The sequence below is a fragment of the Sarcophilus harrisii genome, chromosome 2 (assembly GCF_902635505.1).
Source record: "Sarcophilus harrisii chromosome 2, mSarHar1.11, whole genome shotgun sequence".
Taxonomy (NCBI): domain Eukaryota; kingdom Metazoa; phylum Chordata; class Mammalia; order Dasyuromorphia; family Dasyuridae; genus Sarcophilus; species Sarcophilus harrisii.
In genome coordinates, this window is record NC_045427.1 from 415,669,667 (window position 1) to 415,813,845 (window position 144,179).

At 38.6% G+C, this 144,179-nt stretch overlaps 1 protein-coding gene across 2 annotated transcripts; it reads left to right on the forward strand.

The window, feature by feature from the left end:
* Positions 1 to 11,200: 11,200 nt before the first annotated feature.
* CPLX2 (complexin 2) lies at positions 11,201 to 96,067 on the forward strand. Of its 2 annotated transcripts, XM_031953717.1 has the most exons (5): positions 11,201 to 11,452; positions 20,796 to 20,892; positions 83,477 to 83,579; positions 89,750 to 89,925; positions 90,715 to 96,067. In XM_031953717.1, the coding sequence occupies exons 3-5, from the start codon at positions 83,549 to 83,551 to the stop codon at positions 90,910 to 90,912; spliced, it is 405 nt and encodes a 134-aa protein (XP_031809577.1). In that variant the 5' UTR covers positions 11,201 to 11,452; positions 20,796 to 20,892; positions 83,477 to 83,548; the 3' UTR covers positions 90,913 to 96,067. The 2 variants fall into 2 exon arrangements, with proteins under 2 accessions (XP_031809577.1, XP_031809576.1); XM_031953716.1 differs by lacking the exons at positions 11,201 to 11,452; positions 20,796 to 20,892 and adding an exon at positions 78,937 to 79,081.
* Positions 96,068 to 144,179: the final 48,112 nt, after the last annotated feature.

Sequence of the window (144,179 nt, forward strand, 5' to 3'; positions counted from 1 at the left end):
AAGTTATCTCCGGTGATCAACTGGTTTTAAGTTGGTTAGCTTCTCATGTTGAACAAAAGAGGCTGATCCAGAGGTATAAAAACAAGTTGGGAACAAGATTATATACAATGATCAGTTCTGATGGATGTGACTTTCTTCAACAATGAGATGATTCAGACCAGTTCCAGTGATTTTTCTACACACAGAGAGAGGACTGTGGGAACTGTGGGAGTGTGATTCACAACACAGCATTTTCACTCTTTTTGTTGTTGTTTCCTTGAATTTTATTTTCTTTTTCATTTTTTCCAGTTTGATTTGATTTTTCTTGTGCAGCAAGATAATTATATAAATATGTATGCATATATTGGATTTAATATATATATTTCTACCATGTTTAACATATATTGGACTACTTGCCATCTAGAGGAAGGAGTAGAAGAAGTAGGGGAAAAAATGGAACACAAAATTTTGCAAGGATTAATGTCAAAGAATTATCCATGCATATATTTTGAAAAATAAAAAGCCTTTAATTAAAAAAATAAAAAAGTTGGGGCACTTTTCAAAGATCAAAACGCCCCACCCACTCTGGGTTTGGACATGGAATTTGAGCTAAACATAATGAAGATGTCTTTGTCACCATTGTGCAAGTGAGGTTCATAACTGATTAACAAATAGTGAGCATTACATTAAAGTTTAGACCCTACTAGAAGAACCTGTCTAATCTAGTTATCTATATATAATTTACGTGAAATATCAAACTGATTAACAATGACTGGAATGAATCATATCTCACATAGCTAGGTATTTGTTGTTGGCTTTTTTTTTTAATGAAAACACAGTACAAGTGCTATGGGGTTTTCTTGCTGACCTCTACATAACAAAGAAATTTGGACTAGGTGGGGAGGAATTAAAACTTTTCCTCTTTCACTTAATTTTTGTTCTTTCTCAAATCCATTTATAGGCTAAACCAGAGAACATATTGGGAATTTGGAATCTTTAATCAAATACTTATTTGGAACAAAGAATTATAGTGTCAGTACCAAACATAGTCATTAAGAAGAAAATATTTAATCTTGACCTGGGAGCAATCTGCCTAGCTTTGATAACTGGGTACAGTCTAGTTATGACTAAAGAGCTGTCAGCCTGCCTTTATTAGAAATAGTCCTCTAGTCACCAACCTTCATAGACTGGAATTGAGATAGATGACAGGTTGTCCTGAAGGGATGAAGCTCAAAAGTTGGTTATAGGTAAGCATTTCCTAGCAGAAACTACAAGAAAAATAAGAGAAAACCCATAAGAGAACAAAAGTTGGAGAACAACTTACTGACGTTAGCAGAAGACATTGTCTTCTCTGCTATGGCAAAGCACATGTGCCAAGGGACCATGAACTATGGTGTTAAGTGAAATTGGACACCACAGAGTACCTTGAACTTAATTAAACAGCTTTTTGACTTGTACAGGAAAGAAGGGTGCCCCAGGTGCTACAGCAGAAATTGAAATCCAGCTCATTCATGTATGTGTTCCCTTTTTGTTCTGCTCCAAATTCATCTGTAGCATAAACCAGAGAAGATTGGGACATCTCTGGCCCTTCTCCAAATTGTAATAGCTTCCTCCTCTTGAAAGTATTATCTTAAAGATCACTGACAAGGTCTGAGCAAGCCCATTCAATAATTTTTTCTGTGCCTTGGAATATAGATAGTCAAGGACAACTAAGGGGTTCTCACGGTGTTCGATCTACTAGAACTCCTCAAGGGCAGCAGCTACTGCTATCATCTCCCTAATTATCTTGACTTTTATCTTCTGCTGTTCTCCATGATATCTAGCCAAACTGGTTTTGAACCAGTTCACTGGCTGCATTCTTCTATTGCCTCTTTTCTTCTGCTCCTGGAATAATCAATCCATTCTCATCTCTACCTGTGGAAACTATTCTCTTCTCCATGGTACCTCTCAGATGGCTCTATCTTCATGAAACTTTCTCTGAACTTTCTCTATCCCAATCTCCTTCCCCAGCTCAATGTTATCTCTTCCTCCTCAAATTTTTCTAAAGTCTTTTGCCTGACTCTTTCCTTTGTTCCTATCACGTTCCATCTTGCACTGTATTTGTGTGCATTTAATATCCCCCAAGAATTGTTAGATTATAAGCTCCTTAAGTGCACAGACTGGTTTTTTTTTTTCATTTTTCATAACTTCCATTATAGTACATACTAGATGCTTCATAAATAGTGAATTTTGTTGATGGATTTGTCCCATTATTCTGAATAGAAAAATTCCAGCAAAGGGAGAGGTCTCACTCTTGCTCTCAAAAATATCCCTACGGATAGCAGACTCTCTTTCAAAAGAAATTGGGGCATTTCTAGTACCATTAATGCTGTAGAAATAATATCTTATATAATTCATGTTTTTGATCCTCACAAGGATCCCTGTGAAAAAGAGTAGGCATTATTATTCCCATTTTACAGATAAGAAAACTAAGACTCAGGATAAGTGATTAGAAAATCTTCTAGATCCATATTAATTCTGGGATTTTATTATTTTGTGAACAATAAAGTCAATACAATAGGAGTCAGGCAAAGGAGCCATCAAACTGACATAAATTATATTTTCTGACAAGAAAGTGAATTAAACTAGACTCAGATTCAAAGAAAAATTTTCTCCTATTTGGCAGCATTTCCTGCCAATATTCAATGCTCAGCACATAACATTTAAATACTTCAAGCATCCATGAGTTTTGTCAATTGAAAAAATTTAAAAAGGAAATCTCTCATTATTACTATATTCTTATCTGTTTCCTTGCAACTCTCTCTTTCATTTCTGCATATCTCAGCTCCTCTGCACCTTAGCTGAAAACATTTATTTTGTGGCTGGTATGACCACAAAAAAAAACCCATCCCTCCAATAACCGATCTTCTAATGCCTCTCTGCATTTTGGGCTTCCAATAAGAAATATATAGCCATCAATAATGAGCCCTTCTTGTAGCCATTTTGACTTTCCAATATCTGCCCAAATATGTACTCCACTGTAGAGTCTTTGAGAATTAGGTCCTCCTTCTTTGTGGAAGACATTATCAGACAAAATCATATAATAGATCTTCAAAAAATTAATCAACAAGTACTTATTAAATTCCTAGCATACTCCAGACATTGCGTTAAATTCTGGGAATACAAAGACAAATCCTGCCTTCAAGGAGCTTACATTCTATTGAGGAAAAGAATCAAATTAAACTGCATTTACTATGATGAGAATACATGTGTCTATCGTACAATCAGTGTTGAGTATTGGTTATGGTAAGAACATTAATAGACTCTGTCGTCAGGAAGCTCAGATTCTGACTTACCTGGTAAAAAGATAGTGAGTTGATGAATACTTAAAGGGAGGTCTAAAGATTCTGAGTTTTTTGTATCTTTTTATCATGTATAATTGAGTAGCAGGAAGGTATCCTGATTAACGCAAGTATGTCATTGAGTATATTGTGATTTTATTGTCATTCACTGATTCTTCTTTCTCTTTTTAATCTGATATTTATAATATACCAAGATTTGTTCACCTTCCAAATCAAAATAGAACCTGCAACTTTGATATACTGCCACCAGGTGGTGGTGGTGGTATCTCAATCACACGGTCCAAAATATAACTCGTATGTTTTTTCTGAGATTCAAATGAAGTCTAAGGGCCTGAGGATTCATAACCATGAATTTTCTACATTGATTTAATAAAAATATGCTATTTTATGAAAACAATTAGATTTGAATAATCTTAACAAATATAAATTTAAAGAAATAAATATCTGAGATATGAGATTCTCAGTAATTCTTATTTTTTCTCTCAGTTTCTTATTTTCTTTGTCAGTTCTTACCCTCTAAATCCTATCTTATAGAAAAAAGGTCCTTCCCTGTAGTATGTTCATACCTGGACAGATACATATTTATATTCTGTAGACTGATGGAATATGCAGCAATTTTCTTTAATCTTAGTCTCAGTCACACGGTGAGGTTATTAACTCTTAATATAGGAATAATTAAAGAAGAATGACCTGGCCAAACTATAAATTACCTCCTCAAAGAATCCACTTCTGTAGGGGTCAAATGTCCTATTCTTGATGCATTTAGTACAGAGTTACAAGAAAAGTAAATTACAGTTCCACAGACAATTCTGCGCTTCAGTGGTAAATAATTGATCACCTAAAAATTTTATTGATATTTAATAAAGATGTTAACAGGGAAAACCATTAACCAAATAGGCCCACGTGCTAATGATGCAAGGAAAATCTTGACTCAATAAAGTCCAGTTGCTGCAATGACCAAATAAAACATTTATATGTTGAGGGGGGAAATTTATGATGGTCTTTTAGAAAGCATAGGAAAAAATATGAAATCCCAGCCTTCTCAATTAACAAGTAGTTTCTTCTGGGATTAAAGACCATAATAATCAGAATCATCAGCACAAATATTGGAGGCAGCTTTTGAATGCAGAATAGTGAGGAGAGAATTTGATTCAAGGTTACAAAGTTGCAAGGAACAGATAAGAATATTCTAATAATGTTTTCCTATTTTTTTCCACTCCCCACCATTGGGGGAAAATAGAGGAAAATATATTATAATAAATACATACTTTAGCAAAACATTCTAATAATGGAAAGGACTATTTTCAAAGATTGTGTGTGTTCCTCAACATTTCAGGTGCCAAGCAGAAGCAAGAATACCATTTGTAGGGGATTTTATAAATGAGATTCTTATTCAGCAAGGGATTAAACTAGATGTCCCAGAAAGCATGTTAAACATGTATATATAAATGTTCATGTGAAAAAGAACAGAAAGAAGGCTAAGCATGAACCATGGGAGAGAGTTATAAAGAGCCATAAGAGAAGCATTAAAAATGTTAGCAAAAATATGGGAAGAAAAAAAGAAAAAGAGTCTCATTGAATCAATTAGAAAATACACAAAAGAGTAAAGAATATCCCAAAGGGAAAACAAACAAGCAGGCAATGTTAGAACTACCATGTTAACCTTGTAATTTAAAAAAGTAAAATAAAATTTTAAAAAGCTGTACAGAGTATAAATTTGTGATTTCATATGTAGTCCTCTTTTTCTGTTTTCTTCTTTATATGGGGAAATATTTGCATTTGTTGATATTTATCAAGTTCCAAATTTTTAAGTAAATTTTTAAAATTTAAACAAAAAATAAAATGGAAGGGTTCCCTAAAACTCTTTTTAGCAATAACTCAGGGTGGGGAGTGGGGAGAGACAGAGAGAAGAAGAGACAGAGACAGAAAGAGCACTTAGTTGTTGCAATTGCAAGTTGAATAAGAATGAACAATACAACATGATAGCCAAAGAAGCTAAAGCAATTTTAGGCTATGTTAATGAAATTAACAGGTTCAAGAAAAAAAGATGTTATAACTCCACTATCTTCTATCCATAAATAGATTTCACTTTGATTATTGTACTTAAGCCTAGGAATAATTTTAAGAAGGACAGCAACAAGTTAGAGCATTCACAAAGAAGGGTAACCAGGATGGAGGGGTAACTGGAAACCATGCATTATGTGGATTGGTTGAAAGAATTGAGGTTCCATTCAATCCAAATATTTACCAAGTGCCTACTTTGTTCCAGACACTAATATTGCTTCTAGAAATACAAAGACAAAAAATAGCTTCTGTTCTCAAACAGCTTACATTCTTTTTTAATTTATTATTTTTTAAACATTCATTTTCTAAGTTTTGAGTTTTGAATTTTTTCTTTCTTCCAATCCTTCCCCTACCCATTGAGAAGACAAGAAATGTGACATCAATTATGCATGTGAAATCATGCAAAACATATTTCCATATTAGCCATGTTAAAAAAAAAAATAAGCTTTGCTTCAATCTGTATATAAATACCATCAGCTCTTCTCTAGAGGTAGATAACATTTTTCATTAATCCTTTAGAATTGTCTTGGATCATTGTACTGCTGAGAATAGCTAAGTCATTCACAGTTATCATCATACAATACTGCAATTATAGTGTACAGATTTTCTCCTGGTCCTGCTCACGTCATTTTGCATCAGCAAACCATTCTGCTCATCATTTCTTATAGCACAATAGTATTCAGATGACGGATATGAAACTGTGTCTCCTTTAATCTGTAAAATAATCACTCTGAAATTGTGTCCCCTTTGACTCAGGGTCTCCCATTCTCCAGAGTCTAGAAAAGATATTTTCCAGTCTGGGCTTTTCTAAAGCAAATCATTCCTTCCCTCCCCACTGATCTTTTGGATAACTGGATCCCCATCCAGGAAGCCTTCAAAGTGATTTTCATTCAATTGGAGATCTGGGCCTGATATTGATAAGTATCTTGACTTTCTTTTCAACAGGAAGTTTTAGCCTCAGACTTCTATAAAGGATAATTCTAAACACCAGATTCTTGCAGAAGTCCATATTAGGAATATGCTTTTGCCAAGGGACCTCTTGGCACAGCTGCCTGCCAGGACTCTTGCCCACTGTGAAAACATTCTCTTTTCATTGATAACCCCTTTTTATTTCTCTGCCAGGACCGCTATTTCCTAGCAGGACTTTGCCACTGAGAAAGTTCTTAGCAAAGCTGACTTCTCAGTGCCAATAAAACTTCCTTTTTGCCACTAATATTTTGGGTTCATGAATTATTCATGAATGACCTTCACCTCCCACCAAAAGGGGATTCCCACAACTCTCTGCACTGCCACTAGAATAGCATCACCATCACAATCAAATACCAGAACTTGTTCAGCAATTCCCCAGTTGATGAACATCCCCTCGATTTCCAATTCTTTGCCACTAAAAAAAGAAGGCTGATATAAATATTTTGTACATACAGGTCCTTTTCCTTTTTTTGATGTCACACAGTGGTATTGCTGGATCAAAGTGTATAAAGAGTTTTATCATCTTTTGGGTATAGTACCAAATTAAAGAGCTTATATTCTAAAGAAAAGAAACAATATATACATAGAGAAGTAAAAATAAAATAAACACAAAGTAATTTAGTGAGAGCACTAACAATTAGAGAGGTCAGCAAATTACTTGTGGGAAATAAGGGGGACCTGAGCTGAACCTTAAAGGGAATTAGGGATGCTAAGAAGCAGGGATAAGCATCATAGGGGGACTTTCTGTGCAAAGAGAGATAGGAAAGGGAATGTCAGTGTAAAGAATAACTAGTATGTTGACTTAATTGAAAATGAGAGTATGTGATAGAAATAACATGCAATAAACCTTCAGAAACAGATAGTGAAGCATGTTAAATGCCAAACAGAGAAATGTGTGATTGTGTATGGAGGTAAAAGGGAAGCCCTCATCCTTCTTTAAAAGTGACTTTATTAAACCTATAGTATAGTTTAGGAATATCATTTGAGCAGCTACATGGGGAAAACAGAAAAGATTGGAGGCAGAAAACCAATACTATGATCATAGACCAGGTGAGAGTTGATGGAAGCCTAAACTGTGGTATGATCTAATGAGCAGAGAAAACAAAATGGATTTGAGAGACACTATAAAAATGAAATCAAAACAAAACAAAAAAAGGAAGGAAGGAAGGAAGTCAATAAGATTTAGCAACAGATTAAATATGGAGGTGGAGGGAGTGGTGGAGAAGGAAGAAGTTACAAATATGTCAAATTAGCATAGTGGTATCTTCAACATAACTAGGAAAGTAAGGATGACATTAGCTGTGTGACCTTGGGCAAGTCATTTAATCCTGTTTGCCTCAGTTTCCTCATCTGTAAAATGAGCTGGAGAAGGAAATGGTATACCATTCTAGTATCTTTGCAAAGAAAACCCCAAATGAGGTCACTAAGAGTCAGACACAATTGAAAATGACTAAATAACAACAATTATAGGAATGTATTATTGCACACATTATTGGGTTTAGTTATCATATTGGTTGATTTGACTGAACTGATTTTTTTTCCATTTTTAATTCTTTCTTACAATTAATAGTTTATTGGATCAGGTTGGAGAGAAGACATTCATTCAGAAATCATACAAAGGCAAAATGTATAAATAAGAATTTTAAAACAAAAAAAGAGAGAAGGATGAATTCTGCTTTGGATATACTGAATTTGAGGTCCCTATGGAACATCCAGTTGAAAATGCCCTTTAGGCAGTTAATGACATTGTATTGAAGCTATGGAGAAAGATGATAATTGGATATGTAGATTCAGGGGCCATTTGAATAGAAATTAACAGAATCCATAGGAATTGATAAGAACAAGAGAAACAGGATAGAGAAAGAAGAGAACAAGTATGGAACATACTTAAACATAGGTAGGCCATAAATCAAGCAAAAGAAATTAGAAAGTCATCAGATAACTAAAAATAATACCATAAGAGAACATTGTGATGAAACCCATAGATGAGAAAAGTCCAGGAGGAGAATTTTTAAAGAAAGAACTTGAGTACTAAAGAAAGGTAATTTAGTCTCTAAGGTTTCTTTCAACATTAATATTCTATATTCTAGTATATTATGTTCTAGATCTAGCACTAACTTTCTATATTCTAAATTTCTTTCCTTCAAGCTCTGACATTCTATGTTTTGAGGCCCTCTCCTAGTTCTGTTATCTTGTGAATTGTCAAAGGTCTTATGCAGTGTTCCAAAGTCACAAATGTCTCTGAAAACTTATCATTCCATCATATATTTCACAGTACCCTAATATTGATATAGCCAGTATCAGGGAGAAACATTGACATGAAAACATTGGGCACCTGAACTGTTTTCATTTCTTATTTTAAAAAGTTACTTGCAGACTAGAATGTAAAACTTGTTTATAATTAACCTTAACACTCCTCCACAATCTAAGAATTTTTTAAATTGCTATTCTCAGACATCTTTATAAGAATAAAATATCTGGAAACTTCTCAAATACAAATGCAGGAAAAGTGGAGAAGGCTACTGACACAAAAGTCAAAATCCTAACCTCTGCTCTTCATTCTGCCACTCACCCATTGTGTTAACTTCCACAAGTCATTTCTGAGAGGGAAAATATCTCTGAACCTTAATTTCCATCACGGTAAAAATGAGATTTTTAGATAATCTCTATAATCTCTCCAGCTCTAATGAGCTCTAATTCTCTGGTTTCATATTAATAAGTTGCTACAAAGTCATTCCTCGAAACACTTATTTATATCTGATTCTCAGAAATAGTAGAAAAGAATGACAATAGCATATCCTATTTCTATTGTGCTTTCAAAATTTACAAAGAGATTTCCTCCTGAAGAGGTATATAATACAAGAATCACTATCCCCAGTTTAGGAATAAGAAGCCTGACTATATGACTTGCCCAAGGTCACATAGCTATTAAGCAACCTTCCCACCCTCCTACCAGGTAAAGAATTATGATTACTCAATAAGACAGAAGAGTTATTTACCCTCTTGGTCCCCTAAAGCAAAGACTCCAGCTGGTGAGAGATTTGGGATTCCAGCCATGAATTTGTATCCAATTCTATTTCACAGTTTGACAGATTCAACCCAAATCTGTGGAATTTTTACAGCAGAGGGTATTTCTTTTGCCTGAAAGTCTTGATATCCCCTGGCTCTAAATGTTTAGCATTTTGCTTCAAATGTTCTAACTCCATCTAGAATCTCATTCTCTCAAGTTCATCTATAACCTTCCCCAAATTAGGATATTCTGACAGAGTTAAAATTGTAGAACTAGGGAAGTTAAGGTTAGAACGGATTAAGAACAAGCCAAGAAGGTTTTCAAATTAGAATGGGAAGGGAACTTAGAATACACGATATAGACTCTCAGCACTGGAAAAGACATTAGAGCATGGAACACAAATTATATGAGCTGAAAGATAGTAGAATGTAGCCTCATCAAGCTAAATGAATGTTGGAACATGGGGTATGAAAGCTAAAAGGGCCCATGTAACATAAAACATAGTATGCCAGAACTGGAAGGGTACTTAGAAATCATTTAATCTAACCTTTTTACAGATGAAGAAACTGAAACTCTGAGGAGGTGGAATAACTTGTTTAAAACCATAGTAAATCAGTGACAGAGCCAAGACCATTAATCGGGGCTCCTGGCTCCTGGCTCTTGGCTCAGGGGTTTCCACCACACCACTGCCTTTTTGTTTGTACTTAACTGAGAGAAGGAGAGTATCCATGCATTCTGCCCATACCAATAAAAGGGAAAAGAACAACTATGAGAAAATTCCTATTAAACAAGGATGAATGTTTAAGCTACTCCCCCATTGTTTACCATGCAGTTCCTGAGATATAGCCTAATCAAGTGCTCTCTTTAGGTAAGAGAATAGACACTACAGAGAAGTATCCCAAAAGGGCCAACACCAAGCCTTTCAAACTTCTTGGCTCTGTTTTTTTCTTCCCACTCACTACTGTAAAGCAAACCTTTGGAAGTAGCATGGTTTGGTGGAAAGAATATTGAAATTGTTTAGTCCGTGGACCTGCTTGATTTCCATTTCTGTTATCTACTATTTCTGTGACTATTAGCACATCACAAGTTCTATGGTCCCCAGTATCCTAACTAACAAAATTAAAGAGTTGGACCAAATAATCTCTAAATTTCCTTCCTACTCCAAATGGACCTCTTTATCAATGTACATCTCTTTCCCACTTCTAATTGGGAAATTCCCGTTGACTATAGAATTAGAGAACTGGAAAGATGGATGAACCTTCCAAACATAGGATTTAAAAGCTGGGAGTTGCCTTAAAATACAAAATGTTAGAATACAGAACTTAAAATGTTAAGAGACCCTGAAGATCATCTATCTAGAACAACTCCTTTTCTTACATTGAAGAAATTGAGAGCTCCAGGAAGAAAGTGACTTGTCCAAGGTCATACAACTAGCTCGTGACAGATTTGGAACACAAATTCAAGACTGCTGCTGGTTCTTAGTTAGATGCCCTTTCCATTGTAATGCTGCCTTCCCGCTAACCCTCTCATTATTCAGGAGGTGGAATAGTGCCTTTGAGAAACTGATTCCAGGAGTCTCCTCGACCTGGAATTAAGAACCGAGAAAAGGATGTTGTCAAGACCCCTCCTCCAAAGAATGACCTTTCTGGCCAACATACTGGGACTACTACTCACCCCCCAACCCAACCCACATCAGGATAGAAATCTCCACAAACTACAGGGTGAATGAGTGACCCGCTGACTCTCTCTCTATCTTACAGCCCCAGCTGCTCGCTAGCTCACTCATTCTCCCTATTCTCCGTCCTCCCTCCTCCACCCCTCCCCCCACCTCCTTTCAGGAAGCCTGGCTCACCCAGGAAGCGAGGCTGCCTGAGAGCTGAAAACCCGAGCCTAGGAGCCTAGCCGAGAATCGGTGCGGACCAGAACCCCTGTTTGGTACTCCCCTAGTGCACATGTACTAGCCCGACTCCCCTGCAAGAGGGAGCCAGTCTCCACGGAGCAACGGAAGAGCGGGGAAGAAAGGCAGAAGCGCGAGAAAGAAAGCTGTGTTCCAGCCGCCGAGGGTGGAAAGAGCCGCAGCCTGCAGCAGGTTGGTACGGTACGGTCTTTGTTGTAAATCGTCCACCTCTCCACAGAGCCAGAGCGCCAGAGAGATTGTAGTCTTAGGCCCTGTTAAGCTGGAGCACGCTCCAGGCAGCGCCCTTGTTCACTCGTTCCTTTCCCTCAGCCTTTCTGGTTGGCCCTGGATCAGCACCAGCACAGAGGACAGCTCCAAATTCCGGCCTCCTGGGTTCAGTGCTACTCTTGATAGATTTCATCCTGCATCTCCTCAGTTCAGCCCTATGCTGGGAGAGAGCTCCGGAACCCCGCCGCCGCTGTCAGCTTCTTGTGGGTGCAGAGCTTTTAAACTAGAGCCTCCATAGTTCAGTGCAACGGTAGGGGACAGCTCCTAAACTTGGGCCTCCTTAGATCTCTTCCAAGAGGACAGACTACTGTCAAGCCAGGGGCAGCTTTAGTGGTTCACCAAACCTGAGAGGCAACTCCACTGCCCCAGGGCCCCCGAGCTTCAGCATCTGCCGCAGCTCTTAGCCGAGCTGGTCTTGTAGCTCAGACAAAGCAGAGCTCGGAAAAGGCTGTGGTCTGTAGCTGGATAATGGGCCGGGAAACTCTGGGCCTTCTTAACTCGTTGCCTTCTCGCCCACCTCCTCCTCCATGAAACCCCAGGGGGATGCCCAGTCAACACCTTGTTTAGACACCACCGGGCCTTGGCACTCCCAAGCTATTAATAACTGCATTTTTACGTCAGAATTTGTTTCCGTTGGAAGCGTTTGCTGGGGTGAGGAGTAGAGGGAAAGATGAGAGGAGTGAGTTTTATACTAGGGGAAGAGATGAGACATCCAGCGGATCCATTTAGAAGTGGGGAGCTAGGCCCGGGAGGAGTAGCCCCCAGGTCTTTCAGTTGCTCTTCCAGTGTAATAAAATCTTAAGTTCCTAGAGGGTAAGACCTGCGGTCTCTGCTTACGGAGGGTTTAAGGGGAAGGGAGGAAATTGGGGGGAGAAGGGCTCAAGAGAGATCCCTAGCAACAGATCTCAGGGCCTCCGGCTTTGAGACTTTACTCGCAGACGGGAACTGCCGTCACTCTATATTGGTCCCTGCTTGAACATCCCTCGAAAGTGTGAGGCCGAGAGTTTGCTAAGGGGCTGGGGAAATCACTGGGAAGCCGCCTCTCCGGTAGCGGACTGCCTCCTGCTGCTCCCACGCACCCACCGTATATGCCCCGCCCCCTGAACAAAAAGGAAGCCCTATGCCATCTAGAACTGGACTGGAAGCAGCTTGAGTTTGATCCATATCTTTTTAGAATGCTAAACTATTTATTATAGGAGATTTATTTTCCTTCTCTTTTTTTTCTTCTTTTTTCTTTCATTTTTGCTACAAAAGGAGTAGATGAGGAGAGAAAAAAAGATTTTTGTTCATTGAAAAAAAATTTGAAAATCTAAACTGAGGATGGGCGTGAAGCCAGGAGACTATAAGCAGTCAAATTGGAAATGGACTCAACATTAGTAGGGAAAGGGCTGGTTGGTTTTTCCCCTTAAGATTTTCCTGATTTGAATCACAGAATATGAGGTCTGGAAAGGACCTTAGAAAAGTAGAATATAAAATGTCAGTATCAGAAGAAACCTTAGAAAATATAATGTTGGACCTCCAGGGGGTCTTAAAAGATAGAATTCAAAACAAAAAATAGGATAAAGAAAGGTAAGGCAGAAGTGTCACATTGAGTAAACCATTTAATCTTCCTGAGCTTGAGTTTCTTTATCTATAAAGTAAGCCTAACAATGCCTGTCTTATCTACCTGGTAATGATGTGAAAATCAAAGAAGGGACAAGGAGTTCTGTAAACTAAATTCTGTACACAAATAAGAGATCATTGTTATTATTTTTGTGACAAGGAAAAAGAAACCCCTTAGTTTCCTTATCTATAAAATAAGATAGTTGGATTCAACCTCTAAGGATCCTTCTGACTCTAAGTCTGTGATCTCTCACAAATGATAGCAACAGTTACACATTTTTGTACATTCAAATGAATTCAGAAACACTGAAGCTAGAAAGAACTTTTAAGAATCATTTAGTCTAACCCCTTCGTTTTACAATGGAGGAAAATGGGGCCTCAATGGAGACTGTGACTTATTCAAGGTCATCACAGAATTCATTTTGTGACTAGGACTAAAACCTGGGGATCTAACTTCCTAGGCAAAAGTTATTTCTGGGCCAAGAGGTCTCAGATCTGAGAGTAACTCAGCGGATTGTTACTTTGAAGAGGAAGAAACCTGTTTAGAGGAGCCTCTTTAACAGAATCAGTTTATGGGGGTGGGGGGGGAAGAGCTAGGGTTTTAGTGAAGTGAAAACTCAATATGAATCAACAATGTAATATGGGGGTGGGAGGGAGAAAGCTAATGCAGTTTTAGACTGCATTAAGAGAAACCTGATAACTAGGACTAGAAAGATCATAGTCCCACTGCACATTGACCTAGTCAGACAACATCTAATAAATTGTGTTCATCTCTGGATCCCACAATTTAGGAAAGACTGAGAAAATGCAGAGTCTAAAGAAAGTTGATCAGAATGGTGAAGGAGCTCTACATTGGTATACAGGAGGATTGGTTGCTATTAGATATGAAGCAAGGAGAAGAAAAGACAATGTAAAAGAAAAGAAGAAAAGGAAGAAAGATATATTTGAAGGGCTGATCAAGAAACTATGAATGGAAGTTTCAGACAAGCAGATTTAGTCTCAGTATAGAGAAAAATCTTCTATCAGAGATTTCCAAGAGTAAAAATAAATCATCTTAGAAAGGAAAGATCTTCAAAGGAATACTGATTAGTGCTCTTAGAGAATGTTGCAGAAGTGTAAAACTTGTAGCCTCCAGGTTGAAAACTGCTAAGTGTGACTGCAACCAAATTAAAATGTAATTTGGAATTGTTTAACAAAATAAGTAAAAATGCAATATAGATAATGATAATTTGTGGTTTTCTAAGTCCATAATAAGCAATAAAGTTCTCTTTATATTTGAGTTTCATACCACTGTTGTAGAGGATTCATAGTCAAGTCTAATTTTGATTAAAGACTTTTAAGGTCTTTTAAAACTCTGAGATTCTGTGATTCTGAAAAGTGGAATAGATTGCTTCTGGAGAGAGTAAGTTCATGCCCACTAAAGGTCTTTAAGCAAAACCTGAATAATTCCTTCTCTGTTATGCTATAAAGAAGGCTTCTGTTCAAAAACAGATTGAACATGATGACCTTTGAGGTCTCCTCAAACCCTAAGATTCTATTATCATGAGTAATATATTTAGAGAGATGTCTTCTTGAAGACCCTTATCTTTAAAATATCTTTTTGGAGGAATCAGAACATGCCTACTGGTAGGACCATATTTTGTGTAAATACCAGTTCAAAGATTAAGAATGAAGCACACATAGAATTAACGATTTAGAAGATCTGGAGCCTTGAGAGATTGTTTTCCTTCAATTTCCTTCCTCCCAAATAAGTCCACTATATTCCTGACCTTATAAGCAGAAGCAATTAGGGATAAGACCTACCCACCAATGCACATACATAAGCAATAGGTGTACATTCCCAGTGAGTGAGAACAGTGCTTAAAGGACAAATAAGAACAACTGTTAACTTGACAAGCAATATGCAAAAGCATTCCTATCTGGATCACTGAGTTAGCACCTTTTTTACTAGGCTAGTTCAAAATCAAGTACAGGTGGTGGGCAATCAACCAGATCCCGAAGTAATGAAGAAAAACATCAAGCTCCAATATAAACCTTCCCATCCTCCCTCACCTACATCTGAATTATGCAGGCATGACTTTGAAAAAGGAAGTCTGAGTGGTGTATTACCAAAACACCCTTGATTGAGAATCAGAAAACCCAGGTTTGAGTCTTGATTCTGCCATTTATTTGTTGTATGACTATATGTGCAAGTCACTTCCTACTTCCTAAGCCTCAGTTGCCTCATCTGTAAGAATGGGGATAACACCTACACTAATTATCTCATAGGTAAATTATGGAAAGAGGATTTGTAAATCACAGAGTGCTTTAGAAAGGGGAATTATAGATTCATGGTTTATTCACAATCAAAAGAGACCATAGAAAATATTTAATCTAACTCTTCATTTTAGAAATAGGGAAACTGAGGCTTTGAGAAAGAAAAGGGAGTTTCCCAATTTCACACAATGAATCAGTGACAAGAGTCAAGAATAGAATACAGGCCAACTGAATCCTAATCTGGGAGACTTTCCATTCCTACTACACTGCCTCTCACCAAGAAAGAGCATATAAAGAATGATATACAAAAAAAAAAAAAAAAAAAAAAAAGAGTCCAACACTAATATTCTGCTTTTCTGTAATTCTCAACCTTCAGAAATATTATTCCTGCTCAACTCTAGCCCTACCTCCAGCCCTGGGCCTTGTGAAATTGCAAGTTGTTCCTCCTTGGTCACAGACAGCAACTCTCTCTGGACTAAGGTGTTTAATGAAATGTATTCAGTCTAGGCCCCTGAGGGAAATTGAATTCTCATCTCTGTCCTGTTGGAGGAAAGCCTCTTTTTTAGTGAGGAAATCTGGTGCCTATGGTAAGTATGGAGGACCCAGAAATTGTCAAACTTTGGGGCCATCCCACATCTGAAGTGACTTTTCTTCAGCCATTTTAATACTCTACAATATAAAGGATTTAGTAGAATTCGCTGATTGGAAAATCTGTCATATAGGTGACGAGCAGCCCTTATTCTTATATTACTTTCTCTACCATTAAGTAATTCATTTCTTACTTCAGATACTAGAATAAAACTTTTCACATCTACTTAGCTCCTTCCTAGCTGCCTATAAATATACCCAAATCTCTCTATTCTTTTCTTTTTTTTTTTTTTTTTTTTTTTTTTTTTTGCTGAGGCAATTGGGGTTAAGTGACTTGCCCAGGGTCACACATCTGATTTGAGATCAGATTTGAACTCAGGTCCTCCTGACTTTAGGGCTAGTGCTCTATCCAGTGCACCACCTCGCTGCCCTTCTCTCCATTTAAAAAAACCCTCCATGTGACCTTATACTCTCAAATTGTTGTCTTATATCTCTCCTCATTTTCACTTCAAAACTCCTAGAAAAATCCTTCTACATTCAGTGTCTCTACTATGTCTCCTCTCCCTAAATTCTCAATTCCTTACAGTCTGGTTTCTGACTACATCACTCAACTGAAACTACTCTTTCTAGAGTTACCAATGGCCTCTTAACTGCTAAATTCAATGTTTTTTTCTCAGTTTTCAACTTTCATGACCTCTCAGTAGCATTGGACACTTAATCACTCTCTTCTCCTGAATATATTTTCTTTATTGAATTTTCATGAACCTGTTCTCTCATCTCAGTCTTCTGGAAGGAATATGTGGTTTTACATCAAGACTGCCAAGGCTCTTTTCTCTATATATACTTCTGTCTCATTCTGAGTCCATCAGATCCAATGAATTCAATGTTATCTTTATGCAGAGAATGGCCAGACTATATTCTCAGTTCTAGTCTCATTCCTGAGCTACAGATCCATTTCACCTGTTTGAATTGGATGATCCATAAACATCTCAAACTCAACATATACAAACTAAAATTCACTTACAGCCTCCCAAAAAAGCTCTCCTTCTTTCCAAATTCCAATCATTCAGATTTACAACTTCAGAATTAACCTCAAATCTTCCTTCTGACTTATTTCCCATATTCAGCCAAGCTGCCAAGTCTTATCAATTTTCCCTCCACAACATCTCTTTTTTTGTATCCTCTTTACTTACTACCTTTCTAGCTCTTATAGCTTATGTTCTAAGAGCTTTGAAATTCTGCATGCTAAGATAGTTCCAACCCTCATCCACTCTTATCTGGATTATTTCAATAGCCTCCTTATTGATGTCCTAACCCCAAATCTCTCCCCTCCAAATCCATCCTCCATCTACTTGCCAATGAAATATTTCTAAAGCATAGGTCTGATCATATCACTTCCCTACTTAAAAATGACTTGTGGCTCCCTATTACTTCAACGATAAAATACAAAGTTTTCTGTTTGGCATTTAAAGACCTTTATGATCTGACTCTAACTTGATTTTCTAGGGTTTGGTTTTTGTTTTTTTTTTTACTATTTCTCTCCTATACACACTACATACAATGCAATTTGCTGTTCCAATTCTCAGCCCCGTAACTTTACACTGACTACCTCCAAATCTTGGGATATACCCCTGACTTATCCCCACCTCCTAGAATTCTTATCTATCTTCAAAACTCAGCTAAAGTGCTTCATATAAGAGACTTTCGCTGATCCCCCATCAAATCTCTGGTTGATTATATGTTTGTTGAATAATTGATCAATTAATTCATTGATGTAGAAGATATTTTGTAACATATAAGAGATTAAAATATATTTTGTGATATGAAAGGAACTTTAGAATATAGATTGTCAGAGCAAGAAGAGATCTTAGAGATTTTTTTAATCTAACTACCTCATTTTATACATGAAGATTCACATAGAGAATGTTACTTTCCCAAGGCCACACAGTGAATTAGTGATTAAAAACCAAGAACCTACATAGATCTTCTATCAGCCCAATGATCATTGCATATTACCTATCTACCATATTACCTTCCTAAAATGATTCAAGTAAATTTCTCTTTTTCTAGTCCAATTTGGGACTAATATGACACAACCCAGGGAGAAATGATGACTGTAGACAGTATCTACCTCCCCACTGGGCAAAAAGCTAATGTCTCTTTATGTCCTGTTGGATTTGTCTAATAGAAAGTGTATAAAGGTATGGCAACCTCATGTTACCTTCAGTTGCAGCTTAATACAGAGTAAAGCTAAGTAAGCAGTGCCAAGACTGCAAATCAAAGTCTGTGATGTTGCTAGGACACAGTTTAGGAGCAGTCAGAGGGCTAGGATTTACTCTCCTCCTTAGTGTTGCTTTGGTCCTACTGGACTGTATCACATGATAATTATCAGGAGAGGTGAGCTCATGATGGAGTCAATGAGTCCTGTGAGAACTCACAGACTCATAATCTATGAGAGTTCAAAGGGAGCTTAGAATAGAGAATGTTAGACTATACAATGTTAGGGTTCAAAGATGGACTTTAAAATATAGAATATAGAATTTCAGGCCTTAGAGGAACCTTAGAATGAACTTATGGAATGTAAGTCCTAGAAAAACACTTTTTTTAATTGAAGCTTTTTGTTTTCAAAACATATGCATGGATAATTTTTCAACATTAACCCTTCAAAACTTGTGTTCCAATTCCCCCCCTTCTCTCTACCCCCTCCATGGCAAGTAATCCAATATACATTAAGCATGGTAAAAAATATATATATGTTAAATCCAATATATGCATACATATTTATACAATTATCTTACTCTACATGGCAAGTAATCCAATATACATTAAGCATGGTAAAAATATATATATATGTTAAATCCAATATATGCATACATATTTATACAATTATCTTACTGCACAAGAAAAATCAAAGCAAAAAGAGAAAAATGAGAAAGAAAATAAAATGCAAGCAAACAAGAAAATGAAAATGCTTTGTTGTGATCCACATTCATTTCCCACAATCCTCTTTCTGGGTGTAGATGGCTCTCTTCATCACAAGATCACTGGAACTAGTCTGAATCATGTCATTGTTGAAGAGAGCTACGTCCATCAGAATTGATCATTGTATAATCTTGGTATTGCCATGTACAATGATCTCCTGGTTCTGCTCATTTCATAGTAACAGTTCATGTTAGTCTCTCCAGGCCTCTCTGAAATCATCCTGCTGATCATTTCTTATAGAACAATAATATTCCATAACATTCATAACTTATTCAGCCAGTCTCCAATTGATAGACATCCACTCAGTTTCTAGTTTCTTGACACTACAAAAAGGACTGCAACAAATATTTTTGCCCATGTGGGTCCCTTTCCTTCCTTTAAGATCTTTTTGGGATATAATCCCAGTAGAAAAACTGCTGGAGCAAAGAGTATACACATTTTGATAGCCCTTTGGGCATAGTTACAAATTACTCTCTCCAGAATGATTTACAATTCCATCAATAATGTATTAGTATCCCAGTAGAAACTCCTTTTTAAAATAGAATGTCAAAGTTGGAAGGGTCCTTAGCCTATAAATGTCAGAACTGAAATCTATCTTAGCAACATCAACATTATACGACGATCAATTCTGATGAATGTGACTCATTCCAATGAGGTAGGTGATTGATACCAATTCCAATGACTTTGTGATGAAGAGAGCATGCATCTACACCCAGAAAGAGGACTGTGGGAACAGAATGTGGATCACAACATAACATTCTCACTCTTTTTGTTATTGTTAGCTTGCATTTTGTTTTCTTACTTTTTACTTTCTTTTTTATCTGATTTCTCTTGTGCAGAAAGAGAATTGTATACATATTGGATTTAACATATATTTTAACATATTTAACACATATTGAATTGCTTGTCATCTAGGGGAGGGGGTTGGGGAAAGGAGGAGAAAATTTGAAACACAAGGCAATGCAAGGGTCAATTTTGCCAAATTATCCGTGCATGTGTTTTTTATTAAAAAAAAAAAAAAAAAAAAAAAAGATGGAAAAAAATCTATCTTAGAATGTAAAACATAGAATTTCAAAATGAGAAGGATCCTATGAAAACAGAACATTAGTTCTTGAGGAAGAGACCTTGTCCATACAATTGAATCCAATTCTTTCATTTTCTAGGACAAATTGAAACTCATAGATCTAGCATCTTTATATGTATAACTTACTCAAGTCTTACCAGTTCCCTGGGCCTCAGTTCCCTCATTTGTAAAATAAAGATTTTAGACTACTCTACACAACAAGAAGATTATGCGATGATCAATTCTGATGTATGTGGCTCTTTTCAACAATAGATGATTCAGGCCAATTAATAGACTTATGATGGAAAGAGCCATCTGCATCCAGAGAAAGGGCCATGGGGACTGAAAGTGAATCACAATGTAATATTTTCACCTTTTTGGTTTGTTGCATGCTTTTTGATTTCTTTCTCATTTTTTTCTTTTTTGATCTGATTTTTCTTGTGCAGCACAATAATTGTGGAAATATTTATAAAAGAATTGCACATATTTAACATAGATTACTTGCTGTCTAAAAGAGGGGCTGGGAGAAAGTGAGAGAGAAAAAAAATTTGGATCACAAGGTTTAGCAAGGATAAATGTTAGAATCTATATATATTGAAAATTTTTTTTAAAAACTTTTTAAAAAGATTTTAGAATTAATTAATATCTATGATTCTTTCCACTTTTAGATATATGACCTGAGATCTGAGATTAGAGACTTGAAACTAATTTGCATGGAAGTTTACTTTACCTTCTCTTCTTTCTTTCCTCCTCAAGGAATTTATGCTACCTCTGACATGTATACAGTGAGTCAGGAGCTCCTGTGCTAGTCAACTCAAGACAAACACAAACTCAACTGAAGCCAAGATCAAAGGTAAAGTTGTTTTCCCCTTCTTCTCTGGTATTCCTCCTCTCTAGGTCAGTTATTGAAAGCAAAAAGTAGCTAGCTAGTGAGAGAAGAGTGATATTTTTCTACTGTGATCTTAAGGAACTAAAGCTAGCTCCTTCTAACACTGAGATGCAAATGGATCAATTAACTCCTTGGATACAAGATGAATTAGACAATAATTAAGATGAAGTGCTATCTTAATATAAATGGACAAAAATCTATGTGAAAATGAGCTAGATGCCTTAACGACCTATAAAATCAATGAAAGTCAATAGGGAGACATTTGAACAGAAAAATTAATAGAAACACATATTTGATTAACAGAAATATAGTGTCTGGATCAAGGGAGATGATAATCTGCTGTCATTTGATGTGTGGTCAGTTATATCTGGAGAAGTATATCTAGTTCTAGGAACCATATTTTCTTCAGTGGATTTTTATACTTCCTTTTCCATTTGGTCAATTCTACTTTTTAAGAAGTTTTCTTTTTCCTTTTTTTGTGTTCCATTAACAATCTGTTGACTCGTTTTTCTTCATTCTCTTGTATAACTCTCATTTCTTTTCCCAGTTTCTCTTCTACCTAAATTTGATTTTTAAAATCATTTTGGAACCCTTCCTAGAGGACTTTTTGGGCCTTTGACCATTTAAGGCTTTACATGTAGGCATTTTGACATTGTTGTATTTTTCTTTGTTTTTCATTCTTCTGTGTTGCCATAGTAGCTTTCTGTAGTCAGAGATGTTTTTTGTTTGTCTTTTGCTCATTTTCCAGCCTATTTCATGAATTTTTAAGTTAAGCTCTGCTCCTGAGGTACAACTGTCACAAGTTTCTTATACCAGGGGCCAGGAGCCTGGTCACTGAGTTTCTGCACCAGGCCCCCAGGGTAGTGACTGGCCTGCTACACTGGAGTTGCCCAGCGTAATGTAGCTGACTGTACAGGGGCCTTTGGGCCTGATAGACATGATAACCAGCCTGCTTTACAGGGGCAGGAGCCTCACAACTCGCATGCTGTGGTGCTGGCCTAGGACCTCAGGGTTTTGGTTGCTGATCTGTGCTGGGGCTAGATACCTTCCACTAAGTTTCCTGGACACCACCTGTGCTGGACTATGCTCCTTTTTTACCAAGTAAGATGGACCTGTTCTGCAGTTTTTCCAAGTTATCTGAGGCTGGAAAATTATTTTTGCCTTATCCTTTTGTGGGTTCTGTCACTCCAGAATTCATTTTGAAGCATGATTTAAAGTTGTTTCTAGGGAATTTGGAGAGATATTAGGCAACTTCCTACCTTTGTTTTGCCATCTTGGCTCCACCTTCCATATTTTAGCCGGGACACTTAACAATCTGGAGCACATACAAAAGAATTTAACTAGGAGATGAGGGGGAATGGGGTAGAAACTATGTCCCATGAGAATCAGTTTAAAGAATTGGGGATTTTTAGCCTAAAGCAGAAGAGTCTTGGGGAGGACATGATCACTGTCTTCAAATATATGCAGGGTTGTCATGGAGAGATGAATTAAGCTTGTTCAATGTGACTAACAGAGAACTAGAACTAACTTTGGAAAACTACAGAAAGGCTCATATGTCTCATTGAAAGTAATTTAATTCTTTACCAGAGATGCTCCACTACACTGGGGAAGCCCCTTTTTTTCTAGAAAAGTGAACACAGGATATTGGCAATAAATCCAGAGGGAACAATCTTCATCTTCTTAAGCTCGGGGCCCATTAAAGAATCATTGACCTAGAACTATTTGGTAGAAGAGAAAACATCATTAGTCCAAAAAATGAAGGACTCCAAGCTCCCTAACACTGGAGATATTTAAACAGACACTAGATAATCTATCTCTTGTAAATGTTTGGGGGAAAGGGGAATTCCTCACTGAATAGCAAATTAATCTATATGACTTGTAAGTCCCTTAGAAGTCTATATGATTTCTAAGATTCTATGATTCTGCCTCCTGCCTCTCAGCAAAGGGAGTGCTGTACTATAATTCTCTAACTTCCACTGATAGGTAGTACCTCTATCACCTCTATCACCTTCAGTGATAGGTACCTCTTATATAGTACATTCTATCAGTAGAAAACAATTACTGTTGGGAAGTTTTTCCTTGTACACACTAAGGGCTATGTTTGTTGTTGATATTTCATTGAGGCAAAATCTGATTTTCTGCAATTTCTAACCATTGATCCTAAGACAATGACTCCTCATATCAGAGGTTTTTAACATTCTTTGTGTCATGGATCGCTTCTTAGAAAAAATATTTTTAAGTGATAAAATTAAAGGCATAGTTTTACAAAGAAAACCAATTATATTGAAGTGAAGACATAATTTTCTTGTCCAAATTCACATACTCCCCTGAAATCCATGGACTCCATGTTAAGAATCTCTATTAATGGATCCTTTGGACATTGGTCATAAAGAAACTTGTCAATAATTTGTGCTCACTTATCCAATATCCAGAAAGAAGGGTCTTTACTCCTCTAAGGGGGTATGTTCCCAGGGGAAAAAAAAAACTAGTTTAAAAAAACCTCAATCATATTCAGTGAAAACATTGTTTAAGCATTCATTATGTGCAAGGCATGGTATTATGCATTGGGAATATCAAGACAGATATGACAAAGGCTGTTCTCTGCAGGAGCTTGCAATGTTATGAGGAGAAAGGCAAGTGCATAAACAGCTATGATAGAACAAACTGAAATAATTGCAAATGAAAAGTTCAAGCAAAGTGCTAGGAGGATTTTAAAGTAAAAAATACCACTTTCAAAAAAGAAGTAATGTAGAAGCAGTCAGAGAAAGCTTCTCTGGAAGAGAATGGAAGAGGCAGCATCTGATTTGATTCTTGAAGGAAGAAAAGAAGACACTTCAACAGAGATATATCAGGATGGTATAAGTAAAGAGACATAAATGATAAAAGGACAGAACAATAAAGAGTAATCCACTTGGGCTGGAATATAGAGTACATGAATGGGAGCTGTGGGCGACACTGTTTCAAAAGTATGTTGAAGCCATATGGTAGAGGACCTTAAATGTCATCGTTAAGCATTTGGATTTTATTCAGAAGGCAGTGGAGAGCTACTAAAGGTTTTTGAGTAGAAAAGTAGAATGAACTGCAAAGGGTAGGAACTGGAAAGAATAAGGACTAGAATAAGGGGATAGGTTAAAAGTCTATTCAAACAGCTCAAGCAGGAGAAAAGAGATAAGGACCTAAAGTAAGATGGTTATAGTGAAAGGATTATGTTTTGTCTCCAGCTCAGTTTATTCCAGACCCTCCCTCCTAGATGAGAAGAGGAGATAGAAGAAAGGAAGGAAAGAATGAAATGGAGATTCTGTATGGATAGGGATGATAAGAGGATCAGATAGGTTTTGACACCTGAAGTTGTTGCTTAATGACTTTTGAAACTGCTGTCTAAGAATTATTTGTTTTCAGGTACTTCTCTCCTTGGCCACCTATAACACCCAAGGTTTCCCAAATATTATTCTCTAGTACGCCTATGTGAATAAGGTTTCAGAGATATTTCAATACTAGTTATATTTTCTCTCTAAAGTATTAATGGGACCACAGAAGAATGTCAAAGCTGAAAGGACCCTTAGGACATGAAATATCAGAGCTACAAGAATCTTGGAAATCAGCCAATACAACATTTTACAATTTTACAATGGAAAAAAACAGAAATTTGACCAAGGGGCAGAGAACTAAGATCCTATGATTTCAGTTCAACAAACATTTATTTAATTTCTTTATTTAATCTATTCATTTATGTGTCTAGTATACATCAGGTACTGTTCCACTGGGGATTCAAAGATGAATTGAAACAGTTTGGAGAAAGAACATTACACATATAAGCACAGAGTATATACAAGGTAATTTCCTGGAAAAGGCACAGGTCTCATATGAAAGTCAACTTGTTAACACTAGAACAGGAGTTTCAGGTTGCACATTAAAAGGATAGGAAATAATAATAGGTTGGGGGTGTTAAAGAGATAGATATTTTTAAAAATAGGGAATGATGATCAGGGAAGAAAATCCTTAGCCAGGGCAATCTGGAAATTCTAAGTACAGTCATGGGGTGAACATCCTACACAGTAGCAAAAGTAATATTGATTTGATTCTACTTGAGAATCAGGTAGAAGGGGAAAGTGGTGGTATATATTGACCACAGGGCAGATTTCAAGTCTACAGGTCTTTCCAGTGGACTATACCACTTTACTATATAATGTTTGTATTACTGATATACATCAAAAATTTGTGAGACTCTACACTCAACTGTAAAAGCAAACTTTGTTTTGTGTTTTGCATCCAAAATTCTCTGGGCTTCTTCTCTTAGAAGAATTTTGTCTCTTTAGATACCCTAGACCATCATTGATGGTCTGATGTATTTTTTTTTTTTTTTGCGCTTATCTATTTCTACCTTTGAGTTTTCGGTGACTAAGTTAGTAGGGGAAATATTGTTTTAACCAAATCACAATTTCAGGGAGAAGGGAAGTGACTCTTCTTAGGACAAGAGCTGGCAGAATTTCAAAAACTAGAGCTATCAGGAAGTAGCTAGTGGCTGCTAGTAAAAGTTTTATCCAATCCCAAAGTTCCCAGAAATATGAAGTTGGGAAGAATAGTCAACACATTGGTCAACAGAATAATGATCCAAAATATGTTTCTGGGCTAGGACCAAAATTTAACAAAATTAATTATTAAGGATAAAGGCAAAATGCTATATTTGGTTTCAAAAGATCTGGTTCACAAGTGTATAAAAGGAAGTATGGATAAATAACAATAAATATAAAATGACCTCAGATGTTAAATGAACCTGAGTTAACAATGTGATATGGCATTCACAAAAGCTAACTTGATCTTAAATTGCAACTACAGGGGAAGAGAATTCGTGAGGACCAAAGTGATAGTGCTCTGCCTTGATCAGAGCTTATGTAGAGGATTACATTTAGTTCTGGGTAGCATTTTTTTGGATGCAGATGGTGTTTTCCATCCAAAGTTTATTGAAATTGTTTTGAATCACTGAACCACTAAGAAGAACCAAGTCTTTCCTAATTGGTCATCACACAATCTTGCTGTTATTGTGAACAATACATTCATGGTTCTGCTTGTGTCACTCAGCATCTGTTCACATAAATCTTTCCAGACCTTTCCAAAATCAGCTTGTTCCATCTTTTTTATAAAACAATAATATTCCATTTCATATGCCATATCTTTTTCCATCATTCCCCAATTGATGGGCATCTACTCATTTTCTAATTCTTTGCCATCCCAAAAAGAGCGGGGCAGCATATTTCAAATACAATCTTAGGAAATTGAAGCATGTCCAGAGGAAAATTATGAATGTGAAACAGATACTGGAACAGGCAATATGAACGATTAGCCAATGAAAGAGATCATAGATTTATTCTGTTTTGCCCCAGAGTTTAGAACTTTAAACAGAGAGACACAATTTGAATCTATATAAAATGAGAAATTCCTAGAAGAGCTGTACAAAATTGAAATGGGCTTCCTTGAGGGGTCTCCCATCACTAATGGCATTGTTTACCAAGTTGTGTGCTACCTTCAGCCCAACACTCCAAAATCCAAACTTACACGGGCTAAGATTTGGGAGAAGAAAAATAAATCACATTCTCTTTCATTCATTTTACTCCCATCCATGAATCTCTCTAGGAAATTACCAAAATAATTTGTGCCTAAGGCTTCCCAGATATGAGAAGAAGGGTCCCCTATTTCCATGCAAACCCTAAAAGGAACAAAGCATATTAAGTAGAGAACTTTCTTTATTTCACCCAGCAGAAATTTACAAAAAAAAAAAACATATAAAGTATTAGCCTATTATCAATATAATTCTCCCTCTCCAATAAGCCCCAACTTTCCAAATTCATGAGAATCCTACTTAGTCTTCCAGTCTCATCATATCACACTTTGGTTTGCACACTCACTGAAAGATAAACAAACTTGGAGGTGTAACAAAGGCATTCTCCCCAACCATCCATTAAATTCTACTTTCACCCCAGGTACACATAAAGACCTCTGGCTTTATGATACTATCCTAAAGGATTAACACCTAGAAAGAGAGGAACTCATAATTACTAGAAAACCCCCTTTTTTTGGACTTTCATTGTCTAAATAAGTTATATCTAATATATATATATATATATATATATATATATATTGTAAAAGTAGAGGACAAGGTCCATATCTTTTATTATCCCATTTCATAGCTTAATACCTTACTGCTCCTCCAGCTTCAAGGCTAGACATTCAATCCTCTTTTTATCTAGGAGCTGTCACTTTCCAGAAATTCCTCCATTTCTTTCTGAACGTATAGTCCCCAACCCCTCCAATTTGGGGCTGCTGGAGAGCCATTCCTAAAGCTGACATTACCCAAGAGTTTTCTCCATTTCTATCTGCAAGATTCAATTCCAAAACACAGGATCAAGGAACTCTTCTCTCAGATCACATTGGTAAGACCATGTGTACCTCCCATGCATTCCTACTCCATCACAGGAGTCTGAGCCATACACAGGTTTCCCTTAGCTCTGCTGTTCTCTGGTCTACCTTTAAAAAATGAAAAAATATAAAAAAGTGTAATGTATGACTGACCTTGTTCATAGACCCAACAGAAAAGAATGGTATCAGTCTGAAAAAAAAGAAGTCTAAGCTAATCAATTTGCCATTAATAGATAAGATACAATCACAGTTACAAAGGCTCACCAGGGAATTCTCTCCTAATAAACCTCTTATAATGAGAGACAGAGAGAGAGGAAGGGGGGAGAGAAAAAGAGAGAGAGGGAAAGAGAGGAGAGGGACAGAGAAAGGAAAAAGGAGAGAGAATTGTAAGGGATTTAGTGATGAGAAGGTATCCAGTCAATTCCTCTAGTTTTACTGATGTAACTGAGGCCCTGGGAGGTTAACTGACTTACCATTTGAACCAATGTCCTCTAATTCAAGAGTCAATGCATTCTCTTATCATACCACAATGTCTCTTAAGGAACTCCTGTGAAAGTAAAGATTGAACTCCATAATATAAAGTCAAATGGTTTCACCAAATGCCAAAATCTCAGAGTTGGAAGAGACTTTTGGAAATACATCTGGTTTGACCTCCCACCCAACAGAAAAATTCTTGCCCCAGCTGCCCCAACAACTAGTCCTCCAGTCTCTGCTTGAAGTCTTCAGGGACAAGAACTCCCAAAACAGCCTATTGTTTGGGGAAGGCCTTCAGAGAGTGAGCAGGTCCACAGTTTAGCTGGGTTTTGCTTTTTTGTTGGGATCTTCAAATATTTCTTAACAAATGCTTGGTCTGTGTCATTCAGTTTGAGATCCCTTTTCCCAAAGAAGAAAAGGAAATTTGTATAACAAATTGAATTTTAGACCAATATTTGGGAAACTTCGAGGGACAGGTCTATAGTGGCCAGACTGGGAAATAAACATTAGTCATCAATTCCATTACACACATTGGGGGCACCGTTGGGAGTAGTGGAATAGTGGCAGAAAGCAACAAGGAGAGAAAAATAAGTGTGGGGAATTGGGCCAATGATTTCTGGCAGCCCTTCACAAAGGATTGCGCTCCCAAGAACAATTCTGAAAACCAATGAAGTAGAAAAGACTTCCTTCTTTTTATCTTTCTTCTTCTCCTCTTCCTTTTCTTTCCTGCTTATCTTGCTTTTCTTCTTTCTTCTCTTTTCTCCCTTATTCCCCTTCTTCCTACCTCTTTATCTCTCCTCGTTTTCTCCCTTCTGCTTAACTTTTCCTTATCTTTCCATCCTATATTTCTTTTCTTCTCCTCTTTTTCTTCTTTCCTTTCTTTTTTCTCTTCTATCTTCTCCTCCCAGCCTTTCCTTTTTTCTCCTCTGCTAGTCCTCCATTTTCCCTATCCTCTTCTCTTTTCTGTCTCCCTCTTCTTCTCCTCTCTTCTTTCCTTTTCTTTTTTCCTCTACTTTTGTCTCTCCTTTCCTATTTCCTCCCATATACCCCTGTACTGTTCTTATTTCCTTATTTCTTAATCCTCTTTTCTTTTCCTTCTTTTTCTCTCAGTGTCATCTAGCTCTTTCCCCTCTTTTGTGTTATGGACCTCTAGGAGTAACTCCCAGAGAAGGTAAGAAGATTATTATAAAAGGGTTGAAGAAAGCTCTTTCCACTTTTATAACAGTGTACTACCTAATCCACACTATTGTTTCACCAGAACTCAAGGATTTTCCATGGTTTGGAGTATGGGAACAATCCTTCAGTAAACAACTGAACAGAACATCAGTATTCCCAGTCTTCCCCAATACAACTTCCCCTGTTGGTGGACTTTGTGGGCTAGAGATAGCAAACAGGTAGGGCAGAAAGAGTAATACATTCGTGGTCTAAAGACTGGATTCTTGTCTGCCACAAAACACAAAACACTGGGCAAATCCCTTCCCCAGTCTGAACCTATTTTCTCCTTTGCAAAATGAGAAAGTTGGACTAGATGTGGCCTAAGTCCTTTCCAATTATAATGGTTTATGTCTCTCCAAAGAGACTGTTGTCACAGTATATAGAGTGAAGAAGAAAAATGTAACACTGGAGGGGGAATGGAGATGAGGGTAATAAGGGTCTTGAGTGTTCCTCAAAGAGAAATAATCTCAGGTGATTCTCACTGAAGCCAAAGGAGGAATATGAACAGGAGAATAACAAGAGAAAGCAAAAACTCAGAAGTTAAATGACTTACCCCTCTGGTTCTATAGATCCTCATAAATAAATAAATGGCTTATTCCTTTCCCCCATCCCCCAGAATCTCAAAGCACTTTACATGTATTACATATGTATAAAGCCCCTTCCTCTTCATAAAAAGAAAATATATGAAAATTGAACTAAACAATTATTGATTAGTATTGACTATTGGCCAGGCACTGTGCTTACTGCTAAGCTTACAAAGGTTAAAAATTATATAAGCCCTGCCCTCAAGTAGCTGATAGTGCAATGGGGAAATGCAGAAAAGATACATAAATAAATGTTAACAGTGGAGAATATGACGAGGGCAAAGGAGAATAAGGCAAAGTGTTACAATAAATTTTAATTAGATTGGGAACTCCTGAAGGATAGGGACTGTCTTTTGTCTATTTTTGTATCTCCAATCCTTAATACAGTGCCTGACACATATTGTTTATCATTTCAGTTATGTCCGACTCTTCATGACCCTGTTTGGGGTTTTCTTGACAAAGACACAGGAGTGGTTTTCCATCTCCTTCTCCAGATCATTTTACAGATAAGGAAACTGAGACAAACAGGTTTAAGTGACTTGCCTAGGGTCACATAGTAAGTGTCTGAGACCAGATTTGAACTCAGATTATCATAACTCCAGATCTGGCAATCAATCCACTGCACCAGTTAGCTACCTGGCATATAGTGGGCACTTAATAAATATTGATTAATTAATTTATTGATTAATTGATTCAATCACTTCCACCTGGGGAGAGAGAGGGAGGCATCAGAGAAGCCTTTAAAGAAAGAGGGCTGAGAAGTGGGGCACAGCTAGATGGTGCAGTGGATAGAGTACTGGTCCTGAAGTCAGGAGGATCCGAGTTCAACCTCAGACACTTAACACTTCCTAGCTGTGTGACCCTGGACAAATCATTTCACCCCAATTGCCTCAGCAAAAGAAAGAAAGAAAAAGAAAGAAAGGCAGCTGGGAGAGAAAGAAGTATAACAAATCTGTTCTAATAATCAGAGGCATTAGGACCTGAGCAAAGGCACAGACATGGGAGAGGAAAAAATGAGAGAGGGGAACTGTCCACGTTTTAGAGTCCTGAAAGTGAAATTAATAGTATGAGATAAAACTTCATAGGGAAGTTAAAGGCAGATCAGAAGCCCCTTGAATGACAGTCAGGAGATTCAGCTTTCTTCTTTAGGCAGTGAGGAGAGAAATGAGATTTGCTAAGGAGGACCTGACAGGGCAGTAGCCCAACATGACTCTTACTTACCCCAGTGGTTGTTCTCCCTTCATTGACACAACCTCCTCTGCTGATGAGTTTTCCTTTCCGCCCCCACCCTAAGGGACCATAATCGAGGGGCACAGTTGTAAATTTGTTTCTTTAAATAAAAGGCCCTGAGTTTCCTACCAAATAGTCTTTTAAGAAATGAAACGAAGCCAGTCTTCTCCATGCCACCCAGTATTTAGCACACAGTGAGCCACATATTTGTACAGAGAGCACGGGCATGTATATAGAGCTAGAGATAGATATAATCTCCTCTCCAGATGGGAGCTATTTCTGCAGGTGACTCACCAGCACTAAAATCCACTGAGGAATTCCATCCTGCATTCCAAGTTGCAGCCTTTGCAGAGCTGTTCCTCCCTTGTGTTGGGGAATTTTACCTCTCCTCTTTAATAGAGTTTTGAAGGAGAAACTTAAATACTGGAAAATGTAGAAGATCCCATAAGCCTGATCTACAATGAATTATTTCCCCCTCCCCACCATTGTCACCACATCTCTCTCTTCTCTCCCAGCCCTTGCTAAATAGAAGGCCTAGAAGGGAAGCTTTGTTTGTAAAATAGCTGAAAGAGATCTGTCAGCACTGGAAGGGACCTCAGAGATTGATATCTAACCAAACCACTTCTATAGATGAGGAAACTGAGGTGCCAGAGGTTTAATGACTCACCCAGGTCGGCACAGCTAATGAGTAGCAAAGACTCACTTGGACTGTCTCTCTTCCAACTCTGTTACTACTATTGTTATCAAGCATAATGATCTATTTATATAATACTTTGAAAGGCAGTCTTGATTAGTGGATAGAGAGCTGGCCTGTGTCAGGAAGACTCGGATTTAAGGCCCTACTAAATGCTGAACATCTGCTCTCTGAAAAAAAAAATGTATCCATACACTTTTAAATTTCATCTTCATTATTAAGATTTCTTAAGTGTAGACACTTAAGTCTAGACAATCAACAAAACAATAATCAAGCTTTGATTTTTACAGCATTTGGCAATTCCCAAGGTATAAATGTTCACACTGAAAATTAAACAATCTGCTCTCCTGATCCAGTATGAGCAGGGTCCAGCACACCCTTCTTATCCCCCTCCCACCCCTACTAGATATGTCACCTAGACAAGTCACTTAAACTTTCAGAGATTTGGCAATTCTCTAAAAACGACTGATGGGAGAATTATAGGCCCAAACCAAATACTTTAAAATGACAGAACCCTTTATATATATTCTCTAATTTGAGCCTCACAACCACTATATGGTTTGCTATGCTATATGTTTGGTAGGTCATAGTTTATCACCCTCATTGTAGATCTAGAGAGAATTGATTTGTCCAAGATCACAACCAAATTAGGGGAAGAGTTCAGAGTAATACTGAGACCTCTTGGCTCACACATACCACACTGCTTCTCTACTTAGTATTTGTTGCTGGGGAAGGGAAAAGCAAGAGTGTCCTGGAACTAGCTTATGAGAGCTAGTTGTTAAATTTTCAGTGTGAGGATATACACCCTGGAAATTGTTAAACAATACAAATCAGAGATTGCTTTATTGTTTTGTTTATCGTCTAGACTGAAGAAAATGATGGAGAAAATGTTTAAAATGAAGATTAGACTTAAAATTGTGTTGTGAGTACTTTTTTATACTTCTCTCAAGAGCCAGTTGTTAAATATTTACCAGTACACCCCTTGGAGTTTCATTATAGACATTCCTTTCACAGATGCAGATGAGCAATTCATCTATAATTTATAGATTTAAAAAAGAATTGAGAGGTTGCCCCACTGTCACCACCACTACTAACCCAACCATCATTTGATCAATACGTGTTTATTAAACCCCTGCTTAGATGCTGGGAGACAGAAATACTAAAAATACTAAATGAAATACTAAACTTTATGTCAAGGAGCGTACATTTAATGAGCAGGACAACAAGTACACATTAAAGTATATACAGAACAAATACAAAGGTATCTGAGAGCAAGGGCACTAGCACTTGTATCAGAGACAGGGATTTAACCCAGGACTTCCTGACTCCAAACTATTATCTATCCATTATATCAAGCTACATTTTAGGTGGTGATGCTGATCATCAGTGATAATTCAATGGCAGCAACCTTGATGGAGATGGTGATGATCAATGACAACTCATGTGGATAGGGATTTCTGACCAGTATCACAGAGGAATCTTAAAGATAAATTTCCCTAGAACCCAAGGGAAAATAAGTAGCAGAGCCGAAATTCAAACTCAGATTCTCTGACTCCCAATCAAGGCTGTTTCTACTGTATCAGGAAGAACTTTATATAAATTCTCTAATTTGATCCTCCCAATAATTTTGTGAAAAACACAAGGTAAAGATTATTGTTCCCATTTTACAGATCAGGAAAATAAGGCCAAGAAAGGAATTGTCTTATTCAAGTCTATACAGTTAGTAGGTGATAAAGCAGGATCTCCAATCTAGGTCTTCTCATTCTATTATCTTTAATATCTTGTGAGGTTTATCCGGGATTTCATTGCTCTCTGTTAGGTAATAATATTTTTCTCTAGAATAGGAGTTCATGGACCCTCATCATGAATGAATTTCACTTAGATGGAGAAAAAGTTACATTTTTATTTTCATGAACATCTAACTATAATTTGGCATTTCCTTCAATGATGAATGTAGGCAACAAATCATTATTCTGAGAAAGAGTTCATAGGCTTCACCAGACTGCCCAAGGGATTCATGACTCGAGAATTCCTGTCCTAGAGAAACAATCCTAGGGTGCAATGTGCCATTAGCAACTAGTGAACTATGAGCTCCTTGAAGGGCGGGATCTTTATTTTGTTTTTGTGTCCCAACAAGGTCTCAATAAATCTTGTTGAATTTAAATGAGCTTAATAGATATATTCATATTTAAAGATCAATTTGCCCAGAGCACACAGTACAAAATTATCATTCTCTCAACCTTTCCCATTTCTGTTCTCTTTTCATGATTCAAAAGCTTATTGAATTAGTTGTCTAGATTCTACAGTTCCTGCCCTTTTTCCACACCACTAAATACCTTCCCTGACCTCTGATGTTCAGATTCTGTCCTTCCTGTCACTATGAGTTAATGTCATATAGACTTAGAGTTCCAACAAGAAACTTTTCTCACATAATGGGCAAATTCAATTTCTGGGTGTGGTGGGGGGAAAGGGCAGAAATTGCGAATTAAACATTTTCCAGATCCATTCTCCATCAGAAAGATGCAAAGATATGAATTCAAAGAGTACACTATTTAATTCCCTAACAAAACATAAGGAAAAGGTGCTAGCTGGGCAAAGTCAAAAAATCTAATCCTTGCTTTATACAACAAATTCTTAAATACTTAAAGATTACCTTCACTTTAATCATTTTTGTCCAAACTAAATGTCCCCATTTCGTTCAACTGTTGCTCTTATGGCATGGTCCCCTCACCTTTGTGGTCACCTTTTCTGAGACATGTCATAGTTTGGGATCAATATTAGATTTGTTATCAATAAGGTTTTGATTCAAATCCTGTCTCTGACTTTTAGTAGTCAGGGGAATATGGACAAGTCATTTAACTTCTCTGCCCCTCAATTACCTCTCAGAAAAATAGAAATAATTCCTCCTTCCCAGGATTGTCACAAGAATCAGATGAGATAATGTATATAAAGTGCTTAATCAAACTTTAAAGCACTACATAAGTAAATTGTTTTCAATGCCTTTCCTAAAATGTAATGCCCAGAACTGAAGAAAATGTTTTTAAATGGAATTTGAGCAGGACAAAGAGAAGCAGGCCTATCTCCTGCCTTATTCTGGGAGCTACACTTTCATCAGTGGGCTGAAGATGGCCATTGCCTTTCTGGTAGCCTCAGAACATTGCTGACTCATATTGAACTTCTGGCCACTTAATCCCCAGGTCTTTTTATGGAAATTATCTCCCCAGTCTACTACTAATAATTTTCAGTACTAATTCACTTATAATCTAGTATTACTAATGTCTTCAAATATCTAAGGCCAGCACAGTGCTTGAACACAATGAACAAATTAAAATAGGCTTATTGGTTGATTGGTTAATTGTATTGGAAAGAGGGATTAGATATGTTCTGCTTAGCCCCAGAGGGAAATATCAGTAATAATGAGGTGCATATTATAAAGCTATAGATCTCACTTTAATATAAGGAAGGACATCCTAACAAGAAGAGCTCTCCAAAAATGGAAAGAGACTTTTTCCTAAAGTACTGACTGAGTCTCCCATCACTGGAAGTGTTCAAATAACTAGATAAGAATTTGTCAGGGTTTCTCAAGAAAAGATTTCTATTCTGAAAAGTTCTGGGACTCTAAACTGAGTTGGAGATGCCAACAAAATATCCAAGTGGAAATGTTGAGCCCCAAGGTAGAAAATATAGAAATGGAAGTCAGAGAAGTCATTTATGGAGAAATGGATCTAGAAGTTATCCTATAAGATATTAAAACTTTAGGACAGGATCATGAAGATCATAGATAGCAAGGATGACAGGATCATGGGAAGAGAATTGGAGAATCATCAATTAGAGAAAAGGAAATGAGAAGCAATGAAACAGATAGAGGAAGGTGAAATGAAGAGTATTAACTCACTGAAGTGGGAGAATAAGAAAGTATCCAATAAAGTGTTAGAAGACAATGTTAAATACTAGAGAGAGGTCAAGGAAGATGAAGACAGAGAAATGCCACTAGATCTCACTATGGAGAAATTATTCATTTTTTTACCCCCTACCCTTAGAGAAAAATTACTGGCAGCCCCAGCTTCCAAACACTGGGATCCATAATGACTGGGAGCAATGGACCCCTACTCTGCCTTTTGACACAAATTTCCAGGACAATTGCCAATCATTCTCATTCAACAAACATTTATTCATTCTTACTTAACCAACATTTCTTGAGCACCTACCAAGGTAGCTGTAGAAAATGGGCAAAGGCAAAAAAGCAAATGTAGTCCCTGTCCTTAGAAAGCTTATGGTCTAATAGTATAACATGTGAACACAAATATCTATGGTACCTGTCAGAATGTAATAAGGACCACAAGTGCTTTAGAATTTAGAGAAGAGAGAAATCATTTCCTAGCAGAAAGGCTTCACAGAGGAGATAACTCAGTCTAGAAAGATAAGATTTTGACAGCTTTGATATCCTGAGCTCTATGTTCTAAGCTTCCTCCCAGTCTGACGTGCAATGCTCTAAGATCTCTTCCACCTTTCCAGCTGTAACATTTCATATGCTAAGATTCCTCCAAAGTGTTTATATGCTTTGTTCTTCAGAAAAGGAGTTGTGCTCTATGAGCAAAATAGAATTGAATTAGCTCAAAGGAAATGCTTGATGTCCAACATTAGAGAAGGTATTCTCAAATGTCCATAGGAATTATTTGTGTCCGACCTGCAGCAGAGCATTCTGAGTTCATACTGGTTTGGTCAGCCATAGTTGGATATACTCAACTCTAATATAGTGATGTTATTTTGGTCCCCTTCAAGACAACAACCAACCAATCCTTTGTTTTATGTTGTAGGGTCATTTCCAGCTGTGACATTCTACAATTTTTCACCTCTTACCCCCCACTCCCTCCCCCAGATGGCAGGATGACCAGTAGATGTTAAATATATTAAAATATAAATTAGATACACAATAAGTATACATGACCAAACCATTATTTTGCTGTACAAAAAGAATCAGACTCTGAAATATTGTACAATTAGCTTGTGAAGGAAATCAAAAATGCAGGTGGGCATAAATATAGGGATTGGGAATTCAATGTAATGGTTTTTAGTCATCTCCCAGAGTTCTTTCTCTGGGCGTAGCTGGTTCAGTTCATTACTGCTCCATTGGAAATGATTTGGTTGATCTCCTTGCTGAGGATGGCCAGGTCCATCAGAACTGATCATCATATAGTATTGTTGTTGAAGTATATAATGATCTCTTGGTCCTGCTCATTTCACTCAGCATCAGTTCGTGTAAGTCTCTCCAGGCCTTTCTGAAATCATCCTGTTGGTCATTTCTTACAGAACAATAATATTCCATAATATTCATATACCACAATTTATTCAGCCATTCTCCAACTGATGGGCATCCACTCAGTTTCCAGTTTCTAGCCACTACAAAGAGGGCTGCCACAAACATTCGTGCACATACAGGTCCCTTTCCCTTCTTTATGATCTCTTTGGGATATAAGCCCAGTAGTAACAGTGCTGGATCAAAGGGTATGCACAGTTTGATAACTTTTTGAGCATAGTTCCAAACTGCTCTCCATTCTGGAGAGAATGGTTGGATTCGTTCACAACTCCACCAACAATGCATCAATGTCCCAGTTTTTCCGCATCCCTTCCAACAATCATCATTATTTTTGAAAAAATTTTTTTTTGTTTTTCCATAATCTAGGGCAGAGGTGTGGATCACATGTAGGCCACAATACTCCTGAGTGTAACCCAAGCCAGATTAAAATGTAACTGCCAAATATTCAACAACATAGATAAAAAACATAAATTAATATTAACATGTGGTTTTCTAAGTGATTATGTGGCTTGGGATTATGGGATTTTTATGTATGGCTTTGTGGCTATTTAAATTTGAGTTTGACCCCATTGCTCTAGGATATATTAATTGCATAGGTGTGAGATTGGAGAGATATGTCTAGAAAATTAGTTCTATGTTCCAAGGTCCCCACCAGTCCTGCTATTATTCTATGTTCCAAGGTCCCCACCAGCTTTACTATGCTTTGTTCTAAGATTCCTTCCAGCCCTACTATTGTGCGTATTAAGGTCCCTACCAAGGCTATTAATTCCAAAATTCTGTTTCTGTAATCAGTCTTATTCAATACTCAAGTTGAGCCTCTACTTCTCTCAAGGAAAGGTCAAGAAGCTTCCTGACTGTGCCTCCATCTCAGCCTGTCCATTCTTATCCCATTCTGCTGAGCCCTTCAAATAATGAGTATCCCTCATCCCTGCCAGGAGCTGCCCTGGATAATATCCAGTAGGGACTTTGTGGGTAAATTGAGCTGTGGTACAAAGCTAAAAGGAAGTTCAAATAGCATTGCTCTCCTTTGATTAGTACTTTATAACAAAAATATGAATAGCTCATATTTCTATAGTGTCCTGTAATTTACAAAGTACTCGACATTCTAATTATCTCATCAAAATATCAAAACGCAATCCCACAGCAATCCTCTGAGGTAATGCTATATTATCTGCATTTTACAAATGAGGAAACTGAGACTCAGAGAAATGATTTGATCAAAGTCATAGTTTCCATCAAGCCTTTCTAGATCCATAATCCCTGAGGGTCTCTCAGGCTTTATAATGGAATGTACAAAATGAGCTGCTTCATCACTGCATCAGAGTTATGGTAATCACAGTCATACAAAGGATTCCTGAAGAAGCTGTTGTTATCACTGTAGGAGTTCAACAGGGGCAGAGAAGCAATGGGGGTGGGGAAGGACATTTCTGTCCTCCTGAGATTGTATTGGCAGGAGATTGGATAGAGGGGGAGGGGAAATACCGCTTTTCTTAATTCTTCTCCTCCTCCTCCATCATGAGTCATCTGACACTTCATACCCAGCCAGGGTTTTGAGAGGACAAGGATCTATTTTATTGCAGTGTGAGGAAGCCTCAGAACAGTTAGTGTCTTAGCCCTTTCCAGCTCTGGTCTTAACTTTACCTAATTGTCCCAGAACTCATTTTTCTTCTTAGTTCCAGTCTGTTTATCACAGACTAAGACTCTCAAATTCATAAACTCTTAGAATGTTGGAATCAAAGATTCTTAGAATCTTGATATTGTCTCTTAGAATTTTAGAACTTTAGGGTCAGTATCATAGATTATTAGGTCATAGATTCATAAGTGATGGAGCCAAGACCCTGATTCAGGCCTTTGGCCCAAGTCCAAGAATTTTTCCAATAACAGAAATTCACATTTGTGTAGTGCTTTCAGGTTTGTAATACATAGATCTCTTTTGGTCTATTCCATCTCTTTCTCTTCCTTACTCACAATTCCCAGAAGAGGAGAAGGGACTGCATTGAAGACCGATTTGCCATAAATAATCATTGTCCCAGGAAAAAGGACTCCAATGAAACTTTTTCCACCAAAAAAAGGGGGGAGGGAAAGGAATCTAACTTTCCCTGGGAAAGGAAGAGAAGAGAAGAGAAAAGAAGAGAAGAGAAGAGAAGAGAAGAGAAGAGAAGAGAAGAGAAGAGAAGAGAAGAGAAGAGAAGAGAAGAGAAGAGAAGAGAAGAGAAGAGAAGAGAAGAGAAGAGAAGAAGCAAAGCAAGAGGGAAAACAAGCATTTATTAAGCACCTATTGAGTACTAGAATACTATGCAAAGAATATTTTGCAAATATTTCCTTTTATCCTTTTTTAACACAACAATCCTGTGAGGCAGGTAATATTATTATCCCCATTTTAGTAGAGGAAAATAAAGCAGAAATTAATTGACTTGCCCAGAGCCAGACAAGTAATAAAATGTTTGAGGCTGGATTTGAACTCAGGCTTTCATTTCAGACTTAGAACTCTACCAGTGTCCTAGGGCTACGCTTGTGGCAGAAAGGAGAGTTATAATTGATGTTTTAATCCAAGCTCCGGTTTATTTTGTGCCTAATAATGGCCCTTATTTTCCTAGAATTTTACAGTATACAAAACCCTCCCCTTATAGCAACCCCAAGAGACAGAGAATGGAAATATAATTCCCATTTTATAGATGAGGAAAATAAGTTTCAAAAGAGAGATTGTGCTCAAGGTTGATTATTTAGTAAGTGGTACAGCCAAAACTCAGAAGTCTCCTGACTATGATACAGCAGGGAGAGCAGGGATGGAGAATCAGAGGACCAGGTAAGGAACCTTACCTCTGCCACTGAGTAGCTGCGTGAGCTTGGACAAGTTATTTACTTCTATGGGTCTCAGTTTGCTCATTTGTAAAATGGTAGTGTCGGACCAAATGACCGTTAAGGTCCTTCCCACCAAGGGCTATCAAGGCTTCTCATCCCCCCCTCTACCCACCCCATGTTTGGAGAACATTCAAATCCTCCCCAGATCTTTCTGGGTTCGGAGAACCCACTTATCTACTGGAGGCAGCAAGATAGCAAGGGAAGGGCTCTATGCCAGGAGGCAGAAGATTTGGCTTGAAGCCCAGCTGTGACACTTGCAAGCTGTTTGTTTGACCCCACACAAGTCATTTCCCTAAAATTCTCTTTCCTCTCCTAAAAAATAGAGCCAGTAGGAATTTCAAAGGTCATATCTTGTAGCGCCCCCACATTTCACTGTTAAGTAAATGGCAGAGTCAGAATTCCAATGGTAGTCCTGACCCCAGACTCAGCAGTCTCTGCAGCACCCATCTGATAATTCCTGTGCTCTCTTCTGCTCTGGCCCCATCATTCTCTCTCTCTCCCTTTCTCTCTGTCTGTCTCTCCCTCCTTTTTTCTCTTCCTCCCTCCTCTCTCTCTCTCTCTCTCTCTCTCTCTCTCTCTCTCTCTCTCTCTCTTCCCTCCCCTCTGTCTCTGTCTCTCTTTCTCTCTCTTTTTCCTTCCCAGGTATCTCTCTCCATCTCTCCTTCTCTCTCTCTCTGTTCTCTCTATCCCTCTCTGTCTCTTTATTTTCTTTGTCTCTCTATTGTCTTTCTTTCTCTCTTTGTCTATCTTTTTCTGTCCTTTGTCTCTATTCTTTCTTCCTCTCTCTTTCTCTAACTCTCTCTCCCTCTCTCCTTTCTCTTTCTCTCTGTTTTTTTTTCCCTCTCTTCTCTCTCTCTCTGGTCTGTGTATGTAAGTGTTCATGTTTCTCTGTTTCTCTTTGTGTCTCTGTATGCTCATCTCTGTCTCTTTCTGCCTGTTTCTATCAGAATCTCCCTGTCCATCTTTCTCTATCTCCATCACACACACACACACACACACACACACACACACACTCATCATTAGGATTAGGGACTGAACCTGTGATTTCATTGACTTGGGAATTCCATCCAGGAAGCTCTATCAATGCCAGGAAGCATCATAGAGAATACTGAAGAGAAAGGCAGGAAGCAAGCATTTATTAAGTATCTACTAAGTACCAGGCATTGTGCTAAGTACTTTACAAATCTTATTTTCAATTTGATCCTCACAACAATCCTGGAAAGTAGGTACTATTATTATCCACATTTTACAGGTGAGAACACTGAGGCAGGCGGCAGTTAAGTATCTTACCCAGGATTAAACAGCTGGAATTTGAACTCAGGTCTTTGTGACTCCAAGTCTAGCACTCTGTCCACCAAGCTTCCTCAGAGGATGATTTGCAAAGGGTCACATATAGAGTTTGTATGAGAGGAAGGATTTGAATACAGATCTTCCTGACTCAGAGGTCAGCTCTTTATCCATTTTACCATACTATCTTTGTATTTTGTAAGGCTCAAAATGTGCACTGTAGAAATATGCACCATCATTATAACTGGAACTATGTCAGGGAAGGGTTAATCTTGCACCCAAAGGCCCCTCTGCTAGAAAAGTGCAGCAGCCAGGAAAGGCCCAGGCTGTGACAGAGAAAGATTATGTAAACAAGAACCAGCCAGAGATAAAAGTAAGTGATTGCCACCCACCAGTGGAGGAGCGTGAATAGGTATTGAAATTCACTTTCAATAATGCATGTCCTCCCCCGCACTAGCGGTAGGGCCTCGGGAGGGGGAGACCGAGGATCTTTAAAGGGCCAGGCAGTACCTTTCCCTTATAGGATCAAAGGCTCGGAGCTAGAAGCTCTTAAGAGACCATCGCGTCCCACCCTCTCATTCTAGAGGAAGGAATCGCCAGGTAAAGGTCAAGTGACTGGAACAAGGTCACACAATTATTACGTAGCATCAAGTAAACAGTTTTGGGATTCAGTGAAAAAACTCAGTGGAAAGAATACTAGGGACTCTGAACTCCAAAGAGGGATATTCAAATGCCAGTCCTGTTAGAACCTGTGTAATGCAGACGTCTCGCCACCTCCCTGGGTGTCTGTTTCCTCATCTCTAAAGTGAGGGGGCAGACAATTTGGAGATCTCTCCCAGGATGTATGACCCTTCTCCCACTGAGAAGGCTCAGGCTGATAGCCTTAGCTTCCTAGGGCCCTAAAAGGTTAGGATCGCAAAAGCAGCAGGTACCAGAGATAAAACTAGAAATCGAGGTCTTCCTGATGCCAAAGTGGATATTTATCCATTTGCTGGGCTGCCTCTTCTAAGCCCTACCAGGATTAAATCTTACTCATTGCCAGCTCTGCAGATGCTGCTCTGATCCCTTCAGCAGCCAGGCTCAGACAGGTCACTGCTCACCTCCATGGGTAAGGATCCCAGAGTGAGGAGAATGGAGGAACTGGGAAGAGACAAACTAGGGCTGCCCATAGGTGATTTCATCCCACTGCTGACAGGGCAGACGAGCTAGCTTAGCTGAATCAGCAAGTCATTCTGAGGAAAGGACAAGGGGTGACATGTGCCAAGAGAATCAAACCACTTCCACTGTATCAACCACCACCTCCTTTCAGAACATAATGGAGAGAGCTCAGGATCCTGACCCCAAAAGCCCTGGGAACAGCAGTGCCTCCCGGGTCCTCCCATCACTGCTTTCAGCCATCACTCAGAAAATCAGCTCTGGTGGAGGTGGGATGTGGCAGCCCCAGCTGCATGGACAGGCAAACTCCTCGGCACTGTTGAATGGTCCAGCATCAGAAATGAATATGGTTTTATCTGTGGAAATAACATTAGAGAAGAAGCATCACCATCTGCTTTACTGCTGCACCCCTAAGGACCATGGGACCTTTCCATTTGATTTGCAGATGAAGCCTCCTTTTGTGTCGTTTTCTCCTATTAGAATGTAAGCTCTTTAAGAAGAGGGGCGGTTCTGCTTTTATATTTGTATTCCAGTGGGTAGCACGATGCTTTGTTCAAAATAAGCACTTGATAAATACTTTTTTATCCATTCATTCACTCATTCATACTGAAGCCTAGGAAACAGTCTAAGGCTCTTTGAGGATACGCTAACTTCCCCCAAAGTTCCCACCAGTCCTCTGACAAAAAGACTAAGGGTGGGGGAGCTTGTGGCATAGGAATAAGAGAACTGAGTCTTGGAAGCTGGGACCCTGGATTTGAATTCCTGCTCAGTTATTTATTCACTCAGTTTCCACAGCTCTAAAATAAGGGGATTGGAACAGATTATCTCTAATTAAAGTCTCTTCCCACTCAGCTCAAAATCCTATGATCCAAAGGACCCCAAAGTTAATATTCATAGATCTAGGATTTAGGAAAGTTGAGTAAGAGGCAGAGAATTATATTCAAAGATGAAAGAAGCCTCAGAATCACCTATTCTACTAATTTACAGAGGGAAACTGAGGCCTGGAGAGATTATAGGATTATAGATTCAGAGCTGGAAATGACATTAGAGGCCATCTATTGTAATCCCTTATTTTACAGACAAGGAAACAGAGACACAGAAAAATTAAATGATCTGCCCAATATCACACAGCTAATAAGTAGCCAAGGTTAAATTTGAATCCAAGTACCCCAATTTATATCTAGCACTCTTGTATCATGCTGTCTTGGGCAGCCACTTATAGGAAGGATATGTAAAAACTGGAATTTGTCTAGAAGGCAACCAATATAGCGAGGAAATTTCAAATCCTGTTACATGAGGATCAGGTTAGGAAACTGGGGAAGTTTAACTAGGAGGAAAGAAGAGAGGGGGAATGTAATAACAGTGTTCCAGCATTTTGAAGGATTGTCATGGGGAAGAGGGATCAAACCTTCTCCTTGGCCTCAAGGGATAAAATTAGGACCAATGGAAAAAAGATACAGAGACATGTTTCAACTGAATATTGGGAAGAACTTCCTAATAAGATCTACATAAGAGCTGGACTTAACTGTCCAAGTGGAAGCTGGATGATCACTTGCCAGAGATGTCATAGATAGAATTCCTATTCAAGTAGAAGTATTAGGTAACTGATGAGATCCCCAACTAAAAATCTGTGACTATGAGGTCCTCCTATTCCCCACCGACCCTTCATCCTTCTCTCTATTCTTCCTCTAGATACCTCAACAAATTCTAAAAGGATATTGCTTGGTCTGAGGGGAGATTCTGGATGTCTTGTCTCTGATTCGGGGGTCACTTGCAATCATCTTCAAGGGTCTCAGTTTCCTTCTTTGTAAAGGAAGTAATTAGATCAGAAGAATTCTAAAATCCCTTCTAGTTCTGACGTTCTAGGTCCTAAGGAAGGAAAAGAAAGAAACAAGCAAGTATTAAGTGCTTAACACTAAGATAAATATTATCTTATGGGACAAATATTATTATTATGAGGCATCCAGGTAGCAGAGTGGATAGAGGGCTGGGTCTGGAGTTAGGAAGATCTGAGTTTAAATCCAACCTCTGATACTCGCTAGTTATGTGATCCTGGGCAAGCCATTTAAATCTCCATATGCCTCCATTTCCTAATCTATAAAATGGAGGAAATAATAGCACCTGCTTCTCAGGGTTCTTGTGGGAATCAAAAGAGATGATAATTATGAAATACTTAGCACAGGGCTTGGCACATAGCATTATATAAATTTTAGTTATTATTATTCTTGTCTCAAGTGAGATATTAATTGCAAAATGCTCAGCACAATGCCTGGAATATAGTCAGTACTACATAAAAATTATTGCTGCTATTTGATTCTCATGACTTACAGATAGGGAAACTGACTGTACCGAGTCCATTTCACCACTTAGCTGCTTCCAATTCTGACATTCTGTGCTCCAAGGTTCTACTTCAGTTCTAACCTTCTATGTATGGTTTGTGTTCTAAATTATTTTTTAGCTCAATGATTCTGTATCTTTCATCATTTTCATTCTCTGTTTATCTGTGGCCAGTTGAGCTACAATGACTAGGCTCTCTTACTGCTTTCCAGATACGAAACTCTAGATATCAAAGGTCAGACTAGGTGAATGAGATCTGAGCTGGTAGATCCAGCTACCATAGCACCACAGGCTGGACAAAGGCACTGTCTTCCAGGAGAAGCCTTGGACTAACCCACCACTTCCTCTTCTACAGTGGGAGACTCTTGGCTATCTTCCATTGCCATCATCCTTTCTCCTAATCAGAGTTCCCTCTCCCCTGGAAGGCAATGGTGAGATGTAGAGATGGAAGGGACCTTGGACACAATCCAGTTTCACTCCCATATTTTACAAAGGGAAAAACTGAGGCTGGAGAAATTTTAATCATTTCCTCCCAAGTAAACACCTAGAGTTCAGGTCATAAAGTCATGAAATTTAAGAATTGAGACATTTACATTCAATCCATACCTGAACAAGAATGCCCTCTACAGAATCTTACTACCAATGTGAATCTAGTAAGAGGCAAAAAATGATTAGATTTGGGATAAGAGGAACTAGGTTCAAGTCTTAGCTTTATACTTGTGTAACTGGATAAATTCTTCACTTCTGGAAAGACTTCAGAGTCCTCATCACTAAAATATACAGGATTGGGATAGATCAGGGTTTTTTAGACCGGAGTAAAGCTCTGGATTTGGAATCAAGAAGACTCATCTTCATGAATTCCAATCTGGCTTCAGACACTTGTGTGACTTTGGGAAAGTCACTTTTGCCTCAGTTTCCTCATCTGTAAAATGAGCTGGAGAAGGGAATGACAAATCACTCCAGTATCTTTGCAAGAAAACCCCAAGTGGGAGTCACATAGCATATATCACAGTAATTGATTTCCTTTGTAATTTCAGATATCCTTTTTCATGCATTTAAATTTTTTTTTCTCTATAGAGGTCCACAGATATCACCATACTGCCCAAGGGATCTATAACACCACAAATTTTAAGCTCTTCTGTTCTAGATGAACTTTGAGTTCCTTTCCAATTCCAAATCTATGGTCTACTGACCTTGCATAATACCCAGGCCCAAGATCTGAGTCTTTTTTCCTCATCTATAAAAAAGAGAGAACTGACCTCCAAAGTCCCTTCCAGCTCCAAAGTTCTAGGATCCCAAGGTGGTCTGATTGAGCCTTGGACAGTTTTTTTGGCAGATAGTTTTTCTTCACATCACACCGATCTGCCCCCTTTGCTCCTTTCCATCTGTCTCTGAGTTCTGCCCTCTGGGGTCATGGAGAACAAGGTCGACGGTCTCCAGGTCCCGACTTTGTACACCGCCACCCACTGCTTCCCTCCTCCTCCCTGCGAGGGCCAGATGCTTTTGTTTGGCTGTCAGGTTTCAAACAGGCTCCTGGAAAACCCAATTACCTCGAGAAGGCAGGCTGGCCACGACTAAATAGAAATCTCCCTCTCACTCAGCCAGCTGTGGGGAGAGCCCAGCACAAAGCCAGATTTACAAAGACAAGGACATTGGAGACTGGGTGGGAATTGTTTCCCCAAGCTTGGTTACTTCCTTGCTGTGTGCCTTCAGGGCAAATCACTTTCTCCAGGACAATGTTTTCCAGCTGCCCAATAGAAGGGTTACATAACACAAGAGTTCTAAAGTCCCTTCCAGATCTGTCATTCCATATTCTAGATTTTAAGTTCCTATGCAGCTCTGACAGTCTATGGCCTATATGCTAAGACCTCCTCAGAACCTAGATATGGCCAAGGAAGGAGAGGGCTGCTTTGTCAGGTTCTGAGTTCCCAACCTGTCACTAAAGATCTGGAAACAGAGACTAAATGACCCCCATTAAAAAAAAAAAAAAAGGTGATAAAGAGAGTAAAAGTCTTGCCTAATGAGCTCTGAGGCTCCTTCAAGGTCAGGAAGGGCATGATTCTGAGGTTCTGTAATTGGTGATTTGGGGTAAGTGAATTTCATCCACAGGAGAGTAGATTTGAAATCCTTGCTGGTTTGGAGGAAAGAAATATGATTCATAGTTTTGGGTTCAAATGTCTCTGATTAACCATTTCAAGTCTCTTCCCCTCTCTGGGGCCAACTAATCCGCAAAACAGATAAGATTAGATGATCTTTAAAAGTGGGTGACCAGGTCTCTAGATACCCTGAAGTGAAGAGGAAGATCTAGCCTTAACAACTCAGGCTATAGAAGCTTTGGAGGTGGAATAAAACTATGGGGGTTGATCTTTACCTATCCCCTTTCTTCCGCTCAGTCTTTCTAGATAACTGCTTTTTATTATTTATCATTTTAAAATTATTTTTATTTATTATGTTATATTTTATTATTTATCCTGGGGATGCAGGGAACCCCTAATCACTCTCAAAAAGGTTGGGGTCTCCTGGTCTTTTTGATGAACAACCTGTGACATAGAGGAATCGAGAGAAGATAAAGTGATCCCTAGAATTAAGGGGAGAAAGAACTCCAATAAAAAGAGTCCCCTTTCTCTTATTAAGAATGGTCTCAACTTCGGGCTATCTAGACACACTATCCCATACCTAGATGCTAGTGGAGAGGACTTTGACACAGAGATAGCAAGAACCAGAGGCATCTCAGTTTAAGGTAGGAAAGCATAGGTTGTAGGCGTCTGGAAGGAAAAAGGTCTTATGTTAGATATAGGTTAGACCAGAAGCAGAGGATGGGCCAGATTTTGGAAGGAAAACCTCAAATGTATATTAAAGAATTTATCTTTGATCCCCACAAAAAACCATCCAGAGCCTCACCTTCATGTGAGGTCCCAGTGCAGTGAATCCTCAATGACAACCCCAGAACCTCAACTGCAAAATCATCATGGGATGAGTTTTCAGTTCTAAGTTAGAATCCTGATTGAGTGTGAACTTAGCAGGTCACTTTCTTCAGCTTTTTTATCTGTTTTCTCCCTGGGTTGAACCCAGGTACCTCTAAAATCAATGACCTTTTGACATAAAAATATTCTCCCAAAAAAGACTGAAATCCTCTTTCCCTTCCCACTACCATCCAGGTATGGAATAGTGTATCTGGCTATCCCAAAGTTGAGACCATTCTTAATGAAAGGGGAGACTTCTTATTGTAGTTTTTCTCCCCCAAATTTCAGAGATCCCTTTATCTTCTCTCTATTGCCCTATGCTGCAAGTTGCCCATCAAAAAGACTAGGACACCCCAGCTTTTTAGAGTAATTAGGGGTTCCCTGTGTCCCCAAGATAATGGCTAAAATAAGCAGTTATCTAGGTCTGAGCAGAAGAAAGGGGATAAGTAAAAATCAAACCCCACAGCTTTACCCCACCTCCGAAGCTTCCTTTGCCAAGGAATCTATTTTTAAAAGCAATATCTGGAAGCCTGTAACCTGGGAGATGAATACCCCTCCAAATCCTTTTGGGCTTTGGATGGCAGAGTTCATACTGCTTGTAATAGGACCAAAAAGCAATCAGGAAGAACTCCTTATACTGCAGTGGCCCTCTGCCCAGGAATAGAGGTAGGTGGGCAGAGAATGCGGAGTACTCAGGAGAAAAAGAGAAAATTTATCATGTATAGATATCATAAAACCATAGAATATCATAGATAAAAAGGACTTCAGAACATAGCATTTTAGTGCCAGGAGGAAGCTAAGCAATCCTAGTATAATCCTTTCTTTTTATAAACTGAGGAAGCTCAGGAAACTGAAATTTGGGAAGGGAAACAATTTCCCAAAGATCACATCAAGTTTCAGCAGAGCTAGGATTGTATGACCATGGGCAGGGGTCAAGGATGACTTCAATGGAAGTCTGGAGGGTTAAATTATGGGGAGTAGAGGGTGGAACAAGGAAAAAGTGGCCTGGAAGAAAGATGGCTCCAATGCTGGTAATGACCCTTGAAGAAAGTACAATTCCAAGAGCACTAAGCTGTCTGTTCCCCTCTAAGTCCGTCTGACTCAGCAACCCTGCTGAAATGTGCTCTCCAGGCCCTTCCAACCTTGCCAGCTGACTTCCTGCCCAAGGGCACTATCCTTTGCTTCCTTGGCAGTCAAACTCCGGACCTGGAGACGGCCAGCTACCATATTTCTGTAGACTGGACAGAAGAATGACTAGGACTCGTCAGCTCTATTCCTTTCCTGGAAAGTTGAATGTTTATGTGGGGCCCAAACAGTCACCAACTCCCCCCTAACTTTTATCCCAACCCACAACCCACACATACAAAGGGCAGGTAATGATATCTATTTACTCTTTACCTGTTTGTTTCTGCACATACACAGACATCATTGCTCCTTCTCTAAGAGAAAACTGAGGAAACTGAAGCCCAGAAATTTTAAGTGATTCCCCTAAAGTTACCAAGGTAGCATCAGAATTTGAATCAAGATCCTCAAATTCCAAAACCAATGCTCTTTCCACATTGTCACATCTCTTCTGCCCATTTCTGACAATCTATACTCTATCTTCTAAGATCCTTTCCAACTCTGAATACTCTATTTTTTTAGGATACTAGCATTTGGTATTCCCTCTATGACATTCTACCTCTAAGGTTCCTTCCAACTGTATCATTATATGTTCCAAGTTCCAGCTCTAAAGGAGAAAGAGCTAAATGGAGAAGTCTTTCACGTCTCTGAAATAATGAGATTTGGGGTATAGAGGGAAGGAGGATCTGTACACATATTATGTTCTGAAATCTAGAAGGAGCTAATTGGGAACTGGAGGATGAAACCTCTTAATTCCATGCTTTCCCCCTCCTTCCTTCTCTTCCCTCCCATCCCCCTCTCCACCTGGAAGAGAGGACCATCTGTTCCCTTTGCTAGGGATGCATATGAAGAGGAAGCTAAATTTAAAGACTAATATTACTTGATGTTCATCTTCAAAGTGCTTTACACATTAATTGCTAATTAATCCTCCTAGCACCCCAGAGAGCTCCGGATACCTTCCTGTCCCCATTTTATAAATGAAAAGAACTTTGTGCCAGGATCAAGCATTAGAACCCTAGAATCATGGGATTATTTCATAGCTGAAAGGAACCTAGAACACCGAATGTTCAATTTGGAAGCAACTTCAGAAAATAGAAAGTAACAACTAGAAGGAACCTTCAAACTCAACTAATCCAACCAGCTCATTTTGCAAATAAGGAAATTGAGAATCAGTAACTTACCCAATTATATTTAGTGAGTAAAGTAGCGAGTAAGAACTAGCTAGGAGGTCTCCCGGTTTTCTTTAAGAGCCACCACATGCTCTCAGTCCTGGCCAAAGCCCATTTATCTCTCTGTATTTAAACATCTGTTAGGGTTGGTGGGGGAGGAGAAATGTCTATGGGAGGAGGAATGTCTATATAAAATGAATAGTGTACATAATATGTGAGAATTCCGGTAAGGTTGTAGAGAAAGTGAATTTCTGTGAAGGGAATTCTATTTGTGTGCTAACAGATATATTCCCAAGGGGAAAAAACATTCCAACAAATAAAAATGAAAGTTCATTATAGAAATGGCATGAATAACGCCCTACATAATCCTGGATACTATAGTAAACCAGTAACACTAAATCTGCTTCCATTTACCATCCCCACATAATAATACCCTTTTTCTTCAGCATTACTATACTACCAGTTGCCTTTTTACTCAATTAATTAAATCAATCGAGTATTTATTAAATCCCTCTTAAACTTTCAGATTTTCTTCCATGTTTAAGGGATCTCTGTTTACCACTGCTTCACAATAATGTGCTATCATCTAGATACTAATGGTGTCTAATGGAGCTAAGCTGTGCTGTTTCACTGAACACGTTTGATAAGCTCATATTAGACTAAATGATCTCCAAGGTCTCATCTGACTCTACCTGCTATGATGTGCAGGATGGAGAGCAATATACTTAGCACTACAAGAGATCTCAACTTCTGCTTAAATAGACAGTACATATGCACAGATACATTAAAAAGTTATTAATTTGTGTTAATATATATATAAATGAGATTAAAAAGGTTCAGGGAATCTTAAGAGATCAAAGGCTAAGGGTCTTTTACTATCAGGGAAGGCTGCCTGGAGGAGGTTGCATCTAAATTGGGCTTCAAAAGCTAGGCAGGAATTCACCAATGAGAAAGGAGGTTATTTCAAGTATATGGAACAAGTTGAACAAAGGTACTAATTGAGATGAGAGAGGACAGGCCATGTGAGTAGTCCCAGCTGGATGAAACTTTGAATATATATCAGGGAATAAATAATAAGGTAGAAGGCTAAAAAGGTAGATTATAAAAGACATTTAAGCCCACACAAAAAAATTTGAACATTACTTTTAAAGCCCAATTTGTATTTTTTTAAACAATCGTTTATTTTTCTTTCCTTTCTACTTTCTCCCCTTCAAGTTGGGGGTGAAGGAGAGAAGGAAAAAAACCTTGTAAGCAAATAAACACATCCAAGCAAAAAAAAATATATTGACCATGTTCGAAAAATATATATCTTTTATGCAACTTGTATGTATATTGAGTTCATCACCTCTTGGTCAGGAGGTGGGTAGTATGATGCTTTAGCAGTCTCTGGAATCGAGGTTAGTCATTGTATTGATTGAGTTGTTTTACTTTATATACAGTTGCAATATAAATTGTTCTGGTTCTGCATTCTGCATCAGTTTATATAAGTTTTCTCAGCTTTCTGTGAAATTCTCCTTCATTACTTCTGCGAGAACAATAATATTCCATTACACTCATATATCATAATTTGTTCATCCAGACCATTAAATGATGGGTATCCCCCTCAGTTCTGAGTTCTTTGCAACTACAAAGAAAAAAAATTGCTGTAGCCATTTTTGAATATGGGTCTTTTTCTTCTGTGTTTGATTTATTGCTGGGTCAAGAGGTTATACTCAGTTTAGTGACTTTTAGGTCATAACTCCAAATTGCTTTCCAGAATGGCTATATCAATTTGCAGCTCCACCAATAGTGCATTAATGTGTCTGTTTTCATATGTCTTCAGTTCTTCTAACATTTGTCATTTCCTTTTTTTGCCATCTTTGCCAATCTGATGATTATGAAATGGAATCTGAGTTGCTTTAATTTGCATTCTTTAATTATTAGTAATTTGGAGCACTTTTTAAAAAAATAATGTGGCTGTTGATAATTTGAATTTCTTCCTCTGAAAATTGCCTGTTCATATCCTTTGGTTTTTTTATCTGAGATAGCTCTTGTTCTTAAATTTTTGACTTAGTTCTTATATACCTCAGAAATGAGACCTTTATCAGTGAAACTTGCTGCAAGGATTTTTTTTCCAATCAGTTGTTAGATTTGGACATTATTCAGAAACTAGTAGGCAGCTACAGAAGACTCTAAGCAGAGGAACAGAATGATCAAACCTTCCTAACAAACAGAGCCATCTAACAATTGAATTGACTGCTTTTGTAGTAGTGATTTCCCATCACTAAAAATATTCAAGTGAAAGTTAGATAACTGCTTCTGGGGATGCTATCGATTGTATTCTTGAATCAGGAAGGGTCTGACTTTCAGACAACCTCAGAGATCCTTTCTTACCTGCATCCTGGGAATGCAAGGGCAAAAATGAAATTGTCCTTTTCTCAGAGAGTTTACATTCCACTAGGCAAAACAATATATATGATGATAAGTTAAACTGGAGTGACATGAAATTTCTAAAACATTTCTGACAGACCCTGGTTTCTTCTAAGAGAGTATCAGGGAAAATAGACAATCCAGACAGTTCTCAGGCCAATCCAAAAGAGCCGTGCTGTCCAGGAAGTAACAAGTTTATCCTGCTCAGGTATGAAGAAAATGGCCCAGATGGTCTTCCCAAGAAGGCAGGAATGAAACAGAGTGATTTGTCCAGACTCCCTTCTAGAATATATTTAGTGACAATGATAGATTCACAGGACTTAGAGCTACAAGGGGCCTTTGAGATCATATAGCCTAACTCATTTATTTTATAGATGAGGAAACTGAGCCTAAGAAAAATCTAACATCTCGTTGAAGGTCACATAGATAGAGAGGCAGTAAGTGACACAGTCAGGACTTATTCCAAGTCCTCCAACTTCAATTACAAATTCTACTGCACAATGTGGCTGATTGCCTTCCTCACCCCTCTGCTGATGGGGTCACTCTCTCAGATTGGATGACATTAGCTATAGAATAACAGAAAAAAACATTGCACTTGCAATAAAAAGATTTCAAGACCCAGTTGCAACATTTTTCACAGTCAATCATTTCCCCTCACTGAGTCTCAGTTTTGCCATCTATAAAATGGAAGCAATAATATCTGTATTACTTGTTCTCATGGGGCTATTAGTTAGAAAAGCACTTTTTAAACCTGAGAAAGGTTTAAAAGTAGTAGGAAAAGCAATGGATTTCAAGCCAAAAAGCCTGGTCCCTTCCCTTCTCTTCCTTTCTTTTTGCTTCCCTTCCTTTCTCTCCCCTTCTTATTCACTGAAGAGCAGATCACTTTCTCTCCTCGGCCCAACAAGAGGTTAGACTACAGGCATACCTCAGGTATAGTGCAGGTTCAATTTTAAGCTATAGCAATAAAGGGGATATCATGATAAGGAAAATCACGCTAATTTCTTTAGTTTCTCAGTGTATATAAAAGTTATATTTACAGTATACTATAATCTATTAAGTGTGCAGTAGTATTGTGTCTTAAAAACATGAATATAATTTAATTTTTAAAAAAAGCTTTACAGGGACAGCTAGATGGCACAGTGGATAGAATACCAGCCTGGAGTCAAGAGGACCTGAGTTCAAATGTGCAATTTGGAACTATGCCCAAAGGGCTATAAAACTGGGCATACCCTTTGACCTAATAGTACCTCTACTGGGTCTGTATCCCAAGGAGATCATAAAGAGAGGGAAAGGCCCGACATGTGAGAAAATGTTTGTAGCAGCTCTTTTGGGGGTACAACAAAGAACTGGAAAATGAATAAATGCCCATCAATTGGGGAATGACTTAATAAATTATAGTATATGAAAGTAATGGAATGTTATTGTTTTATAAAAAATGATGAATAGGCTGATTTTAAAAAGGCCTGGAAAGATTTGCATAATCTGATGTCAAGCAAAACAAGCAAAATCAGGAATACATTATACACAATAACAGCAAGAATGTGGGATGATCAACTATGAAAGACTTGGTTCTTCTCAGTGGTTCAATGATCCAAGGTAATCCCAACAGACTTTCAATAGAAAATTCCAACTGTATGTAAAAAAAGAACTATGAAGAGTGAATTTAAATCAACACATACTATGTTCACTTCTTCTTTCTGTTGTTTTTTTTCTCTCTCTCATGATTTTTCCATTTTGGTCTGATTTTTCTCTCCCAACATGATTCATAAAGCAATACATATTAAAAAATAAATAAATAAGCAATATTGTTGTATCTCAGGGAATAGAGAAATCCAAGAAGAGGGAGAGAGAAAGGGAACAACCAGTCAGTGGGGAAGTCAGAAGACATACAACATTTATCAGTTTGCTGATTTCTTATAGTATACTATACAGTATACTGTATATACTGTATACAGTATATACAGTATACTATAGTATAGTATTATAAGATAATATGTAACAGTATGTATACAGTATATACTGAAATACAATTATTATCTTATATAGGTTTTGTGGTATTCTCAAAATAATTACAATAGTAACATTGAAGACCACTGATCACGGTTCACCATAATGATAATGAAAGAATTTGAAATACTGCAAGAATTACTAAAATGTGATACAAAGACATGATGTGAGCACATGTTATTGGAAAATGATGCCGATAAATTTGCTCAGAGAAAGGTTGCCACAAGCTTCCCACTTGTTTTTTTTTTTAAAATGTAATCTCTGCAAATCACAATAAAGTGAAACACAATGAAAGTATTTCTGTTTTTCCAAGATATCTTCCAGCTCAAGATTCTTTGATCCCACAAACATTGGTTATATACATACAGCATATTCAATCCATTGTTCTAAAAGCTATTCAGAAAGATACAAAGGTGAAATAAAACACTTTCCCTGTTTTCAAGAAAGTTATAGTCCAGTAGTTCTAGATGATGTGACATAGTCAACCATATGAAAGCATAGATGGCACTTTTTCAATTTATGTGGAACATAATAAATCCTATCAGACAACAGAATTTCTATCCAAAACATTCTTGATGGATTAAAACAATCAATCATATCCAAAGGGGTGACATTTACTAGGAATCAATATGAAGTTCCACATTTGGGTTTAAAAAATTAACTCTTGTACTAATATAGGATTGGGGGAAGGGAGTAGCTAGGCAACAGTTTATCTGGGAAAAAAAAAAAAAAAGATTTGATGCTCTAATGGACTGCAAATTCATCTAGTCAAAAACTAATGTGGCCTTAGACTGAAGTAATAATAATAGATCTAGATCTTCTTTGTCTTCAGATGCCATTTGATGGGAGAGGGAGAGAGAGGAGAGAAGGAAGAGGGAGGAATTGTGTTGCATTCTGGATGTTATATTTTATAAAGAATCAAAGGACAAAACAAAAAAGGAAAAAATAAAATAAAATAATTTTTAAAAATAAAATAAAATAAAAAAGACAAAGACAAACTAGAGCATGCCAGAGAAAAATGATCAGGTTGCTGAGAGGACTGGAAATCATTCCTTCTATGAATTGGTTAAAGAAAGTGGGGATGTGTAGCCTAAAAAAGAGAAGATTTAGTTGAAATACAAAAGCTGTCTTCAATTATTTAAAGGTCTATCATGGGGGAAAAAGGGATTCAATTTAGAACAGGTAACAAGAAGTAGAGGGCAAGGAAGAAAAAGGGAAAATGTTGTAGAGAGGTTTATTTCAGTTGAATAAAAGTTAAAACTTCCTAATAATTAGAACTATCCCAAAGCAAAATGGATTGGTCGGTTCCCCATTATATGTAGACTTTTAACAAGGTCCCGAGTTGTTATTTGTTGGGTCTGTTGTGCAGGGGATTTCACATGAATATAGGATAAACTAGATATTTCATAATTTTAAGAATCTCAGATTCTGTAAAAGCTTTCTGATTTAGGGAAGGGAGGTTCAGAAGGGGATGGAGTAGTATAGAAAGGTTTTCTCAACAAGATTATATGGTGATCAATTCTGATGGACATGACTCTTTTCAACAATGAGATGACTGAGGCCATTTCCAGTGATCTTGTGATGAAGAAAGCCATCTGCACTCAGAGAAAGGACTGTGGGAAATGAGTGTGGATCACAACATAGTATTTTCTTTTTGTTGTTGTTTGCTCACATTTTGTTTCCTTTCTCATTTTTTTTCCTTTTTGATCTGATTTTTCTTATGCAGTGAGATAATTGTATAAATATGTATATATAATATACATATTGGATTAACATATATTTTAACATGTTTAACATATATTAGATTACTTGCTATCTAGGGAAGGGGGTGGGAGGAAGGAAAGGAAAATTTGGAACTGGTTTTACAAGAGCTTCTCCAGCTGAAAAATTATCCATGCATATGTTTTGAAAATAAAGAGCTTTAATTAAAAAAAAAAAACTAAGGATAAAAATAAAGGCTAAATACAGGAAAAAAAAAGAAAGAAAGGTTTTCTGAGGAAAGTAGAACCTGAACTAGGTCTTAAGATGGGGTAGGAGTTGGAGGAAGGGTGAGTTAACGGGTCTTTTAAGTCAGTAGAATCAGGGTAACAATTTAGGCAGACCAGCCTACCTAGAGATATAGGGAGGAAAGTATAAATTAAAAGTAAGAAGATACATTGAAACCACATTACAGAGTCTAGAATGCCAGAGTGAGAATTCTGAACTTTCTCCAAATGGTAAGAGAGAGTCATGGGAAGTTTGTGAGCAGAGAAAAACCATGTTGACAACAATGGCTAAAGAAGGTGACATGGGGCGCAGCTAGGTGGCTCAGTGGGTAGAGCACTAGTCCTAAAGTCAGGAGGACCTGAGTTCAAATTTGACCTCAGACACTTAACACTTCCTAGCTGTGTGACTCGGGCAAGTCAGTTAACCCCAATTGCCTCAGCAAAAAAAAAGAGGGAAGAGGAGGAGGAGGAGGAGGTGGTGAAAAAAACTTGGCTTGGGTTCTCTCATCAGTTACCACAAGTTATCACCCTTCTCTACACCTTGGTTTCCTTATTTGTCAAGTGAAAATGATAACACTTGCACTACACATCTCACAAGTTAACTGTGAAGAAAGTGCTTTTGTAAAGCATAAGAAATACTATTATTATATTTCCATCTTGATATATCAATATTATGCTGATATTATAATGACATTCCTTCACATGAATAGGACACTTGCACAAGTACTCTCCTATCCAGACCTCACAATAATCCTGGGAAAAAAGCAGAACAGAGATTATTCTTTACATTTTCTTGAGAAGAAAATTAACAGCCCAGAGTGGGAAAATAATAGTGACTTGTCCAAGGTCATACAGATAGTAGCAGAGGGCTTTTCACTTGGTCTTGATAGCCCTCTCATATACTCTTGGATATTAAAAAGTAGCTTAGAGATCATGCCATCCTCATTTTACCAAAATTAAAAAGAAAAGAAAGAAACATGCCCAAAAAGGAGAAGTGAGTTAACTAGGTTCACAAAAGTCACTTCATAGCAGAGAAAGGATTAGACCTTAGGTCTCCTGACTCTCAATCCTGAGATTGTACTTTTGTTTTTTATTCATTTTAAGTCATGACCTACTCTTTGAAGTTTTCTTGGCAAAGACATTGGAGCAATTTGCCATTTTCTTCTCCAACTCATTTTACAGATGAGGAAACTGAGGCAAACAGGTTAAGTGACAGGTAGGACATGTCTGAGGCCAGATTTGAACTCAGGTTTTCCAAGCTTCAGACCTAGAACTCTATATGTACCACCTAGTTGTTCTGTCACTCTGGATTATCACCATTCAAAGTCACCTTCCTTGTTCAAAGTTTTGGAAAGAGTGTATTCACCTTCTCCATAGTATGTAGAAGAGAAAACTGGATTATTGTTGGCACACCCATGGGAACCATTCTTAGCTCCTGGGGTTGAGTTCCAGATGTGCATGTCTGGCAGCAGCTCAGGTCCCCTTGTGAGTCTTTGGAATAAGTGGGCAACCCCCAGAAGCGACAGATGTGTTTTGACATACTTCCCCCTCCCCACGTGGCTTCCGTGATGTCATGAGTCAAAATAAGCCAGCCACACTCCCTGGTGGGATGTGTTTATTTAATACTCGTTTGGGTGGGAGCTGTTCCGACAACCAGCTAAAAACAGGAGCATCTCAGCTGTCACGCCCAGCATCCCCTCCTCAGAGAATGGAAGATAGTCCCTCCAGGATGGGGCTCAGGGAAGTGCCACTCTGGGGGTGGAGTAAGGAAGAAAAAGTCTCACAGGCCCTCGGGGGATAGGTGCTTAGGAGATGTTTGGTTCAATTTTTACTGCTGTGGGAAAGATTCTCAAAGAGATGTCCTTGGAGAGGAATCCTGCTATGACCTAGCCCAATCATCTCTAAAGTTACTCCAACTCTGACTCCCTACATTCGATATGCAGTCTAAGATTCCTTACACCCAACTTTCTTAGACTGGAAGAAGAGCTTACCATTAAACCACTTTCTTCAATAAATCAATGGACACATATTAAATGCCTCCTGTGTGCTAGATCCCAATTCTATGTTATCTCCTTGCTTCTACTTTCCATGTATGTATGTGTATATATATATATATATATATATATATAGAGAGAGAGAGAGAGAGAGAGAGAGAGACATATACACATAGACGTTGCTTCACTATATATACCCCATTCACATTTCCCTATTTTTTAATGCTATTTCTCTATCTATATGCAAACATCCTCTTAATGACTAACAAACCCAGGATCCTACTGCCTTCTTTTTGGAGCTTAATCTTAATGCTTTGAATGCTCAGGACATTTGAAAACCAGCCTGAGTCAGCCAATTGAATCAATGCAGTTCCTAGTTACTTGGGATGAGGTAAAGCATTTGGAGATGGAAGGAGAGAGGCTACTAAGCTTTTTCACCTCGAAGATAGACCTAAATTAACTGAAGTATCCTGTTAAAACCAAGATACAGCCCCAGGTTTCTTGGTTTTGTGATCTTAGCAAGCTGGGCCAGCTACTACATCTATAACATGAGGAAGCTTGACAAGATATTAAATAATATTTATATAATGCCTACTGTGTGCCAGGCTTTACAAATATCTCATTCAATTCATTATTACCATTATTATCTCCATTTTATAGTGAAGGAAGCTGAGGCAAATAATGGTCAAATGATTCATCTAGGATCATATAGTTTGTAAGTAAATGAGGCTGAATTTAAACTCAGCTCTTCCTAACTCCAGACTCACTGCTCTATTCATTATAACATATAGCTGCTAAAAATCTGTTCATTATCTTCAAGCTCTTTCGATCTATAGAACTAATAAATTCTTCCCCAAACAAACTTGGGGCTTTTGTTAGAAAATTAGTGAAAGACCAAGTTAAAGAAATCAATAACATATAGAAAGCTAGGGAACTATTTAAAGACTTTTGTTTAGAGTTCAAGAACAATTGTGGTAATTGTTAGCACATTTCTCATCATCAATTGAAAAGAAATCTATTGTGGCAAAGGTTGAACCAGGGTCACTTATTAATTCATGGGTCTCACCATGCCTCTGCCCTGCTCAAAAACTCTCAGTGGTTCCCTGTTGTTCCAATGATAAAAAAGAAATTCTTTAGTCTGGCATCTGAAGCTATCTATAACCTGTCTCCAACCTATCTTTCCAGGTTTATTTCTCATTACTTCCCTTCACATTGCCTCAGCCAGAAAGACCATACTCTATGTCTTTTCCTTTCCTCTTCCATTTTCATGCATTCTAGAACTCTGTCTCCCATCCCTAGAATATAGTCCATCTTTATTTTTTGCCTTTGGTTGAAATGGTTCTTTTTCTTCAAGGCTCAGTTCCTTGGCATCTCCTCCATGAAGCCATCCCTCTCCTTCCTCCTTCTAATTTTCATTAAGCACTTTATCTGACTTTCTACTTAGCACAAGCTACTTTTTTGCATCACATTTCTCTATGGACTTGTTCCACTCTCTCTGTTAGATTGTAATCTCCTTGACGGCCAGAGCTATGTATTTTCTTTTTGTTTTTTGTATTTTTATCCACCATACCTTGCCCAGAGTCCCACATGTTTATTTTTATCTAAACCAGCAGTTTCAATGCTAAAGAAAACTCCCCATTGTGAAAATTATGGCCATTTATGTAGATTAGAGACTCATCATTAATAAAGCAGAGTTGCCAGGGAACCCTGAAGAGTTAAACCACTTATTTATGTTTTCACAGTTAGTCTATGTCATAGACCTAACTTGAATCTAGATTTTCTTGGTTCTGTCCACTACAGCACACTGCCTTTCATTTGTTCATAGTAGATGTTTAACAGACATATAGCTTATTGAACTGAATTAAATGTAAAGTATCAAAGGATTTAGAGATGGAGTAGACATTAGAACACTAGTCCAACTCCCACATTTTATAGTGTAATGTCAAAAGAAACTGAGCAAGACAAGAGATTAGAGACCAATTCAATAGTTTATTAAATGGAGAGAAATACTGGGACCAATGGATCCCAGGGCTAGACGAGAGTATCATCTCAAAGAGTCTAGCCCCAAGTATCGGGACAGCAAGCCTTTTATGGAATAACAAGAACACTGACATAATGCAGAGACCTAGGTGGGGATGGCCTCATAGATGGAGGTTACTGATATTCTAATGACATTAAGGAATGTCTATAACACCTTTATCTCAACCATTAAGAGGGGATGGTCATAACCTTAAGGCAGAATACGAAATAGGACAAATGGAGGAACTGGTCACCCCATTAAAAGTGACCTTTGTCATTACAATAGAAAAAGTAATTGAAATCCAAACAGAAGCTGCTTGTCCAAAATCACAAAAATAGTAAGTGACAAAGTCAGAATTTGAACCCAGGTCCTTTAACCCAAAATCCATTGTGGAAATGAATCAAAAATATATAAATACAATACACACACACACACATATATATATACATATGTGTATGTGTATATGTATGTTGATGTACATATGAATATATGCATATGAGCAAATCATTATCTGATTCTTTTTCATATATATATATATATATATGTATATATATATATATATATGTATATATATTTCAAGAAAAGGAAAGTTTAAAAAAATGGAGATTGTTCAAGTGTGCCTTAAACATTTGGTGACCAAGAGGCTTCAAGGAGGACCTTGCAAAGGACTCAAAACCAACACTAAGGGAATCTTTAAATAAAACCAAAGAACTGCCTCGGTCCAAGAGCCACGGGGACTATTTGATCTTCAAGGCACAAGCAGAATAGTTGGGAACAGGAAGAAAAAGATCAAAGAAACCTAAGTAATCTTTTGCCTGAGGAAGAATTCCATCCCCAAAATGCCTTTTGAAGCAAAGGTTGAACAAATCAGCTCAATGACAGAGAGTGGTTGAACTGAATGCAGATAATAGCCCTGGAGAACATCCATCCCAAAGTTCTGAAGGAACTCTGGGGGAATTCTGTATCACAGGTCCAAAACAACTAGAGTCCCCACTGTCCAAAACCATTCAGGATTAGTCCTGATATTGACCTTGTCAGTAGTATTATGCTCACATGTGGGTGCTACATTTTAGAAAATTCTGGAGTAAATCAAAGGGAGGACCAGGGACTACCAAGCTGGAAAGTTTTCAAATATGAGCCCAGCAAAACACTACTTGTCTGTCATCTGAGGCCAACCTTACTAAATACCCAGAATCCTTCTCACCCGAAGGTTGGCCACCAGAGGATGAATTTTTTTGGTTATAATTATCTATCAAGCACTCATACAAATGGGATCACATATCCTTAAAGGAATGAAGTATAAATGATCTGAAGGAGGGTGCATACAGTGACATCTCTCAGTCAGCAGCTGCCACTAAAGCTTTCCCGGAGAGTGAAATGCCAAGATGAGAGGGATAAATTGCAGGAAGATCTTGCTTGGGTGTGTGAGCGGGTGGGAAAGTGTGGGCAAGTGGAAGGTTCAGGGGAAAATCATCCAAACTTTCCAAGGTGTCAGGATCTGAGTTACTGCGAGAACACCAGACCTGGAACCATTTTCCTAATGGCTGAGGTCCATTGACCAAATGGACAATCTAGGGATGGAACAAGGAGGAAGGAAACTCAAAGAGAACTGTGATAGAGAAATGCTAGGAGGGTCAAATGGAGATAAGATGAGTCTAAAACAAGTCATTTACCTCTTCTGAGCCTCATTTGTAAAATGAAAAAGTTAAACTAGAAATCCTCTAAGGGTCCTTCCAGTTCTAAATTCAGTAAGAAATTATTAGGTATGAAGAGAGGGTTGAAGTAAGTCTACATTGATGAAGAGATTCTGATGATGGGATTCTGGGTCCTTAAAGTATTATAGAATCAGAATTATTTTTATTATTCCACAGTCTTAACTCTCAACCTCTATGGTGTTCCCCCTGAATACCATATAAGTCAGTAACACCAAGTTTCTCGAGGATCACAAATTTACAGCTAGAAGGAACCCAACCTCCTCATTTACAGATAAGCAAACTGAGGCCCAAGAAGGTTAAATCTTAGACAAGACTTAACACAAATAATCATCATCATTACTGGGTTTCAAATTCAGATCTTCTAACCTGAGCATTCTTTCTTGTATACCACATTGAGACCCAGGGAGTGATGAAAACAATAGCCACCCATACCTTCTATCCCATTCATTGGGTATATTGGCTAACAATTTTCTGCTCAAGTAATTTATCATCTAAACATTGGTCCAGTCTCTATGGAGCTATTGACTTGTCTGGACTTTCGTAGACACTCCCTAAATCTAGACAATAGAAAAAGAAAATACATAGATAAAAACTATTTTTAAAAACATAAAACAGATCCTCTCTCAAAATGAGTTCTAGAATCATTATAACAATCACTGAGTCTCAAAAAATTGAAAAGATTGCCCAGAGTCACACAGCTAATAAATGGCAGAGGCAAGATTCAAATTTCAGGATCCTGGCACACAGTCTAATGTCCTTTCCACATAGCCACATTCTGCCTGTCGTCAACCTGAGCCTTACCCCCTGTCTTCGAGTTCTTTTCTCCCTTTCTGCACTGCTTTGATTCCCTCCTGATTCACCTCGGAAAGATCTCCTGAGGTTCCTGGCGTGTTTGCAGAATGAAGTTTCCCCAACACCACCCACCCCTCCCCAAGAGAGAAACAGCTGGCGGGTGAATGGCAGGGAGCAGGCATTTTTAGATTTGTGGGTGGCAGATTCCTCCCACCCTTTGGCAGAAAATCCAGGCCAGGGCCACCTCCCAGCTTCCCCGAGGCACTTCCCATTGCAAGAGAAGAGGTCAGGGCCATTTGTTCCTATGAACTGGAGAGGAAGAGGGGAAAGAGCAAGAAAAGTGATGGTAATGATAGCTCCCATTCTTGCATTTTTCACAACATTGCCTCACAACTCTCAACTAGTACCAGTTCTTAGGAAACTGAGGGTCAAGAGAGGAAGTGCTTTGTAGCTAGTAAGAGGCAGTTCTCGGATTTGAATCCAGGTCTCTTAACCCCAATGCTCTCTCCATGCACCACCTCCCTTCATCTTTAACTCCTCCAATGCATTCTTTCATTTCTCATTCCCATTCAGAGCAGCCCCAAGGAATCATGGAAGAGGCTTCTCTTTGAATGGGCTAATGAAAGAAAACAATTATATTTTCATCTGGTGATAACTCTTTGCCCTAAGATAAGACCTGGGACCCATTAAATAAGAAATAGCTGGAGAAGCACTGTTTATTCAGTTCTGCCTTACAGATGGATTTGAGCCCATAGTATTAATATGAGAGGTGGGAAATAAAACAGAATTCCTTCCCCCTTTCACTCAAGTTACTTGGATTAATTGATAAGGATACAAGTGTGGATTCTAGTCCCAGGTTCTGGCAATAATTTGCAGAGTAACATTAGATAAGTCACTTCTCTGAGACTCAGTTTCCTTCTCTTTGTAACAATAATTGCACTACTTTTCTTTTAACAATAGATAAGCCACTTTACCTTCTCTGAGATTCAATTCCTTTTTTGTTAACAAGTGTTAACATTTCTTTTGCTGGGTAACATTAGACAAGTGACTTTTCTGAAACTCAAGTTTCTTCCTCTTTGTATTTGACTAGATCAGGAGTTTTTAATCTGCATTGTTCTTTTTTATTATTATTATTGATAACTGCATTTCAGTATATTTGGTTTCCTTATAATCCTATGTGTATTTAGAAACATGATTCTGAGAAAAGGTCCATAGGCTTCACCCAACTGCCAAAGGAGTCCATGGTACTAAAAAAAGGTTAAGAATCCTTGGACTGGATGGTGTCTACGTCCCCTCCAGCTCTAGTGATCAATGTCTACAATGTAGCACACCCTTCAGTTCTGATATTTGATGTTCTGAATTCCAAGGGCATTTCAGCTCTAATTTTCTACTTTCAACTGTGACTTGGCAGTTAGAAACAAAGGGAAACAGCAGGAAGAAAACACTATTTCAAAACTTTCCAGAAAAGTAGAAAGACAAAAGGTATGCAAAGATTAGGGATGTCCAGGGACTATGGACTAGAAATCTGAGCTCCTGATTCATTTTTATTGCTGCTCATATTCTCTACTTCTGGGCAGAAAATGTGAATCCTTTCCCTTTCCTAGGCCTTGCCCTCAACATCCCCCTCCCACACTTCCTTTTTCCTCAGAGAGTAAGTGCCTGATGTCAGGGACATGAGATAGAAGATTTAGCTCCATAGGAGAGAGGGACCCTTCCTATCCCTGCAGAGGCAAAGCTTTGTGCTCTCCTGATGCCTGTTCTCTCCCCTTTCCTCAGTTGTTTCTGCTTTTCTCCCTTTTCCTCTCATTTCCTCCAGTCATATTCCCTCAGCCAACTCAGTTCCAGGAGCACAACTGAGCCAAAATTCACCATCCTAAGTAAGAAAAGATTATAAGCTTGAAACTGTCAACTGGTGTTAATTCAATTCATTTCAATTCAATAAGCATCTACTTGCATATGAACCGAAATCCAAAAGAGATCAGATCAAAGAACCGTAAAATGTCGGATCTGGAAGAGACCTTAGAACATAAAATGCCAGAGATGGAAGGGAGATTAAAATAGAGAATGTCAAAGCTAAAAGGGTCCTTAGAAAATAGAATGCTTAAATTCAATTCAGCAAACTTCTATTAGGACTTCCTTTGGTTGTTGTTTTATAGTTGTTTCAGTCGTGTCCAGCTCTTCATGATCCCATTTGGGGTTTTCTTGGCAAAGATAATAGAGTGGTTTACCATTTCTTTCTCAAGCTCATTTTATAAATGGGTTTGCCCAAGGTCACACAATTAGTAAGTGTGGAAGGCCAAATTTGAACTTAGGAAGATGAGAATTCCTGACTCCAGGCTGGCATTCTATCCACTGTACCACCTAGCTGCTCCTAGTTTTAAACTACACCACACTATTTTGCATAGGTGTATATATGAAATAGATTTAAGGTGTTTTGGAAGATGAGCCAAATCTTGAGGGATGAGAGATGGAAGTGAAGAGAGATTTCATTCCAGGCATGGGGACAACTGATATAAATGGACACAGATTAGGGCAATGCCGCTGCATATATGAAGACCAGCAAGAAGGCCAGTTTGTTCAGACCACAGTGTATGAGGAAAAGAGTAATGTGTAATAATGTTAAAATGATAGGTTGAAGCCAAGTTGTGAAAGTCTTTAAATGTCCAACTGAGGCATTAATATTTAATTCTGGAGGTAAGTGGTAATCACTAGGGTTTATTGATCAGATTTTATCTGATCACTATAATCAGATCTGTTTGTATGTATATAATGTATATAGAAAATATATATCTTTATGTGTCCTTATATATAATGGAATCTAAGCAGAATTTTTAAGTACTTTGAAGTCTGAGTTGGGCAAGAAATTGAAGACCCTAGGGATCATAGGTATTGTTTTCATCATTATTTCCAATTGAAGACAAGGATTTGAGAAAAGAAGGGTACATTTGAAAAGTGAATAGCTGGTTAAAATGATAGTATCTGAGCACAGGTTGTGGATTAGAGATTATGGTTTAAAATATAGGAAATAGGGTCAGAGGAAGGAATGCACCTAATAAAGACTCATTAAAAAAATGTGTGTGCCTGGAGTCTTGAAAAATCTAACCGAAAGAACTTTAAAGTAAAAAGAAAGGGGAAGAGTGGGAACTGCTTGAGTATATGTACCAAACTAGAGATCATAGAAAGTAGTTAAAGTACAGGAAAGAGAACAGAATTAGGGAAGTCTAGAAATTTGTAGGAGAACATATAAGAAAAAAAAGGGGGGGGGAGACAAAACCGTGGCCTTAGATGTCTATATACAGAGGCACAAGGTATTTGTAGCAATCAAGGTGAACTAGAGATCCTAATGTAAATAGGAAAGCCTTGTAGGTATCACTAAGACTTGGTGGAATGGAAACTAAGTTTGGAATAAATGGCACTAGCAAAGTATATCTTATTCAAAAATAATGAAGTTGGTAAAAGGTGGCAATGGAAGTGAAGTAGTATTATATCATAATTTTTCTTTAAATATTCACATGAGAAAAATCCAGACAATAAATGTGGGAAACATGGTGGAGAGCATTTATGTAAAGATCAACAGTTAAAAACAAAAATAATGTTATCATCAGGATATACAAGAAACTGTATTCAAAGACAGAGGAAATAGATGAGGAGCTTAGAACATAAATCACAAGCCTAATACAGATACCTGATGGAGAATTGATAGGAAATTTCAATTATCCAGTCATCTACCATAGCTCTTCTCTGACAAAAGGAAAGTGGCAAATAGTTTACTGAATTTCATTAATACAAACTGTTGTCAAGTCTACCTTCAAAACATCTTTTATATATGTTCCCTTGTCATATGACCACCGCCTTGCTCTGATCCTTCATTGCTGGACCAGTTATTTACATTAGAATGTGAGTTTCTTGAGAGCAGGTCCCATGTTTTGACCTTACTTTGTATTCCCAGTGCTTAGCACAGGGTCTGGCATATAGGAAGTGCTTAATAAAATGCTTGTTGACTTACTGACTGACTGACTTAATGAAATAATATCATCCTTCAAAAAGTACAAGGACAAATGAGGGGAATTACTATTATGGATCTGATTCTCACCTTACTGCTTAAAAAAAAACTGCTTGCTGGATTAAAAATGATGGAAATTTTGTGAACACTCAATCTTAGAATATATGATGGAGAGACAAAAGAAATTGAGTGCATTCTAGATTTCCAGAGAATAAATTTCAAAGGGTTAAAAAAAAAAAGGATAAGGAATATCCTTTGGCCTAAAAGGATTCTAAGAGTAATCTAAAGGATTCTACAGAGGAACTAAGCTCACAAGGGATGAGAAACTCTCCAGGACAAAATTCTGAAGACACAAAAGAAAACAACTACAATAAAGAAAAAAGAAGAGGCTATCTTAAAGAGAACAATATGATGGCCCGGAAACTCATCAACCAAGTTAGATTTATAAGTCAATAACAGAAGATGAAAGAAAGGGTTGCAAAAGAAAACAGTTGCAAAGTCCTGTAAGAATAGTGCTAAATCAGAATAAGTTGAGGCCAGTGAGGAGTTGAGACCACAAAAAGATCAAAAATCAGGTTACTATACTGGGAAAAGAGAAGGACCAAATAAAAGATGAAATGACTATTTGAGGGTCATTTACAAAAAATAATGGACAATTGAGTGAAGATGGAACTTCTCGGTTCTTGCTTTGCTTCTTTTTTCTCTTTCAAGAAGAATGACTCAACTGGAAAGAATCTAACAAAAAATGAATAATAACAAGTTAGGATCCAAAATAAGTAGGGAGATGAAAACACCTATTTGCCCAGGTGGGTGTAGGTAGATGTCACAATACATAGAATGCTGCACTTGAAGTCAAGGAAACCTGAGTTCAGCTCCAACCTCAGCTACTTATTAGCTGTGTGGATGTTATTAACCTCTGTTTACCTCAATTTTCTCTTATGTAAATGAAAACATCTATCCCCAGAGTTGTTATGAAGATAAAATGAGATAACATTTATAAAGTGCTTTGCAAACTTTAAAGTGCTATATAAATGATACTGATGATGATTATGATAATGGTGATGATGATAAAAGAGTGACCAGAATTAACTAGCACAGCTTCATCAAGAACAGGCCATAATGTTGTTGTTGTTGTTAAAAACAAAGGCATTATACTGGCAAATCAGAAGGATGTTAGTTTACCTAGATTTTAGCAAAGCATTTTTACCTAGTCTGTTATGTTATTCTCATTGATGAGATAGAGAAATGTGGGCTACATAATAATATAATTATGGGATTCAGAATTAGTCAAATAACTGAATCCAAATAATGGTTGGTTCAATGTCAACTTAAAAGGTCTCTAGGGCAAAGATCTATGCTGCGCCCTGTGATATATGACATTTTTCTCAATGACTTGGATAAAAGCATAGATTTCACATTCACTAAATTTGTAAATTTCTCAAAAGAGAGATAATTAACATAACAGATGACAGGGACAGGATCCAAAAAAAAAACCTCAATAGACTAGAACTTTGGGTTCAATCTTTTTTTGTTGTTGTTCTTTTTTTTAAATGTTTCATTGCATTGATGTCTTTTGTTTTTATATTGTCTTTATTTCCCAAAATATTCCACTTTTCTCTTCTACCCAGAATCATTCCTTATTACTCAGAAATTGAGGGGGAAAAAAGTTATCTAGCAAAAGTATCCAAAACATCAACCAAATAATGCGACATATGCTGTGTTCCATAGACCCCTCCACATATTGCTGTGTGTTTTCTCTGGGGACTGCCTTAATCACAATTATATAGTATTCAGCTTTCCTTTGTTATTATTGCTGTCATTCCATATACATTATGTGGTGCAATGCAGAGAGTATAGGACATGGAGTCAGTAAGACTTAAGTTCAAATTCTCTCTCAAACCCTCACTGAATGCCAGAATTAGAAGAGTCCTCTCAAACCAATCACTTAACCTTTCTTTGTCTTGTTTCCTTATCTGTAAAATGTGAATAATAATATTATCTCCTTCGTGAGATTGCTTAAAGGATTAAATGAGCTATAACTGTATTTTGCCAACTTTAAAGGGTTATATAAACATTAGTAATTATTATTATTTTTATTCCTAATTCAGTTTCTCTTTGCATCAGTTCATATGTCTTCCCACACTTATGTCTTTTTTAATACAGTAATATCCCATTGCAATTTGTTTAGTCATTCTCTAATCAATAGGCATATTCTAAGTTTCCAATTCTTTTTTACTTAAAAAAAAAAGAAAGCCTTACACAAATATTTTGTTGCTTATGAGATCTTTATTTTTATCTTTGACCTTCTTGAGAATACATATTTAGTAGTAGGATTTCTGGGCCAAAGGGAATGGACAGTTTAGTCACCTTAGCACAGTTCCAAATTGCATTCTACAATGGTTGTACCAATTCACAGCTCCACCAACAATATATTAGTGTGCTAGTCTTTCTGTTCTTTGAAGAACAGAATATAATAAGACAAAATTCAATAGCAATAAATGTGAAATTTTATACTTAGTTTCAAAAAATCAATTTGGCAAGTTTAAGATGAATGAAATACAGTTACTCAGCTATTCACCTGAAAAATATCTTGGAATTTTAGTGGACTGAAATCTCAATATGATAATAGTAAGATATGGTAGCCAAAGGGCTAATGATGCATTCCTAAAATGACTTAAGGGAATCATAGTATCCAGGACTATGGAAGTGGAAACCCAATTGAACTCTGCCCTAGCTAGAGTATACCTGGAGAACTGTGTTCAGTTATGAGAATATTTTAAGAAAGACATTGATAAACTGGAGAGCAACCAGAGAAAACCATTCAGGATCATGAAATGTCTTGAAATAGTGTCATATAAAACCAGTTGGAAGAAAATGGACATGTTGAACTAGGAAGTGATAAAGGAGGGAGAAAGAAGGGACAGAATGTTTAAAGAAAATGTAATTATCTTCAAGTATTTAAAGGATTTTCATGAAGAAGAAAGAGAAAAAGGAGAAGGAAGGAGAAGGAGGAATGGGGAGGAAGAAGGAAGAAGGAGAGGGATGAATGAGGAGGAAGGAGAAAGAAGGATGAGAAGAAAGAAGAAGGAGGAGGAAGAAGAAGAATAAAGAAGAAGGAAGAGGAAGAAGAAGAAGAAGAAATAGAAGAAGAAGAAGAAATAGAAGAAGAAGAAGGAAAAGAAGAAGAAGAAGAAGAAGGAGGAGGAGAAGAAGAAGAAGAAGAAGAAGAAGAAGAAGAAGAAGAAGAAGAAGAAGAAGAAGAAGAAGAAGAAGAAGAAGAAGAAGAAGAAGAAGAAGGAGAAGGAGAAGGAAGAAGAAGAAGAAGAAGAAGAAGAAGAAGAAGAAGAAGAAGAAGAAGAAGAAGAAGAAAAAGAAGAAGAAAAAGAAAGAAGAAGAAAAGAAGAAGAAAGAAGGAAGAGGAAGAAGAAAGAAGAAGAAAAAGAAGAAGAAAGAAGGAAGAGGAAGAAGAAAGAAGAAGAAGAAGAAGAAAGAAGAAAGAAGAAGAAGAAGAAAGAAAGAAAGAAAGAAAGAAAGAAAGAAAGAAAGAAAGAAAGAAAGAAAGAAAGAAAAGAAAAAGAAGAATGTTTCTCCTTGATCCCAGAGGATAGAACTCTTTAGAAGAACTGGGTGGACATTGCAGAAAGGCAAATTTAGGTTTGTAAGAGCAGAAAAGAAATCTAGATTCATTCTAAAGGAACATGGCCTACTTCAGGAGAGAAATCTTCAGGAAAAAGTTGGATAGCCATTTGTTCAATATATTATAGCAAATATTCTTATTCAGATACAAGTTGAATTAGATGACTTCTGAGCTTTAATACAACTCTGAATTTTTTTTTTTTTTTTTTTTTTTTTTTTTTTTTTTTACTGTCACAGCTAGAAGGTTTTTAAGCACAATCAAAGTTGGGAAAAATCTTAGAACACTGAATGCCAGAATTAAAAGAGTCTTTAGATTATAGAATATTGGAACATAAAACACAGATTGCTATAGTTGGAAAGGTTTTTAGAATATAGAATGTTAAAATATTGAATCAGCTGGGACTTTATAAACATAGAACATAGAGTGTTAACACTTACAGACCTTGAAATCATTCAAGTTCTTTGTTTCCACAGAGAAACTGATGTCCAATGAAGGGTAATGATTTATACACAGTCACCTATAGATGACTTAATAATGGACCTGGTACTAAGACCCACATCTTCTACCATTTTAGTAGAGGGTTGTTTTCATCAGACTAATCCCATTAAAATACTGTCTAGAATTAAAATAGGGACAAAAAACAAGTCCTTATAAATACCAAAATGTTTAAAACAACCTTTTTTATGGAACTAAAAAAATGAAAACAAAAATAGATGCTCATTGAGGAATGGCTAGAGAAATTGTGGTCCTAGTTGTGTGATCCTGGGCAAGTCACTTAACCCCAATTGCCTCTGGGGGTAAAAAAATGTGACAACATAATGAAGTAGCAATGTATGAAAACAATGTACACAAAAACTACACATAAGTATATAAAGACTTTACATGAATTGATACAAAATGATGTAAGCAAAAACAATAAAGTTGTATATACCACTCTTATAATGTAAGAGGACAAATTAACAACAAAGCTAAAACTAAATGCTATGAAATTATAACAACTGTGGCATCAAAGAATAGACATGAGATGATACCTCCCCATGCTTCTTTGTACAGGTGGGGAATATTCTAATCAGACTTTTTTTTATAATATTATTTAGTTTTGTGGAAGTTTTTTTCTTTCTTTCTCTTTTTAAAATTCTGTTGTTATAAAAGACGATTCTCTGAGAAGTTATAGGAGAAATATAGTGATAAATATGAGTGCTATAAAATATATCAATAAAATTTATTTTTAAAATAATTTATAAATGAATATTTTTCAGACAGATGATTAAGTAGGATTTTCAAACATTAGAGCTAGAAGATATCTTAATATTCAAAATTCTAGAACATAAAACAGAATGCCAGAATCATGAAAGGACTTTTAGATATTTTAGGCCAACCCCTTCATTTTACAGATGTGGAAAATGAGACCCAGAAAAAAGAGAAGGTTTGCCCAAAGTCTTCTGACTCTGAGCCCTTGCCAAATCAAACTGGCATACATATATTATGGCAATTTTCCATTGTCCTTCAAATCAAATCAATCTACTTACAATAGCTCTGGGTAAGTTTTCTATCACTCAGATTTGTCAGAGCTCTCCCCATTAGCATCTGAACATTGCCCAAATGTATTATCATCACTCAGATATATGACAGGTGCTTTCTTTATAAAGCCAAAGATCCACAAGCAACACATCTTCACTTCCTGATGATGATGATGATGATGATGATGATGATGATGATAAATCACTTTCATATAGTTCTTCTAAGTTTGCCAAATGCTTTCCTCACACCAACTCAGTCAGTTAGGCAACATCAGTATTATTAATCTCTATTTTACAGATGTGGGAACTAGGGAAAAGAGAAGATTATTTAGATATAGGGGCCCTAAATGCAGCATTCTTTCTAGCATCCTGGCAGGTTTTTCATTCAGGGAAGAAGCCAGTGTGATAAGAAAAGAGCTGGTTATCAAGTCAAGATGCAGGCAGCAGAATTATTAGGGGAGGGAGAGGGATGGAGCAGAGAGAAGATGGTAGATTTCCAAAGCATAAAATTACCTCTGGGCCTATTTCATTTCCTTGGCCAGAGGTACTGGGGCTGATTAGTCTCCTTTGTTCCTGTTCCTCAGATACAGACTGCTTCAGATATGAGAACAAGCAATAAGGCCCTTTTCATTCTCTGGTTTTATCTAAGATCAATATCTGTCTTGCTGGAAAGGAGGGGGGTGGTCCGTTATGAAATGGAAAAGAGAAATCCCCTCCAGTTCAAGCATTCATAATTGGCCTCTGATGGTTGCTATACAACAATATGTAAATATCATGTTAACATATGCAGAGTTGGCCTTGTGTCAGATTGGATGAAAAAGTGTGATTTCAGGGACACCCTGAAGGCTACTCCCTGGCACCCCAATCTTTCCCTCTCTTGCTTCCTCATTCTTGAAACCCAGTTCACAGAGAACAGAGCCTTTCAATCAACACCCAGAGATAAGGCTTAGTCATACTTAGAATTTAAACAGTCCTGAGAGAGGGAACACTGGGACAAATTTACCCAGGAAGATCTATTTTAACTCTTTTCTGATCCATTAACCTAAGATACTAAGATTCTGCTATTCTGATTGCAGAACTTTTAAAGTTCTTTGATATACTGATCCTAAAAGTTTATGAGACTACAACTCTAAGGTCCGGGGATATATACTAAGCCAAAAATTCTATAATTCTAAAGTTCTATGATTCTAAGTTTCAATTATTCAACAGTTGTCATTTGAAAGAGGAGTTGGGTCTGTTCTCTTCAGTCCCAGAGGGGAGAACTATTGTAGGAACAATGTGTAGAGGTTGCACAGAAACCGATTTTGACTCAAAATTTTTCATAACAATTAGGAGGAATGTTCTGCCTAAGAAGAGAGTTCCTCATCATTGGGAAACTTCAAATGGAAATTAGATGACCAACTACACCAGGGACTCTTGCTTAAGAATAGGCTGGACTACGTGGACTTTAAATTCCCTTTCAGATCTGAAATTTTGTGATTCATGGTATATGAATGAATGTTATGTCATCCTTTCTTAACAGAAGGCTTTGATATCAGGAAGAGAGAAAGAACACAAGGCTTTGGGTATCTGAAAACAGAGAGGAAGATTATCTCCTCAGTGCCTAAAAAACCCCAGTCAAGCAGAGGTTGAGGTTCTGGAGACAAATTTTGAAAACTTCCAGTTCTTTCCTGTAACAAGAGAAGTGAAAGGATAAAGACTGAATGGCAAGTGATTGTGAGTTAACCCAGGAAACCTTCCTGAAGAATTTGGATTTGGGACCATGATTGTCTGAAGGGAAACAATAAGCATAGAATACAGTTTCAGTAAGGAGCAGAAGGCAAGATAAAGTGCCCACAGACCCCCATTTCACCCCTGTTTGCCTTATAGTTACTCCTTCTTACTTAGTAAAGTTCAAACTCATTTGTCTGGCATTCTAGATCCTAACTACCCTAGCTTAATGTGAATTTACTATTTCTATCATATCCTACATACCAGCCAAACATTCCTATTCTCTCTCCCTCCCCCCCTCTCCACTCTGCTAAAGTTCTGTTTTTTTTTAACCTCCATACCTTTGTTTATACAGTTCTTTATCCCAGAAATGTCATCTCTCCCCCTCTCCATTGGTTTAATATTAATTAGTAGTTTATTAATTAACTTAGTAGTTTATTATTAATAGTTTCCAGTTTCAAAGCACTATTCTCACAACTCTGTGGGAAAAAGGCTAAGATGGCTAGTAAAAGTATCAGTAACCCCATTTTACAGATGAGAAAACTAAGGTCCATAGAATTGAAAGCAATTTTCTCATGGAACTCCTCCTTCTTTTAGAATCCAATCATTTACAACATTTTCTTGGATGCTACCAGTCATTAAAGAATTTTCCCCCTCACATTTTAGTTTTTCATCCATGTCTCTCAAATAATTATCATGTTATCTATGCTATATCCTATTTTTCTATAGTCTGTCACCATTCTATGAGCTCCCTGAAAGTACAGACAGTGGCTTTTCTAAACTGTATAACCTTTCTTCTCAGCCATATCCCAATGTAACATGGGATTCTGCACACATATAATTGACTGATCAGACAAATGATATCAAATGCAGATGTATGAAAAGAGCAAGCATAACCCCGGACAACAGGTGGACTGAGTGAGAATTTCTGATATGCTAATAGCTCTCTGGGGGCAATTGCAGTGTGGGAATAGAAGGGTAGTCAAACTTGAAGAATATTAAAAGAATTTGAGAAATTGAGAAGGATGTTAGAAGCCTAGGCTAGAGTCTGGCACTTAGCACTTATTGTATTACAAATCTTCACAAATGATCTATCATTCCATTGAGTCTTTATAAAGTCGAGTGTAAGAATTACTACCCCCATTTTACAGACAAGTAAACTGATGCTCAAAGAAGTAAAGCAACTCATCCAAGTTCACCCAGCAAGTTAATGGAAGAGCCTGAGACTGAAGTTTCAGATCTCTCAGTTCCAAGGAATCTACTCTTTCCTCTAAAAGCCACAATACCCCCCCAAAAAAAATTAAATACTCTAGAGAAGGGTAGTTATAGGGCAGTGACTAAGCAGTGCCAAGATATGTCTGAAAGAATAACAGCTTGCCCAAGTTTGTCTTCATTGCCAGATTATTGTTATGAGGGGAGACAAGAGTGAAGTTAAAAGAATGATGGGAATAGGGGAGGGAGCCTTACAAGATCAATGCACTCCTATGGAATCTAAAAAAAGAAAAAGAAAAAACTTCCTGGCAAGACAGAAATCATTCCCAACTTCAAGTTCGAAGGTCAGCTTTAGCACCCAACTTTTAGTACCCATGAGCTACATGACCCTGAGTAAGTCATTACCTCTCTAAGGACTAAATTGGTTCCTCTGCAAAATAAAGGGATTGAACTAAATGGTCCCCACGCCCACGAGCCCTGCCAGCTCTGACATTCTATGATTCAGTGATTCTGGAATCCAGCTGGATTGGCACTTGGACCAGTGAGCCCATTCTCTTTTATCAACATATTTGCTGTATCTGACTGTCTTAATTCTCTCCACATTGTTCCCAGAGCTTCTTGCAAAGTACTATCATTAGCTTCAGGGATTAGCTTTGCCTGAGCATTCAAGCCATATATCATTAAAATCTGTTCAAAGATGGGCTTCCTGGGGTGCACTGACTCTGCTGGTAAATAGAAATTAAAGGCAGAGACAGGCCTTCTAGAATAGCATGAGGGGAGCAGTATCTATATTTCACCAGGTGACTCTAAGTAGCTGTCAGAGATGACTCTGCAGGGCCACCAGTAGAAATAGGACTGATTCTTGCTCCCACTTAGATAAGGAATTCCAAAGTTCTAGACAAATTCAGACAACCTGTGTGACAGGAGGACACTAGTCGGAGTGTGAATTGCCATTTCTTCAGTTGAGAAGCTGGGGGACAGGCAAGAATGTAAATGTCACTGTAAAAATATCTATAGAGCAAAAGTCACATTTCCATAAGTCTGCAGTCGATATATCTCAGTGGAGATGTTGGTAGCATCCTGCTTTCTAAGGATCTCCAGGCACCCTTCAGTCTAGGTGTGGCAGATCTAAGATCATAGGTAGTATGTTGTAATAGAAATAGTAACAAATAATGTCAAAGGACCTGAGGTTAAATCCTGTTTTTGTAACTTACTTGCTCTATATCTTTGGGCAAGTAATTTTACATCTGTTGGCTTCAACGTACTGATCTGTAAAATCACAGAACTGGATTATATGTTCTTTAAGATCCTTCCCAAGCTTTAAATTCTCTGATTTAGCTCCTCGGTCCCCCATCACCGGCAGGAAATCAAACAATCAGGTAAATTTAATCATAGAATGTGAGAATTAGAAGATACCTCAGATATCCTAGGATCACAGGATCCAGCTAGCCCAACTTCCTCATTTTACAGGTGAAGAAAGTGAGATCTAAAGAGATAAAATGACTTCTGTTTAGTCACATAGCGAACAGTAAAACTAAGATTCATTTCCACAGTTTCTAACCCCATGTCTCATGGTCTTTCTCATGGTACTGCACTGTCAATTGGTACAACTTCTGAGTCAGTACAGAAATACCTCTGGTTGTACACCTCCAATGACAAAATGTTCAATGTCCCCCAAGATAACCTATTCCATTATTAGGACAGCACTGATGAGTAGATAGTTCTTTATGTTAAAATGAAATCTGCTTCCCTAATGCTATATTCTATATTCTAGGGCCAAGCAGAACAAGATTTATTCCTCTTCTCCAAAATAGCTCTTTAGATATTAGAAAATAGGGATCCTTTAATTTATTCTTTCTTAACTCTAGGTTAAATATTACTAGTCAGTGATGTTTGAATGATATAATTTTGAATCTTTTCCCTACATTGGTCTCCTTTGCTCCAGCTTTTCAATGTCTCTCCTAAAAATGAGATACCTAGAACTGAATACACTATTTTCTTTAAAACCATGCTGGATAATTATCTCAAATTTATCCACGTCCCTCTCAATGGGAATCTCATCAAGACCAGAGTAATACTGACCAAATTTCTGTGTCTTGCAGAAAAGAGAGGAATAGGTGTATTTCATAACATATATAAAATGAGGTTTCTTCCCCATTTGAACTGAATCCTCAGGACAGCCATCAATGACATATCTAATATGCTGCAATTAAACTCCAGTTTCTACTTTCTCATTCTAGAATCACTGAACTTTAGAACTGGAAGGAATCTTGTAGAAAAACCCAGAATATAAAACATGGAAAGGGCCTTAGAACATAAAATTTCAGAACCTGAAAGAACTGGATACATAGAATTTCAGAGCTGTGAGACAACTCAGAACAGAATGTCAGAGCTACATGCAAGAGAATTTAAAACATAGAATGTCAAAGAATTTGTAAAATTCTTTGTAAAAGAATTTAGAACATAGAATATCAAAACTGAGAGGAACTATAGAACATAAAATATCAGAGCTTGATGAGATCTTAGAATACAGAAGTTATTACTTAAAAGCACCTCAAAGTTGAAATCAGGAGCATCTGAGTTCAAATATGGCCTCAGACACTTAACACTTCCTGGCTGTGTGACCTTGGGCAAGTCAACTAACCCCAATTATCTCAGTCAAAAAAAAACCCTCAAAGAACATCTAATTCAATATCTTCATTGTAGAGAGAAGAGATCTGATGTCCAGATGTCCAGATAGGGCCCTAAAGTCAACTTGGTGAAGTTATGATACCCCTAAAGCTAAAACCCAGATCTTTTGAGTCTGAATCCAAAGCTCGTTCCCTTACATCACTCTGTTTCTCCTGCTTCAATAATCCGGGACTGAGGCAGTGCTGAAGAAGGAATGTAACTTAAGTCATTGCAGTTTTGCCACAGCTGTGACTTATTTATGAGCTGCTTGCAACTCTTTCCAGGCCCCAGTGCAGGCAGCAGCTCTGGGATTGTTTCCTCTTAGTCTGGCATGATTAATATAGGCAAGCTGAAAGTAGAGATGCTGCATAAAATACAATCACTCACTGGAATGGGGGAAAGGAGGGAAAGCCAATAATAGGTGTTTTTAGATTCATAGGAGACTTGAGAAAGAAGAAATTTATCTCAGTCATATTTAACATGTATAGGACTGCTTGCCATCTGGGGGAGGGGATGGAGGGAGGGAGGGGAAAAGTCGGAACAGAAGTGAGAGCAAGGGATAATATTGTAAAAAAAATTACCCAGGCATGGGTTCTATCAATAAAAATATGTTGCTTAAAAAAAAAAGAAAGAAAGAAAAGAAAGAAAAAAAAGAAAGAAATTTATCTCACTTGTTTCTATGATGATCTCAGATTCTATCCCTGAGAATGGTCAGGCAAGGGAAGAATTCCTGGTTTGGAGAAATGAAGGAGTGGGGTAGAAGATGAGCTCCTTGAAGAAGTAAGGTCAAAATCATTTCAGTTATACACGGAGTTTCTGTGCCCTTACATAGGCAAGAGGCAAGAGATTAGTGTTTTGAGATCCTCAGAAAGCAAATGCTAAATATAATAGACACCCACAAAGATGTACAATTGGTCTTCTTGTCCTGCCTCTCCTCACACAAGTGTAAAACACTCTTTCCTCAAAAGGCACTTTCATCCATTTCCAGTGGTCACCATAATGATAACCATAATGGAAAAGGGTCGATGTGAGACCATGGGTGGAGTTAGGGAATGATACTTATTCTGCATGTGGGAAGTGGAATAAAGAAATGGAAATTTGCGACAAAGAGAGGAAAATCATAGAGAAAAAGAGGAGAGGTATAGAATGAGGTGAGAGAAATGCGAGAGAACAGGCATTACAGAAGGGAAGGGTGAAGAGAATGAAAAAGAAGTGAGTGAGAGAGTGCGAAAGAAAGATTAAAAAAATCTAGAGAGAAGGGGGAAGAAAGGAAGAAAAGAGGAGAAGGGGAGAAAAGGAGAAAGGGGAGAGAAGGGGGGGAAAGAGGGGAGAAGAGAGAGAGAAAGAAAGAAAGGAGAGAGAGAGAGAGAAAGAGAGAGAGAGAGAGAGAGAGAGAGAGAGAGAGAGAGAGAGAGAGAGAGAGATTGGTTTGAATTTCCCTTTTGGAAGGGGAGAGGCAACGCGTCAGGGCCAGAGTGATGGGAGGGTTTGGAGGAGGGCGTGTTTAGCCGCGGCGGCAGCAGGCTGGGCTCGGGGAGCAGAGTTGCACTTGGCCGGGACCGGAGCCGGAACGGGAGGAGGGAAGTGGAGGCGGCGGCGGTGTCTGTGGGCCAGGCGGGATCTCTGCAGTGACTGGCGGGCGTCAGGGGCAGCCAGGTCAGTGTGCACGCCGCTGGCGGGACTGGGCTGCAGAAGGGAAAGAGGTTTTGGCTTGGGGGTGCTGATGGGACAGCTCCAGGAAAGGTTCAGAGGACTGACTGGCAGAGGACCCCAGAAAAAAAACGTGAGGACATCGGATTGTGAGGCCGAGTTAGGGGCCCAAATGAGGAGTCTCTCTCTAAGCAGCCTCTGTTCCCCAACTCCAAACCCAATAGACTTAAGGTGGTAGGGACCAGAATAGCATCTCTGGCCCTTGACCGGAGCTCCGGAAAGCTGAAGGGGAGGGTCTTTCTATGAGCCACCCCTTCTCGAGGAGGGAAAAGTGTCACACATACACACATACAAACACACACGCACACACACGAATGAGCGGGAGCGCGCGCGCGAACACACACACACACACACACACACACACACACACACACTCTCCACTGAAGACCGCAAGACGGCGGGAACCTGCAACGGGTGGGGGGGATGGGGGTGAGGGGACGGGGAGAGGAGGAGTAGGAGGAAAAGAGGAGTGGGAGCAACCGAGGAATGAGTCTGAGCTACTGTAATGGAGGGGCTTCCCCCAGCTACTGCAAAGTTTCCTACCGACTTTGCTGTTGGACCCGAGCAGGAGTCCCTGAGATCTGGACATCTCTTGCAAGGGCTAGAGAACCTCATCTTTGGGCTTGCCGCGTCTGTCTCCGGGGAGATCTGTCTCTCCTCCACCTTTCAGCTAGATATATTTATCACGTTTTCCCCATTACCCCCCTCCTTGCACTTGACACAGAGTAAATTCTGCCTGCCTGCATAATGGCTCCCTGCCTGCTCAGGATACCCCCTGCAATCCATCCCAACCACCTTCAGAAGACACACCCTCTCTCCTTTCATCCTACCCCTTGCAAAATTCTTCCTTCATTTCTCAAGTCCACCCCCTCCTTCCCTCTTTCCCACCCACCATTTTCTTTCACCATAAAACAGCCCCTCTCTACTTCCCTCCAAAGATAATCCATTCCTCTCAACCTCCAGAACACTTCTCTGCCATATTCCACTGGGACACCTGATTTCAATCTAGATATACTAGACAGGGGAGGAAATCCTGAACAAGAAAATGTACTTGCCCCTTAAAGCTGGGGGGGGGGGGTACTAAAATCCAGAGTCAGTAAAGATATATTCCCCAACCCTGAAGACATACTCTTACCTCCAGGATAAATTCCACTTTCCCCTCCCCTCTTCTCTCTATTTTTACCTTGGAACCCCACCCTTAGCTCTGAATCCTAAATTGACCTAGAGTGGGAGGGGAGGGCATTCATGGACAGATACCCTTCTTGGTGGCTCTGCTCTTGCCTTTGGACTAGTATCTTATGGATGATGAGCAATAGTGGAATCTGGAAGATCTAGATTAAAGTCCCAATTCCACACTTCCTAGTTGTGTGATCTTAGGCAACTCATTTAATTTCTCTGAGCTTCACTCTTTACATCTGAAAAATTAAGATAACACTTGCACTACTTATCTCATAGAATTGTTGTGAGGAAAGCTTTTAGAAAAACTAGAAATTGGAGCTATTTTTTTAAATAAATATTTGAAGAGCCCCCTAGCAAAAAGGTATCAATGAAATACTTAGTGATCCTAGGTTGTAAAGAGCATTTGTGTGCATGTTTTGGAGTATGTAGGAAATCTCACTCCAAAGCAGAGCAACTTTTCCAGGCCTCGGCTTCCCCATCTGTAAAATCTTCATTTTACAGAATGAAAATTCTGTTGAATGATATAATTTCTAAGATCATTTCCAATTTCCAATCCTATGATTTAACCTAGGGTTATAAAATTTAGAGTTAAAAACAATTGAAATATCATTCTAGGCCAATTATTTTACATATGAGGAAGCCATGTCTTAAGAGGACAATTAATTTGTCCAAGGTCACAAAGGTAGTAAGTGACAGAGGAAGGGACACCTCCTAATCCTGCTGCCATCACCATCACTAACTCCCTTAGCTTCTGGGCTCTATTTGAGAGAATAATAGGATGAGAACTCTACATGAGAGGATAATGCCATGGGAGACCTAGTGGAATGGCCTTGTGTTGCTCAAATTGAGAGAATCAAGTCCAGATCTTGACCCTGACAGGTTCGAAAAAACCCAGGAGAGACAGTGAGAGGGGCCCCCTGGTGGCATCAAATATAAATGTGTATATATTGCTCTATGAAAACATATATATATACAAAAACCCTCAGACTCAAACATGGCCAGAGATTTATAGGGATTCATACATAGATTCACACATAATATATGTTCTCAGGCACACAAACACACAAATATATATAGAGAGATAGATAGATATTGATATTTACATACACAAAGACCCTTAAATACAGGCACACACACATGTAGCTATTGTAATAGTCATTCTGCTGGATCTTTACTATCATTTGCTTAGCTTTAAAGTGAGTATTTGACTGTCAGGAATGTTTATGTCCTACTCCAACCTCCCCCCCCCCTTCCTACTGCTGCTGCCACAATGAATGTTTGTCACTGGTTCACTAGCCCCTCAGGGTTTACTCCTTCAATGCTGCTGTACCCCATCTTATAATTAATGCAGAATTTCCTACTTTTCCTCCATATCCATCAGAGCTCTAGAACCCATTTTTCTGTATCTGCCTATGCCTTTATGTAATCCTCACATTTGTGTGAGTGTCTATGTGTATGTTTGTATGAGCATGTACATGACTGGGCATCTGTGGGAGAAGATATCAAGCACATATGTTTAGATGACTCTGTGGATGTACATGTGTATAAAGATGTGAGTGGAATGCTGCATCAATATTTTTACCCAGCCCTGAGTCTCTGTCCCTGATCAGAAAGATAGTATTTGGTGTGGCCAGCAATTACTAAAGAGACAGCAAGAGCCTACTGTAAGGATCCAGGATCTCCCTCATCAGTGATTTCAAAGATATCCTTCAGACTTCAGGCTGCTACTCAAACCCTGGCAGTTTCCCCTCTCCCTTGCCACCCTTGCAGTGACTCTGCCCCATAAGAGTATAATATCAGGACTTTGGAGTCAAAAGAGCCCCCAGAAATCATCTAGTCCAGTTCCCTTATTTTACAGATGGGGAATCTGTGACCCAGAGAGGGGAAACTGATCTGCCCAAAGTCACAAGATGAATCATGACAGAGCACAGTTCTCTTTCTCCTGTCCTCCCTCTAGAGTGAAAGCAAACAAGACTTCTGAAGACCCAGAAAAGAGAAAAAAGGTTTGGACACCTTGTTCCATATTTTCAGAACATGAGGAGACCTCAAAGCTCACATTGTAGACCTCCCCCCTCTTATAGGAATTCTAGTTACCCAGATGGGGGTCATCCAACCTCTTAGAAACTTCCAGGAACATGGAGTCCACTGACTCTCCAAGATCCCATTCTACCATAAGACATCTAATTGTTAAGGAATACATTGTATCTTTATACCTAGTTTAGATCTGTCTCCTTGTGGCTTCTCCCAATTTCTCTATGCCTTCAGGATCTAAGCAAAATGAATAGACTCTTCTGTAAAGATAGCTCTTCAGCTAGGGAAAAGACTGGAATGGCATATGTCATGCAGAAGAGATGTATATATGGGAGGATTCCAATAATAAATCATATTTCTGTAGCACTTACCACTAGAAAGAGCTTTCTCTTCATCACAACCTTGTAAGTTAGGAAGGAGAAGCACTGTTATCCCCATTTTGCAGATGAGGAATTTGAGAAGAAGCAACTGGATAAGAGTCATACAGGTAGTAAAGAGCAAAGTCAGAATTAAATTTCAAGTCCAGGGTCTTTTCTACTACACAGCTGTTTCCATGAACCCCAGGAAATGGTATATAGTCTGAGGTAGGAAGAACCATTTGGGTCCTCAATTGCTGATCTGAATCCCTCAATTGCTTGATACACTATTAAAAAGCATGAGACTTGAATACCAGAGATTTGGGTTTGGATCCCAAGACTGACAGCAATGTCCAGCTTAGGTTTGGATCTCAGTTCTTACCTCCCCCCTCCATCAGATCTCTAGAACCCATTTCCTGTATCTGCCTGTGCAGTTTTGCAATACACATCTGTGTGAGTTATCTTTGTACATGTTTGCATGATCATGTACATGACTGGGTCAGACTTAGTCTTTGGTAAGTTATTTTACTTCTTTGGGGACCAGTTTACTCATTTTTGAAATGAAGATAACAATCCTTATATTACCTATCTCACAAGGTTATTGTCATTTAAGGAAAGCACTTTGGCAAATCTTAAATTACTATAGAATTGGAGGTGGAAGTGATTATTATTTCTGAACTGTGTATTTCTGTGGAAAATGTCTTTTGCTACTCTATCTATTCCTCCTGCCCCAAAAAAACATTTGTACCTAACCAGGATAATTTTTCCTTTCTAGGTGGCAGTCCTACTACAAGCCTTGGATGCAAATTCTGCTGCTGGTTAGAGTGCATTAATTGAAGTAACTACCATGGACTTTGTTATGAAGCAAGCCCTTGGGGGTGAGTCATACAATTATAGAACACAAAATGACAATGTTGCAAAAGACTTTAAAATATAGATTGTAAGAGTTAAAGCGGGGAGGAGCTTCCAATATAGCCTGTTGAAGCTTCAAGGAATCTAGAAGCTGTTAAGGTCCCATTTAGGGTCTCTCACTTTATAGAGGGGAAACTGAGGCCCAAAGAACAAATGTGACTTGACCAAGAAATATAAAGCAATTAGTAGCAGAGCTAGATTAGAACACACATTATCTGACTTCTAGTCCTCCTAATCTATCTACTTGCTATCATAAAATATATAGAGATATGAGATATGTGGATATGTATATCCAATAAACATGTATTAAATACAAATCATATACTGGACATTATTCTGGGTGCTGGAGTTGAAACACTATCTTTGACTCAAGGAGTTTATGGGGGCAGGGAACAAAGGAACACTGCATGTAAATGAGGACAGTTTGGCATGACTTATTCTTAGTAAATCTATGTTGGCCCTTTGTGATTATTGAATTCTTTTCTAAATGTTCACAAACCATCTATTTAATAATCCAGACTTGATTTTTTTCCTGAAATGACCATCTGGTTTATTGTTCTGTAGCTACTGAAATCCACCATTTTCTCCAATTATTATAAAGCAAGGCCACATTTGCTCATCTCTACTGGCACCTCTCCCATTTTTCATGATTGCTCAAAGCTCATGAATAATGCTACCTTACATCTATAAATTCCTTCAGCCCTCTACAACATAACTCACCTGGGCCTGAAGGCTACAACACATTCAGAACTGTTGAATGCTTTCTTCTTATGTCCTCCTCTATCTTGGACTACAATTTCCTCCTTAGATTGTTTTGTTCAGGCTCTTATCATCTCTAGTCTGAAATACTTAAGTAGCCTTTTAACTGTTCTCCCTTCTTCTAGACTCCTCTTTCCTCATCCTCCACATAGTTACCAAAGTTATTTTCCTCCACTACTCAAACATTTTCCATGGCTCCCTTTTGCCTTGAAATGCAAACTCTTCAAATTTATATATAAAGCTTTTCACAATCTATCTTTCCAAATATTTCACTATCCCTCTTTTTAATTCATTTTACATTTATTCAATCAATAATTTACAATCATTTAAATGCAAAGACAAAAATTAAATAGTTCCTGCTTTTATACAGCTTAATTTCTGGCTGAAGTGAGAACATACCTATATATAGGTATATACAAAATAAATATCAGGTAATTTTTTTTGGTGAGAAAAACTCTAGCATGGAGGCTCTAGCAAGCTCTAGAGGGGAGGAGGGGCAGCTAGATGCTCAGTGAATAGAGCACAGTCCTGAAGTCAGGAGCACAGGAGTTCAAATCTGGTCTCAGACACTTAACACTTTCTAGCTGTGTGCTGGGCAAATCACTTAACCCCAATTACAAAACAATTGGAGGAGAGAGAGAGAGAGAGTTTTGAATGAAACTAGGCATTCCTATGAGGGAAAGGAAAGGAAAAAGTGAATTCCAGGTGGGAATGTTGAGATTAGGAAGGTGGACAACAAAAGTCTGGAGTCCCACACCAGTGTCACAAGGTGTCTCAAAAGAATTTGCAGGCTTGAACCCATCTCCTAGTCAAGGGGCAAAGTTTTATTGAAATATAACACCATTACAAAGTAGACTGAATTGTAAGGAATTCAGTAAAGAAACAGAAGCAAGGAGATACATTTATACAGCTTTCAATCATAGATATGATAATTCTGTGACTCGAGGGTAGGGTTAGGGAGTAATCTTCAGATGAAGTGATAGTGGTTTCCAAAATTTGATTATCACTGACCAGATCATCAGTCAGCAGTAAACTAAGAAGTAGTCTATTCAGAATCAGACAAACTAGGTGAGAAGTTTCCTGAGGCAAACTCTAATACCAAAAAATTTAGGATTTCCTGACTCACTGTCAGAACAGAGACCGCCCCCACCATCACCAAGGTCAGGGGACCACAAAATCATATTACATCAATGGGGACAGCTGGTGCAAAGGGAAGACTGCATTCCCTCTAAGGAGGCCTGCTTGCTACTTCACAAACTCAACATTCTATCTCCTATTACCAAGTTTTTTAACAGATTGGCTGGACATGTATTCCTTCTTCTTCTCCTCTGAGTATCTCTAGTTTTTTTCAAGGTTCAGCTAAAATGACAATCCTTATACAAAGCCTTTTTTGGAAACGATAATGCTTCTTGAACTACCCATGGCTTAGATCTATTGGGAATGCCATACAGAGAGGAGAGGAGGCAAGGGATGGCTATCATTAACAAAAGGCCTGGTATCCATATTCATTGATTCTGCCAAACTATTCCCTATAAAGTCTATACCCTATAAAAAGTGATATTCAAGGACCCTGTATATTATAGGGTAGCAATTCTCATTCCTATTTCAAGGATGAGGAATAGCTCCCTTTTTATAAGGTCTTTCATCCATGACCTATGAAAATTATATATACATGTCTCTTCTGTGAATTCCAGGGGACCAACAGAAATGCCCAGTGTGGGGCATACTTAATTGAATAGAACTTATAAATTGTGAGATATAGGAAAATGTGTGTGTGTGTGTGTGTGTGTGTGTGTGTGTAAAAGAGAGAGACTCTATTAAGATGTCATATTTTTGGTACTAGTTACAAATTGGACAATTTGATCTGTCACAGATTTTGATAATTGGAATGGACCTCAGTGGCCATCTAGTTAAATTCATATCCACAAAGGACTACTTAGTATAAAATCTTCAACAAGTGATTGTCCAATCTTTGCTTAAAGACTTTCAAGGAAGAACCTCCTACCAATTTTCTAGTCAATTCATTTCATTCCTGGACAGTTTTCATTTAGTTGTTTTTGTTTTCTGGTAATCAAGGCAGAATTTACTTCTTTGTAAGTTCCCTCCTGTGCTTTTGGTTCTGCCCTCTGGGGTTAAATAGAACAACTATAGTCCCTTCTCCACATAAGAGACTTCTTTTCAAATACTAGAAGACAGCTGTCATATCTCCACCCCACCTCATCTCCCCACTCTCGAGTCTTCTCTTCTCCATGCTCAACAAGGTGACATTAGCTTTTCTGATTGCCATACTACACTGCTGATTCATATTGAGATTACAATCCACTAAACCCCTCAGAGTGTTTTCAGAATATCTGTTGTCTATCCATGTTTCCCTCCTTCATACTTATGTAATTGTGAGGTTGTTCCCTGGTGCAAAACCTTACTTTTGTCCCTAATTGAACTTCATCTCAACTAGATTGAACCCAATGCTCTAGCCCAACAAGGTAACTTTGAATCCTGACTCTGCCATTCACTATGTTAGCTCTTTCTCCCAGCTCAGCTTGGTGTCTTTTACAAATTTGATGAGCATAACATCTATGCTTTTATTCAAGTCACTGACAAAAATGTTATACAGCATCAAGACAAACATGGATCCTCAATCAGTAGCCATTTTGCTTATAGATCAAAACTGGGAAGCAGCATTGTGTTGTGGATTTGAAGTCAGAAGATTTGACTACCTATGTGATCTTGAGTAAGTCACATCTTTCCACTGGACCTCAGTTTCTTCATCTATAAAATGAAGAGGTTGGAAGAGCTGATCTCAAAGGTCCTTTCCAGTTTTTTATCCCATGATCCACCTGATTGTTAATACTCTCTGTCCTCTGGAATTTCATATTTACTTATCCATGGATATGTTGTATTCCTCCTCTACCTCAACCGGAATATAAACTCCTTGAGAACAGGTATTGTTTCACTCTTGGCTTTCCACTCAAAGAACCTAGCATAGTATCGTGCAAAGAGTCACTTAATGTTTGTTAAATTGAGTTGAACTATTTTCTCTCCTTCCCAATTTGAAAACCATGCTTCTTGCTGGAAAAGATGTTAAAAGGTGAAGTCTTTGTTCAATTTCCTTATAATTTATTAGCATTATGCCATCTTCTATAAACATCCCTAAATACAGCATTTTTTCATCATTGTTAGTACTTTCTAGGTTTGAATCTTCCTAACCCTCTTTTTATCAATTCCCATGCAATAATGGAAACCTGGGCAAGAAAAGGGACCAAGCCCTTTGTGATATAATTGTAGAAAGATTCAAGTCAGGATAATTGAATTCAAGCCCCAAGTTCTTTGACATTGGGCAGGTTGGTCCCTTTCCTGTGCCTTAATTTCTTCATGAGAAAGTTGGTATGGATAATGTCTAAAGACCTTTCCAGCTCTGTCAATAATTCTCTAAATCTATTTCTTTGTGAATTAGAATATGTGTAACTACTGTCATTTTGATAGCCATTTTCCTTATTGACTGGCTCATGATGCTTTTAACTATGGCCCCTTCTCTCTTTCTCTCTTCTCCTGCCACCAAACCTTACCTGACTTGGCCTGATCGGTTCTGAATGTCTCCTCAATTTACCCAAAACAGAAATTTGACAGGTTTTTTTTTCCTTTAAAAGCAAGAAGGTAAAATACAACAAAAATGCTGAGCACAGAACTACCATTTTACTGAGCCCAGTAACCACAGCATAACAGCATTTCAGGGCTTTAAGGGACCTTAGAACATAAAATATCAAAATAGAAGAGTACTCAGAGATCACCTTATTTAACACTTTAAAGATGATGAAACTGAGGGCTATAGTATAATGGTAGTAATGGCAGTAATTGAACCCACGTTTTCTGACAAGTTCAATATTCTCTCTACTCCAGTGGGTTGCCATTCCCTCCTCCTCTAATTCCATACATAAGACCATTCCTATTCATTCCAAATTTGGAACTGTCCCTGATTCGTGGCCATCTGCCATCTTATTTTAAGGGAATCCCTACCTCCCACCCTCAGCATTCTTCCCCTAATCCCAGCAATCATTCAACTTTCAGGTTCCATTTACCATTCAAAGCTAATGCCTTCCTAGTCGTTCACATTTCCTTCAAGAGCCAAATCTAAAAATTATCACAATTCAGTCCTCCAAAGCTGATTTGTCATGATTTATCTCACTCTACCTGAAAATTTCTTACAAAATTAAATAAAATCCCACATGTACACATACATGCTGAAACAGTCATATTTATATTCAGTTCCTACTGATTACATGTTTTTTGGTCCATAAATGGAATAAGCTGCCTTAGAAAGTGGTAAAGGATAGAATAATGATTGGAAGATCTTCTGGTGAAGTCTTGATGGTAAATTTTCAGGAATAGAGATATTACTGTTCAGATGGAAATTGAATTAGATGACTATTAGATTGATCGCAATACTTGGTTCTGTGATTCTATTTTTGTACTTATATTTAATAAATCTAAAGTTGTCTAAGTTTGAGAGCTCTCTATAGTCTGATTCTTAAGAGAGTTCCCTCTTTTTCCCCTCATTAGAATAATTCATGATTATACTGTTATAATCCAATTACTGAAAATCTCTCACCCTTCTTTATACAGCCTCATATCTATCATTCCTCAGACTTTTTAAAAATGCTGTACAGCTATGAAGAATATTCTCTTCACTTTTACAAATTCTAAAATGACAGGGTCATTCCCTTCCAAATTTCTATCATTCTCACTCCTCCAGCCAATTTCTCTTTGTGGGTCAGAATTTTTTTTCCTATAACAGTTGCTCCTCTCTTTGTCTCTTCCACCCTCCGAACCTACTATGATATCTTCTAACTGACTGGGGAATCTATAATACATGTTCACAAGGATATCACTTCTGTTTTCTCTCTTTTTCCTCTCCTGAAATAAAATGCCTTCTCCCTTCAGGTTCAAGAATCTTTTTCATATAGATGTACAATTTTTCCTAACACATGCAGTATATGTCTCTTCCTTCTATTGGATCTGCTTTATGAAACTTCTCTCTGTTTCTTTCCTTCTTCCATCTATTCCTCCCTCTGTCCTTCATTGGACCTTTTCCTCTTTCCCTATCTTTCTTCTTTCATCCTTCCATTCCTCTATTCCTTGTTCCTCTTTTGTCCATCCTTCCCTTTAAACCTTTTCCCATACCTTCCTTCACGTTTCTTTCTAATCTTTTTCCCTTCCATTGCTCTTTCTAGCTATCCCTCTCATTGCCCTTCTGTCCTTCTCTTGTTGTCCTTCTCACTTGTTGTTCCTCCATTCCTTCTTCCTTTCTCCTCTCCCATGTTCACTCCTGCTCTCTCTTCCCTTGGATTAATTCTAAGTCTTCTTTCCTGCTCCTCCACAGGGGCCACCAAAGACATGGGAAAGATGTTGGGGGGTGAGGAGGAGAAGGATCCAGATGCCCAGAAGAAGGAAGAAGAACGGCAGGAGGCCCTCAGACAACAGGAGGAGGAACGCAAAGCCAAGCATGCTCGCATGGAGGCAGAGCGGGAAAAGGTCCGGCAGCAAATTCGAGACAAGGTTAGTCTGTCCTTCCCACTTCCTTTCCCTTCTCTTCCCCAGGTATTGTCTTTAATAACAATCACCATCCCTCATATCAGTTCTAGCACTTTTTAGTTGGCAAAGTGCTCGTTTGATCTTCACCAAAAAAAAAAAAAAAAAAAAAAAAACTGATGCAGGGTCAATATTAGTATTCCCATTTTATAGATATAGAAACTGAGGGTCACAGAGGGGATTAAATTTTTTCAAGGTCATATTATTAGCAGTAATTATCAGAACAGGATTAGCATCATATTCCATTGCTCTTTTACATAAACTGGGCTGGTTCCATGATTGTTGGGAAGAGGACATTATATATCCTCCCAGCACGGTCCACTCCCTTCTCACCCCTGTGCCTGATTATTCCTGGGGCAACATAGCCTCCTATGGAAGGTCCTTGGAGAGCAGGTCCCTAGAGGACAGAGACTTGTAGACACCTCTTAGGCTGGAAAACATCACACCCCTTCCCCCATCAAAGCTAAGGCTTCCTCTTGATTGTGAGATGCAAGATCCTGAGTGGGAATCCTGCCCCTACCACTTACCACCCCTGCCACTGACTTTGTCTGGATCTCAGTTCCCTCCACTGTAAAACAAAAGGATGAAGCTAAATGGTCTCTAAGTTCCCTTCCAATCCCTATTATCCTAATAACTAAGCCAGATTGCCAAGGGCAAAGACACAGGTGATTGGAAGAGGTGAAAATGAGCACGCAGTGGGGAATGGAGGCCCTCATCACTGGGCTTCCCCTTTGCCTCTTCTTCCTCCCTCTACAGTATGGCCTGAAGAAGAAGGAAGAGAAGGAGGCTGAAGAGAAGGCTGCCTTGGAGCAGCCATGTGAGGGCAGCCTGACCCGCCCCAAGAAAGCCATTCCAGCCGGTTGTGGGGATGAGGAGGAGGAGGAGGAAGAGAGCATCCTGGACACCGTTCTCAAGTACCTACCTGGGCCTCTCCAGGACATGTTCAAGAAGTAACCCTGGCCCAACTCCATCCCATTCTCAACAGTCCCACTTTTGTTTTTAATTCATTTTTTTCCACTTTCCATTCAGTATGAATTTTGAAGGGCAAACCTCATTTGACCTCACCCCCCCACCTCCACCCCTCATGGACTGTGGGACCCAAGCCCCTCATCTTTGGCCGGAAACTCCCAGGGCTCCCCACCCTGTTCAGTACTGTCCCCTGACCCACAGTGCCCTGGGCCTCTTGAGAAGCCCTAGGGAAAGGAGGCTGCTGGCCTGGGCTGAGGGCCAGAAACTAGGACCAAACCATTGATGACCTCAGGAGAGGCCCGGGATGTGCTGAAGTGGGAGGAAAGGCCTGACCACTGAGTCCCACATGCACACACTCCTCCCGAACCTCTTCCTACCAGGAACATTCCTCATGCCTCGAGCATGATCTCCACTGCCACAGAGAGGGGAGGGCAGGCCAGTGGGCCCTAGGGGAAGGACTCAGAGGAGAGGAGGATCAGGTTGCCTATTCTTCCTCCTCTACTCCCCTAGAGATCACTGGAGCTCTAAGCCCCGTTCCCCAACCCCAATGGGTCAAAACTCCCAACACATTCCAGCCCCGCCCAATAGAGCACAAAGATGAGGGGCAAGGGCCAGCTCTGGACCCTTCGATAGGGAGCCCATCAGCCAATTCCAGAAAAAAGTGGAGCAGATTTCTGCTCCTTGATATCTTCCTAGGCCTCCCCAATCTCACTTCAATATTAGGGACTCAGCCCACTATGGTAAGAACAGCCCCTCCCAGCCTCATCCCTCCCTGTTCCTGGCTAGACCTGGGAGTCGCAAGGAAGATCATTTGGTTGTGGGAGGTATCATTAGAGTCTCTTAGTCCCCAGCCCTGTCATCACTGACCTGCATAGGCCCAGAAGTACAGGAGTATCAGAAGGGCCTGTGCCCTAACCAAAGGGGTATTCTGGAGTGTTGAAGGGTCACGCAGGGTCTTACCAGCAAGGTTGACTCCCATTCTCACAAATATGGCAGCCTGTCCTTTCCCCTGTCAGTGAAGCAGATCTTTCCACAGGGCACTAAAAGGTTGTCCCTGTGACATCACTGTACCCCGGGAAGCCTCTGCCTTCCCCTCACATCCTAATGGCCACTGTGGAGCCTGATCCCTTCTCTCCTAAAAAGACATGCTGGGTCCCAGCCCACAGTCCTCCCCCAATAGGGCAGCCCCTTCCAAATCTATATCAATCTCTGGAGCCATCGGGCAGCATCAATCCTCAGCCAGAGAATACCCAGTGGAGAGGAGATGCTGCTCCCATTCCTCCCCCCACCCCCAGCCCATCCAGGCGCTTCCAGGGCCCTGAGCGGAAACCATGTCCCCCAGAAGGGCTCCCTATAAGCGGGGCTCAGGCTAAGGCACCGAGGGCAAGCTCACCTAGTCTTGCCCTGGTCCTGTGAGGAAAATCAGCCCCAGCTGAACTGCTGCCTTCTCATTCCGGCTGAGGATCTGTCTGCCCATATGCTAAGCCCCAAAGCAGGCATCTGTCCGTCCATCTATCAGTCTGTCTTGTGGCCAGGAAAAATTTCTCCTCTCAGATGCGCCGAGGAAACCCCCTCCCTAACATTCCCCCCCATGCCCTTACCCACCATTCTGAGGACTCCCGGGGCAGGGAGGCTGGGAGCGGGAAAGTGTGGACGAATGGGGGCGGGCACAAGATGGATATGTCTCTAGTTGGGCGGTGTGAATGTACGTGTTATAAATATGGATGTGTATGGATGTGTCAAAGATGGCCTGTGTGTTTGGGAGACAATTCTTTGTGTATTAGAGAAGCCTTTAGAGACTACAAGAATGCTAGGGATCCGAATATGTATATATAGAGACTGTGTGGGTGGGTGTTTTAGAAAGGGTGTGCTAGGAATTGTGTGTCTGTATCACAGACCATCTATATTAGAGGGACACATGTGTGTGTTAGAGATCATATGTTAAAAGGGTATTGTTAGAGGATGTTTGTGTGTTATTACAGGCGTGTGAGTGTGTGTGTGTGTGTGTGTGTGTGTAAACGCATGTGTGACACTCTGCAGGCTGCCTGGGTGACTTCGAGTGCTAGCAGGACTGGGAAATATCTCCCCCCTCTCAGACCGGCCATCCCCTGCCCACTGCCATACCCGGAGCAGATGTGAGAGGAGACATTTTTCCTACAGCCCAAGACCCTCCTCCTTTCCCCTAGGCTCCCAGAGCCAAGCCTTGACCGCCCTCCTCCCTCACTGGATGTGATGGGGAGAATCCTGTTTGGGTCCTGGGAAGCACTGGGCGGCTCAGACTGGTCTGGGCAGCCTCAGGAACAGGACTGCCCTTTGTCCCTCTATCAGAGAAGCCATGCTGGTTACGGGGTGGGAGAGGGAGATGCCTCAAAGAGGGTTGCTACGCCCGCCCCTCACCACCCCACCGCCACCACCACCACTTTTCACCATCGCCCCAGTTTACAAACTGGGGTGTTTCATTTTAGAGAATTTTTCTTTTAATTTCAAAAGAGAAAGCAGCTCACGTCGTGTCTTCTCTGTCCGTTTCCAATAGTTAAAGCCATATCAGTTAGACTGCAATACTTTAAAGCTGAGGGGGAAAAAACCATAGATTTAAGAAAACCAGAAAGGGAGTTTTGTTCATCCCCTCTATCCTGGGGTGATCTGTCTCTCCAGCCTCCAGGTGTTCCTTCCCCCCGACTCCCGAATCTTCCCCCTGCCTCTTTGTGCCCCAATCTCTGGCCCCTAGGGTCATGTACTTGTGAGTGTGTCCATGTATGTCTCTGTAATGGGGGACACCTAACCCCCTCAACTACTGTATCACCCCATTGTTGTCTCTGCTTGTCCATGGTCATTAGAGTAAGATGGTTACCCTGCAAGGTCTTATGGGGCCAAGAGGTGAAGGGTAAGCTGGGGATAAAGGGGAGCTGAACAGAAACTGGATAGACCTTGAGCCATTTACCTCTCTTGAGAGAAAGCTAATGATTCTTGTCATCTGTCATCATCACAAGTTCCAGGGAGCAATATCAGAGGTTCCTTTGACTTCTGGGGACCAACCCCAATGTATGTATCTTCAGGAAAAGAAAGAGGATTGGGAATTCCCAGCCAAACATAGGATCTACAGACATGCAGGGAGATGCCCAATTACAAGAGGTCTAAAGACCCACAAAGGAATTCCCAGACACACAAGGGGTCTGTAGAAATACAAAGGAATTCCCAGTTGTACATGTGAAGAGAATCCAAGTCACATAAGGAGTTGACTGACATATATGGGGATTCCCAGGAGTACAAATGGGTTTGAAATAAGAATGGGGGGGGGGGGAGGGAGAGAAGAACTTGAAGAGAAAAAAAAGGTCTGCAAACATATGTAAAGAATTTCTGGGTTCAGAAAAGCTTAGTGGAAGGGATCCCTAGGCCCTTTAGCTGCTAGGGCCTTCCACTTTGGAGGGGACTATCTAGACTCCCAAAGTACTCCCCTTCTCCCCTCCAGGGCACCAGACTGCTCAGAGATAACTGGAATTGGGCCCTTGAAGGTAACATTCTCCACTAAGACCTTTCCACATACATACTAGACCTCCTACAAGTTCAGGACTTAACCACTAGCTGCTCTGGGAGGCCCCATCACCCCCAAGGTGCTGGCTTCCTTGGGGACCACTCCTGAGAAACAGAAGAAAAGGGAACGATACACTCTGGGGGACTGTTCCCACAGGGTAGAAAAGTGTAACTAATTCCTGTCAAGCTCTGTCCGATCCTCGCTCCCCCAGTGGGCAAATCGAGGGGGATCTGGAGATGATGTACCGTGTGCACAGCAATGGCCACTGGGGAAGGGGTGCCGGGCGTAGGAGCTCAGTGAGGAGACATTGTTCGGTGCATGAGATAAGAAATGTGATGTATGTGTCTGTCACTCTCTCCGACCACACGGCTGATTGTAGCACTACCTAGAGAAGGCCCGTGATGCGGTGGAAGGGGAGTGATATATGGAGCGCGGTCTGAGAGGTTCTCATTCAGTGCAGGGACCAGAGGATTGATGGGTAGGGGGTGGGAGACCCAGGCTAGCGGGGGTGGGGTGAGTTCGTGGCACACTGTTGGGGGGCAGGGACTAGCTTGACACAAACTGATTGTAGCTTCCCTGCACAGATGAGTAATGAGGCAGAATCTGCTGACAGGGCATCGTATAGGTAAATGGGAAAAGAGAAAGAGAAGATGTGCCGCCATCCATGGAAATCTGTGGGCACTTGATAATGGAGAACGTGCAATATGCAGAATCCCCATCTGGGAAAGCTCATCAGGGATTCAGGAACCAAGAAGCGCTAGCAGAAGGGGAGGTAGAGATAGTATGTTTGCAGGGAGGAGATGTGTTCAGAGCAGTGCAAAGGCAGAACCTGAGGGAAAGCCCTCGCCCACCCTCCTTCCCAGGCCAACAACAGTCAGTTGAGAAGGACAAACAAAGGCCATCTTTGCTCCAACCCCCCAGACCTCCCACGGGTTCTTATCCGAAAGTTGCCATATCCTGGAAATGCAGGATCCCAATGCCATACTTCCTTAGGCAATAAACCTGCCCCTGGCAACCTGGTTCGTGAGATCCAATACAGAGAGACAAGAGACAGAACAGCTAGGCTGATACCATACCCTGCCCTTAATCCAGATGGAGACTCACTTCTCTAGGACTAAGTGGCTTGTGAGTGGCTCTGGCTCCAGGAACCTGGGAAGAAAAAGGGAGCTCTCAGGAGACAGTTTTATAGGCAGGCATAGCCTCTCTATTCATTGGATCCATCTGGAAGCTGGGGGCAGGAACCTATCCCTCCATATCTAGACCCTCTACCTCCACCTTCCCCAGAGGCCCCATAGCCTTGATCCCGGGGGGAAGAAGTGGGGGGTGGGGGGCCCTTAGGCCAGGCCGAGTGACCATCTTGCTTTCCATCAACCTCAGAGACAATCCAATCCCCACTCCTCTTGTGTGTAATTGTGTCCTTGTGGCCCCGCATACCCTGAATGTGTCAGTGCCTGGGGGGAGGAGGGCTCTCTCCCACCCCCTGAATCTGACCTAAAGCCATGGCTGCCGCTCCCCCCATCCCCAATCCCAACTTTGTATGACGCAAAAAGCTAACTACGGATGTACAAAATCAACTGCGACCAAGAAAAGACATTGTACAGCTCTCCATCTGACTGTCTCCGTCTATTCTCTGATGATGGGAAATGGGGGTGGGAGGTGGGCATGGTCACTTAAGACAAGATTGAAAGTGGTGAGGGAGGAGGGCACATATTCCCCAGATAAGGAAGAAACCTCAGGAAGTGATTAAAAAGTTAAAAAGAAATTCTCCAAGACAGCAAGAGTAATAGACCATCAAATCTGAAACCAAATGGTTGTCATAGATGTGACTCACATTGCTGTTAGGGCCATTCAGTACAACCTGCATCTCAACAAAAATGTGCCTCTACAACATACAATATAGTTAAATATAGTACAATATAGTTAAATTTTCTCATTATTGTTATAGTAGTACTAATAATATTAGTCTCTATCTATAAAGTGCCCCCATAAGGTTACAGGGGTCCTCAAACTATGGCCCGCAGGCCAGATTCGCAGCTGAGGACGATTATCCCCCTCACCCAGGGCTATGAAGTTTCTTTATTTAAAGGCCCACAAAACAAAGTTTTTGGTTTTACTATAGTCCGGCCCTCTAACAGTCTGAGGGATAGTGAACTGGCCCCCTATTTAAAAAGTTTGAGGACCCCTGCTTTACAAAGTGCTTTTATCCACTATTTAGTCCTGAAAACAACCCTGTTGTGTGGTATTATTATTTTACAGAGGATGAAACTGAGAACCAGAGAAGTTAAATATACACAGCTAGTGTGTTAAAGTCGCACAACTAGTAAGTATCTTAGGCAAGATTTGAACTTGAGTTTTTCTGACATCCATTACAATTCATATAATGAAGGAAACCAAGATTCAGAAGAAGAGCAGAAGAAGGGATTTGGCCCAGACCATACAACTTTAATTAATGGTAAAATTCAGATTGAAATCCAGCTCTTCTGATTCCAAATTCAGAGTTCTTTCCACTATGCCATACTGCCTGCCTCTTCTGGAGTTTGTGAGAATCACCCCCAGAGACCTCATCGTAATTTTAGCAGTTGCAAGTAATTATGCAAAGAGCACAGAAGCCAGAGACCCAAATCCTAACCACCTGCATGGCTTTGGGTCTAAAAAATGCTCATTAAGGTGCCTTTCATGTCTAGACCCTAGAATTCCATGATCCTCTGATAGCCAAAGTCTGAGACTTCTGAGCTTTCAGAAATTGCTTAAAATCTCACTCAGCCACCCCTCCTTTCCTCTCTTATCTATAATGGCAAAACAGAGTTGAAAAATAATGTTGGTTTGCTTATTCAGGGAAGAAGTAACAGAAAATAAAAGAGCTTAGAAGAGGTATAAAAGCATAAAATAACCATTTTGAGATAATTCCATTCCAAGGGCAGCTAGGTGGTACAGTGGCTGGGCTTGGAATCAGGAAGGCTCATCTTCCTGAGTTCAAATCCAGCCTCAGATACTTACTAGCGGTGTGACTCTGGGAAAGTCACTTATCCCTGTTTGCCTCAGTTTCCTTATTTATAAAATGAGCTAGAGATGAAATTGCAAACTGCTCCAGTAGCTTTGCCAAGAAAACCCCATATATATAAGAGTTATAAGAGTCAGATATGACTGGAAAATGACTTAACAGCAATAAAAATCATCCCTAGAATCATAGAATTATAGCTTTAGGGATGAAAGGAGGGCTTAGAGGTCTTCAATTCCAACCCCTCATTTTACAAAAGGGAAAATGGAGGATCAAATAAATTAAATGACTTGCCTAGTGACACACACATCTATAAATGTTGTGAATACTCTAAATCCAGCACTCCATCTGAGGCTGCTAGGTTAAAGGCTATTAACAAAAAAGACTAGTAACATGAAGAGAAAAACCCTCCTGGGGTAAGAGATCAGAGTGCAATTTATAATCCAAAAGATGAAGCAGGAGGCAGCCCAGGGCAAACCATAGCTCCCTGGGGCAACCAAAGCCGGGGAGCCAAGAAAGGAATAGGAAAGGCTTTCCCAAAGGCTAGAGGAAGGGGATATGGACAAAGAACTGCACCACACTAAGTGGTGATATCAGCCACTCCATTGTCTCATGCAGCAACAAAGTGATGGGAGGGCCTAGCTCAGCTACAGACCTCGGCCAGGAAGATCTCCATTTGGCTGCCCTATCCCCATCAGACTGCTTTCTCTCCCACTTCTGAAGAAAAAGGGATGAAATCTTAAAGCAACTCAGCAATCTGTCTGGAGTTAGACAACAATGGGTCACTAATTGCTAAGGACCTTAATACCTTTTTCTGAAGAACTTTACAGATTCGGGAAGGCTTATCTTCAGCCCTGTAAAGACAAGAAAAGAAGGTAATTTCCATCTAAATTCACATAATCCCTAAAGAGCCATTTCTTCTAAGCCTTTCGAGTCATTAAGAACAGTGGGTTCTATTTTCATACTACCTTAAAATTTTCCAAGCACTGTCTCTCAACAACCCAATAGAATACTATTATTATATGCCCATTTTATAGATAAGTAATCTGAGACTCAGGGAATCTATGGGATTTGCCCAGGATGAAAGAATTCAAATCCAGATATTCAAAATACATCCAATAGTCTTTCTGCTCTCTAATTCTCATTCCAGGAGCCAGTGGATTTCATTTGTCACTTCAGAAAAAGGAGAAAGGAAGGAGAAAAAATCAAAAAGTTATTCCCATGTTTCCATACCTTCCTCCCTATAAACATTTTCCCCAGGACTCCACCCCCATGCTCTCTGGACTTCTCCAGGTTGACCTAAGTCCATGCTAGCAATGGAGACACCAGGTATGACTCCCCATCTGATTTCAGGTAAATGTCCCTGCTTCTGAGGCCTGATGCACAGATGGCTTGCATGAAGAAACTGTTCTGGACCCTTGGACTCCAAATTCATTCCTCTTTCCACTTCACCATAATGTTTACTAGAATAGGGAATCTATCTTTTCTGGTCCCTTGGCCAGCAAAGCTTACCTAGGACAGGACAATTTTGACTCAGAGTACATTGGGCACATCTCTGATAAGGAATCCAGAGGCAGAAGTTTCTGGGGACACCATTCAGGAAAGTTTCCAATTACCCCCAGATCTGATCCTAACAAATTCAACCCATAGCAGCATCCTGAGATGCTATATGAACCCTGGCTAGGACAGTCTGACCAGCTGTACCTCTTAGCAACAAGAATTCTAAACCATGGAACAGCAAAATACCTGGGAGTCTAGAAACCTAGCTAGATAGTTTCACAATCAAATTCCTACAGGAATCTTAGAATTGCTTTTTTTCCCCACCAGACCAAAAACCACACCTTGGATTATTCTATTTATTTCTTTTCCAGTTAAGTCTTGATAAACTCATATAGTTCAGTTACACACATAAGTTGAAGATACTTAGAGGGTTTAATTTAGAAAAGCAAGGACTTAGGGAGGACTTGATATCTATTTATGAAGTATTTGAAAGGCAATTACATGCAAGAGACTTAAGACTTGTAATTTGCTGGAGAAATAATGGGTAGAAGTTGAAAAAAGGTGAGTTTGGCTAACCTCCAGAGGTTGTGGGGCTCTCTCCTTAAAGGTCTTCAAGCAGATGCTGGATGACCACTTACTGGAAATATTGTATCAGGAATTCTTTTCATATATGAATTTGACTTGGTAGCTGCTACCAACTTTCAACTACCTTACAACTTTCAAATTTGGTGATTCTATCATTCTTGCTGCAATATGAAGGAATTTCCTAGTAGGTAGAATTACAGGATGCTAGAACACTGATTATCTAAATTGGAAGAGATCTGAGAACAGAGAGCAGAGAACAAAGACCGACATAATTGGAAGGAATCTTGGAAGATATATAGTATTTCATCATCTCACATCTGGCCCATGGCAGTTCCTCTTGATTGGTCTCCATGTTTCCTATCCTATCTTCTCTAATTTATCATCTACACAGCTTGCTAAATAAACTTCCTACTACTGATACATGGCCTTGCTTCCCTGTTATCTAGAATAAAATATGAGTCCCTTAGCCTGACATTTAGGGCTTTCTGCAATCTGACTGCAACCAAATTATGGAATATGAGGAATGTAAGGTACCTTTTAGTAAAGAGCCTATACTGTTAGAATTTCAAGGGCCCCTGGAATATTAAATGTAGACTGTCCTCGTTAGAAAGGACCATAAGATATAGCATGACCGAGCCAGAAATCTTAGATCAAAGAAACTAAAAAATCAGCTAGGAAAAAAAATATAATGTGTCAGAACTGGAGGGGACAGAGAATATCATGTCTATAGCATACATTATAATATAATGTCAAAATTGGGGAGGGGATAAAAACATGGAATAGGGAGTGGTAGGAAGTAGTGTGGGGAGTTCCCATCCATCAGCTCTGCCAAATACATCTAGAAAATGCACCAGACTGAATCCTGGCAGTTAAATCCAGTAAAAGTCACAGTAAATCCTTTGTCAGCCTAGCTTGGCATGAGGAAATAGAGAAGTCTTGGACAAGAAGGGACCAAGAGTACATGACAAGTGGAGCATCCAGGGTCCAGAGAGAAGATGTGCACTGGAACAAGAAAAGGTCATAGATGCACAGCATCTGATGTGAAAAATCAACTTTGTCCCTCACTACCCAGGTCCAGGTCACAAATCCAGGGCAGAATGAGGAGACCCTTGCATAATGGCTATGGCATTCCCAAGTGGGGAGGCCTTGGGAGATATATAGAGAAAGAGAGATATTCAGAAGCAAAAAAATTAGTGAATTGATTCAGACCACAAGAACAAAGCAGTGCCTCAGTTCCAGGATCCAGCACAGGCTACAACATAATACCCAAGTCAGGAATCCCAGACCAAAGGAGAGCATATAATTTAATTATTCTGAGCCAACAAAACTTTCTGGCTGACAGATAGGGGCTGAGTTCAGCAGCAGTCTAATCTTGCTCAGATCCAAACCCAGGAGAGGAACTTACAGAGGTCAGACCAGGAAGGCAACAAACAGCCCACTTTAGGAGCCCTGAAAGCTTGCAATCTCCACAATCTGTCTGAGATTCTGAAATAGCACAATACTCAATACTATTCCCCCTACCCCCAAAAGAAAGCATCAACAGAATCAGCTCAGCCTTTTCCTCTAGAAATGTGGAAAAAACCCAATCCTAACAACAAGTCTAAAGTCAAGAAGTATATTGGAAACAAATAAAAAAAGAACTCCATTGTAATGAGCTATTGAGGTGGCAAGGATGCACATTGCACAAGAAGAAAATGATTAAAGTATCTACAAGCAAAGCATCAAAGAAAACATAACTTGGGTGCAAATTCAATTAGAATTCCTGAAAGAAATGAAAAAGAGGAAAAAAGAGTTAAAAGATGTTTTTATGAGTGGAACGAAATTCTTTGAGGAGGGAAAATGAACAAGAAATGAGACCTATGGAAGACAGAATTGGAAAAGGAATTAAGAGCTTAGCACAAGAGGCACAAAACCTTAACCAAGCAAGACTGAAAATTAGAACAGATCAAATAGAAGCCAATGACTCCATTAGGCAACATAAAATATTAAAACAAAGTAGAAAGGCTGAAAAAATAGAAGAAAATGTAATATAGCTCACAGCAAAAAAAAAAAGTGAACTGGAAAACAGATCAAGGAGAAGCTAATTAAGAATCATTGAAGGCCATGATCAAACAAAAAAAGAAGCAGAAAGATATTCTATTAAGAAATATTAAAACTGCTCAGAGAGGACCAAGTAAAAAAAAGAATCCATAAATCACTTCCTAAAAGAAATTCCAAAATAGGGACAGATGGATGGCACAGTGGATAGAGAGCCAGCCCTGTAGTCAGGAGGACCTGAGTTCAAATCTGACCTCAGACACTTAATACTGCCTAGCTGTGTGACCCTAGACAAGTCACTTAATTCCAATTGCCTCAGCAAAAAAAAAGGAAAAAAAGAAAGAAATTTCAAAATAAAAACACGCATAAACATTATAGCAAGAAAAAAAAAATACAGAGCCTTCTGTCAAAGAAAAAAATCCTCCAAGCATCCAGAAAAAAAGAATTCAAGTATCAAGAAGTCAGAGTCAGTATCATATACAATTTATCAGCTACCACTAAAAAGGACCAGATAACTTGGAAAATGATATTCCAAAAGGAAAATAACATAGACTTGTAGCCAAGAATAACTTACCAAGTCAAATTGAATACAATGTTCTGGGGAAGAGAAGGGGGGAAGAGGAGGGAATGGGCTTTTAATAAAAGAAAAGATTTCTAAGCATTCCTGATGAAAATTGTAATTCAAGTACAGAAGTGAAAGCAACATAAAAAGGGAAACACAAATGAACAATGATAAAGGACTAAATGAGGATAAATTCACATTAAAAAAAAGGGGAAATTATATATGTGTCCCTTCTGAGCCCTGTCATCATCATGGGTCATAGAGGGAGTCTAATGAGACAGAAAGCTTGGAGTAGTTGTGTTATTATGTCTTAAGGATCTAAAAATAAGAATGGAAAGAGAGGAGAACAGGAATGGACTGAGAAAGGGAAAGAAAGATTAAGGGGAAATTATCTCATGTAATCAGCCTGAATAAATAGTATACATCTATACAAACAAGGATTTGGGGGGAACTTCTCTTAACTAGTCAAAAGAAAAAAGAGTATATACACATATACACAGACTTGGGTACAGAAATATATTTTACTCAACAGAGAAATGGCGAGGGTGGGGGCGGAGAAGAGAGAAGAAGGAGAGAATCAGAGAGAGGATAAGTTAAGAAGAAAAGCAGGCCGGTGGTGAAGTGGAGAGATAGCCCTGAAGTCAGGAGAGCTTGAGTTCAAATCCAGCCTCAGACACTTACCTGAGTAAATCACTTAACTCTGTTTGCCTCAGTTTCCTCATCTGTAATATGAGCTAGAGAAGGAGATAGAAAACCACTTCAGCATCTTTGCCAAGAAAACTCCAAATTGAGGTTACAGAGAGACAGGTACAAGTGACTCAACAACAAAGGTTAAGGGAGAGGTTAATCCTAAACAAAATAAATTAAACTCTAAGGATGACTAAAAATATTTATAGCTCTTTGGGGGGGTGGCAATGAATGGGTTCTTTCATTTTATCACTGTAATGACCAACTAGAATTCCAGAGAACTCGATGAGGAAATTTGCTACCCACCCACTTCCTGACAGAATGGGGAAAAACTCAGAGAACAGAATGAGACTAATAATTTTTGGACATGGCCAATGTGAAAATTTGTTTTGATTGATTTATACACATTTATAATGGGTTTTGTTTTTCTTGTTTTCTCAACTTCACTGGTGGGAAGGAGAGGACAAGAGGTTGGGGTAGGAAGGTGAGAAGCTAGAAATTGACTGATTTTTCCTTAAAACCACAGAATAGCAGAGTGGAAAGAACTTTAGAACATAGAATGAATATTAGAGTTAGAAAGGACTTGAGAATATAAACTGTTAGAACTGAGAGGCAGAATGTCAGGGCTAGGATGAAAACTAGGAATTCCAGTGCCTCTGGCAAATTTTGTTGAAGACAGGAGGGATAAACATGATAATTTCTCTATATAGTTGAGGCTAAATAATGACAAAGGTCAAATGATTTAAGGACATTGAGGAAACCAAGGTAATCAAGGGGGGTAGAGATGGGGAACAGAAAAAAATTTGAAATTATTGAAGAGAACGGAGTGACTCATATGGCCATGGATACTGTATATAGACTGGATAGAATGAGTTGAAGTATCACCAAGAAACCTTCTGCCCTAAGTTCTACACTTTCCTAATCAAATTAAGTCAACAAGCATTTGTTAAGCATTTATTCTGAGCCAGGCATTCTTTTTAACACTTACTTAGAAAGAAAAGCCAAAACAGCCCCTGCTTTTAAGGACTTCAATATTCAGCCAGGCAGCATAATAAAAATAGTGCTGGACCCTGAGACAGGAAGATTCATATTTCTGAGTTTAAATCTGATCTCGACACCTGCTGCCTGGGCAAGTCACTTCATCTGTTTGCCTCAATTTCCTCATCTGTAAAATGAAGTGGAGAAGGAAATATCCAAGCATTCCAGTATTTTTATGAGAGTCAGACACTACTGAAAAAATGACAAAAAAACGGAAATGTACTACAGTATTTCCTTTCTACTTTCAGTTCTACATTTCCCTTTGCTAACATAGACACCAAATTACTCTCTCCCTCTCCACTCCTCTTACAATGGCATCGCACACTGTCTTAAATTACAGTTGATTGTGTAGCAATGGGAATGGGTTGCTAAGGGAAACTGTGGTATCTGTTTCCTTAGGGATTTTTAAAGCTTTAGAGATGTCTTTCTGAATGGGACAATGAATTGAGCTCTGCTTTGAAGCGACAGAATAAACGTAATGAATTCCAGATGTTCTATATACTTCAGAAACTCTAGAATTTTTAATCTACTATTCCTTCTAATCATCATGGGGCCCCTACCTGAAGCATTTCCAAATTGGTAGCACATGCTAAAGCTTCAACATATCTGTCAAAGCCTTTACAAACTCAGGACCATTACCACATTATGACAAAATATGAGTTCAGAAGCCCAATGGTGAATTAGGTATCTGTCTGAAGACCAACCTGACAAAGTCCAGAGACATTTGTCTTCAACTTGGTATCTTGATAATGCTCAAAAATAATCTAGAACAAGGGTTCTTAACCTGAAGATAGATCATGAAGCTTTAAAATATTTTGATAACTATATTTCAATATAATTAGTTTCCTTTGAAATCCTTTGTATCTGGTTTTATTAATTTATAAACATTATTCTGAGAAAAGGTTCCTAGCTTCATCAGATTGCAAAAAGGGCCTATGAGACAGAAAAGGTTAAGAACCCCTGATTCAGGAAGTTATAGAAAGATAGGGATCAAATCAAAGGAGGGAATTGTCTCATCACTCAATCCCAGATCCCTGAAATGGTGAAAAAATATTCCTTTTCAGATAACACTAACTAAACCCAATCTCCTGAAGGTCAGACATGAAAGCTTCCACCACACCCTACCGTTCCTCCTTAAGAGGTTTTAGGGGTGCTTAAGGCTGTGATTAACTCCAGCTTCTGATACTACTGATGATATTCCCTTCAATTAGAAGGGGGTAATTTATATCCCCATTACATTTAGCTACTAACATTGGATTCATTTTTAAAAGGAATATGTAGTTCAAAAAGTATAATCACAAACATACAAACTTATTCCCCCAACATGTGGGAAGCATTATTTCCTTACTTCTTCTGCAACTTCAGGTGCTGTGGAGGGGAAGGGAATTAAATTTATAGTTTATCTCTGTTCCCATAGAGCACAATCCCAATTACAAATTCAAAATTCCCCTTTAACTTTGAGTCTCAGCTACCCTGGCTTCTCTATGCTTCCCTGCTAGGTTAGTTGGACTTTGACATCCTGCCTAGGTGGGAATCACTACCAACATCTTCTATTTTATTTGGGGTAAAATAGAAGGAAAGTCTTTTCCCCTCCCTAGTTTTAGGTCATGGTGACCAACTTGTGATCATGTTCACCCTCTGGAAGAAGAAAGAGTGTGAGCCAGAAAGAGGGGGGTAAGGGGAAGCCTGCCATCTCAGTCTTGCCCATTTTGAAGACTCATCTGTCTACAGTTATGCAGCCTATCAAAGGAGCTGTACCTGGTACCTATATGATAGGAGGTAAAAAGTACCTCTGTCTTAGGAAATCTGAGGATGCTCTAAAGCTCCTATTATACTAACAGGCCCTTCATTCATTCCCTGACATAGGTATATTATTCTATTATCACATCCTAGTATCTTTATAATGAATGAACCTATAAGGAAATGGGAATAATGAAAAGGAAGATGCATCAAGTTAGACCAAAGGAGACTGCTCAACTCTCAACATGAAGAAGAATGTACCTATGCCCAGGAGTGTTTTCTGCCTTATTTATGTCAGAGATGCAATAAAGAATTACCAGTCCCATTCTATATCATGATGTGTGGTTAAGATAAATCATTTCTGTGTCAGCTCCACTTTCTCTCCAGGTAATAGTGGGAGAAGAGTCTTTATTACAGACTCTTAAGGAGTAACTCTCTGCCCACACAATATTTGAGCACTCATTTACTTTCATTCATAAAATAAATATTTATTTAGTACCTACTACCTATAAGTCTGTGGCTTCTAGTTTCCATTTAGCTGTCAAGATGGTAAGCATGAAAACAACCAAAGGACAGTGCAGTCTATGATAGATGTTTCACTAGGATATTAGTTTGGGAATGGGATCAATAAGAGTGGCAAAGCCCTATTAGAACTCACATGTCCTACAGCCTACCTAGATGCATAGTATGGTCAGTCAATAAACTTTTATTAAGTGCCCACTGTGTGCCAGGCACTGTACTAAAGCATTAGGGATACAAAGAAAGGCAAAAAATAATCCCTATTCTGCAGGAGCTGAGAGTCTGATGAGAAAGGCAACGTGCAAACAATGGAGGACAAACAAGACAGACAGAATACATTTGACATAATCAACAGAGAGATAATAATTAGATTTAATGTAGGGGGTGGGAAAGGCTTTATACAGAAGGTGGAATTTTTAGCTGGAACTTGAAGGATGCTGGGAAAACAGAAGATGAAGCTGAGGAGGAAATGTTGCAGGCATGGAAGACAGACTAAAAATGCCCCGAGTTGGGAGACAGAGTATCTTGTGAAAGGAACAATAAAGAGCAGAATCACCGGATCACAGAGTACATTGGTGAAGGAGACCAGAAAGGTCACCTGTCTGAGCCTTAGATTTGTCATCTCTCAGCATTAAACTAGACAATCTCTAAGGTCCCTCTGTAAACTGTCACTCACAAAACTGGTCATGCCTTTCTCTAGTAACATATAAATTTTATCTTTCTGCCTGTGAAATCCATTTAGACGACAGTGAGCATTTGGGTGCCAGAAGAGGCACAATGGGCACACATTTCCTCCCAACCACACTCTGAGACAGGTAATAACAATGCTTATAATGCTTGCATGATGAACCCATCCCCCTCATAAATAGATTTTTCCTTTTTCTTTCTTTCTTTCTTTTTTTTTTTTTGGATGGGAGGGCAGCAGACAGCTTCATAAATATTCTCTTCTCGAAACATTTTCCTCTTCCTCCCTCTACTGTGGGAGTATTACCCAGTTGTATTGATCTGTGGTGTATTACCCAGAGCAGGAGGTAAAAATGGGGCAGAAGGCTGCCCAAAAAAAAAGAGTATGACAGCCTGAGACTGAAGGCTAGAGAAGGCCATGATGCAGGACAGGGAACACAGCTAACACTCCAGGAGGAGGAAGCATGCTGCAAAATCCAGGATTCCCCCAGCGAATTCCAACTCTGCTCTGGGACAGAAAGACCAAACAATGTCAAAGCTCGAAGGGACCTAGAAGCCCAGAATGTTAGAGATAGGAAGAAACTGAGGAAATAGAGCAAAGACTCCCAAGACTGAAAGGAACTTTAAAACGTAACTTAACTATTATTTAACCTCTGTTTGCTTCATCTTCCTCATCTTTAAAAAAGATTGTTGTATGTATTTCTACCATGTTTAACATGTATTGGATTACTTGCCATCTAGGGAAGAGGGTGGAGGTAGGGGGGGAATTGGAACACAAGGGCTAATGTTGAATAATTGTCCACACATATGTTTTGAAAAGTAAAAAGCTTTAATAAAGAAAAAAAGGTTGTTGTGAGGATCAAATGAGATCATTGCGAAGCACATAGCAAAGTACTTGGCATATAGTCAGCACTAAATAAATATCAACTATTATTATTAATTATTATTGTTGTTATTGTTATTATTTAGATAGAACATAAAGTGTCAAAACTAGGAGACAGATTAAGGAAATAGAATAAAGAATATCAGGGATACCTTATAATACAGACTGTCAGCTAGAGAAGGGTCATCATAATAAAAAACAAAACATTAAGCTGCAACCTTAGAATACAGAACATAAAATGTATGAGCTGGAGGTAAGGTTGGAACATGAAACACAGAATGTCAGAGCTAGAAGGGACATTAATGGCTGGTATTTATATAACACTTTCAGGTCTGTAAAGTGCTCTTGCAGACAAATTATCTCATTTGATCCTCACAATGACACTGTAAGGTAGTTGCTATTATTGTCCCCTTTTTACAGTGAGGAAAATGAGGCTGAGAGTGGTTAAATAACTTGGCCAGGATCACAAGGACAGTAACTGAGGTAAAACTGGAATTCAAGTCTTACTGAGTGATATATCCCATCAGAATTTGTTAGTTGTTCAGTTATGTCTGTCTCTTCGTGAATCCCTGGACCATAGCACACCAGGCCCTTCTATCCTCCACTTTCTCTCAAAGTCTGTCCAACCTTACGGTCACTGCTTCCATGACACTATCCATCTCATACCCTGTCATCCCCTTTTCCTTTTGCCTTTAATCTTTCCCAACCCTGGGGTCTTTTCCAGTGAGTCCCATTTTCTCATTATGTGGCCAAAGTATTCACTGACCTTTCAGTGAATAGCTTGAATCAATTTCTTTAAATATCAAGGTTTGATCTCCTTGCTGTAAGAACTTGGAGTGTCCCTAGAACAAGTACCATCAGGACTAGAAGGGATCATAGAACACTGACTATCAGAACTGGAAGGAACCTTAAAATACAAAATGTCAAAGCTGGGAAGGAAGTTAAATTATAGAACATAACATCTCAGAACAGGGTAAAAAATAGCCTGTCAGAGCTGGAGAATACAAAATGCCAGAGTGACAAGAGACCACCTAGTCCGGTCCCCGTGGGTTACAGAACAAGAAAGCAAGGCAAGCGCTGGGGCTTTACATATGCCCTTCCTCAATAAACACATCTAATATCCATAGGCTCCCTGGTAACAGGGAGAAGTTCTCTGAGATGTAAGCAGTTCCTGTTCTCAAGAAGACAGAAGTACAGGCACAATAAAGTTATAAGGTAAGAAACTGGATACAAGGGGACCTAGGGAGCACAATGACTAGAGCATCAACCCTGGAGTCAGGAGGACCTGAGTTCAAATTCTACCTTAGACATTTGACACTTTCTAGTTGTGTGATCCTGCATAAGTCACTTGAGCCTGACTGCCAAGGAAGACAAGACAGAAAGGAAGGAAAGGAATGCAGAAAGAGGAGGGACAAAAAGAAAAACTGGATACAAAGATAGGGCAAGGATTTAGTATGGGAGCAGCTGGAACTCATTAAGGCTTATTGCCGAAATTCAAATCAATCCAGCATTAGAGAGTACCGCATAGTGGCCCTATGACTTCTGACACTTAACTATTAAATGCTTAAAATTTGTCACCTCTTAGCCAGAAAGACATAGTTACCTGGAGATTCCTGAGTGTTTCCCTGCTGTTTCTCATTACTCAGATGTCCCTGAAATGCCAAGTAGATGTCCAGATCTCTCAGTTTTCAATTTTCAGTCACAGTTTCCTTTATTCCTCAGCTTCTTCCTTTCAGCCCCAATCTTCTGACTCAGAGTTTCAGAGGCAAAACTAAATAACTATAACCCCATTCATTCATTCATTCAACAAGCATATACCCAGCACCTACTCTGTGCAGAATCATAGCCTTAGTAATCCGTTGTTCAATTGTTTTTCTGTTGTGTCCAAGTCTTTGTGACTCCATTAGAGTTTTTTTGGCAAAGATATTAGAATTGTTTGCCATTTTTTTCTCCAGTTCACTTTACAGATAAGAAACTGAGGCAAACAGGGTGAAGTGACTTGCCCAGGATCACACAGCTAGGAAGTATCTGAGGCCAGATTTCAGTCCATAAGGTTGGGTCTTTCTGATTGCAGGCCTGGTACTCTATCCACTGCACCATCTACAAGAGCCAAGAGTAGCCCTTTTTGTTTAAGTAACATAACCTCCAGTCACTCCAGTTTTAGATGCAGAAGGCCTGGGTTTGAATCTCAGATCTACCCATTGCCACCTCTGTGATTTGGGGCAAGTCACGTCATCTATCAAACGATGGACTGGGACAAAAATCCTATAATCTGGAGTTTGTAGGGGAGACAAAATATAACCACCTTAACTGCTCATACTGTACATGGAGGGTAGTATGAGAAAAGGCTGGAAGAAAGGATCTTGAATATCGGGGACTTTTCTCAGTAAGAAATGGTAGCAATCGAAAGGATTGGACGAGAGGAGTTAACCAACAGCCAGATTGGGAACATGAGCCGGGCCAACATCATACCACAAGTAAGAAGAAGAACTGGGACTTGGATCCAGGTGTTCTCACTCCCCATTGGAGCCCTTTCTCATTCATCAGGATATATTATGTCCTGCCTGACTCTGCTTAACTCAGCTTCTGAATGACTTTACTGAGCCCACACTGCACAATAAAATATGCACCGATCCTGCAGCGTTTCAGCCCAAGGAAATGAGACTGCTGGGATTGCTCAGGCCTATCTCTGAACACTGCCTAGGTGTCCTGGGTGCTTTCCTGAGTGCATCGTAATTTCATAGGCTTTAGAGCTGGAAGGAAGCTTACAGATAACTGAGTCCAACTCTCATTTTATAGATGAGGAAACTGAGACCCAAAGAGAGAGAGTAATTTGCTCAGTGATACACAAGCAGTAAGCAATAAGTCCAGGATACAAACCCAAGTCCTCTACCTCCAAATACAGATTTTTTTATTTCACTTTGATTTCTCTATCCTCAGGGACTCACAAAGGGCAATAGCAAATTGGCTCTAAATGATGATCCGAAGTATGTATAAAATCTTAGGTCCAATAAAGCCTGAAAAAAACCCAGGATTAAGAAAATTCTGGAATCTCAAGGCCAGGAAAGAGTTCAGAAAGCATTCCAGAACAAGAGGAACCAGTACTGGAAAATCCATTTTTTAACATCAGGATAAACTGTCTTTTGTTTAATAGTGCCTTAATGATGAGGCAGTCTTCTCCTTATTCCACTTCAGGACAGTTCTCAGTATTAGAATGCCTTCCCACTTCCCTGAGAGCCTATGAAATGTATAAAAATCATTGTTCAAAATGTCTTTCAAAGGGGGCTATTTAAGCAGGATTTGCACAGTGAAACAAAATCATACTCCCTGAAACTTGTACTTATTGCATTTCATTTTGAAGGTCAAGTACAGCAAGTTTAATCAATCTTCCACATAAACAAATGGTATTTATTAAGCATCTATTATATAGCAGGCCTTAGGGATACAAAGACAAAAGAATGAAACAATCCTTACTCAGAATAAATTTATATTCTACTAAAGTACTATGGTACAATGGAAAGGGATATTGGTGGAAAATGGGTAGATGCCCATCAATTGGGGAAAGGCTGAATAAATTGTGGTATATGAAAGTAATGGAATATTATAGTTCTATAAAAAATGATGAACAAGCTGATTTTAGAAAGGCCTGGAAAGATTTACATGAACTGATGCTGAATGGAACAAGTTGAACCAGAAATATTGTTTATAGTAGCAAAAAGATTGTGCAGTGATCAAAACCCAGGAACTATATGAACACAATTTAACACTTCATGTAAATAAAATCAGATTTCAACAATTTGAGAAATATTCATGGGTAGAATGAGTCAATATATTGAAAATGACAATTCTATAAGTCATTCCACAATTGATTAATGGTCAAAAGGATACAAACGGACAATCTTCAGGTGAAGAAATTAAAGCCATATATAGTCCTATGACAAAATGCTCTAAATCACTATTGATTAGAGAAATGCAAATTAAAACACTCTGAGGTACCACCTCACACATCTCAGAATAGCTAAGATGACAGAAAATTATTATGATAAATGTTGAAAGGGATGTAGAAAATTGAGACACTAATGCATTATTGGTGGAATTATGAAAAGATCCAATCATTCTAGAGAGTAATTTGGAACCACACCCAATGGACTATCAAACTGTGCATATCCTTTGATCCCACTACTGGGTCTGTGTCTCAAAGAAATAATAAAAGAGGGGAAAGGACCCACATGTACCAAAAAAAAAAAAAAAAAAAATGCACCAGCTCTTTTTTGTGGTGGCAAAAAAAATTGGAAAATGAATAGAAGCCCATCAATTGGGGAATGGCTGAATAAGTTATGGTATATGAAAGTAATGTAATATTATTGTTTTCTAAAAATGAGGAACAGGCTGATTTTAGAAAGACCTGAAAAGATTTACAGGAACTAATGCTGAGTGAAACAGCAGAACCAGGAAAACATTGTACATAGCAACATCAAGATTGTGTGATGATCAATTATGATAGATTCGGTTCTTCTCATTGGCTCAGTGACCCAAGCTAAACTCAATAAACTTTGGATGGAAAACTCCATATGCCCCCAGAGAGAATAAATATAAATCAACACATGCTATATATTTTTTCTTCTGTTTTTTCCTTGTGGTTTTTCCCTTTTGTTTTGATTTTTCTCTTCCAACAAGATTCATATGGAAATATGTAAAAACTGAATGTATATGTATAATCCCCTCCAAAAAATAGAGTTAGGGTTTGAACCTAGGTCTTTCTGACTTGATATCTAGTATTATATCCACTCTACTATTAAAAAATACAACTCTACCTAAATTAGTTTACTCATTCAATGTCATACCAATCAAACAATCAACAACCTACTTTATAGAATGAAAAAATAATAATAAAATTTATGTGGAAGAACAAAAGTTTAAAAATTTCCAGGGAATCAATGGGGGGGGGGGAGGGGGGAGTGAAGAAAGGCAACTTCATAGTACCAATTTCAAGCTGTATTACAATCCAGTAATCATCAAAAAAATCTGGTACTGGTTAAGAGATACAATGTTGGATCAATGGAATAGATTAGGTACATAATATACAGTAGTAATGACCATAGAAATAAAGTATTTGATAAATTCAAAGGTCCAATCTTTTGGCACAAGAACTCACTATTTAGCAAAGACTTCTGGGAAAGCAATGCAATAGAAACTAGGTATAACTCAACAGCTCCTACCATATACTAAGGCAAGATCAAAATGGGTACATGATATAGGCATAAAGGGTGATATCATAAACAAATTAAAAGAGCAAGGAATATTTATCTGTTAGATCTATGAATAAAGGAAGATTTTATGACTAAATGAGATAGAGATTATTACAAGATGTAAAATGGATATTTTATTACATTTTATTAAAAGATTTTGTACAAAACAAAATCAATGCAGTCAAGATTAGAAGGAAAAGAAGGAAACTGGAAAAAATGTATAGCAAATTTCTTTGAGAAAGATCTCATTTCTCAAATATAGAGAGAGCTCAGTCAAAATTTAAAAGAATATAAGCCATTCCTCAATTGATAAGGACATATGTCCTTAAGGAGCAACAGAGAGGAAATTACATCTCCAGAAGTAGATTTCATATGGTTATATGGGAAATAGTGTTTTACACACACACACACACACACACACACACACACTCACACACACACCACTGAATAAATTCTATTACCTTCTGTAACAAATACAAAATTCTCTGGTTGGCTTTTAAAATCTTTCATATCCTTTCTTATCCTTCCAGTCTTCTTGTACCTTAATTTTCCCATCATACTCATATAGCTTTTAATTGTTTTTCTTTTTCTACTCACAGAATCGCAGAACATCTGAACTGAAACAAACTACAGACAATGTCTAGTTCACCTCCTAATCGAACAAGGCTTTTGCTTGAAGATATCCAGGAAGGGAAAAACCCCTCTCTTTCAAGGGATCCCCTTCCGCTGTTAGACAGCTCCAAAGTGGTTTCCTTTACATTAAGACTTAATTTACTCTTTGTAATCTCCATCTATCATTAGATGAGACATGGAGATGATACTCTGAATAGAGCCCCATGCCCAGAGTCAGGAAAACCCAAGTTCTAATCCAGCCATCAGACACTTAATCAGCTGTAAATTAATTAATCTCTGTTCACCTCAGTGTCTTCAACTGTAAGATGGAGATAATAATAGGATCTTCTTCCCAAATTTGTTGTAAGGATCAACAGATATAATACTCATAAAGCATTTAGCACAATGGCTGGCACATAGTAGGTGCTTAATAATTGCTTATTCCCTTCCCCCTTTTGGATCTTAGCTCTGTTACCCAACATGTCAGATATTCCTCCTAACTTTCTGTTGTCAACAAACTTGATAAGCAGCCCATCTGTTTACTTTGAAAATATTTTGTATTTGCTTATGTGTGTAGGTGTTGTCCCCTGACACATATCTAATAGAATATAAGTCCCTTGAAGACAGAGATTATTTCCTTTTTTTCTTGTATCTCTGCTGCCTACCACATAATAAGTACTTAATGAATGCTTTTCATTAACTGTTTCAACCAAGTCATTAATAAACATGCTAAATACCACAGAGTCAAGCTCAAACCCCTGAGGTACTCTACTAGGAATTTCCTCCTAAATTGACATTGAACTATTAATGACTACTTTGGGGGTTCATTCATCCAACCAGCTTTAAGCTACCATGCAATCCACATTTCTCCATATTTTCCACATAAATACCATGAGAGATTTTGTCAAATACTTTGTTATAATCTGTTTCAGCTCTACCTACCACATTGCCCTGATTTATCAATCTAGAAAATCTATATTAAAAAAAGGAAATGAAGTTAGTCTGATATGATCTGTCTTTGATGTAGCCATATTAGCTCTTTGTGATCACAATTTCCTTTTCTAGACATTCAATAACAAACTTCTTAATGTGTTACCGTATTCTCCCTAGAATCTTCCTAGAATCAAAACTCACTGCTTATTGTTCACAAACTCCATTCTCTTCTATTTTCAATGACGGCATCCAGTGAGAAGCAATGCTGGAAGGCCTTCTCCCTATTGAAGCTATGTGACCCCAAGAATATATGTCAGCCCTTGGCCACTGCCTTTGTCCTTTTTTCACTCTAGGTAAAGGGAAGGTGTCCTTTGAGAGTTTTGGAAGGCCAGGAGAGCACCCAGTGACCCAGTATTCCAGTTTCTGGATTTTTAGTCAGTCTCAAGGAACAAGGAGTGACCTTCAGGAGTAATCTTGGGACATAACCCAGTAGAAGCTGAGCTGAGGACTTATGCTACAATCATACCACATGTGCACAGGAATTGGATAGGAACGATGTTATGTAGAGACTGAGTTAAGAATGAGACCTGAGGTGTTAGAAGAAACATCTGAGCATTTGTTCTTGCTATAACTTCAAAGTGGGATTAACACTGAAACTGGAGCATTAATCACTGGCACCTAATAATTCAGACAGCATAAAAATAGTGGCTGAAACAATAATAATAGAGACACCCCAAATCCCTGAGGATACTTAGAACTTTGAGAGGCAGTTAGAGTAGAACCAGGAAGGACTACTGGCAGTTAGAGTAGTCCTGACTCTGGGAGAATGGTCCATGGTGTATTCTCTTCACTTTTCACTGTAATTGTTTTTCTTTGTGTGTTTCCGAATGTCACTAAGAAGTATGTTCCATCCTTCAGGGGCAGACTCCCCCTGCAATTTTTTTAGGTCACAGAACCCCATCTGTTCTCTCTCTGATCATTTTGAAATCTGTTCTTCCAAAAAAATTTAAGGTATAGTACAGATTATTACTGACTTTTCTCTCTTCTATTTCATATTGTAAGATGCAGCACTCATGTACCTTCAAAGTTCCCATCATGTCTCCAATAGCAACCAGTTCCTCCTTGTTGGTCAGAATCATATCCACAATATCAGTTCCAGCTGTTATTTTCTCAACCTTCTGAAGGATTAAATTATTATTAAGGCAAGCCAAAAAAAATTCCTTGGTTTTGAACAGAAAAAGGAGCTATGGCAGATATCCAGGTAATTGAAATCTGTGCCCTGTACCTACTATGTGTCATATTGGTATGGTAAACTCATCTCTTTACTCGTTCTGATCTTCTGAAGGTAATCTGTTGCACACTCCCATTTATAATTCTCTCCTTGCTGCATCCTTTCAGCATGCTTCCACTCCCTTTTATCCTAGTTGTCTCCTCATGTGTACTTATTCCTGGCTTCTATTCTGATGGCATTGCCATGGGAACATGAGATACAGGAAGTCTCTACAGCAGCTGAGCAGACATTTCTGCCCAAAGTTTCTGTATCAATGATGCTGAACTTCAGAGGACTTCTGAAAAGGAGAGAGACTACAAGGGATGACAAGTCAAGGAAGATGTTTGGAGCCAGCACTTCACTGATAAAAACAGAAGGGGCTCAGAGAGCCCCAGACACAATAAGGACCAGGGCTGCAGTGGTGAGGGTCTCACAAGGTCGGAAGTTAGAGACAGTGGAGTGGACTGGTGAGCCATTCACACCAGGGCCCCTGACACCTGGCTCTTCTCTCTCCGATCCCTGGAGATTAAATAGTCCTCGGTTTACTGTCTATGCATTCACTAACTGTTTTCTTTGTCTCCCAGAGAATAGAACGGTAAAGAATAGAGAAGTCTATTTCATTCTCTCTTACCAGCCCCACCAGGCAGTCAATATTCCAAATGAATAATACAAATGAATCATTATAAACAATTTCTTTGTTTTTAAAATGTCTGCTTGCCCAGAGCTGACCAATCCTCAATGGCACACCTGGACCTTCTTTCTCAGGTCCATTTATTTGTTCTCTCTGTGGTTTCCCCTCAGACTGCCTCTGTAATCACAAATCAGGATTTCCTCAGAGAGATGTTGTTACATTAAAAATTCTTAGGATACTACAGGTAACTGTTATGGAAGAATATTCCTAATTACACCATAGCATATACATCCCTAATTGGTATATTTCCCACTTACAAACCAGCCATTAAAACTCAGTTAACATTAACCAAAGCATTTATTTAAAATTCAAAATACATAACACTTATATAACATTCCACCTCTAAAATTGGATCACATTCTCTTGCCAAAGCATATAGTGTCTGTGGGGAGAATAGGTAAACATCTGAAGTCCCAAGGTAGTAAAACACAACTCACAACTCTGGAACTGTCGACTTTCATGTCCTCTTTGTTTCTCAGGAACCATTCATAAAAGTTCCTTGATCAGTGTAGCTTCTGGGTTGAGCAAATGTATATACTGCTAAGCTGAGGATCCTTCTGGTAGAATAATACCTCACTAGTATCTCAGCTGGGTGAGTCAATCTACTTTACTGTCTTTCTGATGATTTGTTTCTATCCTATTTCTTTGTTCTGCTTGACTTGATCCTCAAAAGCAACTATAGTATCCATCACTAGGTTTAGCTGAAGTAATGTTATGCTCTTTTGGGAAAAAGCAGAGACCCTTATCTTAATACTGGCAAAAAGCCTCTCCAACTCTGCTCCTTTACAATATTTTTCTTCTCCACCTCTTAGCAACAACAGATGGTAAGCCAGAGAAATATCTTCTATTATCTCTTTTATTTTTCACTTCTTAGCAACAAGTAGCAGTAGAGAACAAAGTATATCTTTTCCACTCCTCAGCAGCAGTTGACAGGAGAAAGCAAAAAAACTCCCTACTTCTCATTTAAGTGTATGTCTGTGTATATACATAAAAACCTTGCTTATTATTCATATTTTACACATTATATATAGAAATCTAAGAGTATTGATTTTATTGATATATTATTTCTTGAATTTTGTCTTTGGTGAGTTTCCAGGCATTAATATTTCTATTATTCTTACTCCATTGTGGTTAATACTGATGATATCTAAATGAATAGATGTTCACAGACAATTTTCTTCCTGTTCCTTCTTTCTCACTTTGAAGCCTTTTTGATTAGACTTGCAAGATTTCAGACAATGCATTTTCACTAGCTCTTGTTGAATACATTCCATTTCTGACCTAAAGTTCAACCTTTTTTATATTTTAAGCTATGGCTCAAAATTTTAAATCCCATTGTCAGATACTATTTTTAAACCAGATACTATTTTCTAAACTATTTTCCACATCTGAAGTCCTTGCTTTTAATGGGCAGCAGTGATGGAAATGCCTCCTGCATTCCCTAAAGTCTTCAAGTTCTTGACAGACTTTGTCTTCATAATTTTCAGCAAAGTCTTTTAGATTCCTTCTAGGAGTATCATTTGTGCTTCCCTGAAAGAAGTAGATAGTAGTCATAAGATTTAACAAATGTTGGTTGGTCCTCTATCAGGTATTGAATACGTGCTGGAAAAAACAAGCAAACTTCTGTTAAATTCAGGTAGACAAATCATTGTTTTAGTACCCCTCTCAGCAGGAAGTCACCAGAAATACCTAGTTACAACTACTTGTCTTCTTCCCCTGATCCTTACTGGATGAAAAGTCTTCTGATAACAACCATGTATCCACATAATTTTTCCTTGCAGCTCAAGAAGTTGATTCCTCCTCAGGTCAAGTATATGAAAGATAGCTTCATATCTACTACCTAAATACAAATAATCAGTGTACCTTCTTTTTCCTTTTTCCTTCAAATTTTCCCCTTTTTGAGAAAGAACCCAACCTTAGAAAGGTCCTATAGGAATAAGGAAGACTGGGGTTCATCTTCAGCGGAGAATACTGAAATTTAAAAAGACCTCACCTACCTCAAAGAGTAATGTCAATTGGCCACCTGCCTCAAACAAAATTCATAGAAGAACTTCAAAAAGACTTAAAAATCAAATGAGAGAGACCGAGTAAAAACAAAAATAGATAAATAAATAATGACAATCCAAGAAAAACAAGATTATGTAAAGAAAGTCAACCAACTAGAACAGGAGATCCAGAATCTTAAGGAAGAAAATAACTCTTTGAAAAACAGAATTGGGCAAGTGAAAGCCAGTAAAGTTATGAGACCAAAAAATAATAAAACAAAATATAAAGAATGAAAAAATAGAAGCAAATGTGAGATATTCCATAAGAAAAACAACAGATCTGGATAACAGATCAAGAAGAGAAAACATAAGAATAATTACACTATCTTTAAAACAACCAAAAAGAATTTTGATATAATAATATAAGAAATAATTAAAGAAAATTGTCCCAAATGTTAAAACAAGAAGGGAAAGTAGAAGTAGAAAAAAATCCATGAATCACCATTTGAAAGAATATCATAGCTAAATTCTGAAACTCCCCAGATCAAAGAGAAAATATTATGAGCAACACGAAAAATTAATTCAAGTACAATAGAGCTACAATTAGAATTACATAGAGCCTAACAGCAGCTACATTGATGACTGCATGTCTTAGAACACTAGATACTGTCATTAGGAAGTGGGTAGTTAAAAAAAAACACATTAGGACAGAGCTGAGTATGATGTGATTCTATAAAAGCAAAACTGTCCCTCTTCAACAATGAGATGAACCAAATCAGTTCCAATAGAGCAGTAATGAACTGAACCAGCTACACCCAGGGAAAGAACTCTGGGAGATGACTATGAACCACTACATAGAATTCCCAATCCCTCTATTTTTGTCTGCCTGCATTTTTGATTTTCTTCACAGGCTAATTGTATACTATTTCAAAGTCCGACTCTTATTGTACAGCAAAATAACTGTTTGGACATGTATATATATATATATATATATATATATATATATATATATATATATATAGTATTTAACTTATACTTGAACATATTTAACATGTATTGGTTAACCTGCCATCTGGGGGAAGGGGTGGGGGGAAGGAGGGAAAAAGTTGGAACAAAAGGATTTACAACTGTCAATGCTGAAAAATTCATAATTAATATGCCTGACATATATTGTAAATAAAAAGCTATAATAAAAAATAAAATTTTTTTTAATTTTTTAAAAAATTTTTTAAAAAAGCAAAACTGTAGAAAAATGTAAAAAAAAAAAAAGCAATCAGGTTATATGAATGACATACTATAGCAAGAACTGACACAAGAGAAATTAGATGAGGGAGGAAGGATGGTAGTTCTACAATCCTACTCACATAGATATTAGACCAGAAGGAACAATAGTTAGAGAGAGAGAGAGACAGAGACAGAGAGACAGAGACAGAGAGAGAGAGAGAGAGAGAGAGAGAGAGAGAGAGAGAGAGAGAGAGGTCTTCTAAATATATTAAGAAATAAGAGAGGGAGGGAATAGTAAAAGAGGGGGTATAGAATATAGATTAATGGTAATAGGATAAAGAGAAAGGGGAAAAGTGGGAGGAAAGGGTGGGGAGAAAAGATAAGGGAAGGCTCTTCCTTGGAGGTGGGTAAGTTAAGATAATAGCAAGGCAAGATACCAAGTAGAAGAGTCAGCAAGGAGAGGAAACAAAAGATTCCCACAGACATAATAATAATCAGGAGTAGAATTTATTAGAGAAAAAAGCAAAAGTAGTAATCGTTGATCTCAGACAAAGTTAAAATAGTTTCAATCAAAAGAGAAAAATAGGAAAATTATAATATATGTCAGGCATATTAATATTATTGTAGACTATATATAGACTAAAGTTGGGATATTGCTGTGGTGTAGGAAATGATTAGTTGGTGGATTTAGAAAAACACAGAAATACTTGAACCCAAGAAAGATGAGATTATCCACCTTCAGAGAAACAGAACAAACAAGTATAGTATGGCCTTAGATAGATGTATATGAATGCATATATGTGTGTGATGATAGGTATCTATTTGTATATACCTATGTGCATGCATATATGTATAGATCTACATGGTATATGTATATATGTGAATACATCCATGCTTAATTGTAACCTATGTGGGGAACATGGAGAGGAGAAAAGAATAAAATAAAAAGTATACAGTGGACAACAAAAGAACACCTTTATAAGGAGGTGAAGAAAAGATGGACATTTTGAATACACTGTCTAGTATTTATTATTTCACATTTTGAATGTTCTTTTATGTCCTGCTGTGCACATGACAATGTTTTTTTTCTTTTTTTTCTATTTTCCATTTAAATTTTAAATAAATAATTTTTTAAAGCTTTTTAGAACACTCCTTTTTTATTATAGACTTGGGTTTTTTTTCTTTCATGTCCACTCTTCTACTTTTTAATTCCCTAACATAGATAAAATTCTCCTTTGCCCTTTATGATTCTTTTTCTTCTTTATTTTTACCTTGAAGGTTTTATTTCATTAAAAAAGTTTTATTAATACATTTAGATTTTTACATTATATTATTAATCTCTTTATACAAGAATTGCAACTGACAGAGTCTATAACATCATATATCCATGGTCCTCTAACTTTCTACCCAGAAGAAGGGTAGACATCTTAAACTTAACATCCTCAAAATAAAACCCATTCTCTTTCCCCTTAAACACTCTCCTACCTCCTATTTTCCCCATTACTGTAGAGGGTAGCTCTCCGGCTTATAATCTAGGAGTCATACTCACCTCCTAAATCTAACCTGCTGGAAAAGCCTGTCAGTTTCACTTTTGCAGTATCCCTCCGACTACATCCCCTACACTGATGCTGCCATTATTTTACTGTAGGGTCTCATCACCTTATTGTGTTGTTGAGTTGACCCAATTTGGAGTTTTCTTGGCAAAGATACTGGAATGGTTTATCCTTTCTTTCTCTAACTTATTTTACAGATGGAAAACTGAGGCAATCAGGGTTAACTGACTTCCTCAGGGTCACACAGCTAGGAAAAGATTTGTATTCAGGAAGATGAGTCTTCTTAACTGTAGGTCCAGTGCTCTATCCACTTTGCCATCTAGCTTGTTTCATCATCTCACATGGGGACTATTGCAACAGCCTGCTGGTGGGTCTGCCTGCCCCCGATCTTTCCCCATTCCAATCCATCCTCCATTTAGCCATCAAAGAGAATTTCCTAATGTCATCTCCCTACTCAATAAACCCTAGTGACTTCCTATGACTTCCAAGAAAAAAATCCAAAATCTCCCTTTGTCATTCAAAGCCCTTCATAACCGAATTCCCTCCTACTTTTGCAGTCTTTTTTACACCTTCCTCTTCACATTCTCTCCAGTCCAGTGACATTGACCTTATGGTTATTCCATGAAAAAAACACTCCATCTCTTCACACAGAGAATTTTCTTTCACTGTCCCCCATGATTAGGATGTTCTTCTTCCCCTCCAACTACTGATATCCATGTCAAGTAAAATCTCATCTACAGAAAATCTTTTCCAATCTTTCAATTCCAGTATCTTCCCTCTCTTTATTATTCCCTATTTGTCCTATATATATAGCTTCTTTGTATGTATTTATTTGCTTATTGTCCTTACATTAGATTATGAGCTCCTTAAGGGAAAAGATTGTCTTTGACCTCTTATTCCCAGTGCTTAGCATACAGCTTGGCATGTTGGTAAGTACTTAATAATGTTTATTGATTAACTGGCTGAATGCATTTCTCATATTTCTATATAGAGCAAAAATATTCCATTTCATTTAATATGCCAAATTTTGTTCAGTCATTGCCCAATTTATGGGCATAGGTTTTGTTTCCAATTTTTGTTTCTACAACAAGTACCACTGTGAATACTTTGGTATATATGACATATCTATCATTATCCATCTGACAGTATATGTCTAATAAAAACTGCTAGATAAAACAATATTAATAGCTTAGTTATTTTCTTAATCACATTTTTTCAAAATGGTAGGATCATTTCTTTAACAATAACTTAGTAACATTTCTTTCTTCCAGCAGCTCCTCCAATATTATCTATTTTCATCTTCTATCATCTTTATCAATTTAGTAGGTGTGAAATAATACCACAGAATTGTTTTCTCTCATATTTTTCATGCATTCAGAATATTTTTGGAATGTATGTGACACAGAGTATTTAAGAAAATGCATTTGAAGCATTTTAAATGATTATTGATAAGCTTTGTTTCATTTTTAAATTTTTATATCACATAACTATTTATCTGATGAGAAATCTTTAGATTTATATCTATGAATTCATATTTATTCAAATTCATATTTCCTATGAATTTGAAAATCAAATTTTTATCAAAGATATTTGATACAAAGATTCCAATGTTGCAACTCCCTTCCTTATCACTCAAAAATTATATTAATTTTAAATGTGAAAAAAATTAATTTTTTACATATTCAAAATTTATTGATTTAGTTTTTTATAATATCTTTTATGGGGCAGCTATACAGCAAAGGATAAAGTGATGGACCTGGAGTCAGGAAGACTTACTTCCCTGAGTTCAAATCTGGATTCAGACATTTACTAGCTATGTGACCCTAGTCAGGTCTCTTAACTTTGTCAAACTCCTCATCTATCAAATGACCTGCAAAAAGAAATAGCAAACCACTCCAGTATCTTTGCTAAGAAAATCTCAAATGGGGTCACAAAGAGTTAAACATAACTAAAACAACTATAACAACAAATGACTTTCATCCCTTAATTATTAATTCTTGCTACCATAGCAACAAAAGTTATCTCCTGTCCTCTTTTTTTCCCCTATGATATGACCTTTTATATTTTATTCACTTTTGCATTCATAATTTATTGTTGGTATATACTGTAAGATTATTATATTAAGTCTATTTTTCTGCAAAGTAGCTTACCAGTTTTTCCAGATATTCTTGTTAACAGAAAAGACTTTTCCTAGTAGTTTTTTATATTTCTTTCTTGTATTTATTGAATATAGCATTCGTTTCTAGTTCTCATTTGTCTAGTCTGTTCGTTTCACTGATCAACTTTTCTACTTTAGCCAGTAACAGATAATTTTTATTATATTTTCTTTAAAATATAGCTTCAAATCTGATCATGCTAGGCCCCTTTAATTTCTATTTTTAAAATTATTTCCCTTAAAATTCTTGATCTTTTGCTCCTTTAAACAAGTTTTATCATCATTTTGTCTAATTTAGAAACTAAACTCTTTTAGAGTTTTCCTAATATAATATTAATTCTATAAAATTTAGGTAGTATTATCATTTTTATTATATTGTTATGGTTCAGCTATGAATGATAAATATCCCTTCCATTAATCATACCATACCATAAAGAGCATTTAATACTTGTGACTTACAAATTGAATTTCTCTTAATAATAGCCTTTTTTTGCATTTTGAAATTATTTGAAATGAATTTTAATACCATTTTTATTGATTTTGTTAACACTATGCTTGTAACTTTGTGTATTTTTTGTATCTTCTATATTTATTTTACATTTTATATAGACATCTTATATATTTATATTGCTGTCTTTTGTTGAAATTATTAATTTATCTTGATAATTTATTGATTCTCTGAAATTTTCTAAACAAGGCATCATATGATCTACAAATAATTTTGCTTCCTCTTTGCCAATGTTTATTCTTTTCTTAACTTTCTTTTGTCTTACTGGTATAACTAGCCTTTTTAGTACCATATTATATAATAGTGAAGGAATGGGCATCTTTATTTTACTCTAGATTTAGCAGGAAAGGCTCCAGCATTTTTCCATTGGAAATAAGGCAAGCTCTTGATTTTGAAACCATATTTTTGATCATTTTCAAGAAGGGCCTTTCCAGTTCTATGCTGTTGTTTCCTTTTTTAACAAAAATAAATGAGGTTTTTGTCAGATGTCTTTTCTGTGACTATTAATATAATCACCACCACCAGGCCTTGTTCATAGTTCCTTAATGTGATTTACAAATTTGATGAACATGCCATCTATAATTTTATCCCACTCATCCTCCTAGCAGCCACTAGCTCTAAACCTTCCTTGTGCCATCGGTCCCAAACCAAGAATGGCCCAAACTCCTTTACCTAGACTCAACCACTACCCCAAGTACTGATCACCTATCCCAGGGGTAGTGATCCCCCATCTATTGTGACCATTAATCCCAAAATAAAGGGAAATTATTGCCATGTCTTCTTTCCTCACTCCTCCTTGTGGCTGAATTACCAAGAGTTCTCAAAAATCATCACTTGTGCTTCAAGGGACAGAAACTGAACTCCCTCACAACAAGTCACTCCTTCTTGTCATGATTATATCCAACCAAGAGGAATTTACAGGAATAAAGAACATGGCACCATAAAGGTAAAGGGAAGCACACCCTAGAAATGGGATTTAAAGGCTTCAAACATCACAAATGAAGCTCCTTCTTAGCTTTAGTCCACCCCACTTCATTATCATATCTGGGCTCATGATGTCTCTCTAGATTCCTTCTGGTGCTTTGCACCAGATATCAGAATTTCTAGTTATAGTTCTGATCTTGTGTAGTCCTTAGTTGCATAAAAACATTGTTTCATTGCTCACTCTCTTCTTCCTAAGTTTACCTGCTTATCTTTCTTATTTTTCTTTTGTTTTATGAGCTTACATGTCATATTTCTTGTTCACTTCTGGATTGTTCTGAAGGATTAATTTTAATTCCTTCTTTTTTCTGAAAGTCCATCTTTTTATATTCATAATTAAGCTAGCTTGGCAGAATTATGCTGTTTTGAGTTCCAAACCAATTTCATTTGCTTTGGGGGGGGCAAGGATGGGGGAAACATATTCCAATTTTTTCTTTCTCCCTTTCTTTTTTTGGGGGGAAAGGGGCAACTGAGAAGTTATATTCATGGTTCTGTTTTTTTAAAATAAATTAAGTGCTTTCTCTTGACCTCCTGATACATTTATTGCTTAATATCGTATTAAATTCTAAAGTTTGATCAAGCAAAATTTGGAATTTCTATCTGTTGGTGCTTCTGGCTTCTATGAAGCTGAATTTTCTATTTTTATAATATTTCTGGCCAACTTTCCTGCAATATTTCCTAATGTGTGGTATGTATGGTAATATATGGTAATATATGTATTTATCTCATCATATTTCTCTTGAAGACCTATAAATTTTAGATTATCTCTTCATATCCTAATTTTAAGTTATGTTAACTAGGAGAATGTCAAGTGTTTAATCAATTAATCTATGAGCATTTATAAGCTTCTACTTTGTGCCAGGAATTATTCTAAGCACTGAGGAAATGAAATTTTAAAAAGGAAACAGTCCCTGCCCTCAAAGAATTTATATTCTATAGGAAAGACAATGTATAACATATAAATTACATGCAGAATAAATATAAAATAAATGTGAGGAAATTTGAGGAGGGAGGACCTTGGGAGCTAAGGAATTAAGATAGGTTTCATACAAAAAGTGATGAGTTGAGTCTTTAAGGAAACAAGGGGATTCTCAAAGGTGGAACTGAGTAGGGGAATGCATTCTAGGCATGTGGGGCAGCCGTGCAAAACCATGAAGACAGCAGATGGCGCATCATATGGAAGGAACAGCAAGAAGACCAGTTTGTCTTGACAGTGGAGGGTGGGAAAGGTAGTAATATAAAATCAAACCGAGAAGGTAACTTAAAGCCAGATTGTGAAGTGCTTTCAGAGGAGTTTATTTTTTTTCCTAGAGGCAATAGGGAACTGCTCCAATTTATTTAATAGAGGAGTTACGTGGTTAGCTTTGCACTTTAGGAATATCACTTTAGAACCTAAGTGGAGATAGATGCAGAGGGAAAAGGCAGGGAAACCAATTAGGAGAACCTAGTTACGTGACCATCCAGGACTCCAGAGAAACAATGATAAAACGTGTTATCAACCTCCTAACAGATGTGATGGATACAAAATTAAATGTACATTTTTAGACACTGTTAAAAGGATGGTTTGGTTATACTTCTTTGTCAAAAGGGAGGCTTGTTTTGTTGTTAATTTGAGGAAGTGGGATTTGAGAGAAGAGGATAGTTAAGGGATAATAATGTGAAAAAGTAAAAAAAAAGTCATTGAACATTAAAAATCCATGCAGAAGAGGAGATTCAGAGGGAGACAAAGATGAGTTGGACTTTAAAACTAACATGATGAATTGATGCTTTAAAAAAAAGATAATTTCATAGTTTCATGTCTATTTCTCTTTTTTTGTTTTTTGATTATAAAAATGATCATATTAATTAGTGTTTGCCACAAGTACAGAATTTTTAAAATACATTTTAAGGTATTTTAATACATTTTTAATTTACATTTTAAGGTTATTTTAATAGGTAAGAGAAAATAAGAGCCTGAACAAAGGTGGTGACCGTTTGAATAGAGAGAATGGGATAAATTGGAAAGAAATTATAGAGGTAGCAATGACAAGATTTGACAAAGGTATATGGAAAAGTGAAGGGACAAGAAAAGCCAATTAATCTGAGAGATTAAAATGGTGACCATGCCCTCAAAAGAAATAAGGAAGTTTGAAATAAAGGGACATTTGGAGAAAAAGATATGGAGTTCTATGGATATGCTGAATTTTAATGTCTAGGCAGCATCCAGTTAGAACTGTGCAATGGCAGCTGATGTGGGACTGGAGCTCAGGAGAGAGACTGTTGAATATACTCATTTGTGAATCATCTGCACAGAGATAATTAAACCCAAAGTTCACTTGGAGATGTTCAATGGGCTCTCAAAAGTCTAGGTCCATAGAGACACTAAGGCAAGAAACATCAGCCTGGGAATCATCAGAACAAAGGGGAAGGAAGAGAAGCCCAAGAATAAATCCTTTGTAGAGAAAGGTCTCAAAGTTCGGTGACAATAGGAGAGTTAGAAGTCAGTGATGATGGTCAATCAGAAATGGAGTCTTTACAGTTACCTCACATTAACTTAAAGGAAGAAGAAAAATATTTTGGCATGGCTATCAGCAAGGAAGGGAAATTAGCCACCGTGGCTGGGAAGAAATCAATTTTGCTCTGCTCTGAGCTACATAATTTTGAGCAAATTCCCTCACCCTTCTGAGTTTCAGTTATAGCCTCTGTAAAAATGTAAATAACACTACTTGCACTACACAGAGCTACTTCACAGAATGGTTGTCAGGAAAGTGGCTTTGTAAATATAATAGCTTTTAAATTCTGATGAAGTTCCTCAACCTCCTTGAACCTCAAGTTCCTCGTTTGTAAAATAATGACTAATAGGATCGTCATGAAGATCAAGTGAAGTCTGAGTAAAGTTCTGGAAACCACGACATCCTCTGTAGATGTGTATTCTTATCATCATTAATAATAACAATAATAGTATGTTATCATTAGGCTAGCTTTAGCTGCTCTAGTCTCCCAGTTCAGGAGCAAATGACACCCTAAAGGCTATAAAGCAATTAAGTCAGGGAACCTCTGAGGTGGTAGGAATGAACACGGAAGGCTGACTTTGGCTAAGTTTCAGAAAAGCTGTGAGAGTTCAGAATTGGCACCCTGGGATAAACAAAAGTAAGAGACACATGGATCCACTTCTACCTGTTCATTCCCCCAAAGGTGGATCTTAGGGGGCTTTTCCTCCTCCTCTCAGACTCAATGACCTCCCATAGTTGTTCTTCCTCTGCTTCTATTTCAATTCCTCCTCCAACTCCTCATCCTCTCCCCATATAGAGATACTCAAATATGATCTAGAGATCTCTCCCCTAAAACATACACACACCCAATCTAGAGATCTTTCTCCAAAGATATACATACACATATATATAGACTACATATACATAAAGATACAGATATCCTCTATACATACATACATATATAGAACAGACCATAGATCATTTAGTTCAATCCTTTCATTTTACAAATAAGGAAACTGAGACTCTAGGAACTGAATCTACCTGCCCAAGGTCAAACAGTTAAAAAAAAAAAGCAGTGCTACTATTCTTTCCAATAGACCATAATACTTTCTCACACACATACACAACAAAAAGAATCAGCAAACACATTAAGCATACACTGTGTGCAGAGCACTTTGGTGGGTGACAGACACATAAATAGATAAAGTCTGTGCCCATGGCCCAGCCATACAGTACTCTGTGGGTGACAGACCTAGTTAGATTGTACTATGCTCATGTCACACTTATTCTGTGTCACACTGCATGTCTGTCACTCTCATCATCTACACTTTCCATCATAAGAATTTTCAGTTGTTTCTTTCACTTCTGTCTTTCATATCTTTCCAGTTTCCTTTCTATGCTTCTCCTGTCCCACCTTCTATTTTATAGGCTCTCAGAGTTGGAAGAGAATAGCTTGAAAGAGATGACAAAGACATTCAGATAGAGACACAGAGAGAGACAGAGACAGAAGGAAGGGAGGGAGAGAAGAAGGAGGGAGGGAGGGAGAGGGGAGAAGGGAGGGAGACAGAGGGAAGGAAGGGAAAGGGAAGGAAGAAAGGGGGAGGGAGAGAAAGAAGGAGAGGCAAAAAACAGAAATAGAGACAGATGAGGAAAGAGAGTTTTGGAAAAGGAGAGAGAGAGAGAGAGAGAGAGAGAGAGAGAGAGAGAGGAGACTCTCTACCTCACAAAGATGAATGCACTTACCTCAAGCCAAATCTGCCTCTCTGCATCTTCTCCCCTACTTCTGTCTCCTGAGGCTAAAGAGAACAAGTTCACCCCCACTCCCTTTCATAGTGCTTCAGATCCTTGAAACTGTCCTTGTATGCTCTTAGGTCTTCTTTTCTCAGGACTAAACATCCCCATTCCCTCAATCAATATTCACATGGAATGACCTCTAGGCTTTTCACCAAACTGGCCACCCTTCTCTGGAGGATTCCTACCTGGTCAGTGTCCTTCCTAAAATGTGTTGCCATGAAGTGGATGAATTATTACAAATAAGATCTTACTGGGACACCACTCACATACTCTCTCTCTTTCTCTCTTTCTCTTTCTCTCTCTCTCTCTCTGCCTCTCTGTCTTTCTTCTTCTTCTTCTCTCTCTCTTTCTTTCTCTCTCTCTCGTCTCTCTCCTCCCTCTCTCTCTTTCTCTCTCTGTCTCTCTCTGTCTCTCTCTTTCTCTGTCTCTGTCTTTCTCTCTCTCTCCCTCTCTCTCTTGTGTCTCTGTCTCTCTCTCTCTCTGTCTCTCTCTCGTCTCTCTCCTCTCCCTCTCTTTCTCTCGTCTCTCTCCTCTCCCTCTCTTTCTCTCTCTTTCACATACACACACACACACACACACACACACAGTCACTCTCTCTCAATCTCTCTCCCCCTCTCTCCCCTCTTTCTCTTTCCTCTCTCTCCCCCTCTTTCTTTCCCCCCTTCTCTCTTCCCCTCTCTCCCCCTTCTCTCTCCCCCTCTCTCTCTTCCCTCTGAAGACTTTGCCCCAATCACTGCAGCTTTACATTGAATTAGTGGGGTCTGGGCTGAGTGGGCTATCACTATCAATGTCAGTGCTCCTGTCAACTCATCAGTTTCATTTCACAAACTCCCTAGATCTTGTGCATCTAGCCATGCTTTCCCCATATTGTACATGTCCAATTCAAGCTCATAAAAATAAAACAGAAGATCAATTATATTGTAATGCCACTGTGAAAAGGAACATTTTTGAAAGACTTGAAAACTCTGACCAGCTCAACTATAAATCACAATTCCAGACACTGATGATAAAAAAGGCTCCTCACTTCCTGGCAGGTAAGTGAGGGACTAAGCACATAGAACGAGAGACCCACTTTTGGACTTGACCAATCTGGACATTTGTTTTGCTTGATTGTGTATAGTATAACAAGGCCTTTGTTTTCCTTTTTTCCCCTAGTAGAGACAGGGGAGGTCAGTCAGAATAAAAGAAGATTTAATTTAGAATAAATTTTGGAAGAACCAAAATGCCCTGATCCTAGACTTGCTTTCAAGGAGCTCATTAATTAGATACTTTAAATTCAGGACTTGCAGGTGGAACTCTTTAGAAAAAAAGTCTCAAATGAGGAGGGTTTTAGATGGTAATAGAGACATGACTTGGTTTGGGGTGGGGAATGAAAAGAGGAGGGAGGTTCAGAAAGATTTTTGTGTATGCTAGAAAGAGAGGCTTGAGGTAGAGAACAGAAAAGACTAATTGGAAAGTTCTTAAACTGGATAAGAACTGTGGGAATGGAGAGGATAATAACCAGACAGATTCACAGAGGAGAGGAGACAGAAATGAGAGGAGGTAGCATCCAGAACTTAGTCATTAAGTGAATCTTGTCACCTGCTCACTTTAAGTCTCAGTTTATAATTCTACAAAACAGAGCTAATAATACTCAAAAGACAAATCAATCTCTCTCTCTCTCTCTCTCTTTCTCTCTCTCTGTCTCTTATTTTTCTGTATATGATGTGGGGCAGTTAGATGATGCCATAGTGCAAAGTGCTGGATCTGGAATCAGGTTCAAATCCTTGAGTTCAAATCCAGATTTAGATGCTTCTAACTGTGACCCTGGACATGTTTCCTCATCTGTAAAATGAGTTGCAGAAGAAAATGGCAAACCACTTTAATATCTTTGCCAAGAAAACTTAAATGGGGTCATGAATGAACTGACTGAAAATGACTGAACAGCAACAATATATATGATATTCTACAGAGTGCTGCAAAATGGATAACCTTTTTGTCATTAAATAGAAGTGTCAGAATGTAAGGTCATCTTCTGGAAGCCCAATGGAAGCTTACAAAAGAACTATACTATTAGGATGACGGGAATATTATTTCATCTTATTCCAATAGGGTTTGTTTGGTTGAACTTTTTTTTAATTTCTCCAACTAATTCTTTATATTTTGAAACTTTCGTTCATTTCACAGAGGTTGGGGATGGTGATTTTTTGATATGACAATGCTATTTAAAATATTGGTTTTAGATTTAAGGATCAAACCCCAGCCCATTATCCCTACTGAGGGATTGAGGAGATGGGAATGACCTATAGTGAAGATATTACATTTCCTGAGATGGCTACAATACCTGTTTAAAAAAAAAAAAAAAAGAAAGAAAAGGAAAGGAAAAAAAAGTTTGGTGGGAGCCTTGAAATGCTGGCAAATGGAATTTTGGGAAAACTACTAGGTAATGATGATCATTATGATGCACAACAACAATGACTATGATGATAATGATTTCCTGAATTTGGACTTGGACAACTTGGATTTGAATCCTGATTCTACTATTAAGTAGCCATGTCACTTTGGGTAAGACATAAGGCCCTCTGGGTCTTAATTTGCTCATCATCCCTTCCAGTTTATAATCTTAATACTATTGACATTTTAGTTCCCTGATAAAAGCCTTGAAGCTTGTATTTCTGGGCTTTAAGAATACCATTGCCAGAAATCTCTTTGTTGTCGTTGTTTAAACATTTTCTGCCATGTCCAACTCTTTGTGACCCTTTTCAGGAGTTTGTTTTGTTTTGTTTTGTTTTTTACAAAGATACTAGACTGGTTTCCCATTTCCCTCTCCAGCTCATTTTACAGATTAGGAAACTGAGGCAAACAAGGTTAAGTGACTTGCCCATGGTCACACAACTAATATAGTTATCTGAAATCACATTTGAACTCAGATCTTCCTGATTCCAGATCCAGAAGCACTATATCTATTTTTACCACCAAACTTGATATTTAGGATTAACCTTCTCTAGCCCAACTTGAAAAGCAGATCACTGCCTCTCATCAGTTTCCTTATGCAGTCTTAGATTCACTGTGTTTAAGAATCACATATAATCTAACCTACTTTTTATCTAACTCATTTATCAAAAATAATTTATCAAATCTAAATCATTTTTTAAAATAGCAGAGAAGATAAATGACTTGTATACATTTAATCTGTGGAAAAGGCAGGATTTGAACTCAAGTCTTCCCACTCAAATGCAGTACTCTTTTCACCAAACTAGGCTGAAATGCCGGGTTCTGGAATTCTAAGATCATAAGCCTTTGAGAACTAGAAAGACCTGACATATCATCTAGTCCTACACCCTCAGTTTTATATAGGAGAAAACTGAGGTCCCTTCCAGCTCTAATTCTTCCCACTCCAGGCCAGAAGTGATACTCTTTTCTAATGCAGATTTCTTCCCCTTCTCAACCTCTATTATGGGTTTTATCCCTGGTGTTTTCTCACCAATCTCAGTTTTTCCCTCTGTTAAATGGAAATAATTCCCATTAATGTAACATTTTAAAGATGGTTCACAAAAGCTTCATAATCTAAGCAGCCCAAATATTATTATCTACATTTTGAAAAAGAAAAAAAAATTAAGATTAAAAGGAGTGAGTAGTGATTCGCCCAGAATCACACAGATAATGAGTGTTGAAACAAAGACTAACATTCAAGTCCCCTGACTCAAAGTCCGATATGTTTCCCAAAACACCACAATGGACTCTAGGTCACACACCACCCAGGCCCAGCCCAATAGAATTTAATAGTAGTAAGTAATAGCAGAAAGATAATTAGATTTGACTCCCATCCAAATACTCACTAGTTCTATGACCTTGAGCAAGTGACCTCTCTAAGATGTAGCTCAGGGCCCAGATGAGGAAAAGCAACGTGGGTCATTTCTATTATTCTCATCACTATCATACCCCTTCCCCCAGATTGAAAGCGTTTCCTTCAGTCTCCTTAGCTCAACATCTCTATGCACATTTAATAACAGGCTGCCAAGGCCCCCCTGGGGACAAACTAATGAAGCTGCCTGCCTCCCTCCCCCTCAACTGGGGCTCAGAATCCCTGGGCCCCTCCTCTCCCCGCCTCCTCCCACCCTCCCTGTCACTCCTTCTAGCCCCCACCCCAGTGACTCTGATCGACAGAGCTGGAAGACTACCAATTTTACCAGGGCCTCCTGGACCCTTAATGATAGAAAAGAAGCTTGATGGTGAGCCAAGGGGAGAGGGCAATGTCTCCAAACCATCACAACCATCACAAGGAGGCAACTGTCTTACCGATTAACACGAGCAAGATCTTTCCCATCTCCCAGCTAAGCTGGGAGTGAATAGCGCACTGGACCTGTGAAAGCCTGAGCTCAAATCTGCCTCAGTTTCCTCATCTGTAAAATGCCAACACTAATAGCAATAGTAGCCCTACCTCCCAGGGTTGTGGTGAGACTCAAATGAGATGATGTTGGTTAAAAGTGCTTCAAAAACCTTAAAGTTCTACATAAATGCTAGCTATGATCATTGTTTCGCCATATGTAAAATGAAGATGAGAGATGAAATAGTTGTTCAGTCACTTCTATTTCTAACATGAGAGTAGTAAAAAGAGCTTTAGTCTAGAAGTCAGGAGAGACTTGGAGGTTCAACACTTCCTAATTATGTAACCCCTGGGCAATAACCCTTTCAGAGTCATAATTTCCTCATATGTGAAATGAGAATGAAAATAATTGCATGGCATCATTACTGAAATTGTTCTGAGAAGTATTTTGTAAATCTTAAAGCACTACATAAACGCATGAGTTCCTAACATTGGGGAGATGATTTTAATGCTGGTAATTTCAGAAGAAAATGGGATTTAGAGGTGGAAGGGGTAACCAACTCTAACTTCCTCATTTTAAAGAAAAGAAATGGTGTCTGAGAAAGAAGAAATAATTTATCCAGAGTCACACAACTGGTGAGTATTGGAGTCAAAATTCGAACCCAAATTCGAACACTAAATTTAATGGGTTTTACAACATAATAATGATAATAGTTAACAGCTATATAGCACTAGCTATATGTGCTCAGTATTTTACAATTATTATCTCATATGGTCCTCAAAAAATCACTAGCAGGTAAATGCTATTTCATTCCCATTTTACAGATGAGGAAACTGAGGCAAACAGAGAATAAGTTATTTGCCCAGAATCATACAGCTACTGTGTCTGTAGCCCAATTTAAATTCAGGTGTTCATGACTTCAGACCCAGCACTCTATCCAGTGTGTCACCTCAATATCCACTAGTTTTCCCACTAAACTGTTCTCATTCTATCTTCCTTGCTATCTATTGTACAGAGAGGCAGGGCTTTGGTATAATGGGAGAACAAGAAAGGAAATGATCACTGGGAATGAAATGCTATAACTATGGCAAAGGAATAGCATTGTAGCAAGTACCTCCTTGTCAGAGACATCAGCCTGCTCCATAAGCCATCAATTAGTTCCTTCTGAAAGAGGTTGGAGGTCCTTGTTGAGAAAAGGTGAGTTCTTGGTCCAAAGTTTCTTTATTCTGCTCTACTGGATATGCAAGTCAAGCAACAGGTCTTAAAGCATGTTGTAGAGCTGACACTCCTTTTCCTGCTTAAAAGAAGGCTGAGTTGAGTCAGTCCTACATGCCTCATAGAACAAGGATCAAAGTTAGGAGGGACAGAGGAACATAAAACCTAGACAAATAGAATTTGAAGGAAGTTTGGGGCTTATCCAGTTCAATCTTGTCATTTGGGAGATCAGAAAACAGAGGCCCAAAGAGCAGAAGGGATCCACCCAAGATTATGGGATAAATTGAGTGTCGATACAGAAGTTAGGGAGGATACTATTGATAAAAGTACTGAATTCACTCTCCTGGCAGCCGTACATTGTGAAAGAGTGTTAGAGACCTGGGTTCTTACACAAAGAATTGTTGTTGCTGTTGCTGTTGAGTCATTTTTGTTGTGTCCTATTCTCTGTAACCTCATTTGGTGTTTTTTGGTCAAAGACACTGAAGTGGTTTAGCAAATCAATTGGAGAATGGCTGATAAGTTATGGTATATGAATGTTATAGAATATTATTGTTCTGTAAGAAAGGATCAGGAGGATAATTTAAGAGAGGCCTGGGGAGACTTACATGAACTGATGCTAAGTGAAATGAGCAGAACCAGGAAATCAATGTACACACCAACAAGAAGATTATACAATGACCAATTCTGATAGATGTGGCTTTCTTCAACAATGAGATGATTCAGGCCAGTTCCAATGGTCTTGTGAAGAAGAGAGTCATCTATACCCAGAGAGAGGGCTGTGGAAACTGAGTATGGATAACAACATAGCATTTTCATCATTTTTGTTGTTTGCTTGCATTTTGTTTTCATTCTCATTTTTTTCCTTTTTGATCTGATTTTTCTTCTGCAGCATGATAATTATAGAAATATGTATAGAAGAATTGCACATTTTTAACATATATTAGATTACTTCCTGTTTAAGGGAGGAGGTAGGGAAAAGGAAGGAGAAAAAAATTGGAACACAAGGTTTTGCAAAGGTAAATGTTGAAAACCAACTATGCATATATTTTGGGGGAAAAAAGCTAATAAATAAACGATTCTTTCCCCTGAGGCAATTGGGGTAAGTGACTTGCCCAGGGTCACACATCTAGTGTCTGAGATCAGATTTGAACTCAGGTCCTCCTAACTTCAGGGCTGGTGCTCTATCCATTGCACCACTAAATGCCCCAATAAATGACTTAAAAAAAGAAAGTAGGGTTCATGAGATGCCTGTTCCCCCTTCCATTTCCTCCAAATCTGAATACATTTTATCTTATTTGCTCTTACTATATTGTTCAGTCATTCAGGCGTGTCTCTTTGTGACTCCATGGTCCATAACACAATCTCTTGATTGTGCTCAGGTTCATTGCTTCCAAGATAACTTTCTATCCATCTTAACCTCTACCAATTCCTCTTCCTTTCATCTTCAACCTTTCCCAACATCTAGGACTTTTCCAGTAAGTACTGTCTTCTCATTAAATAGTCAAAGTATTTAAGCTTCGGCTTCAAATTTGACCTTCCAGTGAATAGAATGCATTAATTTCTTTAAATAAATAAAAAAAGGTTTCTTTAAGCTCTTGTTATATCAGAGAATATTTCCTCCCCTAGCATATTCTTTTTTCTTTCCTATTTCCTTCTTGTTCAAATATATCAAAACACACACACTCACACAGCCATTCCACCTGTCCTATTTAACTTTCTCTATGGCTCTTGAAGACATTAAGGTTCTGAAGGACACTTCTTTCTTTTGCCCTATTGGAATAGACACAATGTGCCATCATGTAGTCCCTTCCAAATGATCAAATAAATTTACCTTTTTATGTTTCTCTTGACTCTCAAATTTGCATTTCAAACCTTCCATTCTCAGCATGGAAATAACCTTCAGTGAGATAGATTGGCAATTCATCTATATACTTACAATTTTTAAGAGCCACCAGGGACAATGAAAGGTTAGCTAGTATCTGTTGGCATCAAGACTGAAACCCAGGTTTTCTTGACTCCTGTGCCAGGCATCTATCCATTACACCCTGCTGCCTATCTTATCTTACAATTTTGTGTATTAGAACCACTTGTATTTGTGTCTATTAAATTGTAACTTCTGTGAACTGGCATTTAAATTTAACACAGAATCCCACTGACCTACAGAATCTCAAAGACTCAAGGGTCTTCAGGTGGCCATATAGTCTGATCCCTTCATAAATTCCCTCTGCGATATAGAATTGAAAGGAAAAGCATTAATTAAATACTTAGTATATTCTAAGCAACATGTTATGAGCTGGGAACACAAAGAGAAAATCGATACAATCCCTGCCCTGAGGAACTCACATTCTAATTGGGAGAGACAATACGAGTAGCAAGATTCAGGTTCATGTTCAGTTTTTGACAAATGAAAGAGCCAAATAATGATAATGGCTTGCATTTATATACTGTTTTAAGTTTGCAAAGTACTTTACAAATATCATCTCATGCTATTATTCCTGTTTTACAGTTGGGGAGGCTGAAACACAGTGACACAACTGGTGTCTGAGGCTGTATTCGAATTTAGGTCTCCCTGAGTCTGCATGCAATGTTCTAAGTGCACAAAGTCAGCAAGGAAATTAAGTTCTTAAGCAAAGAGAGAATCAGAGCAGATGGTCAGGCTCGGAGAAACTTGGAGATCGATGACTGGGCAAACGGTGTGTCTCCTCCCAAGAGATTAGGGAGTTTCAAGGCTAGCGTGAAGAGGGCTCTAGGATATTTTCATTAGAGATAGAGATCTGGGGATCAGTATCCAGCTGGCAAGCGGACCTACTGCAATTGGTAAGGAGTGGACAATGAAGCATTAATGGTTGAAAAAGGGGAAATTCCATGGTTCCCCTCAGTGGCAGCAGGTATTACTGGTCTGCTTTTCTGCTTCCCATTGGTGAGTTGGGGGGAAGAGAGGAGAAGACGGAAGGTTCTCCGGGTCTGTGGAGGCAGCTGATCCTAGTTTGTGATCGAGCAGTTGACAAAAGAGAAAAGAGAAAATTACTCAGCTCCACATTAAGATAGATATAGTGGTTCTCAAAATATGGTCTAGAGAATCCTGGGGATATCTGAAACCCTTTTAGAGGGTCTACAAATTCAAAAATAGTTTTTATTTCCAATATGGTAAATGTCTATAAATATAACCCAGATAAACAAAAACGCTTTGGAGAGATCCTCAATAATTTTTAATAGGATGAAGATATTGAAAACAAAAGTTTGAGAACCACTGAGATAGAAGGTTGAAATGGCTAGTCTCTGACACTTGGTTATCCAGTCTTTGCTTGAAGAAGTCTAGCTACTTTCTGAAGTAGTTCAATTGTTCATTTTGAAAAAAAACCCTGCTCCTCAGGAAATTTTTCTTGTTATTCAACTGAGATCTGTTCTTCCTACAAAGTTCCCTGCCTCCATCCTACTGCTCCTTGTTCAAACTTCAGGAGTAAGGAAAGCAAATATAATCCCTCTTCCATGTAAGAAATATTCAGATATTTGAAGACAATTTTCTTTATCTCCTAAATACTTTCTGTGGGTTATACATCCCTTGTTGCTTAATCAATCCTAATACAGCATAGCCTCAAAATCTCTCTCAGCATCAAGAATAGTGGTATGTATGCAATAGTTGCTCAATAAATATTTGAGGAATGAAGAAATATTCTGATCTAAGAAGGAAGTTTCCAAGTTCAGGATCTTAAAAATGAAAGAGTTTGACATTGTTAGAGTGGAGGTGAAGGTGACAGAGTTGAGGATATTGGGAAACCCTGATGGCAAAAGATTTGTCTCCATGAATGCATGAAATTAATGAAGGATTATGACAAAAGAAAAAGCCAAGAAGATTATGAGCCATTTATTAAATGCTTCAAGGAATTAAATTCAATTTACTCCAACAACCATTTACTAAGCAACCACAGTAGGAAGGCACTATGCTCAATATGGAAAATATAAAGTTAAGTAGGCTAACAGAGCCTTTCTAAAGCTACTTACAATCCAGAAAAGGACTGAAACAAGCATTTATTAAACACTTACTGTGTATCAAACACAGTGCTAAGCACTTTACAAATGTTATCTCATTCTATCCTCTCAACAACTCTTGAAAATAGGTACTGTTGTTGAGGCAAACAGAGTTAAGTTACTAACCCAGGGTCCCACAGCTATTAAGTATCTGAGGTCAAATTTGAACTCATCTTTCTGACTCCAATAATTCCTATATAGTCCCTGTGCCATATAACTGCCTCTAAAGTAACTGCCTCTAAAACTGGTTCACAAATAATAGATATAGGGAAGAGTTCATCCCTACCCCATTCCTCCTCAACCCTTTCCAGTAGCACTTCACTTGTGTGTCAAGGAAGTGCCGTTCTCAGGATGACAGAGCTAGCAAGTGGAAGAGCTGGTCCGCAAACCCAGGGCTCCTGATTCTAAGTGCAGTGCTTTTCCACTACCACATATTGTTTCTACTACAGAACAGGGACTCTAAGGGTTGCGTGAAGCAGGTCAGGAAATGGAAGTAGAGAAGGATGGAACAGGATTGGAAAAAACCCTGAAAGTTCCAGGAGGAAAAAAGCAAGTGAGGAGGAATCTGCTCCAAAATCTATAATAAGGCTATAAGGTTATAAAATTTGGAGCTGGGAGGAACCCAGAGATTATCTAGTCTAAACCCCTCATGTCCCAGAGAGGGAAACCGAAGCCCAGATTGAAGAACAGAGTTGCCCAGGACTAACCCAGGCTGTAATTATCAGAGCTGGAATTCAGACCCAAGTCATCTTCCTTTGGATCCATGGCTGCCTCCCAGTCTTGGATCCAATCAGCGTGGTCCATTGAAGAGGGGCTCCCGGCTCAGCTGCCCGCCTGCCAGGGCGGAGGAGGGAAACTGGAACATCTCCTTTTGACAAATGCTTTTTGTTTACCGATGACATGCCAAACAAACGCTCCATGGCGGGCGGCTAACGGCCTAAAAATACCTCTACATATGCTCAATTGGAGGAGGCTGTCCTCTGCTAACGAGCTGCTCAAGGGGACTCATGGCAAGGCGATGACGGCCTGTGAACAACAACAAAGGAGGTGTGATCCGGGGGTCCCTCTCCTTCCTCCCCCTCATTCAGTTCCTGCTCACCCCACCCCACCCCAACCCAAAGGCTGAGTCTGCAATGAGGGGGAGGGGGAGAGGAGCCCAAAAGGGCCGTTCATGGACTTGGGAGTTGGAAGAAACTTTAGAACTACATGTGTAATCATCTATCCATATCTCGTTTCTATGGTGCCTTAAGATTTATCAAGCCCATTCTTCACAATAATCGTGTTAGGTAGATAGTGATGTGATATGTGATCATAGTGATACTCTGTCCTCACCTTCTCAGAGGGGTCCTAGGGCACCCCCTTAGGATTCTAGGGTACACCTGAGAGGCAACAGAGTGCCTCTTCTCTAATTCCGTCACTTAAGTGCACACACACACACACACACACACACACACACACTCTTTGTCCCTGTCTGTCTGTCTGTCTGTCTGTCTCTGTCTCTCTCTGTATGTCTCTCTCCTATCTCTGTCTCTATCTCTGTCTCCTACCTCTGTCTCTCTCCTATCTCTATCTCTCTCTGTCTCCTATCTCTGTCTGTCTCTCTCTATCTCTGTCTCACTTCTATCTCTCTCTGTATCTTGTTCCTCTCTCTGTCTCTCTCCCTGTCTCTCTCCCTGACTATCTCTCTCTCTCTCTCTATTTTTCCTCTTTATCTTTCTCTGTGCTTCTCTCTCCTATCTCTCTCTGTCTCTCTCTGTCTCCTATCTCTGTCTCTGTCTCTTTCTATTTCTGTCTCCTATCTTTGTCTCACTCCTCTCTCTGTATCTCATTCCTCTCTCTGTCTCTCTCTCCCTGTCTCTGTTTTTCCTTTTTATCTTTCTCTGTCCTTCTCTCTGTCTCTCTTTGTCTCTGTGTTTTTCCCCTCCCTCCTTCTCTCTCTTTCTCTGTCTCTGTTTGTCTCTCTCTCTCTCTCTCTCTCTCTGTCTCTCTCTCTGTCTCTCTGTCTCTCTCCTCCTCCTCCTCCTCCTCCTCCTTCCCTCCCTTCCTCCCTTCTCTTTCTTTATCTTTCTCTGTCCTTCTCTCTCTCTGTCTCTCTTTGTCTCTGTGTTTTTCCCCTCCCTCCTTCTCTCTCTCTCTCTTCTCTCTCTCTCTCTCTCTGTCTCTCTCTCTGTCTCTCTCTCTCTCTGTCTCTCTCTCTCTCTGTCTCTCTCTCTGTCTCTCTCTCTGTCTCTCTCTCTGTTCTCTCTCTCTCTGTCTCTCTCCTCCTCGTCCTCCTCCTCCTCCTCCTCCTCTTTCCCTCCCTTCCTCTCTTCTCTTTCTTTATCTTTCTCTGTCCTTCTCTGTCTCTATTTCTATCTCTATCTCTCTATCTCTCAAACTGTCAATGATTAGTACTCCATTTATCCAATAACCTTTTAGCAGTATCTAGGTGATACACTGGAAAAAAATGCTTCATGCCCATGAATAGGGTTCATATCCAGCCTGAAATCCTCACTGGCTTTGAACAATCATTTGACTTCTAATTACCTCAGTTTCCTCAACTGCAAACTGGGAATGATAATAGCACCTACTTCACAGAATGGTTATAAGGATCAATGAGGTAACATTTTTAAAGCACTTACCAGAGTGTCTGGCATGTAGTAGATGCTCTATAAATGCTTATTCCTTCTCCTCTTATGTGAAGGGATATTTGCTATGAAGATACAGAAAAACAGAAGCACACTCTCTCCCGTGCCATTGTGTTCCCTGGAGAAAGCAGGTTCAGACGATGCAGTGTCTACATGGCATTAGTCTCTCCAAGTTTACATCTAAATGCAATATGGCTGCTGGACGAGTCCTCCTCTCGCCTATCAATGGACCTCAGTGCTGGCCTGACTGGCCACAAAACCAACATAATTGCTGCCTCCAGACCACTTGGCTCACTCTCCTGACCTTCCAAAGCTCACAGGGTCACAGCCATCTCCAATCTCTTTCACTCAACACAAGAAAGAATAAGTGAAAAGAAGTACAAAAAACAAAGCAAAGTAAGAGTGCCTCGGAATGCACCCCAGCTCCAGCCACACAATCAATTGTCACACTCCATCAGACAGTCAGCAAAACCAGCTCTAAATGTCTGAACCTGTGGCTAAGTCCACACCTACATCAGCAGAGCTCTCTACACCTCTTCATAAAACTGGGCTCATTGACCAGCCTCCTATTCCTTAATTATCCCCATAACTGACTTGCCCAGGGTCCCAGAGCCAGAAAACATATTCAGCAGGATTTGAACTCAGACCTCCTTGGTGCTTGGTCCTGTGCTCTCTTCACTACATCAGAATGTCCATCTTACATTTAATTTGGGTTTAAGTCCCAGCTCTAAACCTTCTAGTTCTAGCCAAATCACTTCAGCTGTTAGAAATTGCTTCCACCTCCGTAAAATGGAACAATAATACTAATATTACATCCTTCCTTTCCCTCTACTCAGGTGTGCTGCTGCAGGGAAAATGCTCTGAAAAATCTTAAAAGTGTAAGGAGTGTGGTACCACGCTGTGGACAAGATTATGGCTCTGAAGTTAAAGGACCTATGTTCAAATCTGAATTCTGCCATTTATTAGCTTGGGAATCACAAACAAATCTCTTAAACAATTTGGGCCACAGTTTCCTCACCCATAAATGAGAGGGTTATACTTGATTTTTCCCCCTGAGGCAATTGGGGTTAAGTGACTTGCCCAGGGTCACACAGCTAGGATGGGTTAAGTGTCTGAGACCAGATTTGAACTCAAGTCCTCCTGACTTCAGGGCTGGTGCTCTATCCACTGTACCACCTACCTGCCCCTCCATGATTTTTAAGGCCCATTCCAGCTATTTTTTTTAAAGACAATTGGGGTTAATTGTGCAGGGTCACACAATCAATAAGTATCTTTAAACACTTTAGCTTTAGTTGGGCTTAAACTCAGGTCCTGCTAACTGCAAGACTGATATTCTATCCACTTCATTACTTAGCTGCCCTCCAGCTCTATTAAACCCACTCTCATTTTGACTTTAATGCATTTAACTATATAAATGGAAGTTTTTGTTTTCAGTCATTACTTAAGGGAGACACAAGGAAAGGGGAGAAAATGAATTCATTCATCTCAGGAAGGGCCAATGATGAACCTACAATTACTTCTGGAACCAAAGGGTTCTATTTGGCTCTATCATCCCTAGTGACAAAGGGAGCTAGAACTTAGCATCAATAGCCAAATAGACTCAAGTGATTTAAAATAACTTCCATAGAGGCAGTTGGTGAAGAGAAGTAAATTTGAATATGAATTTCTTGCTCCTGTTGCCCTATCATTTAAAAAAAAAAAAAGGAAGGAGGAAGGAAGATCTAACAAAAACTTCCATCACCTCATTGCCACCTGATGTTTCTTATCACCCACAACATCTCCAAGAACACAAGGACCCAGTTAATTGCCCTTTCTCAATCATCATCATCCTTGGGCACTCCAGTCTTTACACCATTGACCATCTTTCTACTTCCTTATCTTCCCACACCCGTGTTTTCTCCTGTTATTTTCCTAATTGGCTGTTCCTTCTTGGGATACTCCATTGATTTGTCATTCCTCTCTTGCCCTCTTAAAATTAGGCATCCCCCAAGGCCCTGTGGTCAGCCCTCTTCTCTGCTTCTTGACAAGCTAATATTTTCCCCTGGCTTCAATTATCACCTCTATGTGGCTATCTCCCAAATCTATATATGAAGCCTCAGTCTTTTCACTAAGCTCTAGTCCTACAATTACCACTGCCTGTTGGACATCTCCTCCTGGGCAGCCTTAAATTCAAGATGATTAAATTCAAAGTTGAATTCATCATTATCTTATTCCCTCTAAACTTGTCCTTCCTAACTTCATTTTTCTATGAATGGCCTTAACTTCCTTCCAGGCTCTAGATTCCAGACTCATCTTTGATAATTCATTCCCATCCCCAATTAGTTACCAAATCCTGTCCCCCTCCTTCCTCTCAATATCTATTACATCAATTCTCCTCTGCTATTTCCACGGTCCCTCCACCTACAGTTCAGGTTCTCATCACTTCCCTTCTAGGCTATTTAATAGCCTCCCAATTGATTATCCTGTCTCTGGTTCTCTCCTCTCCAATTTATCTTCATAATACTGCCAAAGTAATTTTTCTAATGCACATTAAGGGGGTGATCAAGAGAATTGTCTAATTAACTTGATGAGTTTACAGGCTGCCAGGCTTTTATTTGGGACTTTTGATGTTATCTCCCTAGGCAGAGGTATGCACACATCCCTTTGCATCTCTTAGAGGAAGGGTCAGTCAACAACCATTTGTTAAGCACCTACTATGTGCTTGTGTACTAATGTTGGAGATACAAAGAGAAAAAACTTCCTAGCCTCCTAGGAGCTTTCTACTGAGGGAAATAAAGTTTACATATGTAAGGACATGCAAAGTATACAAAAGGAATTTGGGGAACCACTAGCAAATAGGAAATATGTTATAGAAATGGTGAAATAGACTGAAACTTAAAGGAA

Coding starts and splice junctions, on each gene's coding strand:
- CPLX2 (XM_031953717.1), top strand. CDS start 83,549: ATGGACTTTGTTATGAAGCAAGCCCTTGGGG. Junction 83,580..89,749: donor TATGAAGCAAGCCCTTGGGG/GTGAGTCATACA, acceptor GCTCCTCCACAG/GGGCCACCAAAGACATGGGA. Junction 89,926..90,714: donor GGCAGCAAATTCGAGACAAG/GTTAGTCTGTCC, acceptor CTCCCTCTACAG/TATGGCCTGAAGAAGAAGGA.